The sequence below is a fragment of the Miscanthus floridulus genome, chromosome 8 (genome assembly GCF_019320115.1).
Source record: "Miscanthus floridulus cultivar M001 chromosome 8, ASM1932011v1, whole genome shotgun sequence".
Lineage (NCBI taxonomy): Eukaryota > Viridiplantae > Streptophyta > Magnoliopsida > Poales > Poaceae > Miscanthus > Miscanthus floridulus.
The window spans coordinates 142,641,522-142,768,150 of NC_089587.1; the positions used below are offsets into that span (position 1 = coordinate 142,641,522).

Sequence of the window (126,629 nt, forward strand, 5' to 3'; positions counted from 1 at the left end):
AGTTATAGAATTGCTAAGTCACGCTGTCAGACGTCTGTTGCCGGCATGAAACCGGCCGAGGCAGCACGTATTGTGGCCGACCGGCCACATGCCGTGGCCACCGCGTGGCGGCAGCACGCCGGCGTCGGCCCGGCTGGTCGGGCCAGCAGGGGAAGATAGGAGAGGCGAAGCCGCCGCGCTCACTCACTCTCGCTCTCGCGCCCTCTCTCTGCCTCGCCTTCACCGCGCCCGTGCGAAACCGCAGCTCTGCCGTCGCTGCCGCACCTCCACCGAGCTCGTACGCAACCACCACCGCACCACCGTCCAATCCATCTCGCTCACAGCCCCGCCACCACCTCCTCCACCTTGCCGACCTGCTAGCACCACCATTCGAGCAAGGGTAAGGCCGCATTTCGCGTCGCCGTCGCCGCCATTGCCACGAAGCACCGCCGAGCTCCGAGCCCGCCATGGCCAGCCCTATCCATCGCTCCTCCCATCTATCTCTCTCTTGCTACATCATCGTCGTTGGTACTAGAAGCTATAGCCGTAGCTCGTTAAGCCGCTACCGCGTCACCGGTGCCGCAACACGAGCTGCACCGCCGTGAGCCGAGAGCGTCGCCGCCATGCCCGCACCGTGGCTGTGCATGCCTGATTCTATTTCTCACGCGCTTCTAGATGTTAGAGTTAGGTTAGAGCTAGGTCTAGCTCGAGGCAAGAGCCTAAGGTCAATGCCGGCCTTGTCGGAACATAACACTGCCGTTGCGTTCACGCTGCCTTGCCGCCATGCACGCGGCCAAGCTTCGCCGCCGCTTCACCATGGCTCGATCCACGCCGTAGAGCTCCGCTAGGGTTTGTAGATGCTGTAGACGCGCTCACCTGGCTATGCCGTCACCGGGGATGGCCAGAGCACCACAGCGCGTCGCCGCCATGCTCACCGGCAAGCTAGCTCTGGTGACCCTCCGAGCGAACCAAGGGTACCCGTAGGTGCGAAATAGGATGGGGAACATGTTGGTGCCGACCTCGTCGCCGGAGACCTCGCCATCGACGAGCTCTTCGCCGGTCAAGCCACAACTCTGTTTTGTGTCACTAACATGCGGGCCCCAGCTATTAGTCGGTTTTTGAATTTGTTTTCTGGATTTGTTTTCATAGATTTGAATTCAAATTTCAAAAATTCATATCTAGAGCTAGGAGTGTCCAAATAGGGTGAACCAAATTTTGTTGGTTTCGTCTTGAAGTGTACTATTTGATAAAAATATGAAATCTACTATTGAGGGTATTTTTCTAGGTGAATTAAATTGAACAAGATAAGTGCTTTTAAAACAATTTCTAGCTTGTAAATTGCATAACTTGAGCTAGGAAGGTGATAAAATTGTGATTCCAATTTTACTGGTCTTGTGTTGATATGTTCTAGCTAGAAAAAATATTAAACCTACAGTAAACAAACTTGAAATATGATCTTCCTATTTAATCTTAATTAATTGCTAGTTTCTAGTGAAATTAATTGGGGCAAGAATATATAACATATGATTATACAAATTTTTACACAGTATTGTCATGCTAGGAGAAAGTAAGAAAAATATTAAATCTATTGCTTGACACCTTTTACGTTGCTAAACTAGTTTTGCTAAAATAAGCCTATGTAACTAGTTATTTTTGTAGAGGTAGCTACATTTGTCTAAATGGCATGAAATTTGTACAGTGGACTATTAAAGTCATTTTTAGCCTACTATAATTTTATCAGAATTGATTAAGTACTAAAAATATTTATCCTTTAAATCACCTTATTATATAAGGAAATTGATAAATGAATATAAATAAATTAGTTATGTTTAACCATGATGTTTTCTATGGTGCTTGTGATGCATATGATCTGTTGATGTTATTAGTTAGGCTTAGAAGTATTTATTTATAGGCAACTAGTTAATTATTGCTTTATAATTCAACTAGATGGCTGCATGTATAGTTTTTGTTGTGGTAATAATTTCATGATGATAATGATCCTTTCTATGAAACTTATTAATAACAAAGTTGTTGATAACTTACTTATATACCTTGTGCTAAATTTTCATAGTCATAGGCCTTATTGTTTAAGAATTATGGCTGTTAGAAGTCTGCTGTCAGAAATACTTGCTCTCTAGACAGATCTGAAAGATTGAATTAGTTGACTTAGATAACTGCTGAATCACATTAAAATGATTAAAATAAAGTTCTAGGCAATTTCATAAGCTTTCCAGAATGTCCATAACCATATTATTTTGATGTGTATAACTCCAGCTATGGTCAAAATAAGTGGTTACTATCTTGTAGTCCAGAAACGATTTACATAAGTGTTTGTTTAAGTTACTAGAGAAGAGATGTGGGGGTACAACCCCGGATACCCATGACAAACTACATGGGCTGCGCTCCTAGGGGTGGTCCAGCCCACAAGACAAAGCCTTGTGGAGGACAGCGCTGTTCGGTGTGCCCCGCAAGACATCGGGAAGATATCCTGATGATACTACGAGATCTGTTAGGATACGTTCGATCCCATGATTCTAGTAATCTGTTATTACTTTCCGGTTATCTTCTAGATCTAACTGACTTATAACCCTACCCCCCAGACTATATAAGGCAGGCAGGGACCCCCTCCAAACACACGCAATATCATACGAAGCCAATACAATCCAACAGGCCACCAGGCGATATTATGTCGATAGTTGGCGCGCTAGGTAGGGGTATGCGTGCTGTTTCCATGTCGAACAAGATGGTATGTTTTGTAGGCTCTTCGTCCCTCCCACAGCCTAGCCAAATCTTCATGGTCGGATCGATCTCCTAGGTCATCAATGCTGATGGAGATGGAGAGCTCATCGAGCCGGTGCAGATCGATTCTACACTGATTACCCCGACACCTGTGACTGCAGATCTGATCTCAGAACCGCCTTCGAGGTCGTCTTCACTAATAATTCACCGCTCGCTTCCCCGCTACCCGAGGAGGCAGATCAACAACGATGATCTGATCACATCCATTGACCAGGTTAGCTAGAAGCTCACCGATTGTCTCTTAATCGCAGAATTGGCCTTGACCACTCTGGTTCAGCGTCAACCACCCTCCGATTTAGTTCTATCGGAAGCTGATCGGGAAACTCTAGGGGTGAAAGGTCCTAATGGCTAGAGGGGGGGTGAATAGCCTAATAAAAATTTCTACAACAACACTTAACAAAATAGTTAGACAATTATGAGGCAAAGCAAGTGTTGTGCTAGCCTACTCAAAATGCAAGCCACCTACCACAATTCTAGTTTAGGTAGTATCTATTCACACAATAGCTATGACACTACTCTATGTTAGTGTGCTCTCAAAGGCTAATTAAAGAGCCACACCAACCAAGCAAGCAAGCTCTCACAACTAGCTACACTCAAGAGCTTGACAACTAGTTTGCGGTAATATAAAGAGAGTGATCAAGAAGGTTATACCGCTGTGTAGATGAAAGAATCAATCAATCACAAGGATGAATAACAATGAAGACCAATCACCTTGGAATTAATGATGAACATAATGATTTTTACCGAGGTTCACTTGCTTGCCGGCAAGCTAGTCCTTGTTGTGGCGATTCACTCACTTGGAGGTTCACGCGCTAATTGGCTTCACACGCCAAACCCTTAATAGGGTGTCGCACAACCAACACAAGATGAGGATCACATAAGCCATGAGCAATCCACTAGAGTATCTTTTGGCTCTCCACCGGCGAAAGGTCAAGAACCCCTCACAATCACTACGATCAGAGCCAGAGACGATCATCACTCTCCGCTCAACGATCCTCGCTACTCCAAGCCGTCTAGGTGGTGGTAACCACCAAGAGTAACAAGCGAAATCCGCAGCGAAACACGAACACCAAGTGCCTCTAGATGCAATCACTCAAGCAATGCACTTGGATTCACTCCGAATCTCACAAAGATGATGAATCAATGATGGAGATGAGTGGGAGGGCTTTGGCTAAGCTCACAAGGTTGCTATGTCAATGAAAATGGCCAAAGGTGTGAGCTTCAACCGGCCATGTGGCTTAAATAGAAGCCCCCACAAAATAGAGCCATTGTTCCCCTTCACTGGGCACAACACGGGGTGACCGGACGCACCGGTCCGATCAGTCGGACGCTAGCCCTCAGCGTCTGGTCACATGATTCATGCCATGTGTCCCCTGCTTCAAATACTATTTGTCAGATTTCAACGGTCATCTGTTGATCGGACACAGCGCACAAACTGACCAGATGCTCAGCCTCAAGCGTCTGGTCGTTTCCAGTAAGGTTCCAGAAATGTTTTTCTTTGACTGGACCCTGACAGCGTCCGGTCACACAGTGACTTTCCTCAGCGCTGTCCGACAATAGGACCATACCCTGCCTCTAGCGTTCAATCGTTGAGTGACCCAGCGTCCGGTCGTTTGACCGACACCAGCGTCTCCACTGTTACAACTGATCGGACGCGCCGGTTCCTCTGGGACCAGCGTCCGGTCACCTTGTGACCAGCGAGACTAACTCCTTTTCACCTCTAACTTCTTCACCCTTGCTCAAATGTGCCAACCACCAAGTGTATCACCTTGTGCACATGTGTTAGCATATTTTCACAAACATTTTCAAGGATGTTAGCATTCCACTAGATCCTAAATGCATATGCAATAAGTTAGAGCATCTAGTGGCACTTTGATAACCGCATTTCGATACAAGTTTCACCCCTCTTAATAGTATGGCTATCAAACCTAAATGTGATCACACTCTCTAAGTGTCTTGATCACCAAAACAAAATAGCTCCTATGGTTTATACCTTTGCCTTGAGCTTTTTGTTTTTCTATTTCTTCTTTCCAAGTCTAAGCACTTGATCATCACCATGGCATCATCAACATCATGTTATGATCTTCATTTGCTTCATCACTTGGAATGTGCTACCTATCTCATAATCACTTGATAGACTAGGTTAGCACTTAGGGTTTCATCAATTCACCAAAACCAAAATAGAGCTTTCAATCTCCCCCTTTTTGGTTATTGATGACAACCCTTTCACAAAGATATGAATTGAAATTCAATTGAATCCATGTTGCTTGCCCAAGCATATTTAACATGTGTAAAAGAATATGGACAAGTTTTATGAACCCCAAATGGTAGCAATTGCTCCCCCTACATATGTGCTAAGAGTTTGGATTGTATAGGAAATCTAGGAGTCAATGTCTACCAAATGATGCTGAGGTATAAAAGATGGACCTTTGAAGCGTGATACCAATCGGAGTGCACCATTATACCATCCTTAGCACCATGGTTAGCTCTATATCACTTGGAAACAATACTTTGAAAAGATACCACTTGTAAAAACTTACTTGAAAATGAAAGTTATCTAGTGATTTCATTTCATCATTCAATCTTACAACTAGCAATCATCACACAAGCATGGATATTGAAATTTAAAACTTGTGCCATGCAAGCAAACATATGAAATGCACATTCAAATGCTCTATACAAGTTCATGAGCTTGCTCCCCCTACTTGTGTGCTCAAAATTTCAATTGATCCCTTTCCTTTTATCATATCTCTCCCCTTATGTCAAGTTCTCCCCCTATCACTTGTATATTTATTTCTCTCCCCTTTGTGTTGTCTTTTCACTATCTTTGTGCATTATTTATCCCCCTTTGTCATCAATGACCACAAAGACTTAAAATACAGATAGTACCACTTGTAGGGTCGAGATTATCAATGTCAATCAATGGGGTGAGAATCATTTTAGAATGTGCTACCTATATCATAATCACTTGGTAGACTAGGTTAGCACTTAGGGTTTCATCAATTCACCAAAACCAAACTAGGGCTTTCAAGGGGTTACGACCCTACCCTTTGGGCTCACTAGCATCACTGCCACCTATCAAGATGCCCTAAGGGGCAATTTCACCGACCAGGTGGGAGACATCTATCCTCTCACCGACCAGCTCTCGCCGACTGTCAACGTGCTGCACATTGGCCGATGCCCCAAAGCATCTTGGAGGAAAGTCCAGACTCTGAGTCCGAGGGCTCTACGAAGATTGTCGCTGAAACCACTGCTGTACAACCTCCTTTCCCACCCTTCTGTGGAGGCAGAATTTTCAATGTTGATAGCCCCCCACGGGATGGGGAAACCGATGAAGACCGCGCCGCTCGTGTCAACAGGAACACCAACTATGCGCAGCGCCGAGCAAATGAGACCGCCATTGTGCTAGCCGAAGCTACTCACAACAAACAACTCGACTCACAAGGGAGGCCACGCCCACTCCAACGCAACCTCGACGATGAATTCGTCCGTATTAATGACCACGACTCTACAAGACCCCAAGAGCCAACTTGGCCATGGCCGCCAATGAGCTCGCCTAACTTGAGCAAACACCAGAGGTCGCCAAAGTCACCGCCATGCTCAAAGCAGTGCACTGCTAGGTCAATGAGATCCGCCAGGATCATAGACCTTCCTATTCGACAAGCTCGATTCGCTGATCCGTTGCGCCAAGATCTAATCACCGCCCCAGCTAAAGTCATTTCACCGACCAGCACCGCGATGATGGACAACCCCTCTAGGGCAGAGCTTAGGGGAACCGCATCGACTACCCTCGCTAACACGATAAAGAAGTCGACCAAGATGTTCATGCGCACATCAACAATCTTTGAGACGCACGATGTCATATCGATAAGCGCCGTTTCTCTTGCCATGAAGAAGAAGTACACCGGCGTGAAGAATACGAGCAAGAGTTTGGTAATCCAGACTCAGCCCTCTAGCCACACAATGCCGACAATGCCACAAATCACGACAGTGACGATCCCGAAGGGCCCCGAGCATTCATGAGGGCACTCCAAACACTCTAGTGGCCCCATGGTTTCAAAATCATCGGGGTTGAGCCTTATGAGGGATGGATGAACCCCACATAGTGGCTACAAGCTTATGCCACTACAGTGCACGCCACCGGAGGAGATACCAGTGTCATGGCGAACTATCTTCCCATCACACTCATGCCAACTGTGATGAGCCGCACCCCAGACTCCATCGGATTCTGGGAAGAGCTGAAGAAGGTCTTCACCGACAACTACATGGCTACGTGTACTCGACCGGGCACCAAGCATGATCCAAATCGCATCTATCAGAAACCATTCAAGCTCCTCCGTAGCTACATCAGATGCTTTTCCGAGATGAGGAGTTCTATTTCCAACATCACAGAAGTAGAGGTCATCACTACCTTCGTCCGAGGACTCCATCACCATGACCTCCACTCCAAGTTCAATCGCAAGCCAGCAAAGGGGATTGGTGAGATGATTACGACCACCGATCAGTACGCCGACACCGAAGAGGCTGAAGTACGCTTCAACAAGGATGCGGACACTCATCGCCAAACTCGCCGCAGCAAAGAGCGACTTGACAATCGATGCCACAGCGACCGCCGCTATGATGACTGTAGTCACCATCGGGACAGTGGTTGTGATCAACCAGAAGGGTCCAAATCTGGTCAATATCACCGCCGCCGACCAGAGCACATTATCGCCACCATTGACAAACCTCATGCCAAGCGCAACTATGATGAGCAGTACAAGAAGATCCTCGAGGGCCCGTGCCCTCTCCACAAGAATAGCAAGCACAAGATGAAGGATTGCCTCGGCTTGACTAAGGAGTTCTAGGCCAAAAAGCCAGACGACGACAACAACGACGAAGCAAGAGGCCGCCGACCACCTAGGGACAACAACAACACCTTCTAGGATCATGATAAAGTGGTCACCACTATCTTCGAGGGCCTCACCACCGCCGAGAGCAGAAGAGATCAGAAGCTTACCGCCCGTCGGGTGCTCGCCATCAACGCAGAAGACGCCATCACCAACCCCAGCTATCACCCCTGGTCTGATGTCCCCATCACCTTTAGTAGGGCTGACCAGTGGGCAAACATCCCTTACACAGGGTGTTTCCCCCTCATTCTTGATGCAACTATCAAGAAAGTGCTTTTTAGGAAAGTACTCATCGATGGCAGAAGTGCCCTGAACCTCCTCTTCGCTGGGGCCATAAAGGAGATAGGCCTTGGAATAGGAGACCTCGCACCCTCTGACTCCTCCTTCTAGGGGGTGGTACCTGGTAGGGCATCAAAACCACTTGGAGAGGTCACCCTCCTAGTATAGTTCGGCATGGCTAGCAACTACCGCGTCGAGCATATCAATTTCTATGTCGTCGACTTCAACACCGCCTACCACACCATACTTGGTCGGCCAGCTCTAACCAAGTTCATGGTAGTACCGCACTATGCCTATCTGGTAATGAAGATGCCTTTGCTTGCAGGAGTTTTGGCCCTGTGGGCCAACCTCTCCATCGCCTACCCCTACGAGATAGAGAGTCTCACCCTCACCGAAGCCACTGACCTCTCCATCTAGATGGCCAGCGTGGTCACCAATGCCAAGACGGTGCCCGCCGATGATCTGGAGATCCTAGCGCTGGAGCCTCCTCACATCTCCGTTAAGTCCAAGGAAAGAAAGGAGGTCGGCCTCGGCCTCGACGACCCCTCCAAGACCATCAAGATTAGGGCTCACCTCGACCCCAAATAGGAAAGTGTGCTCATCTCCTTCCTACATGCCAACGCTGATGTGTTTGCTTAGAAACCTGTAGACATGCAGGGATACCATAGAAGAAGATCAAGCACTCCTTGAATGTCTCACCGACCACCAAATCGATCAAGCAGAAACTCCGATGATTCACGCCAGACAAGAAGGAGGCTATTAGGGTAGAAACAAAATGGCTCATAGCTGCCGGATTTATTAAAGAAGTGTATCATCCTGAGTGGTTAGCAAACCCTATTCTTGTTCAAAAAAGAATAAAGAATGGAGAATGTGAGTTGATTACACCGATCTTAACAAACACTGCCCTAAAGACCCCTTCGGTCTGCCTTGGATAGACGAGGTTACAGACTCCATCGCCGGCTGTAAACTGCTCTCCTTCCTCGACTGTTACTCTAGCTATCACCAGATATCCCTCAAAGAGGGCGACCAGATCAAGACATCGTTCATCACGCCTTTTGGTGCGTATCGCTATACCACCATGTCCTTTGAGCTCAAGAACATCGAGGCGACCTACCTAAGGGCCATCTAGATGTGCCTCGATCAACAGATAGGCCACAACGTCGAAGCTTACATCAACAATGTGGTCGTCAAGTCCAAGACCACCAACAATCTTATCGCCAACCTCGAAGAAACATTTGCCAACCTAAAAAGATACATATGGAAGTTAAAACCTTCAAAGTGCATCTTTGAAGTTCCATCCGGCATACTCCTAGGCTACATCGTCAGCGCCCATGGCATTGAACCCAACCCCGACAAGGTCTTCGCCATCACCAATATGAAACGGCCAACCTGCATAAAGGATATACAGAAGCTCATAGGTTGCATGGCTGCTCTTAGCCGCTTTATATCGCGCCTCGGCGAAAAAGGACTACCATTCTTCAAACTCCTCAAAGCCTCCGAGCACTTCTCCTGGTCGGAGGAGGCAGATGCAGCTTTTGAGCAGCTCAAGTTGTTTCTAACGAAGCCTTCAATCATGATGGCACCTCGACCAGACAAAACCCTACTAATCTACATCGCCGCCACTTCTCGCGCCGTTAGCACAACTATCATCGTCGAGCATGAGGAAGTCAAACATACCTACAAGGTACAACATCCAATCTACTTCATCAGCGATGTCCTTAATGAGTCTAGAATCGTTATCCTCAAGTTCAGAAACTGCTATACACCATTCTGATCATGTCACACAAGCTTCGACATTACTTCAAGTATTACAAGATCGCCATGGTCACTGAGTTCCCCCTTGGGGACATCCTCTGCAACAAAGAGGCCAATGGCCGCATCATCAAGTGGGCTATCGAGCTCGACACTTACTCCATTGAATTCAGAAGCATGCCCACTATCAAGTCACAAGCACTCGCTGATTTCGTTGCTGAGTGGACTGAGATCTAAGAGCCTATCCCCACTACTTGCTCCAAGCACTGGGTGATGTACTTTGACGGTGCCCTCAACATCAATGGTGCTGGTGCTAGCATTTTATTCATTACGCCGACCAAGGACAAGCTCTGATACGTTCTCCGAATTCATTTTCTAGCCTCCAACAATGTCGCCGAATATGAAGCATGTCTCCATAGACTCCGTGTAGTCGTCAGGCTCGGCATCAAATGCCTCATGGTATACGAAGACTCCGTGTTGGTCATCAACCAGGTCAACAAAGACTGGTCCTATTCTAGTGAGAAGATGTACGCAAATTGCGCCGAAATCAGGAAACTTGAAGGGAAGTTCTACGGTATCGAGTACGACCACGTGGTACGAGATCAAAATTAGCTCGCCGACCACCTATCTAAGATAGGATCTTCTCGCGCCATGATTTTGCCTGGGGTTTTTGTTCAAGACCTCTTTATGTCGTCTATTAAGGAAGAGAAGGAAGTTCAAGAAATCCCCCCCCCCTACCGAGCAGTTGGTACTTGCAGTACCGTCGCTAGTTGCCGATTGGAGGGAATAGTTCATCAAGTACCTCACCAGCGCTGACGTACCCACCGACAAGACTGAAACTAAAAGCCTAATCCATCGTAGCAAGCATTACGTGTTGGTAGACGGGACCTTGATGAGGAAAAGTGCCAAGGAAGGGATACTGCAGAAATGCATCACCCAAGAAGAGGGAGTGAAACTACTTCTTGAAATTTACTCTAGTTCCTGTGGCAATCACGCGGCCTTGAGAAACCTGGTCGGCAAAGCTTTTCGAGCTGCTTTTTATTGGCCCACGGCCATCGCCAATGCAGAAGACTTCGTTCGACATTGTGAAGGACGTCAATTTTTCACCAAGTAAATACACGTGTCGGCGCAGGAATTGCAGACCATCCTAGCTTCTTGGCCTTTCGCATCCTAGGGACTAAACATGATCGGGCCTTTTAGGCCAGTGCCAGGTGGTTTTTGGTACGTGTACATCACCATTGACAAGTTCTCTAAGTGGATCGAATACAAACTGCTTGTTTTGGCTACTGCAAAGAAGGCAGTCGAGCTCTTCAAAGATATCATTCATAGATTCGGTCTCCTAAACAACATTATCACCGACCTCAGAACTACATTCACTGGTCATCATTTTTGGGACTTCTACGAAGACCGATGCATCTCCGTCAAATATGTCTCTATTGCCCATCCTAGAGCCAACGGCCAGGTCGAACAGGCGAATGACATGATCCTTAATGCTCTAAAAAAGTGGCTATATCAGAATGAGGAAAAGCAGCCGGGCAGATGGCTTAAAGAGCTCCCAGCTATGGTCTAGGGACTACGCACTCAAGCTAGTCGCAGCACCGGTGTGTCTCCATACTTCTTGATCTATGGCTTAGAAGCCATACTTCTAGTGGACATTGCCTTCTGAGCACCTAGGGTGGAACATTATAATGAAGAGCAAGCCGCAGCTGTTCGAACAGAGGACATTGATAGGGCCAAAGAAGAACGCCTAATCACTTGCATCCGCATAGCCAAATACCTCGAAGGCTTGCGAAGATACTACAATCGCAACATCAAAGGTCATTCATTTGTTGTCGACGACCTCGTTCTCCGTAGAAAACAGAAAACAGAAGGGATGCACAAGCTCTCCTCCCCTTGGTAAGGGCCTTACATGGTCAAAGAGGTTACCCGACCAGGGTCTTACTGGCTAAGTGACATGGAAGGAATCGACATCCCCAATTCGTGGCACATCGAGCACCTCATACATTTCTATCGTTGAAATGCTCAAGATATGTACTCTTCACTCCATGATGAACAAAGTTTTCGCCGCCATACTTTGTCTCCATTATTTCTCCACTATGGTTTAATCTCCATTTGCGGTCGCCAGCTCTATGCTACTCCCTAACAAACTCTGGTTTAAACTCCAATACGTGATCTCCATAAACACTCCACCACATTTCTCCATATTAAAATATCTCTAAGATATTTCACCAACCGAGCAGCACACGTTCCGCTATGTGTTCTTTAGAGAAAACCCAATCTCCGATCTCTCCCTACACATGCTATGGGCTCCGCGCTCTATGTTATGGGTGGTTGGCTGCGGTTCCTCAGTCATGCCTGTTCCTCCTACACGTGCACGAGCTCCGCGCTCGATGTTATGGAATATGGGCTAGCCAAGGCCAAGAGCCCAGTAACGAACTAACTGCTCGGACGCTACTTATACCATGTATAATTGCATTAGGGTTAACACTACATCTATTTTTCACCCAAATACTAGCAAACTGCATAAACATGCACATGTCACTTTACAACATTTATACACATACATAAGTGTTTGCCTATGCCCTCGTGCATCTAACTATCATCTCTAGCTGTTGCATACATATTACACTCTGAGCAGATCATTGGGCTTGGCTGTCACCATCCACCTCACCGAATAAGTCGACGTCGCTGGCTAGCTTCTTCACCGCGTCCTCCACCTCGTCCTTCAACTGCAACTGTCTCGTTGCACCCGTCCCTCTGGCAAATTCGGCCCCTATCACTTGATGGTTGATTGCATGGTAGTGGGACCAAACCACCACCAAGGCATGCATCGTGATGGAGATAGTGATGTCGTGGTTGAAGCTTTTGAAGTTCTCCCATGTCGCCTTGCACCTATCAATGATGGTGTCCGGACAAGGTGACCTCTCGTCGGGCTGAGGCGCTGCCTCCATGTCGATGCAATACCGTCCTGACTCCAGCCACCACGGCATTGAGCTTTCTCCTCTAGGTTTGCGCCTCTAGCTCTAGCATGTCAAACTATGCCCTAGTCCTTTGGCGGTATTCTGTAGGCACCGAGAGGATCCGTCAAACAAAGAACTCACTTCAGCAATAACTCTGACCACACACTACTCACCTTTCAGCTCCTTGGCCAGTTTCTCTGCTCGCCCAGACGCCTTCCCCTTCTCCTCCTAGAGCTGACTGACGACCTAACGCAACTGGCCGAGCTCCGCATCTTGCTCTACAAAAGTGACGATCGTCAGCAACATTAAAGCTGGTCGGTAATATAGAACAAGTTCACTGATCCGTAGTACCTTTCTTCTACTTGGAGACGCTTCTCAGCTGCTCGAAGCTGAGCTCTAGCTACTTGAAGTTGCGCCTCAACTACTCAGACACAGTCGCTAGCTGCTCAGATAAAGCCCCCTTCTGGTACTCTAGGTCCCTCGTGTTGGATTCGGCAAGGTCTCATTCGCGCTGGGCCCTCTGGATATTTTTCTCCATCAGCTTCATAGCCTCTTTTAGCTTGGCATTCTCCTCGGCAAGGGGCTCCATCTCTTGATCAGATGTCAGCATTGTTCAGTAGTTCGTGCTATGCCCTGCAATAGCATCAAGATTATAAAGAACTCCAATCTCCAATGCTAAAGACAGACATTGCCAACGCAAAACTAACCTTGATCTGCTTCATGGCTGTGGAAAGGTTGGACTCTAGAATCCTCACTTCAATGGTGGTGTCCTCCTCTTCCACGACCACCACTTCATCCCCCGCTTGTAGAGGATCCGGATGGCTTGAGGTCGTGATTCCTCACGCTCAATCTCCTCCACTTTGCCATCTTCTTCCACAGCCGGTGGCGCCACCTAGGGGCTTGGTGGCCGCACAGAGCATCCGAACATGCCCCCTAATGTCTCAAGGAGTGCCGCCTGCTCCTCTGGCACCACCAGCCTCTATGCCCTAGACTTCGGTGCAGCATCGGCAACTCTAGCCTCTGCCTCGGAAGAACCAGCGGCTCCCGCCGTTGCCCCTAGTGTCGCTGTCGACTCATCCACCATCGTCGCCAACCATTCTGGACCACCAATTCCACCAGCAGTGGTGGTCGACTCCTCTGTAGACCGCCGAGCGCCTGGGGACTCCGGGGCGGAGCCTGCCGTCATGGTCTCCGCGCTGGGAGTAGCCCCCGGCTGCTCACCAATCTAGCCAAAAAGATTCAGATCCTCCGCGTGCCCTGATCTACATCAGACTCGCTCATCAATCACTGCAACTAAAAAGACCGGACAACAAATGATTCCAAGGCAAGGATACTTACACGGTGACTTCTCGATAGGCAATTCTAAACTGCGCGTTGCCTCCTCGAGCACCTAGGCATAGCTCTAGGGTCTACCCATGTGCCCTAGGCCAGAGATCTTGTGGCCCCCACCATTGGCCTCTCCTCTGCCTACTACTCGGGGACTCCCTCCCCTCCCTTCGACTACACCTCCGCGCGCGTGTTGCGTGGTGGCACCTCAGTGCTCGGAGGAGGGGCTATTGGAGCCCCGTCATCATTCGACCACTCAGACATCGCCGCACTCTATGTCTGAGTGGTCTGATCGTCGCCAAGTGAGATGCCACCTGGCTTACAGGGAGCTACACCCGCCGTCTTCCTCTTCTTGTGGGCCGGCTCGTCTATCGCCGCCCTTTTCCCCTAGACCTTCTCTGACACCGGGGGACTCTGTCGATGTTTTACCACCAGCAACCCGTCACGGTGATTTGTTCGAAGGGGTATCGGCGTTTGTAGGAACTCAATGGTAAACGCAGGGAGACAATGATTTATACCGGTTTGACACGCCGGAAAGTCACGACGCCCTACGTCCAGTCTGGTGTGGATAGTATATTGCGCCCTACGCTATTTGTTGTGTTGCGAGGTATGTTGTGGTTGTGAGTTCTATTGGTTATGTGTCTATTATCTGCCGATCTAGGGACCCCTGCCCTCCTTTATATAGTCCAGGAGAGGCGGGAGTCCTAGTCAGTTACAAAGTAGAGATCCTAGTAGGATTATGTGTAACTAGTTCTAGTAGGATTACATGTAGGGAATCCTAGTTGGACTAGGTCTTCTTCTCTCTTCTCCGTGGGAAACCCCATGGGTCCCGTATCGACAAGCCCCCGAGCATCTCATGGATGAGCTTCGGAAGCCTTCTTGTTCTTCTTGGTCTTCGTTGAGTTGTTGTAAATCCGTTCCAGGTTCTTCTTGAAGTGAAACCTTGAGATGGTCTTCTTTGTCTTTTCTTCGGCTGATGTGCACTTTTGGATAAAAGTGCACTCAGTGAGTGTAGCCCCCGAGCCTCTTGCTTGTTGGGACAAGAAGCCAGAGGGTCCCTTTAGTCTTCTTGGTTGCTCCGAGTGAAAAATTGCACTCACTGAGTGTAGCCCCTGAGCCTCTTGCTTTTGCTTGCAAAAGTTGGAGGGTCCAGATTCTTGTCTTCAAAAAAATTTTGGGATTATGTATCCCGCAGCCCCCGAGCCTTCTCTGAGTACTTTTCTTTAGAATAGAAATCGGATGAAGGGTCTTGATGTGTTGTCTTTGTTGTAGTCTTGAGTACTTGTATTCTTGGTCTTTCATCCTTGAATTCGAGCCCCCGAGCGTAGTTGAAGCGAATGCCGAGCCCCCGAGCTTAGTGTTTGACTAAGCCGTGATGCTCTTCCGAGTTGTTTTTATTCATCCAGGTCATTTCTAGACTTCTCTGGTTCTTGATGTACCTCTTCCAGGTTGTTTGCACTTCGTCCAGGTTCTTTCTGAACTTGTATGTACCTTATTCGGGTTGTTTTCTGATTTGACTAAGTCGTGATGCTCTTCCGAGTTGTTTTTATTCATCCAAGTCATTTTCTAGACTTCTCTGGTTCTTGATGTACCCCTTCCAGGTTGTTTGCACTTCGTCCAGGTTCTTTCTAAACTTGTATGTACCTTATCCGGGTTGTTTTCTGATCAATCCGGGTTCTTCCTGAATTTGTCTTGGTACTTGCAGCACCTCTTTGGGGTTGTTTCTGATCAATCCGGGTTCTTTCTTGTCTTGATTTCTGTTCCCAACTTATCTGGGTTGTTTTTCTTCAATCTGGGTTCTTTCTGATCTTGTCTTGGTTCTTGCCGCACCTTGTCGGGGTTCTTTTTTGATCAATCTGGATTCTTTCTTGTCTTGATTTCTGTTCCCAACTTATCTGGGTTGTTTTTCTTCAATCCGGGTTCTTTCTGATCTTGTCTTGGTTCTTGCCGCACCTTGTCGGGGTTCTTTTTTGATCAATCCGGGTTGTTTCTGGGCTAGCTCTTAGGAGCGTGTTTTTCCTGATCTCATGGTACCGATGTAGCTCTCCTGCATGTTAAACATAAAAATGTGTTGTAAATAACATTCCGGATATAAAGTGGGGAGCATGTCCCATATTTGAATAATCAATCAGAGGCGGGCCCCGGCATTATGAAATGCATATAAACTTTTTGCGTATTGCTCTTGCTAGGCCATGCAAATTCCTCAGGTAGTGTCCTGTTACGTTTAAGCACTTGAATCTCTGGCGTATGGTTCAGAGGTTCATGACGTGACCATGTGAGCCTGGCACTCGGTTCGTGACTGTCCATGTGAGTAGACAAGCTTCACGGATTAAGGCTTGTTCTACCTGAGGAATTCGGCGACCGTTAAGAGAAGACCTAGAGCACTATGTTTGCTCGCATGATGATTGTAGAGCACTATGTTTGCTCGCATGATGATTTTTTTGTGTCTTCCCTTGCTAGGTCGGTTAATTTCCTAGGTATTAGCCTGTTACGTTTAAGCACTTGAATCTCGCGTATGGTTCAGAGGTCCATTGACGTGACCATCCATATGGTTCAGAGGTTCTTTGACGTGACCATCCGTATGGTTCAGAGGTTCATTGACGTGACCATCCATTCGAGAAAACAAGCTTCACGAATTAAGGCTTACTATCCGACGAAATTAACAACCGTTAAGGGAAGATGATATGGCTACAGAGGCATACGAATAATATCCGGAATGTAAAAAATTAAAGCGTCACTTAGCTTGGTTCATGGCAGAGTTGTCCATCACCGCAACCGAGTTGTTGGCGTTGCATTCGGCGTGGCGTGCAGCCAAGTAGTTGGAAGGAGATTTGATAGCTCTCTTGTCGCCGGATGTAGTCGAACACCTTGAAGTAGTCGAACAGTTCAGCCGAGTACTTTGCTGATGAGGTAAACCGGTTGAGCGATCGCGGTTTTTTTTACAACAAGCGATCGCGGTATGTTGAGTACTCGGAACAACTCAGAACCCGTCGTCGAGTACTCTGAAGCCGTCATTGGTAGTCCGTTGTCGAGTACTTCGGAACCCATAGTGAAGTAGTGTCGCATGCCCACCGTGTCCGAGTTAAACTTGGTCTGTACCGTTCGGCCTATCCGCGTTGATCTTGTCTTGTCGCGTTCGTGCAGCCTAGGTGGACTTTTGTTTAGCCTGCAGCTTGCATCCTCTCGTGTGCCTTGATGGTACGTGCATCTTCCATGCATATATATACTAAGCTTCAACTTAATGAGTATATATACGCATCTATGCAGGACAAAGCTTCCCCAATATCTTGATGTGTAGCTAGCTTGTATGTCTCTGTACGTATCACGGACTCCTCTCCCTTCTTTCTAGCTTGTTTGTTGGCTTTGCTCGTTCAGGAGTAGGACTTGCTGCTTGCGTCCGGGTTGGACACAAAACCGCGTAGGGCCAAGTTGCCTCGAAGTCGCTAGCAAGTCACGCGTAGCCCTTGCACAAGAAAGATTTGTCTTCTGTTTTTTTTTGAAATTGATTTGTTGTACGCTGTTGACTTTGTGCATATATATGATCCGAGTCGGTCTTGGAGATTGACTTGCATGCATGTTGTTGGCTTGCTGCATGTAACCTTGTGCTTGCATGCTGCTGTATGAATCCAGACACCTTGAATCGGGCGTGCAGCTTATGGTTTCCATGATTAAAGTTCGGCGTTGATGCATGCTGTGGCCGCCGACATCCAGCACGGATTTCGATCTTGTTGTGAGACTTAAGATCTGATCTGAGAAAATCTTCTGCTCTTGAAATCATCAGGCTCTTCCACACCAACTTGCCTTCTGGTGTTGATCTTAGCCAAAATTCAAGGGAGTCGGAGCTCGAGAAGGTTATTGCTGCTTTGATAATCGAGTTGTCACGAAAGACATGGACGATGACCGTGAGTTTGGTGAGTTGTCGACGAGGCCAACGAGAGTCGCAGCGTGTTGTCGACGAGGGCCGACGAGTGCTGCGACGAACGTTGATCTTGAGGTCCACCGAGCTCTCGAACGCAAAGCGCCGAGAACCCCTACCTGGCGCGCCAGCTGTCGATGTTTTACCACCGGCAACCCGTCACGGGGTACCCGGGACAGTGATTTGTTCGGAGGGGTATCGGCGTTTGCAGGAACTCGATGGTAAACGCAGGGAGACAATGATTTATACTGGTTCGGCACGCCGGAAAGTCACGGCGCCCTACGTCCAGTCTGGTGTGGATAGTATATTGCGCCCTGCGCTATTTGTTGTGTTGCGAGGTATGTTGTGGTTTGTGAGTTCTGTTGGTTATGTGTCCGTTATCTACCGATCTAGGGACCCCTGCCCTCCTTTATATAGTCCAAGAGAGGCGGGAGTCCTAGTCGGTTATAAAGTAGAGATCCTAGTAGGATTATGTGTAACTAGTTCTAGTAGGATTACATGTAGGGAATCCTAGTTGGACTAGGTCTTCTTCTCTCTTCTCCGTGGGAAACCCCATGGGTCCCGTATCGACAGACTCTCCGACTGACTAGCGCCTTCACCTTCGGACTCCGATGAGGCACTGACGGCACCTTCCTCTAGCTGAGTGGTTGGTTGGGCATCCACTACCTTTGGCCAGTCGCTCCTCGGCATGCCCGAGAAGTACGCCGCTCGTTCCTACAAATGAATCTTTCCACAAGTGAATCGTTTCACTGCTTGGCACCGATATAGGATAAAATGCATCAGGAACAACAGTTGAGATTTTTACCTAAGGAGGTGGGTTCATGCAGTTGAAGGCTCTTGTTTGCCCTGGCACGCTGAACGGCATGTTTGGAGCAAATAGCTCAGCTGCTCAGCATATCACATCATCCTTCGTCAGCCTCTCTATTTTCTCCTGGCTATCGCCAGTGTCCCCCTTGAAGTCAAAGCCCACGCGGGCCCTTTCATTACAGGGCTAGACATGACGCACTATGAAGCTCGTCACCACTAGTACACCATTCATCTTCATGCCCTTTATCAGGCTGAGGAGCTCCCTCACCTGATCCATATCAGCACTACTCGGCTTCTCCGACCAGCTCTTTTGGTTCTCTGAAATGTGGTCGACGTCGCAGCGGATGGCAAGATGACTCTGCTTCATGTAGAACCACCTGGCGTTCCATCCCTTCAGTGAGGTGTTTAGTGGTACAATGATATACTCGCCCTCCATCCCATCGCGGAGTTTCAGATACACACCGCCGACCACTCTAGAACCGCCGTCACCCTTCTTCTTCAGCCAGAACAAGTGTCGGAAGAGGTTAAAATGGGGAAGAATTCCAAGAAACGCCTTGCAGAAATGGATGAAAATGGAGATGTGCAAGATGGTATTGGGATGCAAATTGCACAGACTCACTCCCCAAAAATCCAACAAATCTTGCAAGAAAGGATGAACAGGAACTCCCAATCCGCGCCAGAAGTAATCTTCAAAAATTACAACTTCGTTGGTGTGCGGCATTGGATAGGGCTCACCATCGGTCGAACACCATCCGGTGGTGACTCGCTCAGGGAGAACACCCGCTGCCACCATCTCGTTGAGCTCTGTCTCCCCCATCAGGGATGGTACCCACTCTTTGTCATAGCTCATCTTAGCGACTGCCTTCTTCGGGTTACCACCTCTCCTCTTCGGCGCCATCTCTTAGATCTAGATTGGGATTGGTGGCGGAAGCGCGTGTGAATGCGGATGGGGAGCGCAAAGGCTGAGGAGGAAGATGAAGTGGCAAAATGGTAAAGGTGGGAGCGCGGAGCGCGGCGATGCGTTTATAAAGAAACCGTACCTAGTTTTTGCATTCTAGGGTTTTTGGGAAACCGCACCATGATTTGCGTTTATAAAGAAACCGTACCTAGTTTTTTCCAAATTCCCCGAAGCAGAGTGCTAGGCCGTTGTTTGGGCTTCCACGCAATTGCAGCCCATATCGCCCATTTTTCTGCCGCAACTTGTTACTGCGCACCGGATATTCGCCGACTTCTCTACAAATATCATTAAGGCTCAGTAGCTCCTACTGTACAACCATTACTCTAGTTTTTTCTCCATGATTTAATTTCTCCAACATTTCCACTTGTGGCTCGAGGACTACGTCATCACTATGACTTGGTCCCTCACCATACTAGGGACTTTCTTCTGTTTACTGTTGTTTCTAACCCTAACACCACGTGACCACATCACCTACTGTCAGGCTCGGGGGCTAAGTGGCCACACTTCACCTTGTGGTGAATGTGCTTTTCTCATTTCAGGGCTCCGCCCGGGGACTGGCTGCCTGCTCGGCTGATCTTCTACTGTTATTCTACTTTGGATCCTGGCACCACGTGACTACGTCACCTACTATCAGGCTTGGGGACTAAGTGGGCACACTTCACCTCGCAGTGAGTGTGTTTGCTTTAATCTAGAAGACTCCGCACCTCTTGAAGTTGAAGAAGTCTATCTCCCTTTCTCGTGGTCGGACTCTAAGTGGGCACACTTGGTCCACTGTGAGGAAATTTTTGATTTCAAACTTGAGCTCCTTACATCCTTATGGCAAGCCTTACTTAGGATACACTGCTCGATGACGGTTCACAACTGCTCGGCAACTCATCACGGTGGTCGGACCATGAGTCTGACTGCTCGGCTTTGATCACACCTGCTCGGACAAGCTCAAGACGGCATTGCACAATGGATACAATGTGCTCAGGGACTAGCTGTGGGGGGTACAACCCTAAATACCCACAGCAAACTACATGGGCTGCGCTCCTAGGGGTGGTCTAGCCTACAAGATGAAGCCTTGTGGAGCACGGCGCTGCTCGGCGTGCCCCGCAAGACACCAGGAAGATATCCCGATGATACTACGAGATCTGTTAGGATACGTTCGATCCCATGATTCTTGTAATATGTTATTACTTTCTGGTTAGCTCCTAGATCTAACCGACTTGTAACCCTGCCCCCAGACTATATAAGGCGGGCAGGGACCCCCCTCCAAACACACGCAATATCATACAAAGCCAATACAATCCAATAGGCCACATGAGTAGGGTATTACGTCGCGCTGATGGCCTGAACCTGTCTAACTCTTATGTCTCTGTTGCCTTCTTGTTCTTGATTACGTGCACCTCTGCCGATCAATCTACTTTCGTGGGATACCCCTCGAAGGACTACCGACGATATTCTATCGACAAGAGATATGCACCTACTCAGTAAAATAAGATGCAACTTGTTATCACCTTAATGCAATGCTATTGAAAACACTTATGAGGATACATTCATCACATCATATCATATTATACATGTCATCATATATGCATTCGTGATATCTTATTTTATGCTCATGCATATAGGATCGTCCGAAGGGATAACTCTTCTAGAATTCAACGAAGAAGAAGAGGAGGATCAGCAGGAGATGCCTCAGGCCATAGCTCCAGGAGAAGAGGATCAAACTCTCAAGGACCTCCCTGAGTGCTTGGATCACAAGCCAACCTCTTTCCTCAAAGGTAAGCCCCGAAGCATTCTAAGTCTATTATGTTTTACAAAATATCACTTGAGTCCTTTATGTTTGATACATTAGGTTATAAGGGTTGATGGAAACACTTGATGTATAGATCTACCTTGTCCAGATACATATACCTTTAACCCTGTGTAGGTCCAGGATCGAATATATGCTTAGCCATGCTTAGACCGGTCGAAGTCAAGTGATTTTCTGTCACCTGCGAGATATAGGTAGATACCGAAGCACGGTTGGCTATATTTGCTATCGTGGAAAAGAACCATGGGGTAATGTAAATGGAGGCCGGACGGAGTCTATGTGTAGGTTGGCTCATGTGATTCCGTCTGTGCCGGTTAAGGACCGTACCATTGTTGGCACTTCTGACAAGATTGAACGCATGCCTCACTTAGCTATCTGGATAACTCGTTTCGACCGCGAAGCCGAGTAGCTCAACTCAGGTCAGGCCCCATTCTGTAAAAGTGCGCACTGTGGATGGTAATAAGGATATGCGCGGTGCCAGACGTGAGCCCAAGGACAAGCCGGGCCTGAACGTCCTAGTAGCTGGTTGTCCTTGATTGTGCGGCGCTGGACGAACCCGTGAAATATGGACCTAAGTTGTACCAAAGGTGATCTAAGGTAACTATTGATCTAGTATACCTGGGTTTGTGCTAGGAATAAATTCTCAGTTGGTTGAAATCGATTCGAATCGTCGTCTCTCCCAGACAGTGAGAAACTTGACTAGCCCCAACATCGTAGTAACTGTATTATGGAATAATGGTTATGATGAATAGGGAATTATTATACCGGCTATGGTTACTACTGTATGCTACTAAATGATATACCACATGTTTGGCACAAGCTAGATGCTAATCTAGAGATGAATAACTATAATTAACTTGATGACCAAATTATAACTGTATACTTGAATTGGTAAGCTTTTTATGTAAAATATTGTCAAGCTAGCTCCACTTATAAAGCTTTGCATAATCCTTGGAGTCATTTTATTTTTAGTTTATGATGAGTAAGTCTAGCTGAGTACCTTCTCGTACTCAGGGTTTTATTCCCTTTGTTGCAGATGGTACAGTTTATCATGACTATTGCAAGAACTGCTTCTGTCCCGCCGTGGACGAGGAGTGAGCCCTGTGCAGGCATCTCTTATTAATCCCTCTCATATGCTTTTGTGGAAGTATGATCGTGGGCTGGCACTATATTTAAACAATGTTGCAGATGTTGGTTTCAAACTTTTAAATTTGCTTCCGCTACTATCTTACCTGAACGTAGTTTGTAATAACCTTAATTCATACTCTGATGTATGAACTGTATTTGTGAACTTTATGTAACGTATGACATGTATGTTGAATCATGTACGATCTTGGTTGTATGTTGATGGTTAATCGAGAACCTTCGTGATACTCGACGGACTACCGGGTTTATATGGGCTCAAATATGACAGTGCGACCGTTTATAGGCTGCCATTGTACTTGTGCTCTTATAAACTAGTCGGTTCTGCTACAAATACTGTATGGTATGTATGGTAACCAAGTGCACATGTTGATTTTTTTTCATAGTATGCATCCATCCATTTTAGGTTTGAGCATTACCGGAACTGGAGGAACATGACGAGAAAGCATTCCTCATTTGAATTATAATGGTGTTAACGAGCGAGAACCAAAGATAACATTGAAGAATTTTCAATTCATTATAAGTTCGTAGGAAATATAAAATCGATGTCCACTAATTGCAGCATATTGTTGTCTTCTCCATTTCTCACACAATTGTCACAAAATGAGCAGGTGAAAGAATTCGAAAGCTACACTTGGGCCTTTGGCCACAGTGAGAACTTCAGTGTAGGTGTAGCATGCCGTAAGAGGAAGACTAGTTCAGTGTAGGTGTAGCATTGCCGTAGGAGGAAGACTAGTTTTGATTAATTCAGTTTTAACTAGTACTAGTCTGACTATGTTTATGCTTTCCTATTTTGAAGTCCTGCGTCCTCCAAAAGATAGATTATTACCGATCAAGGTTCTTTTGTCAATGTGATGAACACAATGAAAAATATAGACTCACCAAGTGGAGTGTACTTTGCAGACCAAAAGATTTTGAGGGTTCAGGTATTCAAAATCTAGATATTCAAAACAAGTGTCTTTGGAGAAAATGGTTGTTTAAACTTATGAACGAGAAAGGTGTTTGGCAAGTCTTCTAAGGAAGAAATATTTGTCCAATAAAACCTTAACCCAAGTGCATAAACGACCGGGCGACTCACATTTTTGGTCAGGGCTCATGGAGGTAAAGGATGAATTCTTGTCTAGCGGCTCTTAGCAATCACAAAATATGGGAGTTGAGTTTCAACACTCTTTTTTTTTTTTGTAATGAACAAGCTCGGATGGTAGAGGCTAGTATGTTTGTTTCATTATCTAAAAAAAATATTGTTGCTAAGTTAAGAAGAATCTCTTAATGTTGCCAAGTTAAGAAATATATGTTGAAGGGAAGTTTGGAGGGTACAAATACAACACCCGTTCAACAATGAACCGGTCCACGAGCATTCGCTTGTTATTATTTAGTCGGTGCCCTCATCAATTTTCATCGACAAGGGCACGTGTGGAAGGTACGAACGGACTGAAATCACCACAAGGGAGAAGGATGACGAGCTCGATCGCCAATTTGCATTGTGTATACTATCGGCAACATGATTGGGTGACTTGCCAACTTGATGTGTATATATATATACTAGCTAGCTAATAAAGCTGCAATTGTACTGATAATAATATAATAGATGGTTGATCAGGGAACATCGTTGGTCCTACGCGCATTGGGAAATACAGTAGGATCCAAGTATTTTAGGATTTGAACGTGTGGGACGGCAGTGCTTATAACCGAAGTTTGGGCTGTTTGGTTGGCAGCGTGGCCTGGGGGCTCTCACCCAGGCAGGTCAAAATCGATGGCCTAGGGAGCTGCCTGGCCCAGGCACCTGCGCCAGGGTCAGAACCAAACAGAGAATCAATGTCCACCGACCACTGCACGCCCACCCTCTCCTCAAGTCCCCATGCTCAATTACTAAAGCTATATACGTGCCGAGCTTATTATTAGCGTGCGCCCCTGCGCGGAGGCTGGCACCACAGCTATTCTCGGGCTGGCATCACAGTTATTTATTTTCAAAAGCACAATTAGTTATTTTTTTGAAGCAAAAATACTGTGGGGGAGGTCCTCACAGTGGATTTAAATTAAAAGTTTAAACGGTTACAAACCTTTCTTAACTAAAAGCATCAAGCCAGAAACAAAAGGATGACCTCAGGTCAGCCTTGAACCTAACCGACTGAGTATAACATTGCTTCTTGAAATTTGAAAGCCAAAGCGCAAGCGTAGGAACTCTCTGGTGGAAAATCTTATCATTTCTCAGCTTCCAAAGCTCCCAGGCAGGTATGAGTGTGGCTTCTGTGAAGAAGGGCAACCCCTGGATCTGCTTTTCTTTCACGAACCTGTCTTGTAGAGGGATCGACGCATCCCAGCTGAAGTTGATGGTGGACCAGCACTGTTGTGCAAACGGGCATGAGAAGAACAGGTGCTCAATATCTTCGCCTATTCCACCAGCACACATAACGCAGAGCGTGTCATCCTGGACATTCAGATGCCTTCTTCTCAGCATATCTTTCGTATTTAGGTGATCCACCAAAACTAACCAAGCAAAGAATTTGATCCGTGGCATACATCGCGACTTCCAGACCATTCGATATATTGGGTGTGCCTCCATAGGACTGAAAACATGCGCATAAAATTTGTTGGATGTTATTAAGTTGCATGCACCGACCAGTTCAACCTAAAAGCTTAAGTTGATGGGGAGAGGTGGGCAATTCACTTATATTCCAACACTCCCCCTCACGTGGAGGCTCCCTCAGGCCTCAGACGTGGAATAGGAGCGAGCAGCAATTATTTCATTTAATTGCGCTAACCAGGATTCGAACTCGAGACCTCTGGCTCTGATACCATATTAAGTTGCATGCACCGACCAGTTCAACCCAAAAGCTCCACCTCTCCCCATCAGCTTAAGCTTTTGGGTTGAACTGGTCGGTGCATGCAACTTAATATTCCAACAGATGTATATTTAGGACCCCACATCAGCACCCATGAGTCCGCTGCTTCCTCTTCATATGCTATGGTTTGGAGGTGGTCTTGCAAGATCAGTAACTCATCATAGGCTTGTGCTGATAATGGTAGGAAGAATATGTCATCTAAGCTTGCTGTTTCCATGATATCATGAACTGATATCGTTTCATTTGTAGCAAATGTGAACAGCCTTGGGAATTCGGTGGACAGTACTGTGTCCGACTAGAGGTCTTCCCAGAAACAAACCGTCGAGCCGTCACCAACCGTGCATTTGGCTATACCTCGGTAGATGGTGTTGAGCCGCATGACGTCGCGCCACCTGAATGACCCAACTTCTCGAGATGCATGAGGCACTTTGTCGGGATAATACTTCTCCCAGATTAATTGGACCCAAGGCACGTCCATTTTGTTGTAGAATTTGTGAAGATGCTTCAGGAGTAGAGCATCATTTTGTGTAGCCGGAGATTTATCACTCCCAGCCCTCCTTTCTCTTTCGGCTTCATCACTGTTGGCCAAGCAACTAAGTTTCCCCCTTTTGCCTCTGGATCACTGCCTCGCCATAGGCATTGTTTCCTTGCGCGATCAATGTTATCAATAGCTCCTTTTGGGATCTTGGTCGTGCCAAGGGTATACGTGGTTATGGGGGTAATAGCCGAGTTTATCATCTCCAATCTCCTTGAGAAGAATAACCAGGTTGAGCAAGCCGAGAGCCTTCTCTCAATTTGGTCCATCATTGGCGACAGATCATCAATCCGAGGCTTCGTGGTGCCCATCGAAAGACCAAGGTATGTGAACGGCATGGATCCAATTTGGCACCCAAACGTGCTTGCCAGAATTTGAATTTTACTCTGCTCGAGATTGATCGGCATCATCTGTGATTTCCGGTAATTAACCTTGAGCCCTAAAGATTGCTCGAAGCTCTGTAGTAAAGCCTTTAGAAAGAATAATTGTGCAGCATCAGCCTGCAGTATCAGCAGCGTGTCGTTCGTGTACTGGACGATGGGGAAGTCACCACTGACTTGTGGAATTGGCGCCTTAAGAAGCTTTCTTTTTGCTGCTTTGTTGACATACACTTGAAAAACTTTCCTGGCACCCCATTAAGTAGCACCGCTGATGACCCAGAAGAGAGGATACACTGAATCCACGACAACCATCTATCTAGAAAACCCATGTGTTGCATCATCAAGATGATGGTCGAGTGCTCAACAGTAGCGAACGCTTTCTCCAAGTCCAACTTCAAAATGATAGCTTCACGGCGCGATTGATGGCACTGATGTATGTACTCGAATGAAAGCCACGCAGTCCTAGATCGAGCAAGATCGAATAAAGCCGTATTGATTCTTATGTATGAGTTTGAGAATTACCAACTGAAGTCGGTCAGCAAGGATTTTGGTCAGGACTTTGAGGCTGCCATTCAACAAGGAGATCGGCCTGAAATCGTTCACTGTCTCAGGGTTGCTGACCTTCGGGACAAGGGTTATGTAGGAGGTATTTATGCATTCCAAGCTCAGCGTGCCACTGTAGAATTCAGCACAAAGATTGTAGAAACTGCCTTTGATGATGTGCCAGCACTTTTTTAGGAAGAGTCCATTAAAGCCGTCCGGGCCCGGTGCTTTGTCGAGTGGCATTTTCTTGATGACAAGATCAATCTCTGCTGTCTGAAACGGTGCAGCCAGATCCTCTAAGCCCAAGGTCGGTTCAATGAATTGAGTTAGATCAAAGAGCATGACCGGGTTCATAGAGATTCCCATTCTTCTTTTGAAAGAATTCCAGATCAAACCAGCCTTCCCATGATGATCCTGAATCCAGGTGCCCTGATCATTTAGGAGTTGAGAGATAGAATTTCTTCTGAATGAGATAGTGGCCATCCCATGGAAGAACTTTGCACATTCATCTCCTAGTTTTATCCTATTTACTGTGAACCTTTTCTTCCAATATAAGTTCTTGTAGTGTAGCAGAGTCGCCAACTGCCGCTTCACTAGCCTTCTGAGATTATATTCTGTGTTAAAAAGATTTCTGCTGTCCTCAAGAGTGTCCAAGAAGGAGATAACTGTATTGCAGTTATTGATCAACAGGGTGAGGTTAGATAGGTTTCGGCTCCATTTCTTCAGAGCCACTCTTAGACTTTTGAAACGCGCTGATAGGGTCCTTGCAGCACTGTTTAGTTGGGCGGTGGATTGCCAACAATTACTTACTGTGTCTAAGAAACCTTCATGTTCGACCCAAAAGTCTTCGAATCTGAAGACATCTGAACGCGGTATATAGGTTCCAATGGAAACTTTGCAAGGTATATGATCCGACGTGATTTTTGCAAGCGGGACGACCTCGGTGCTGGGATAAGAGATGGTCCAATTGACTGACGTGAAAAACCAATCTAGCTGTTCCAGTAAAGGGTCACCTTGCATATTGCTCCAGGTGAAAGCACGCCCTTTAAGCTGCAGCTCAACCAGACCAAGGTGACCAATGGCGTCATTGAATATAAAAGTATCGTTCAGATTACCTCCTGGTTTATTCCGGTTACTTAGCGACCTGTAGAAATTGAAATCTCCTAGGAAAAGCCAATTCTCATCATCTGCTATTTCATGGCCTCTGAACCAATCAATGAAAAGGGACCGACCAGGGTCTTCACAAGGCCCGTATACTGTAGTTAGGCGCCAGGTTTCCGAGTTGTGAATTTTTTTTGAACGTACTGGCAGGAGCTCTGTCTTTCAATTAAGATAGGGTAAGAAAGTTTATGTACAAGCAAAGGTAACGAGGTTATGGTCCCCCCCCCCTTAAGCATGTGAGCTAAACGTAATCGAATGCTCTCTTCCTTTGCTCAATGTCTTCCTTTATACTTGCGGCTACCTGCGGCCCCGTTTCACTCATATTGTCGAAAATTCTCCTGTTTCTCTCTTTCCATATATTCCAAAAGGTGTAGATAGCTACCCCGTTAAGCCTCGGACGCTCAGATCTTGGCACTTTTGCTGCCGCGTCTTGATATGGGTGGGGTTTGCATTTTGCTGTTGTTGGATTTGAGTGAAGTTTTCCTACGTGAGGATTTGATCCCAAACCGCCTTTGCAAAAGGGCAACAAAGACATAGGTGGAGGCTTGTCTCTAAGGGTCCATTGCACATCACGCCCTGTTGTTGGTGTGGCCACCCTCTCTTTTGTAGGTTTTGTGCCGTTAGAATTTTGTCTTGTACTAAGATCCATGCGAAGATCTTGCATCTGTTCTCCACATGCGCTTTCCAAATTAAGTCCGTACCGAAGTGGAGGAGCGAACCTCTGAATTGTATTCTGTAGGCTGATCGGGTGGAGTAATTCCCATCGTTGGTCCAACGCCAGGTGATGGTGTCCTGGACGCCCTGTTGTAGGTGCACATCCTGTATGCGTATCCAGAGGGACACAAACTCCTCTATGTGGATGGTCGAGGTGATTTTCCTTCCAAGTTTATGCATCCAATTGTTGTTCCGGAGCTCTTGCTGCACCGTTCGGTTTGTCCTTGAGAGCAGGCGGAATAAGTTGGGGGCTAGGTACTTAGGAGCTTGATCATCGAGCCAACCGTGGTGCCAAAACTTTGTCTTTGCACCATCCCCCAAGGATATAATGATTGAGGAGTTGAAGAGCAGGCGGTCATCATCAGTACATGGAAGCTCCGAGCCGCTCCAAGATTTGGACTCGTCCACCCAATCTTGCCATAGCCATCGCAAACGGAGGGCTCGCCCAAATCTTTCGAGGTCAGGGACCCCTAACCCGCCCATGTCTTTCGGACTAGTAACCGTTTGCCAGTTAACTAGACAGTGGCCGCCATTTGCATTCTCGTTCCCCTTCCACAAGAAAGATCTCCTGATTTTGTCTATCTTTTTCTTAGCCCAAGAGGCTAGAGGAAACACTGTTAGGTGGTACGTTGGCATGGAGGAGAGGACAGAGGTTACAAGAGTGAGGCGTCCCGCTCTGTTTAGTAATCTTCCTTTCCATTTGGGTAGTCTTTGCCCAATACGGTCTATGAGAGGTTGCACGTGGATCCTTTGTAGTGTTCTAATGTGTAGTTGAAGGCCCAAGTATTTGCATGGGAAGCCCCCTCTAGTACCGGTGAAAGGTGCCAGGACTTGGTCTAGGTCAACGTTTGCACAACCAATTGGATGTACTGAGCTCTTTTGTAGGTTAATATGAAGTCCGGAGAATTTGCCAAAAGCCTGCAGGATGATTTTGACGGCGTCCACATCGTCTTTTGTGGGGTTGACGAAAATGGCCGCATCATCTGCATACATTGAGGTTCTCCATTTTGCCGCCGTGATTGGTAATGGGGTGAGTATCCCCTGTTGGGTTGCCAGGTCAAGTAACCGTTGAAGCGGGTCCATGGCTAGGATGAATAGCATGGGGGAAAGCGGATCCCCTTGGCGGACGCCTCTGGCATGGCTAAAAGTGGCCCCCAGTCGGCCGTTCAGGATGGGCGTCGAAGTGGATGTACGTAGGAGGATGGAGATCCACTCACACCATCGCTGTCCGAAGCCCAGAGCCTGAAGAGTCTCGAGCAAGTACCCCCAATGTACCGTGTCAAAGGCTTTGTGGATGTCTAGCTTCATGAACAAAGCCGGAAGCTTATGCTTGTGTAGTCTTTTTACCGCGCCCTGGACGTACAGAAAATTATCATGGATGCTTCTGTTTTTTATAAAAGCGCTCTGGCAGTTCGAAACAAGGGAGTTGAGTCGAGGGGCAAGTCTGTTAGCTAACACTTTGGAGAAGATCTTTGCAATGGCATGGACTAAGCTGATGGGTCTAAAATCAGTAACTCTTGTCGCATCGGTTTTTTTGGGTAGAAGGATAATGGATGCCGAGTTTAGCCGCTCGAAGCCCTGTGCATTCAAATTGAATAAACTGTTCATTGCCGCCATAACATCTTCTTTAATGGTTTCCCAGCAAGCTTTGAAGAAGGCACCCGTGAAGCCATCCGGTCCTGGCGCTTTGTCGGAAGGCATTGAATATATAGTGTTTTTTATCTCTTCCTGTGAGAAAGGCACCTCCAGATCGGAGAGCTCATGTTGATTGTAGCCAAGGGATTGCCAGTTTATGGTGGCAGCTCTCGGGACCACGGAGCCGATGTGGTTTGTAAAATAATCTTGTATCACCTTTTCTTTGTCTTGCTGCGCCATCGCGATTCCCCCCTCCGTATGTAGACAATGTATGTAGTTCTTTCTCCGTCGTGCATTGGCTCTATTGTGGAAAAATTTAGTGTTAGCATCTCCACATCGGATGTAAGTTAGCCTCGATCTCTGTCTGATTCTTGATTTTTCAATAGCGGCGAGGCCAATGCCACGAGATTTGAGGCGGCGACAGAGGTGAAGCTCCATGGTAGTGAGCAACCTATGCTCTTGGGCTGCTTCTATTTGTAACAATACTTCTTTTACTATGGCGAGCTGTATCCTTGTATCCCCTATCTTGTCTTTCTTCCAGCGCTTGAGCGCTTTTGCCAGACGCGCCATTTTGATGTGCAATCGCTTCATAGGAATAGCCGAGGCGACCGTCCTATTCCAAGAATTATGGACAAGATCATGAAAGCCTTCCATCTTTGTCCAGTAATTCTCAAAGCGGAAAGACGTGCTCTGATGGTGGTTAAGCTCTCCCGGAAAGACGTGCTCTGATGGTGGTTAAGCTCTCCCTGAAGTAGCAGCGGGGTATGGTCCGACATAAGCGATGGGAGGGAGTGTAAGAAACACGCGGGGAAGAGCAGGTCCCATTCGGGGGTGCATAGTAGTCTGTCAATTCTAGTGAGTGTCGGGTTGTCCTGTTGATTGCTCCAGGTGAAACGGCGTCCATTTAGCTTAATTTCTTTGAGCCTCAAATGATCGATCGCCGCTCTAAATGCCCCCATGAGGCGCTGGTTCAGGTTGGAGTTGTTCTTGTCTTCCGCCTGGTAGATGAGATTGAAATCTCCCAGGATGAGCCATCTATTGTGTTCCCGCGGGGGAATGTTCTTCAATTCATGGAGGAACTGAAGTTTGGCTGCCTCTCCCTGCGGGCCGTATACCACCGTAATCTGCCATCTTGTTCCATCGGCCCTCATAATGATCTGCGCGGTTATGGCATTCAAGGTTAGTAGAATGTCGGAGAGGTCAAAATAGTCTTCATTCACCGCAAGGAGGATGCCTCCTCGCGTATGGTCCGCCGGTAGCACAGTATAGGAGTTTACAAATTTCGTTCCGACCGTTCGGCTCACCACACTATGATCCATCACTTGCATCTTTGTTTCCTGTAGACATACGATGGTGGCCGCTGTGGTTCTCACTAACTCGTATACGGAGTCTTGTCGTGCTCCGTCATTCAATCCCCTGACGTTCCAGTTCAGTATCTGGCAATTCAACTGTGCCATAAGAAAACCAAAAGCGCCCTTTTTAACAATGAACTGAGGAGGGAGGCAAGCGGGACGCCCTCTTTGGGTGTGATACATGCAATAATCAGCAAGGTAATGACACTGAGGCATGCGTTCATTAGAGCTGCAAACTGGTGTTGCCGGTACATCTGAAAGCCATTGGCTGTTGGCAGAGCGCTAGAAAGCAAAAGATTGCTGGTCACAGAGTTGATGCTACAGCTAACAACGAGGTGCAGGGTGCAAGCATTGTGTTGGGGAGGCGACTGTAGGCCTCTGGCTGTCGCCCCGTCCAAGCACCATTGTTGGACAGACACAAAAGATTTGGAGCTCCACGAGCATCTGTAGCGTTGAAAGATTATTAACATAATCCAAAAGATCTACCCCTGAGCTTCAGCAGCTATCTAGGCGATCGTGGCGGTGAGCGGTGTCGCCGCGTCGAGGCCACACAAGGCCGTCAGCGCCTTGGCAGCGTCGTTGGTGAGCGGCCCCTTGAACAGGTTGAAGTAGCGCAGCATCGCCTCGTCGTGGCTGAGACCTTGGACGTCGAGGATGCCAAGCTTTTTCATCAGGACCTGCTTGGCCTTCGCCTGAGTGTCCCCCCTCGGCCAGTTCTTAGCCGCAATGCGCACACTCCTGCGCACCGGGACCGTTCCCCTGTTGCGTCGCTGTGGAGGGTTGGGCTGGCGCACGGGACCCTGCAAGATGGGTTGAGGCAAAGGTATTGAGATCCCCTCTAGGAACTGCGACACCCCCGCTGCGGCGGTCATTGAGTTCTGTCCAGCGATCTCCAGTACCTCTGGAGTGCCGGTGTGGCAGACGCTGTTGTGGCCTGGTTGGTGCTGCTGGAGTCCATCTGTAACACGACGACGGCGCGGGCAGTTGGCGACCGTTTCGCGTGCGCAGCGTCTGGAGTAGACGAGCCCGGGGCGGAACCGCAGCACCTGGGTGCGTCCCGCCGGTTGTGCAGGTTGCGCCTGTTTGCGCTGTGGGGTGTGGACAGCAGGCCGCCTATAGTAGACTCGTCCCGCGCGGAAGCGACGTTCAGCAGCGAGGTTGTGAGATCGCTGCTTTGTCGCGTTGTCGTGGTCGTTGACGGGGGGAGCCTGCAGTTCATTTCGGCAAGAAAGAATCACAGTAGGCATCAGCGGCTCCGAAGATGGGACGCTCGGTGGAACGGTCTTGCACTGCCTTGCTTCCTCAGTTTCGGAGTTCGGAGGTGAAAGCCAATGTGATTCCAAACATCTGCTTGTCCCACCACAATGCCAGAAAAACAAGAGCCATTCCAAACCACAAGGATACCTCCCGAGGTTCCCACAGATGGAGAGTAATCAAAGTGATCAAAGCGTTTGGGAGCAAAGTTTCTTATGTAAGCCATATCAAAATGCTCTCGTTTCGTTTCCTGGAGGCAAAAAATAGCACAGGCGCTATCTTCTATTTTATCATGAACGGCCTCCCATTTGGCTGTGGCATTTATCCCTCGAATATTCCAGCTGAGTATATGCCAATTTCTGTTATTCATTGCAAACAAATAAGAGAGATAAAGATCTCTGCCACGACCAGCGTGAGCAGATTTTGATGATACAGCCATAGCCAAGAAAATAAAAGCACTTCCACCAAGTGTGCAGAGAGTTATATAGGAAGTAAGGTTCCACACCACAATACGAACTTAAGAAAGTGGCGACAGATAAACAGAAACAGGAGTTCTTAGCACAAGCACAATTAGTTATGGATAACGACACAAAGCAAAACCTAGATGTTTAAAGATTGCAAACTTAAGATAAATGATATAAAGGTTCATAGCAGAGCTGAGATGTTTGAGATTACAAACTTAAGACACATTATTAACATAGGTTCTAAGATAGCCGACATTAAGATTGTATAACATAGTTCCTAAGAGAGCTGACATGGGGTCTAGATTGACAAGGTCACAAAGCATTATGCTGGTAATCTATAATATGAATTGGTACCAATAGGCTTAAAATATAAATGGTCTATAATTCTCCACAACATAACCTGAACTGTAATATCATTAAACAAGGAAGTTTTATCGAAGAACTGAGATGTCATATCATGTAGGATAAAAGACAATCTAATACAACCAGCAACACAATAAGCGATCATGGGTTGATTAGATTCCACAATGTTGGCTCACCACTCATAGATTTGAAGCTTCGGGTGTAAGGAGTTCTTTTTAGGTATTCCTGTTAGTAAAGTGTGAAGTGTTAAAACCATAGGGAAAATGGATGGCAGTATTAGAATGCTGAAAACAGCAGCAGGTACTTCAAAATCCTTAGAAACTAAACTGAATAAAAATGAGCATAATCTAAATCTTGAATGCAATCGCACATCATATTGGACAAAAAATCATGTAAGAGTACGGAATTTGATTAACCACAAGTTGATGACATGACTATAATAGGGAGAAGTTAGATAACCCCTTAATTCAAATTCCTTTTTCCTTAATGTTGTACCTTTCAAAGAATGGGTTAAAGGGACACACTAACCAGGCTTCTTATTGCGGTAAACTGTTTGTGCAAATAGTTTTCTAAGACATGAAATGTTCATCTCATAAGAATTTCTAAGACAATATAAGTCAATATTTATGCAAAACATGAACCAGATATGTAAAGGTATTAGTGATCACATGCAGCCATGCTAATCACTCGTAAGCAAAATAGATAGAAAATAATGAAACAATTATTTTTAGGTAAACTGAAACTCCAATCCCACATCACCATGGAAGAAAATGTTAAGATGTTTATTAAATGCATACATCTGATCTATATGATGGCGATGAAATTATGATGAAAGACAAAAAGGAAGTACAGTTATTTTTAGGATTAAATGGTAACAGAAAAACATTGTATTGTGGATCGGTGCGTAAATTTGGTTTCATGCATTTCATCCAACTAGATAGTTATAGTATGACAACACGCAATGTAACTAAATTGTAAATCATCAATGATGAATGATGATTGCCTATGCAGGCAGCCTCATATAACCATTATATTGCACGTAGCAATGACAAAAAAATAATAACTAAGCATCATAGCAAAGACAAAGTTAACAGTAAAACATCATAGATATTCATACGCACATCTTTTTTTTTTTGCTAAAAAAATTGCCAGATCTTTTTTGTTTTTTCTTCATTTTTTCAACCTAAAACATTTGCAGCAAGCAAAAAAACATCCATCGCAATTTGTTATTACAGATTAGCATAAGTGTTTACCATAGTCAACAAGGAAGTCTAAATTTCAGGGGAAAAGATGAGTCCGCATAAGCTTACTCATGTATGCTGAAATAAACATAAACATTGAGCAATTGTGGCAGCTGAAACATTACCAGGAGACAAGCTGTACAATTTGATTTACTTATATGCAGAGCTATAAACTTATGGCTAGATAAAACTTCATATGAGAGGTCATAGTGAAGAGTCAAAATTGATCGTTTTTAAGAAAATAAGATGACAAATATAGTCTGTATGGGTCAGCAAGATAGCTAAACTGAAGATAGGAGAATTTCCGGTAAGAGCATAAGGCAGAGGTCAAAAGAAACAATCCAGTTTCTTGAACCTAATGACAGAGGAAAGAATGTGCAAATGAGCAAGCAGAAGAGTCACAAAAGCATACCAAAATGCTATATCGGAAATTACTCGAACCCCTCACCATTCTTCAGCAGCCTAGGAACCTGAACCTGCAATAAGACAGTAAATAACTGAAGCCGGTTCATATACCATGTTAGTGCAAGTCTATCTAGCAGCAAGGGTTTGTAGTAGTGTTAGCAAGGATCAGTGAGAAACAGATCTATCAGTATAACCATTAACACCCATTTTGGGGGAACAAAATAGAAAGCAAATCTGTGTAGTTCTACTGGCTACTGCTGTTATTCAGCAGAACTGCCCTTTATTTTTTAGATCTGTTTGTATGTATAGCTATAAATTTATTGTTGAATAACTCTATAGGTACATTAAAAAAACTTCATTTTCAAGAAATGCTGCAGTAAACTATTTAGTTGACACAAGAAACGACAGATGAGAAAATAAAATAGATAATTTGATGGGAAAAATATGTAGCACCTTAATAAATATCTAAGAATAACATATCTGGTCAATGTGGTACCAGGCTAATTGCAAAATTGTACCATACAGTCCATGCCTGACTTACAAAGTATTGGTAAGAAGCATCCTAAAGATCACAATTACATATTTATTATTGGACGTACATCCTTATTTTAAGAGAAATATACATGCTGCATAAGGCTGCACAATATGGTCAGTTATCAGAGAACATTTTGCACATCCATGTGAGTGCTCGAATGTATGCAGATACGACCTCAAAAGTAAAGAGCACTGGAAGGAGGAATGCTGAGTTGCATATTCAGTCACTATAATTTTCACATGTTCCCTCTGTGATGCTCTGTAATTTGCACATGGCAATTCAAGCTGATATCAGGTACAACGCCATGGTGCTAAATTGCAAGTTGATCATGATGTAATGCAGAACGTATTTTTGGAACAGTAACAACAAACGCTGGCTAGGTATCTGGATGGGGAAATATTAAAAAACAAAACTACCTGAAATGGTTTAACATGTTTCTAGCCAGAATCTGTAATTATTTCACTACATGGCATAGCTAATCCTAGATTATTGAATTAGTGAAAATAGAAATAATAGAAAATTAAAAAGTACTCTTTTTGTGTAGTATGGCTCAGAAAATGTGGAGCGCAACAATTATACGGACTTCCTTGTACAATAAATACAAAACTTCTGTGTAGAATTACCTCCATTATAACCAAATCACTGCCATAAAATTTATTGGCGCTCTACATTCTAATACATGGAACGGATTGAATATGCAGACAAAAGAAACAAAAAAAAGAACATATCCAAGCAAACTTTTTTTTTATAGAATTAGCCTACAAGGAAATCAAGGTCTTACCTCCACCCTCAACAATGAGCACTTGCCTCTCCGTTCTGATCAGCCAATTGCCAGTGAACACCAATGTTGTGATCCCTTTTTAACCAATCAATTTCTTCAGAATATATAATGGCAGGAAAATAAAGGGCTGTGACAATGGATGGAGAAAAAAAATGTCTGAGAGGGAGGCATGATTGCATGAATATAAATGGGCATGAATTGAACCACCTGATGGACTGGTGTAGCAGTCTTAAACTTCTCTTCAGATTCACAATGCAGCAAGTACTCGATGGGTCAGTCAGTCAGTGGCAAAGCTCATATCAACGCACCACTGCAGCGAAGGAATTAGCAGCAAATCCTAGTTAACTATCTTGATGTGTGCATACACAGGAATTCAAAACCACGAGAGATCACGCATCCACCGACCATGTAAGGTACAGGAATAAATCAGCAATATTATGAGCAAAAAAAGAATCCAAAGCTAGCACAGTTTCATATAGGAAGCATGGGAAGGCCTACAGGCAAAAAACACACCACCAGACACCACATATACCAGATCTAAAAAGAACAATAAGAAACAAGGGGCAATTGAAAGCAAAAGAACATACAAGCTCACCTCAAAATCTGCTAGACTGCGAATCAGTTTCCTGGAAAGAAGCCCCGCCCTTCATTGACCACCTTGATGCTTATCTTCAATCCCAGTGGCCCCCAATATGTGGACATTGTGCTCTAGTATGTTTGTAGCAACAGATTGGAGTAAGTTTCCTCTTCCAAGTACTGCTGTGCTGGCATTCTCATAAGCTAATTGGCACTCCTCAAACAGATCGACTCAGTTCACACATGCCGACGACAAGAGTTCTTAGACCAAGCGAAGAATACTTGTGGAGATGTGCATTTGTAGCACGAACAAAGCATCAGAAACTTGTAATGTAACTCTTGCTTTGATTTTAGATGGACCTTTATACACTTAACAAAATTGACTAAGTATTTGCATGTCACGGGTTGTTCAGTACACTGTTATAGGGGCCGAGTTTTTCAGCTGATAAGCAAATGAAGCTAACACAATAAAAACAAAAGTCAACCAAGACACTGAATAAGCTCGCTATACAAGAAGGCTGAGGACGTGCCTTTGTCTCTGTTAGTCTATTTTTTTTGTGTTAGAACATCAAGCGAAAGGATCTGCATATATAAGCAGTTATTTTATCGAGCATGTAGCAGGTGGCAAGCAGGCTTACATGGATGGGCAGGGGAACTGTTGCGTGCCAACAGGCCGACCCAGCACTCGTGCACGGCGTCAATGGTGTGCTCGTAGGCACGGGACAGTGTGAAAGCACGACTAGCATCTTACGAGTTACGACACCTTCCGGTTGTAGTTTTTCAAATGGGCCAGGCCCGATGGGGCGACACGGGCACGCCCTAACACTACTAAAAAACAGACCTTTCACCCACTTCGATTTTAGCCTTTAGTCTCGATATTTTTTGCGTTTGGGACTAAAGGACTTTTAGTCCTAGTTCGTAATACCAACTGGGACTAAAAGTCATCTTTAGTCCCGGTTGGTGTCACCAACCCGGAGTAAAAGTTCACCAACTTTTAGTCTCGGTTGGTAACACCAACCGGGACTAAAGGGTGACCTTTTAGTCCCGGTTCGTGTCTTCAACCGGGACTAAAGGTCTCCCATGAGTCTATTCAAAAGGAGAGCGCACATGACTCTGTCACAAGTGGTGTGCAGTTGAGTTGGTAATGTACCTACGCGTGAGGAGAGAGGTGTTGGGTTCGAATCTCACGTAGAGCAAGCGAGGCCTCGAGGATTTTCTTTATTTTTTTCTTCCGTGGGTGACCTTTAGTCCCGATTCCCAGACTCGGGACTAAAGGTGTGGACCTTTAGTCCCGGGAATTTAGTCCCGGTTGGGAAAACTGGGACTAAAGGGCCTTCCCAACCGGGACTAAAACCCGTTTCTCTAGTAGTGTAAAAAGCACGGCACTAGCCCGGCCTGGCCCGTTAGGCATCGTGCCCGTGCCTGGCATGGCCCGCAGCTGTGCCCGTGCCTGGGCTGCACATTCGGCCCATGGGCCAGCACGAGGCACGACACGAAAAAAGGCCTGGCTCGGCATCGGCACGGCTTCGAGCCATCATGGCCGTTGGATCCCCCGACCCCTGCGATTCTAGCCATTGGATTCCGCCGTTGGGGTGGGGGTGTATATAAGCAGCGTCGTCGGCCGGCTCCTCCTCGCACCCCAAACCCTAAATCATTCTCGCCCTCCCCCGCCGCGCTCTCCTCTTGCTCTCTCTGGCTCTCCTCTCCGATTTCGACGGCGCAGGACGACTCCGACGGGCGACGGCGACCCGCCGCCGTCCCCACCTCTTCTTCTCGTCCTACGGCAGCTCCGGGGCTCCAAAGATGCAGGTAAGAGCACCCATCTTCTTCTTCTCGCCCTCCGGTAGCTCTGGCACGGAAGATGCTTTCTCTTCCTGATCTTTTTCTTCTTCTTTCTTCAGATCCGCTGATTCGCAGCTGCTCCGAGCTCCGTCTACGTCGCCGGCGTCGTTGAGGTAAGAATCCGCAGTAAACCCTAACCCTAACCGTTATTGTTCTTTCTTTAGTTCTTGATCTTGACCGTCTTCTTGTTCTTGTTCTTGAATCTTGATCTAATGATCTACTTCTTCTTGCTCATGTGCACTTGTGCAGCCGTTTGAGCCCAGTGGCGATGCCTCCCCGGCCCCCCTCTGAAGAGACAGTCGAGGCTGCCTTATCTGCGTACCATGAGGAGTCCGAGAGGTTGCGCGAGCTCCCTGGAGAAGACGAAGACGACGACATGGGCGACGAGGAGGTAGAAGAGCTCTTCGGCCGTGGATCTGGAGGTGGAGCCGATGATCCGATCGACATTGAAGGTGGTGATGGAACAGAGGACCAAGGCGGCGAACAAGATGAGAACGTCGACGACCAGGTATCACGTCCCTGTACCTCTGATGTGTGGCTTGACTTCAAGAAGTTGTTCAAGATGGGTCCCAAAGGTAAGAAGGTTAGGTATGGCGCTGTCTGCATCCATTACAAAAAGCAGTATTCTGGTAGATCTGCAATTGGCACTGGCCACCTCCGTCATCATAGGGATAAATGTGCTGTTAGGCGAGAGAAAACTAGGAGCTTTAGTCAGTCTCAGATCTCTTTTAATCCTGATGGTTCTATGCGTAATTGGGATTACTGTCCTATGCGTGCTCGTACTGAACTTTGTCGATTGCTTGCTAGGGTAGATGTTCCTATAAGCTTTGGTGAATCTGCTGCATTTGAGGAATACATGTGTAATGCTCATAATCCTATGTTTCAGGCTGTCTCTACACAAACCACCACTAGAGACTTAGCCAAAATGTTTTCTGATAGAAAGGCTAAGCTTGTTGAGCTACTTGCTTCTGATTCTGTTAATTGTGTGTGCCTAACCTCTGATATATGGTCTGGCAAAGCCAAAGAGGACTACCTTAGTGTTGTTGCTCATTACATAAACCCTGATTGGCAACTAGAGAAGAGGGTGCTTGGTCTTGTGCTTATTGATTGTTCCCATAATGGGCAGAACATTGCTGATAGAGTTGCATCTGTTCTTGGTGATTATGGTGTTGCTGAAAAAGTGTTTGCTGTTACTTTGGATAATGCTTCATCTAATGTTTCTGCCATGCAAAAACTTAGACCTGTTTTGTCTAAATATCTTGGTCTTGAGCTACCTGTAGAGGATCCAAGACATCCTGAACCTGAATCTACTGTTAGTACTATGTTCTTGCATCAGCGTTGTGCATGCCATATAATCAACCTGATTGTCAAGGAGGCACTTAATTATCTTAAACCTTTGATTGAAGTTTTTAGAACTGCAATATCATTTTTAAACTCATCTAATCAGAGGATTGCAGCATACAAAAGACTTTGCATTGCAGCGGGTGTTAGGCCTAGAAAGTTTCAGTTGGACATGGATGTAAGGTGGAACTCTACATATCTAATGCTTAAGACTTTGCTTCCTCACAAAGATCCTTTCACTACTTTCATACATGCCAATTATCCTAGAGGTGAGAATAGTGAGTTGCTTCTAACTGAAGAACATTGGGCTGTTGCTGAAAAAGTATTTATGTTTCTTGAACTGTTCTATGATGTTACTGTTGCATTGTCTGGTGTTTACTATCCTACATCTCCACTTATGCTTCATTATCTGGTTAAGATTGCTATACACCTGAACAATTATAGTAATGACATTCACCTGAGAAATATGATTCAACCTATGATAGACAAATATAATAAATATTGGAGGGACATACCTTTACTCTATTCTTTTGCATTCATCTTGGACCCTAGAGCTAAAATGAAGGGTTTTGCAAAAGTGCTGAGGAAGTTGATGAACCTTACCAGTACAGATTACAGTGCTTACCAGGTTGGCACTAGAGCTAGGCTTACTGATGTTTTCAATAAGTATGAGGAGAAATATGGAGCTGTTAGGTTGAGGAGGACTATCCCTCAAAGCCTGTCTGGTAAGAAAAGGTCTGCTTGGGATAAAATTTATGATGATGATACACCTAGTCCTTCTGGTGAGGGTACTTCACTGCTGCATTCCTCTCTTAATCTGTCTAGAGATACATCTGCTACTGCTTTGCTGCATGCTGCTACTTCTACAGCTTCTAATGCTTCTGAACTTGTCTCATACTTGGATTGTGACACTGTTAGCTAGTTGGATGATTCATTTGACATCTTGAAATGGTGACATGAGTACAAACTGACATATCCAGTGCTGTTCATCATGGCTAAAGATGTTTGAACTATTCCTGTGTCTACCATATCTTTAGAATCTACGTTTAGTATGACTGGTAGGATCATCGTGGAGCGGAGGAGGAGGCTGAAGCCGGAGACGGTGGAGTGGCTCACCTGCGTCAAGGACTGGGAGTTGGCGGAGGCAAGGCTGCAGCACAATGTGGAGGACCCGGAGCTGGAGGAAACATTTGAAGAGCTTTATCTTGATTAGTGCCCCGGCTGCCAAGGTAAATCACAACCCTAACTTCCTCTTCTTCTTTTGCTAACTGATTAGTGCTCCTAATGCTAACTCTGTTCTTCTTTTGCAGCTGGCCAGCTGGGAGCTTGAACTTGAAATTTGAAGCATATCTTTATTAGTTTAGTCTTTACATTTAGCTTGAACTTGGCTTTGTAATATGAGAACTTGGACTTGGACAATGATGTAAGAACATTGAACTTTAATGGAGTTAGGTTGTACTCTTTTCCTCACTAGGGTTTTTCATACGGGTGAATTTTACTTAGCAAGTTTTTAATGAGGCAGCCATTGCACATGCTCCAAATATATTTTTATTTTCTTAACTCTGTGTGTTTGCTGTATTTTTTTGACTAGTTGAGTTGTGCACTTGTGCTGATAAATTTGGGTTAAAAATGTGTTAGTGCCTGGGCCGGCACGGGCACTGGCGTGCCACCGTGCCTGCTGGCACGGTTTCCCCTCCATAGTGTCGTGCCTGGGCTGCCACTTAGGCACGGTGGCACTAATAGGCACGGCACGGCACGGCGGGCCGCCGTGCCGATGCCGTGCCCGTGCCGTGCCATGCCGTGCGGTCCATTTGGAAAAGATTACTTCCAGTCTCTTCCACCGGCTACCCTCCACGCGTCGTTGAGTAGTTGTCGCCCGGGGAGAGACGTGGGGCCGACAGTCCCGCTGCCACCGGCTGCCCTCCACGCGGAGGACGGTCATCCAACATAGCCATACCCCACGGCCATCCACCATGCTGCTGCCGCCCTTGGCCTCCAAGGCTTCACGCTCAATGCTCTGCGCAGATCCAGTCGGAGGACGGATGGATCCGGCTATGGAGGCACGGGGTTGCGTGCATAGAGTTGTTGTAGCAGCCGCGGGCGAGCAATCGTAGAGTAGCTAGAGAAGGGAGGGGAGCGTGTGAGAAGCGATGTGGAGAAGGCCGTGGCATCGCCGCTGGCTGTGGAGCTGCCGAAGCAGCCGCTGGCAAGGAGCCCATGACCGAACGAGAGGAGAGGACACAGATTGGGTAACTTGGCTCTTGAAAGTCACATTGCCATCATCTGCTAGTGCTACCACGTCCATTCTATATCCAACGTTTGATATGCTTTCCAAGCAAAAACGCAACCAACACTTTGCCATTTTTGGCTCGTACGTATGCTTCGTCAGTCCCGCCGGATGCGACCAACATGACGGCGTCCGGCGACCATGCACAACACCGAAAGGCTCATGGTGACCACCATGGTGCTCATGGTCGTCCTCGGCACCGCACTGTTCGTTCTGTGCCTCGTGGCGCGCATCTCGTGCCGGCCTCCTCCACCTCCAGATGCTCGTGCTCCTCCGCAAGGTGTACGCCATGGTCATGCTGGCGGCGACGCAGTCGCGCTGGGCATCGAACGCTACTCCTTATTCGACGCCGTCAAGGACGCTATTCTCTTTCTCCGGTCCGGGTGCTGCTGTCAATCGCGGAGGGGTGACACGGCCACACGGGCCCAACGCACAGCGAGCATGCGCGGCCGGTGCAGGCCCAAGCGCGGCACTCTCGCGAGTCGCGACCGACGCAAAGGGCTATGCAGGCCAGCACGCAGCAAGCGCGTGTGGCCATCGCAGAGGACGACATAGCGACCTCGCGTCCAGCGAGGCGAGCGTGTGCGGCGCACTACTCGCGGCCGGCGCAGAGGGCGACGGAGCGAGGGTGCAGCGAGCGTAGGACGGAGACGCCCAACGAGAGGAGAGTGGAGCAGGGAGAGATGGCGAGGCATGGAGTTAGAGGAATTTTTTTTTTTAATCTATGGAGCTAGATGATTGGAGGATGCGGGAGTGGCCATGACCCATGAGAATGAAACTAGTGGAGGAGGACAACGATCCAACCGTAGGAGCGTAGGACATATGCTTTGCTGTCGATTCAACAGTAGGACAGCGATCCCAACCAGAGATCGACAGCAAAGCATCTCACCCACCGTACAGTAGCGTCCCCAGAAAACTGGGTAACCGTAGGACAACGATGCAATCGCGCACATGTCTCCAACGAGACAAGTGGCCAACAGTAGGACAACGATGCAATCGCGCACATGTCTCCAACGAGACAAGTGGCCAACAGTAGGACAACATCCAATCGCGCACGTCTCCGAAGAGAAAAGGGCACAAGAGGGCCATTCCTAGGGCATAGTTTGGTGGCGCGTTGTTACCGAGGCTATAAAACTGAAACACTCACTCTTAATTCAAAGTTAATTTCATGACTCATAGATAGTTAGTAATCGTAACAAGAAACTCATTTTTTCTCTCTTCTTAAATACTCCACCACATCATCAAAAATATCTATGTGGCAACCTATTTAATGCAAATAAAACTTGCATGAAACTCCCACTAAGACTAGCCTAATAATAGCCTCTAAACATGCTTAATGTTGAGGTAGAGAAGAAAGGAAGTCGGTGTAGACACAAGAAGCAAGAAATACAGTGAGAAAAAAAGTGGGCCATGTAATTAATAGTAAAGAGCTAATTACTATATGAGTGAGCTGAGAGATAGGCTGCAAAGATCTTTACAACCAACAGCTGACTATATTATTAGTCTTGCTCTAATTTCACTGACGTAGCTACACTCCGACCATAAGAACATAAATAAATTGGGCCCATCATTGCCTCATATCTCCATGCACGCTCCCCCTCCCCGGCAGTGCTGTCCTCGCTAGCAGTGCCAGGCGCACGCCGAATATAGCCACCAGCAGCAACAGCGGTGGAGGACGTGCTCGTGGGAGAGGGAGGGCCGTGATGCTCCCGCCAGCATTGTCTGCGAAGTCAAGCCCGTCGTCGTCAACGGATCACGATCACGTCGCCGGGATTGGGATTGCTGAATTCCTCGAGGGCAACAATGTTAGCACCAGTGTATAGAGGGAGAAGAAGAATAGGAGAACAAGCACTGAATTGGGTTCAGATCGGAGGAATCTGAAGAACGGAGGAGTGCTTGTTTACAATAACAGAGTTCATATAATTTCTTAATCCCCTCTTCTCCCCATGGTTCTATTCTTTTTTTAGGGGAAATATGGATTTTCATTACTCGGACAAAGCTGAATCTTCAGCAATTACAAACTGAATATGTGTCGGAATGGAGACCAACACTGTTCCTCTTCCGGATCACAAACAGTACCAAGACTAGCCAACTCATGTGCTACTCTATCACAAGAACGTGGACCCCTTGAACCCTCCAAAATAAGATAAAAAACCTGAAACTACTCGGACCGAAATAAAAACCGACTGAAGCGCAACCCGCTAACATCTAACAATAACAACGGCACCTTAGGGAGCAACTGAAAATGATAACCAAGTCGACTAACTCGAGGACGTTCTAGGAACCATTGCCATATTGTATTGGTTGATATCATCCTTGCATAAACTAGCTACTTCTTTTGGTCTTCTTGTCTTCTGTTGGAAAGTTCTTCTATTATGCTCCTTCCAAATATGCCACCAGAAATATATAATGATTCCATCAAACATTTTCTTTGTTGCCTTGTCAAAGGTGGCTCGACACTTTCTCCAGTAATTATAGACAGAGCCAGATTGATCGATATTCCTGAGATGAGTGATGTCGCACCAACTTTGAAGAATTGCCCAAGCCTCCTTTATAAATCTGCAATCCTTGCACAGGTGTTGAGGCGTTTCAGGCTCAGTTCCACAAAGTTTACATCAAGGATCATTTGGCCAGTTCCTTTTGATTAAGTTGTTCGCCGTTAGAATCTTCCTAGGTAGTAATGTCCATGCAAAAAACCTGCACTTAGGTTCAGTCTGTGCTTTCCAGATTGGGGTTAATCTTAGTTTGCTGTAGGCCCCCGCGAACTGCATATTATAGGCACTACTAGTCGTGTATTCCCCACTTGCTGTCCACCGCCATCAAATATTATCCTCGACTTCACTATTTATTGGTATTTGATGTATCGCCTCCCAAAGGTCGACATATTCTCTAAGTTCATCAGCGTCACTGATCGGTAGTAAATGTTCTATCCATTTGTTGTTATTCAACGCCTTGTCCACTTTGATCTTTTTTCTTTTGCACTTTGCAAACAATCTTGGCGCTATATTTTTTTCTGCTTTACCACTAATCCAGCCTGATGTCCAAAAGAATGTCGATTTTCCATTACCAACTTCCACCACAGTGGACGCGTTGAATAGCTCCACGTCTGTTTTGTCGCACGGTGTGTCAAGATTGTTCCATACTCTATGTTTTGCTTCCGTTTGAACCAAAGCCATCTCAACCTTAATGCCCTTGCAAATCTCTCCAGGTCCAAAACTCGTAGGCCCCCCTTTCCTTTTGGGCGGCATGTGGTTGTCCAGTTTATTAGGGAATGCCCTCCCTTAACATTTTCTGATGCTTCTCCACTGAAAGGTCCTAAATAGCTAGAGGGGGTGAATAGCCTATAAAAATCTCTACAAATTCACTAAAGCAAAGGGTTAGAAACCTAAATGGCGAAATACAATTTTGTTGTAGCTCTATAAAGGTTGTAAGCCACCTATACCTACAATTCTAGTTGATATGATCTCTAAGCACACACAAACTCTAAGTCACTGCTCTCTAAACTAGTGAGCTCTTAAAGACTAACTAAAGAGCCTCACTAACCAAACTAACAAGCTCTCAAAGCTAACTATATTAAATAGCTTGACTAGGCAAGAAAGTAATCAAAGTAAATGTAACAGAGTGAGTTGGGTGATTATACCGCCGTGGCAAGAGTGAAGAACCCATCACAATATGAATACCAAATCAATCACCGGGAGAATTCCAATCATAATAGACACAAGATTTTCTCCCGAGGTTCACGTGCTTGCTGGCACGCTAGTCCCCGTTGTGTCGATTAATACTTGGTGGTTCGGCGGCTAATAGGTGTTTCACAAACCTAGCCCAACACTTGGGCGCCGTAAGAACCTACCCACAAGTGAGGTAACTCAATGACACGAGCAATCCATTAGAGTTACCTTTCGTCTCTCCGCTGGAAAGGTACAAGACCCCTCACAAATCACCGAAAGATGGCCATGAACAATCACCAACTCGTGCCAATGCTAATCCACTGTTCCAAGCCGTCTAGGTGGCGGCAACCACCAAGACTAACAAGAAATCCACAACCACAATGATCCCCAAGTGCCAATAGATGCAATCACTCAAGCAAATGCATTAAGAATCACTCTCAATCTCACTATGATGATGAATCAATGATGGAGATGAGTGGGAGGTGTTTGCTTAGGCTCATAAGGATATCAAGTATATCAAAGTGCCAAGAGAGTGAGCTCGGCCAAGAACCATTTATAGAGCCCCTTTGCTCAGAGAGTCGTTGGGCTCGCGCAGACAGGACTAGACTCACCGAGCACAGTTCGGTCGCCTGGGTCTGGTCGCTCCTGGTAGTCCACGTGTCCATGTTTCAAACATCAGCCATCGGATCTCAACGGTCACTTAAGTCGCACGCAAACGTCAGCTCCGGACCGGACTCACAGCCCCTGGGTCCGATCGTTATTTCGCGTGCGAGTCCGAACATTTCCAAAGAGTTCCCGAGCACCAAAAGCATGACCGGACTCGGTCCGGTTTTGATGACTGGACTCAGCCCTAGGTACGGTCCTCATACTGTTCACCACGCGCGCCACCAAGTCAAGATGACCGGACTCACCGGTGTCGGGTCCGGTCGTAACGAATCAAGCTGGCTCCGATCACTTCCAGAGACGTCTAGAGAGCACCCAGGTGCTTCGGACCAGGTCCGGTCACCACAACCGGACTCTGCACCTGTGTCTGGTCAACGTCAAGCCGCCACGTTACCTCACGCCTACGCCAGGTCATTATCGCACTCCCGCGTGCAGGTCTGGTCTCCCCTTGCCACTGGGTCCAGTCATCACTACGCATCCACGGTCACAACTTCAACACTGACCAGACTCAGGCTGGCCAGGGTCTGGTCCTGGCCGAGCCAGGGTCCGGTCCTAGACCAGCAGCTCCTTTTCTTTTTTCTAGCTCCTTAACCTCTTCACCCTTGCTTCCAAGTTGCTAACCAAAATGTGTAGAACTTGTGTGCACATGTGTTAGCATTTTTAAAGCATTTTTTCAAGGATCAATTGTTAGCACACTAGGTCCCTAATGCATATGTAAGAATCATGTCATCTAGTGGCACTCGATAACCATTTAGCCAAAGATTTCTCATTTTTATAGTACGACTATCGATCATAAACACAGTCACACCCTCTATGATGTCTTGAGTGCCAAAACAAAAACCTATTTGATACCTTTGCCTTAATCAATACTTGGTTTTTGTTTTTCTCTTTCTTTTTTTCTAAGTTGGAGCACTTGATCTTCAAGTTTGGCCACCACCATCACCATAACCATCATCTAGCTCCATCACTTGGTGTGTACAACCCTATCTCAATCACAACACTTAAGGACAAGGGTTAGTACACAAGGTTTCATTAATTATCCAAAACCAAACTAGGGCTTTCATCCATGCCATAAGAAACTCCTTCTGATTTTATCTATTCTTTTGATCAACCATTTTTGCACCGGGAAAGCCGTAAGGTGATAGATTGGCTGTGAGGATAGAACGGTTTTTACCTGTGTTTCTCGTCCGGCCGTTGATAGTAATTTACCTTGCCATCCAGGTAGTCGGGATCCTATCTTGTCAATGAGAGGCTGAATTTCAACTCTTAATTTTCTGGTGTGAAGCGATAATCCCAAATATTTCCCCGGGAAGCTGCAGATCTTTCCAGGAAAATTTTGAAGAAGAGTTTGCACCGTGGATTTATCCAACCTGATTGGGAAAATTTCTGTTTTGGCCATGTTTATTGTCAAACCCGAGCATTCTCCGAAGGTATGTAAAATTCTACTCAATCTTGACAGATCGTTAGCTGTTGGTGCCGAAAATATTGCCACGTCATCCGCGTACAGAGAACATCTTAGCTTTGCTGTCTTCGGTAGAACCGGCTGGAGGAACCCCTTTTCAGCAGCCATTTCAATGATGCGTAGGAGAGGGTCAATTGCCAAGATGAATAGCAACGGCGAGAGTGGGTCTCTCTGCCTCAACCCACGAGCATGTTTAATGTTTTTCCCTGGCCTGCCGTTGATCAAAATCTTAGACGATGAAGTCACAAGCAGTGATGAGATCCAGTCCCGCCATTTTTGACTGAAACCTAAAGCCTGTAATACTTCCAGTAGATAGGGCCAACTGATAGAATCAAAGGCCTTGGAGATGTCCAGCTTGATGAAAAGGCCGGGTTATTTTTCTTGTGTAATGTTTGAATGACCTTTTGTGCATAGATGAAGTTATCATGGATGCACCTTTTCCTAATGAAAGCGTTCTGTGCATTTGACACTATGTTGTCCAGCTTTGGTGCAAATCTGGAGGCAAGAATCTTTGTTATTATTTTGACGACGCTGTTAATCAAGCTTATTGGCCTATAGTCTGCCATGCTGGAAGCTTCTTGTTTCTTGCGCAGCAGGATTATGTTTGCCTCATTCAGTAAGCGCAACTTGGATGTTCTGTGGTTGTAAAAAGCTTGCACTGCTTCTATGAAATCGTATTTTATGACGTTCCAACATTTTTTATAAAAGAGACTGATGAAGCCATCCGGCCCGGATGCTTTCATGGAAGGCATTTCTTTTATGACTAGAGATATTTCCTGCTCTGTTAATGGTGAATCCAGAGAGTCCAAATCAAACTGTTCATATCCCAGTGCTTCCCAATTCAGCGCAAGGCTTCTCGGCTTCGGCGTGCCAATAGACTGACTAAAAAACTGGAATGCGACGTTGTCTTTGTCTGATTGTGACACCGCTATTCTATCACCATCTTGGATAGCGCTTATAAAGTTTTGTAGTTCAGCTGAAGAAATCATTTTGTAGTTCAGTTATATGCTTTCTCTGAAATACTACTTAGTACAGTACAAGTTACTTGTGACATTTCTGAACATAACTGTAGCTCGTGTCAGGCTTGACATGTTGAATGTCAGCATCTGGGTTCATTCACAAGAATTGCAAGTTACATTAGATAGCCAATATCTGTTGATATATATGATAGCCAACATCTGTTGATACATATGATGCCCTGCACTTGTCTTTATAAACTATCTGCTCTTTTTGTAGAGGAGAGAAGGAAGAGGATAGAAGGGTGGAACAAGGTAGGATCTTTGCATATTCAAGGGTTCACATGTTTGAACTAACAAGCTGAAGATACAAAGGAGGATGCTTAGCTATGCTGGTGGATGAGATATGCATGTGTTTGATATATTACCGTTCTAGTTGTTCTGAATTTTGTCGGTCTTATGTCCATTTTCGAACCTGTATTGAACCTGGTACATGGGTAAGATTCGGACTAAACATGTTCTCATCATGGTAGCTCAAGAGCAAAAAAAGGTTTTGTTTAATGGATGAGATTTTACAATGGAGTTTTACTAGCAGAAGGATACATTGGCCTGTTGTCAGTCTTGTGTCCATCCAATCTTGTGTTCATCCTTTTTGCTGTACGACATGCAATGATTGATGACTTTTCTTCCATTTGTCTGCTTGATTTTCCTTTACCTGAGTTGTGTTGTGTATGATATTTTATAGTGTTCTTGTCACGTATTCAAATTCTCTTCCCTACGTACTTAGCTATGCTGCCTACCGGCTTGTTAGTACAGAACTACAAATTTGAAAACTGATTTGTGATCACTGAGGTGAGAGAGAAAGGAACGCTATCACATGTCCTCGGTTGCAGCGACATCGGCTGCCGATTCTTTGGTCGCTAGCGAGCTCATCTCTCCTCATTTTTAAGTGTCCATGTCGGATGATGTCCAACGTCAGCTAGCGACGTAGCCGACCATTGAGGCCGCCCTTAGGACCAACCAAACGCTATCCTAGAGTCAGGGGCGGAGCTTGGTTCACATCAACCTAGGCCGTGGCCCCCTCCTGCCCAATACAATTTCCACGTGCTAAACTGTAACTTTTTGACTCTTCATAGATGATTAAGACTCGATTATAAAGAATGGCCATTGCTGCTTGTTTGATCAAGCTCCGCCACTGCCTAGAGTACGATCTTGTTTGGCCGCCATGGGGTTTCCATGCACGAACCTGATGCCCCTCCCCGGCAATGCTGTCCTCGCTGCCAGGCGCACGCCGAGTCTAGCGACCAGCAGCAGCAGCGGTGGAGGACGTGCTCGTGGGGCGAGAGGGAGAGGCGTGATGCTCCCAGCATTGTCGGCCAGGTCAAGCCCGTCGTCCTCGGGCTCGGGGGATTCAAGAGCCCGTCGTACTGCTGTGTTGGAAACGGATCACGATCACGTCGCCGGGATTGGGATCGCTGAATTCCTCGAGGGCAACAACTTCCTCATCACAGGCGGAACTGGATTCCTGGCCAAAGGTGTGTGCCATTGTCTACCTTCTCTTCTTTGATATTTAGGAAGGAGTACATACATACTCGTTGGTAGTCGATGTATCACAATCCTAGTTCGCCGTTCTGCATCAGTTCTTATCGAGAAAATTTTGAGGGCGAATCCTGACGTTGGTAAGATATACGTTATGATCAAGGCCAAGGACGCTGAGGAAGCATTCAGGAGGTTGCAAACTGAGGTGAGATGCCCAGGATTTTGATCTAATTATAATATACGTTTTTCTTTTCTTAAGTATAGATATATGTCCGTGCGTCGGGGTCATAAATTTTTGCGCATGCCTACAGCGAGGTAGATGGATCGGTGCTTAGACAAACATATTAAGAATTCTGTAGCGTCGATGAACACATGTAGCTCCGATGATGCTGCGCTGTCTGGCAGCGACGGCACCTCGCCGAAGCAGATTAATCAATATCAGGAAGCCGTGCATATAAGATAGTTAATTTAAAAGTTGTAGATGAAGGGATCCAAAAAGCTCAATTATTCTTCCGGATATAAAAAATAATAATATCCAAAATCACCCAGCATTTTTCATTAAAAAAAGACATTGTATATTTGACAAAAGCGAAATAAAACATACATTCCTTCCGCTCCCCCACCCTCGAGTGCTCGCTCGAATAGTGGTGGCGAGATACGGAAACATATCCCTCCCGTCTCCTGCATCCTGTGTCTTTCACGCTGCTCGCCACGGCGTCCGCAGCGTCGGCGGCATGGACAGCCGTCGCGGTCGACGTCACGGGCACGCTGTCAGCGCTCCTGGACCTCAACGACTTCACACGGCTCCTAGTGTCCAGCTCCAGCCCCGTGCTAACGGAGCTAGCAGGCCGGTTGTCGCTGACGCTGCTCGCCGTGCCGAACGGTAACCTTCCGCGGTCGCCGTCGGCATTCGCAGCCGAGTCGGGCGCCAACCTTATCGATGTTCTCCGCGACCACGTCCTCCTCGAGTACCTCGCTCCCACTGACCTTCGCCGCCTGCCCGCCTGCGGGAAGCTCGTGAGTCGTGACCATGTTGTTCCAGACCACCAGCCACACCCCGGCAGGTGCGGATCCAAAGGTATTCGCTTGTATTCCTCCTGACCGGCCCCTTGGTGATGTCCAATGCCAAAGGAAATCTTTGCCACTACAAATGTTGTTCAGATCTCCTACTGAAAAGTCATCTCGTCGAGTCTGTAAGATTGCAATAAAGTCAAGAAATTTATATTTAGCCAAGTCCCTAAGACCTTTCCTATTCTAGAATATTCCTTTCATTTAGGTAACTTTTTTTTATTTAAAATGGATGTTGATATTTTATTTTCTTTGTCTTTTTCTTTTAAGAGCTTTTCTTATTGGACACCTTATGCCATTCACCACCAATGTGATATGCATCGTCGTCCAGATTCTCTTCAATGATGCCACTACATAAGTGACCTAGAGTTAAAATACTCTATCGCATTGTCCTCATCCTCACCAGATTCTTCAAACATTTTAGTTGTGACCTGTTGCTTTTGATTTCTAGCAAGTAGCCTATCTAACTCTCCAAATTTAATATCCGACACGCCCTTGAAAAAATCATTTGAATTAAAGCCCATAGAGATACCCAAACTCTGAACATTCGAAGTTACACAAGAATTAGGAACTGATAAAATAGAATTACCAAAAGACATGCCATCGTTTTAGCAGGTTCTTCCAAATTTCTGATGGGGACTACCATGTTCGCTTCGTTGAAATTCCTTCGCTGAAAAAATGCAGCTCATAAGACAAGCGTGCTCGGCCCTCAGCAAAGAATCTTCATCCTTGGTAGCGACGTACATGGATCGGTGCTTAGACACACACACGGAGCTCCGATGATGCTGCGCCCTCTGGCAGCGACGGCACCTGGCCGAAGCAGATTAATTAATATCCGGAAGCCGTGCATATAAAATAATAATATCTAAAATCTCAAATATAAGACAGTTAATTTAAAAGTTATAGACGAAGGATAAAAAAAATCAAATATTCTTCTGGAAATAAAATAATAATAATAATACTTAAAATCAACCAGCATTTTTCATTAGAAAAAAGGCGTTGTATATTGACAAAAACGAACTAAAATATCCATTCCTTCCGCTCACCCACCCTCGAGTGCTCTCGCTCGCCCGAATAGTTGGGCACAATAATATCCTCAAGATCGGTGCTTAGACAAACATATTAAGAATTCGTACATGGATTGGTGCTTAGACAAACACACTGAGCTCCGATGTTGCTTCGCCGTCTGGCAGCGACGGCACCTCGCCGAAGCAGATTAATCGATATCCGGAAGCCGTGAATATATGATGAGCTCTTTTATAGCGGTTGGGGTACTTCTAGGTTCATCTTAGTTCCTAAACAATTAATTAGTAAAAAATAATTTTATGAGTGGAAGGTTAATACGGTAATTGCAGCTCCCCTCCCCCTAGTGCACCCGAACCCGCATGCCTCGCCCATGCGCACCCGAAGGACGCAAACCGTGCATAATCGCAAGCAACACAGCTGTATAAGAAAATATATTTCCAGCACAACTTCTAAGCTGTGTATAATTCTAGTGATACATTCAAGGCAAACAAAGTACTTCAAACCTTTGCAGCTTTCGCTGGGGCATGATCACACTTTTGGTCTGGAGCTTGACTGTCGATGCGGGACCCACGGGATACCCCTCAAGGAAGGGAGAAGATCTAGTCTAACTAGGATTCTTTCCATGTAATCTTAGTAGTAGTATTATTCTGTAATCCTACTAGGAACTCTCATTGTAAACCGACTAGGACTCTGGCCTCCTGACTATATAAAGGAGGGAGGAGTTCCTGGAGAAGGGAGTTAAAAACAGAACACTTTACAATCAATCCAACGCAAAGGCCAACATTGAACTGGACGTAGGGCTATTACTCTATCACGGTCGAGGGCCCGAACTAGGATAAATCGACTGTCTCTTGCATTTATCGTCGAGTTCTGCATACGCTGAAGCCCAAACAAACTGCCCCGGGTACCCCCGTGGTAGGCTATCGGTGGTGAAACATCGACAGCTGGCACGCCAGGTAGAGGCTTTCGGCGAATTTGCATCCGAGAGCTCGACGGGCCTCGACAACATGATCTTCTCGACGGGATCAACCTTCATCTTCGGTTCATGGATCTGCGAGGCAAGCGACGATGGCAAGCTCCAAAGCCGTCTCCTCAAAGATTCGGATCACCTTGAAGACCTTTCTATTTCGGCGACTACGACAGATCAACTCGCCGGAAGATTCGCGCAGCTCGTGATGTCCGATCCAACTCAGATTTTGCGGCTTTGAGCATCCGACTCAAACTCAGGCTCTGCATCCAAGATGGAGTCTTTACCAAGTTCTTTCGAGAAACCAAGTTCTTTTCTGGCAGGGCTCCAGAGCGTGGCCTCAGCCTATCAAGAAAACAACTTGGAATACACTCAGAGTCCTTTCAAGAAGTCGGGTCCTTTTCCGTTCGGACTCCACAACATGGCAAAATCTTATCGGGCATGGCCCGAAGGAACCCTCAATCTGGTACTTAGAATGCCACTAAAAGGAGCTCAGCAAGGTCTCGTACTAACTATAACATCTCAAGACTGCATCGTCCACTAGCCATGTTCTGTTCCTGAGGACAGCGGTACCCAACTAGTCGGCACGACGACGACAACAATTCTACCCTACCAAGAAGGAGACTCGATCTGTGACCTTGAAGCCTCTACTAAAATCATCAACAACTCTGACAGTGTGGAAACCAACACCGATAATAGAACAATTCACGCACGAAAAGTATTCATGTTTCACCGTCCTCGATCACCATTGGTCCCCCCGGAAGCACCCGACATCAGGTCATCGGATGAATCTGAGTCCAACATATCACCCTTTATCTAGGGGCACGATGGTGAGACCGAGAATCAGAGGCAAGCCAGAGAAAGAAGAAACAAATTGAAACAAGGACGCCAATGCCGTGCTAGGCAGCACAAGGAAGCTTGGATCAAATATGAGTCAGATCTGGCTAAGTACGACAGAAGAAAATCAGAACAAGAAGTCGAAGAAAGACGCGTGGCGAATACACCCTACAATAGGATCCGAGAAGCACTAGAAGAACTCAGAGCGACATCACTTCCCAGTGAAAAATAGGAACAGCTCCAGGACCTCCTCCAGTCAGCAGCCCTAAGGACGCACGATGGAAGGGCCCGCTCAAGACTACCTGCCAGGTCAACATCTCATAGGAAGGAAGATCAAAATCAAAGGAAGTCCGCTTTCGAGAGACTTGGACCAAATGGAAGTCACAATAGAGAAAGTAGGAGGGACCATAGTCAAAACTACCGAATCAAACAACTAAGGAAGATCAGAAGCGAAGCACCCATTCAGACATCCCCACAGAACTACTCTCGCCAAAATGACAGTTGGCAGGAAGGAGGTGCCGAATCAGAATACAAAGAAGCCGAAACGCACGATAGATTCTCCTGTTTTGCAAACAAACTTGCTTCAATACGACTACCTCACAAGTTCAAGCCGTCCAACCACTCTAAATATGATGGCAAGACCGAACCAAGGCAGTGGCTCAGGATTTACTCGCAGTCGATTGAACTAGCCGGAGGAGACGACGATATCAAGACCTTGTTCTTTCCCATGGCCCTAGAAACCATGCCCCTGCAATGGTTCGACAAATTAAACCCAGGATCAATCAGAAATTGGGAGGACTTGCAAAGAGTTTTCTATGAAAATTTCGCGAGTATCATTACGCACCCATCACCCACGTAGAATTAAAAGGACTCAAGCAGAAAGGGGGCGAAAGTCTTAGAGAATACTATCGATGATTTGACGAACTACATGCTCAAGTACATGACATCACCGAATGAGAAGTAATTGAAGCTTTCTCTCACGGAATCATGGCTAGGTGGCAATTTCAGGACTTCTGCAAAGAAAATCCGAGAAACAACGAAGAATTCAGACACATAGTAGAAAAGATGATTACTGCAGAGGAGAAGACACGATAAAGGTTCCCGGATAGAAACAACCGAGACAACTCGGACAAGCAAAATCATCAAAACATCAGACATCAAGAAAGAAAATGTGGACCAGACAACACCGTAGCGGTGACTGACAAATCAAGGAAGTTTTCCAAACCCAGAAGGTATGACGACATTAAAAACATGCATTGCATCTAGCACCCTAAAGGAAATCACACCATCGGAAATTGCTACACCTTCAATGATCGATACACAAGAAAAGACAATAAGGTAAACACTAAAGAAGACAATCAGAAAAAGATGAAGACAACCACAAAGACAAGGGATTCCAAAAATCCAGAGGGACAGTAGCAGTGATCTTCGCTAGGGCCCCAGTTTCCAGAAGCAAACATCAAGAAAAGCTAGCTCTATGAACCATCATGGCAGCAGAACCGACTACTCTGAGATATCTCAATTGGTCACAGTATCCAATCCAGTTTTCAAGAGAAGACCAATGGACTAGCGTAGGAAACGCAGGCCATTACCCACTGGTTCTAGATCCAACTATCACCGGTATGACCGTCACAAAAGTACTAATCGATGGGGGAGCTGGACTCAACATCATTTTTTCAGAAATGCTAAGGAAGATGGGACTACAACTCGCTGGGATGATTACACCAACCAGCACCCCTTTTTATGGGATAGTACCTGGCAAGGCAGCCATGCCACTTGGACAAATCACTCTACCGGTTACTTTTGGAACTCTCTCAAACTGCCGAACAGAGTTCATCAAGTCTGAAATTGCAGACTTTGATTCATCATATCACGTAATCCTCGGGCGCCCAGCACTAGCAAAATTCATGACGATACCGCATTACCCGTACCTATTGCTTAAGATGCCAGGGCCCAACAGCGTCCTTTCCCTCCAAAGTAATTTGAAGCGCGCTTTTGACTGCGACGTTCAGGCAGTTCAAATTGCAGCCAAAGCACAAACCGCCAATGGTAGAAAAGAAATAGCCACTATTGCCGCAGAAATGAGCCTAGAAGAACTAGAGATACCGGCTAAAAAGCCCAGCATCCTCGCACCACCAAAAGAAGCCGACGTCAAGCAAATCGACCTGGGCACCAGTGATCCCTCCAAAACGGCAATCATTAGCGCCCACCTCTCGGTAAAATAGGAACTCGCGTTCACCAACTTTCTTCGGGACAACAAAGATATCTTTGCTTGGAAGCTGGCCGACATGTCAGGGGTCCCAAGAGAGTTGGCTGAGCACAGAATCGATATCAATGAAGGCTACAAGCCTGTGAAGCAACGGCTACGACGATTCTCACCCAACAAGAAAGCAGCAATTAAAAAAGAAATCACGAAGCTAATGGCAGCCGGATTCATCAGAGAAATCCTTCATCCAGATTGGCTAGCAAACCCAGTTCTAGTACAAAAAAAGAATATGGACGAGTGGTGCATGTGCGTCGACTACACAGATCTCAACAAACACTACCCGAAAGATCCATTTGGGCTACCATGCATTGATCAGATAGTTGATTCAACAGCAAGATCTGCCCTATTATCCTTTCTTGATTGCTATTCAGGATATCACCAGATTGCATTAAAAGAACAAGAACAGAGCAAGACATCTTTCATCACTCTGTTTGGTGCCTATTGCTACAAGACCATGTCATTTGGACTCAAGAATGCGGGAGCCACATACCAAAGAGCTATCGAAACATGCCTTGGTGAACAGATCGGTGAAAACGTAGAGGCATACGTGGATGATGTAGTAGTAAAAACAAAGAACCCGAACACACTAATTGAAGACTTAAAGCAAACCTTCGAAAACCTGAAAAGGTGGAGGTGAAAATTGAATCCAAACAAGTGTGTATTCGGAGTTCCTTCAGGACAACTACTCGGATTCTTGGTCAGTCATTGTGGAATCAAAGCCAGCGCCAAGCAAATTCGAGCCATAACAGAGATGGACCCTCCTCGAAATGTTAAAGATGTGCAGAAACTAACAGGCTGCATGGCGGGCCTCAATCATTTCATATCAAGACTCAGCGAAAAAGGGTTACCTTTCTTTAAACTACTAAAGAAGGCAGACAAGTTCGAGTGGACAGAAGAAACCAACGAAGCTTTCAAAATACTTAAGGCATACCTCACCTCCTCGCCTATTCTCACACCTCCAAAGAAATACGAAGACATGATGCTGTACATTGCGGCAACTTCTACTGTGATCAGCACAACGATAGTCGTAGAAAGAGGAGAAGAAGGGCGCATATATAAAGTACAATGCCCCGTATACTACATCAACGAAGTACTGTTAGAATAAAAAATCCGGTACCCGCATGTGCACAAAATTAAAGTATACCCCTGATGATCTTTTGCCTAGTAAAATTCATGAAAACTCAATCAAACAGGTTTTCCTTATGAAAGATTTAATCATCTTTTAAGAGGGAGTCCAGTCTCTACAGAACAAGAAATACAACTCCTAACTTCCTGCAGATTACCATGTAAAATTATTTAGAAAAAAAATGAAAGTATAGAAATATGAGATACCTGTCAAGCTTTGATCTGAATAGCTAGATGCAAGCATTGCACCACCAGTGTGTGCAGGTATTGACACAGTAAAACTTTCAGATCTATCCAAATCCTTACGAAACACTTGTAACTCTACCTAAAAGAATAGGAAAAAGGTAAAGATAATATGTTACTATTATTTCCAATGTATATTTGGTCTAGTGAACTCTAATGAAAATTCTTGCCACAACCCACAAGTGCTAATAGCAAAACAATAGGTTACTGTCCAGAAATCAAGGACCACACACATGACAAATGCACTCCATCCAGTGGTTCAAAGGAAATATTTTTATCACACAGGAATATGAAAATCCTTATGATTACAGCAACATGGAAGGTATTTCCAGTTGAAGGCCAGCACCCACCTGCAGTCATCTGATATACAAGCCAACTAGAGTTTGCCTAGACCATAAAAAGGGAAGACAGTGTACCTCAATTGGATTTAGAGGAAGGAGTACATAGCCATTATCAGTTTCAAACTTTAATCCTTCTTGTAGCTTTGATAGCACAACTGGATAGTTTTCTGATGTAGTTATTAGAATATGAATAGCCTAGAATTTGTGTAGTCTAACCTAGGATAGAAAGGGTCAGCTTTCAGTCCAAAGGACAATCCAAAGGAACTCTGCTTGATTTAAAATGCAATAAACAAAAAAAGCAAAGCACTAGATATAACATAGAATTTGGTACTATCATACATCGACCTTAATAACTGTTACTAAGTACAAAACTGGTGATTTCATTATGTTCTCTCTCTGAACACAACTTTACCACCCCTTTGGAAATTGGAAAGTTACTGATAACCTAATTTGTGTTAACGGGTATCTATATCATGTGGACAAGTAATCTAGTGTATTGCAACTTGAAAATTCTATTAGTAATTCGGTCAGTTGTTGCTCTTTTCTCCCATCTTTTGTACTGCTCATGTCATCCTGTCCAACATGAGGCTAAAACCTAAAAAAACTGAAAAGGGCAGGGACTGGTCGGAGGCAGAGCATGCTCATATGGTGACAGCGGCAGCTGGACCCTATAGATGTTGCTGTTGATGGAGTCGAGCACGAGGAGGTCGCCAGCGGGGGTGATCTCGACGGCGTACAGCTCGATCCCTAGCTTGCTGCCAATAGGGTGTCATGACCATCCTGACGTCCAAATTGACAAATAATCAACGTTACAGAAGAAATCTAGGTTACAAGGTTGTCGCTAAACATGACAGAATGGCATAGCTAGCTAGCAACACGCTTGAGTCACATAATTGATATGGATTTGTGTGCAGTTATGCTACGAAATCGGCAAAATTAGTGGATCTCTTCCCGAATAGCTACAGAAATTCACCACAGGAGATGCTTCAGAGCTAACTGAGCAAAAGCAGAGTGACTGTGAGATACCTCAATTTATGGCGAAGGGCAAGGTGTAGAGCAGAGGCAAAAATTAGCCGGCTTCAGGTCTGGTGGATTGGGCGGAGACGACGAGGGGTATGAGCGCAGCCTAGGTAGCTAGGGCATACTTCTTCCTCCTACCCCATCCTCCTGCTTCCTTCATGGCCGACGCCGCCGTTTCTTGGTGAGCGTGGGTGGACGAGGGCACCTTGCTGAGCCCGCTCTTCAGCTTTGCCAACTCGGACCACCGCGTCCGCGGACGAGCGCACCTCGCCGCCCGCACCCTTCGGCAGCGGGGACGGCCGATGCCGCCACCAACGGCAGCACGAACGCCTCTAGGACCCGTCGGAGCACCACCGTGGGTAGCTCCCCTGGCCCAGGGTGGACGCTGGCGCCACCGGAGTAGGTGCAGTGTGGGCACGCCAAACCCAGGCGGCAGCAGGCAGCACGCCGCACGCAGGCGGGGTCAGCTGTGGCGGCGGAGCTGGTTCGCCTCTGCTGGGAACAGGCGTTGTCGGGCTCCACCTCCTCGTCCTCCTCCATGGTGTCGATCCCCGTCATGGCTGCTACCCAGACCGTCGCGTCCGCGAGCGCACCTCGCCGCCCGCACCCTACCACCAGCGGGGACGGCCACCGCCACCGCGAAGGGGAGCGCGGACGTCGCCGGGCCCAGATCTCACCTCCTCCACCGCCATCGCCGGATCTACGCGGTGCCGGTGTAGGAGCCCGGCAACCCTCCTCGCCCTCCTCCACGTTGTCGATCCCCACCATGGTTGCTGCCCGGACCGCCGCGTCCGCGAGCGCACCTCGCCGCCCGCACCCTCCCGCCAGCGGGGACGGCCACCGCCGCTGCGAAGGGGAGCGTGGACGCCGCCGGGCTTGGATCTCGCCTCCTCCACCGCCATCGCCAGATCTACGCGGTGCCGCCGTTCGCTAGGGACTGGTGAGGAGGGATGGCATGCCCTGGAAGCCACAGCCCTGCCCTCGCACTCGCTGCCGCAGCCACCGCCCTCGTCCTCACCCCGCCCGCCGCTGTAGCACGGAGAGAGAAAGAACAGAGCGACTGAGAGAGGGGTCGGCTGGTGTGGTCCAAAGAGAATTATACGTGAAAAGACTGTAGTACTTCAATCATGCCTGCTACTCAAAACATTATTTTTCTACCATTGATTTACTGTTCTACCCTCAATTACGTAAAAAAATTTCAAAAATAGAAAATTTCTCACTTTTTTCATGTGCTGATCCGATCAATTTTAGTATGCACCCGGTGCGTATGGTCCCACCATTTAGTACGCACTTGGTTCCTCCCGGTACCTCTTAAATTGGTTCCTCTTGGTTCCTTTGCCTTTTTAGCCATCGGATCGGTCCTCGTGAGCCGTCCATTTTATGACAACCATTGTAAAAATTATCATATATTATATCTATAAAATAATAATACCTGAAATCTCAAATATAAGATAGTCAATTTAAAAGTTGTGGAGGAAGGGATCCAAAAAGCTCAAATATTATTTCAGATATAAAATAATAATATCTAAAATCACCCAGCATTTTTCATTAGAAAACGACGTTGTATATTGACAAAAGCGAAATAAAATATCCACTCCTTCCCGCTCACCCACCCTCGAGTGCTCTCGCTCACTCAATAGTAGTGGCGAGATACGGAGACAGACCCCTCCCGCCTCCTGCATCGTAGCCTCGCGGTAGCTTTCACGCTACTCGCCGCGGCGTCCGCAGCGTCGCTGGCACCGACAACCGTTGCGGTCAACGTCACTAGACTAGTACACAAACAGACGGTAGTCGCTTAGCAAAACTGATACTATGCCATTGACGGTAAAAATAAGTTATTTTCCAAGACGGTTTTAAAACCATCCCTACAAATTGACTTCAGGGGCGATTTTCTTAAGACAACCTTCCTTAAAAATTAATTTTTAGAGTCGATTGACTTAAGCCAATTGTGTTTAAAAATAATTTTTGGATTGTTTAGAAAATTATTTAGGAGTTGTAAAAATAAGAAAAAATTAATATAGCCGAAAGCCTGAAGGACCAACCACCACTCGCTCTGGATTTAATTTTCACTATTTCTAACAGAATGCAGCCGCTAGGATTCTAATAAGCCACCTTTCGCCTCGTGCGTATAGCCACCTACCACCACACCACACAATCACTTGTGATTGCTTATATGATGTTATCTATTTATACTCATATATACGAATCTTGTAATTAATATTTTGATTTGTAAACAATCTTAAATGAGAAATTTTTCAACTACAAGTTTTATATTTCGTCGAGCACTATAACTTTGATATAGGACATGTCTCCATCCAAGGTCATTTGAGAAATTCAAACAAATCTAAAAACTTCATTTATATATTTAGAATCCTAAATGATCTTAACCAATCAACTGCAAAGTTTTAGATCTCATCAAGATCTAAAATTTTAATATAAATTATGTCTTCATCCGACTTCATAAACCAATGAGAAGATTATGACATGGTGATTTTTATCCCGAGGTTCACTTGGTTGCCACCAAGCTAGTCCCCGTTGTGTCATCCGTTCACTTGGTGGTTCGATGACTAATAGGCATCCACAAGCCTAGCCCACACGTTGGGCGCTGCAAGCACCTATCCACAAGTGAGGGTAACTCAATGACATGCTCAACTAGTGTTGCTCTTCACGGCTCCCACGGGGTGAGCATGGTACCCCTCACAAATCCTTCTCCGGAGCATCGCACAATCTTCTTGCATGCTTCATGATAGAGAACTCACCACCAAGCCATCTAGGAGGTGGCAACCTCCAAGAGTAACAAGCATCACCGGCTTGCAACTCGATCACCTAGTGTCACTCTTGCAATCTCTCAATGCAATACACTAGAATAACTCACTAGCTATCGATTTGCAATCTAGCAAGCACAAGTGAGTTAGAGGGCTCCCAAGCACACCTACACAGGCCACCAAGGCGTGAGGATGCTCAGCAACCAGCCTAAGGCCGGTTAGGGTCACTACTTATAGCCCCAAGGGCTAAAAGAGGCATTGCCCAAAGTCTGTCTGCGCAGGGTCTGGACCGGACCCTCATACAGCGAACAGACCCTCCCTGTTCACAGGGTCTGGTCCACTGGATCGTGCCACGTGTCCATGGGATTCGAAGCCAACCATTGGAAGCCAACGGCTACTTTACCCGCGCGTGAAACCTCTGGACCGGACGCGCCTCACCAGCGACTGTTCGTGCGACACCGAGTCCAGTCAGCATGCACCCACACTGCACCACTCCGGACCGGACTCACCTAGCCAGTGTCTGGACTCTCAACGTGCACGGATCCAAAGCTATCCAGAGAGCTCCCAAGAGCGCCAAAACTAACCGTACCGGGTCTAGTCCTAGCGACCGGACACAGCCAGGGTCCAGTCCGCTCCATGCTTGTTGGCATTTCTAAACACAATTACCAAGTATGGAGATAGAATCCATCCCCGGCAATGGTGCCAGAAATGCTTGTTGGCATTTCTTAACGTCGTTACTAAGATTTGTGTTTCCTAGCAACACCACCAAGAAATACCCTTATGATAGTTTTTAACGTTTACAGAAATGATCCGCAAGCGTACGGAATTATTGTTGTAGCATTTCACCTGGAAGTATTTAGGGTATCGTTCATTTATATTTTCCCAAGGGAAGGCATGGTGTAAAAGTTTCTAATAGGGACATGGGCAAGATAACATGACTGTATAATAGACCAATGTTCACAACAGAGGTAAGCCAAGATAAATATTGGATTGTGTGACACACACAAGCCAATCTCAAGGATAAAGATAAAAGAAAGAATAAAAGAATATACCTAAACTGGAGCAGGCTTATCCTAAGTAGTTATGCTAAGATGAGCAGATGATCATACAATACATGGTTAGAACTAAACCCTAAGCATAAGATGGACAAGAAGACCTCTGAGTACTGGTCTGTCAGCAACCTCATGAGGCAATTTAGACTCCTACCCCATACCTGATGTGGGGGATTACGAAGGACGGACATGGTTGTCACCACCTGCCATCTACCCCTCAACCGTGGAGCACAAAATGTATCCGCCTATTCCCGTGCACCCGAGCACCACGCCCGTGTACAAAGAAACTACCCAAATCCCACTAGGACTCCAACCCTACGGATCGAGAAGCATAGGACTTGGGCACACCCGAAGGCACGACGAACTGCCACCTCAACTCATATCTTAGTCTAAACATATATGTTGCATGAAAGATTAATCATAAGGCTCTATATGCTAAACTAATAACATAAGAACTTTGCTCTAGTTCTATATCATAAGTACTTTAATAAAATAAGAGCAAGGTCATATTGGAACCAAATTTATTTCTCATACCAAGATTCTCCAAGAAGTCCAAGCTCTTCAAGTAATTCTTGCCTAGCTCCTTATACTATTAAAAAGTAAAAAGAATACAAGTGGGAGGAGAGAGGCTTCTTCAGTGAGGTGTGTGTTGAGAGAGGGGCCTCCCGCATCTATTTATAGGAGCTTGTGGTCGGTTTGGAGGAATATTCTTTTGGGGATTCACATGCAACCGTCATGGAGGAGCCACCAGGAGATGCCACGTGAAACGTGGAGGTGGTCGGTGTAGGTAGGGGTGCGGCCGTACCTAGGTGTGGCATCCCTGCGACCGCCTTCCGCATGGTGGTTGCCTGTTGGGCCTAGGCTGCTTCCACATGGATTTGAGGCCCAATATGTTCTAGTAGGTGGGCTCTTCCTTGTTTGCTTGCTCAGGATCTGCTTTGTGCCTTCTCTGGTTGTGCACTTTGATCACATTTTCAACGTATTTCGGATATATGTCCTGCAAAAACACTAATTCTCCAATACATGTGCAAATGTATCAATATCAAAAACATATGTGTGCAAGTTATGCTAGTTCTCCTCATTTTGTATCTTATTTGGCGGTCGAATTTGGTCGATAAGGACCAACAACAATGCACACCTGCCTGCACGCCATGCGTCGGCCGTCGAACGACTGGACTCACCAATACTCCTAGCGTTGCATCCAAACCCTGCTCCACCCAGAGTCTGGTCGAGTCCACACCACAGCACCCATGCAACTAGACTCGTGCACTTGGGTCCTATTGCTCTAGATGCCGAGTCCAGTCTAGACTATTGAGCGCTCCTCACCTAGGGTCCCGCCAAAGCAGGGTCTAGCCCCTTTGAGCACCAGAGTCCGGTCACCTTGTCTCAACTCCTTTTCTTCTTCAAGTTGATCCAATTCAACTACAACTTCTCCTTTGCAAATGTGCCAACACCACCAAGTGTACGCCATCATGTGCAAGTGTGCTAGCATTTTCATAAATATTTTCCAATGGATTAGCACTCTTTTCACCACGCCACTCGATCCTAGCAACGATGCAAAGTTAGGTCACTCGAGTGGCACTAGATGACCGATATGCAAAAAATTTGCCCCTCTTGATAGTACGGCCATCTATCCTAAACCCGGTCATAAACTTCTCTACGCACCTATGACCGATGAAATGAAATGCCCTATAGGTTATACCTTTGCCTTGCGTATTCCATTCCATCTCCTCCATCGTTGATGCAACACATGCACCAACCATATCACAAATGATATGATCCAGTTCAATCATCATGTGACCTTATTCGTTCATCAATCTTGACTTCACTTGCTTTTTATCGTTGCCTTCGTCCGTCAGCGCCAAGTCTTGCTCAAGCTTCACCGCCACACGGTCCATCGCTCCAAAGCCTCTAACTTGCCCTTCACGCTTGCAACTGGTCCATCAAGTCAAGTCTTGTCTTGATCTTCTCCACCTTAGTCACATGACTCCATGTCATGTCTCATATGCAATGAGCTCCTCCGTCACATGTGTGAGCTTTGCAACAAATCTAAGCCATTTTCACCTCCATGGCATGTGTTGCTCACACAAGTGTACTTGTGGACTAATCACCTACATATCTCACATTTAAACACATTAGTCTGCCTAGGTTGTCACTCAATTACTAAAACCAAACAAGGACCTTTCACCCTGTAAATAAATTTTCAGTGGTGATTGCTGCACTACAACCGTCGTTGAAAATGTTTTTTCAAGGATGGCTGTGGCAATGCAACTGCCTCTGAAAATGTATTTACATGTGCGGTTCACCGAACCGCCTCTAAAAATCAGTTTCAAACTTTTGGAATTTGAAATTTCCTACCATATTTTAAAGCGCGTTTTCCCACCAAATTTCAGAGCCAAATGCAATTGATTCAAATTAACTTCATATATACACTACTACACTCGGACCTTTCACAGCCGAGTTGTAACCCCCATCACAGTCCAATCTTGGCCTTGGTAGTAAGCTGTCTATAGTGATAGTCATAGCCATCACGGTCGTCATCTAAGACCGACTATGGGGTAGACGACACTACCGTATTGGCTTATCATCATTCTATGATAAGGTCCTTACTTTTGTCGCACTGGAGCATGACCCGTCTATGGGTATACACTAACACTGCCGCATTGGCAAATGATCCGCCTGTGTGGAGGCCATCATCACCGTTGTGTGGGCACATCAATCGCCTATGTAGTGGTCACCAGCACCATTGTCTTATACTTTGACCCGACTATCTATGGTGTAGCTTCGCTGTCGCTTCGATGGCCGAGACGTCTGTGTAGAAGTTAACACCACCGCCGCTTCAGCGTATGAACTGCTGGTACAAAGGACATGGTCACCGTCGCCTTGCACCATGATCTGCCTTTGATGATCGTTTAGTCGATGTTGGGTTACTAAATGATTCGGCGGTGATACACTTTTGATCCCTGCCGCATAATACGTATAGCGACGATGTTGGACATTTGCACCACCAATGGCGGTGGTGATAACAAAATAATAAATGACCCTTAATTGTTTACTGAATACAAAGCATATAGATATAATCATTGCATCCATAAACCATGTTCTTACAATAACAATGGACGCTCACCATAATATCTTTCTCAACTGATGTCCTAACACAAGCGGTACATAGATTGCAAACTAAAGGTAACGACGTAGCTATGCTCCTCCCATGTGGCACTCCTCCTTGCTAGGCACAAATGAATATAAGTAGTGCATCCTTTGGATTGGTAGCCAATGCACCATGGAACCCCTCTTCTTCATCTCTGATCCACAACTTGAATAAAGCAGCAAAATTAACAATATTGAACATACCATTTCTTTAGTTAACAAGCTAAAATTGGCCTATACATACATAGAATGAAAATAACACCCTACCTGAATAAAGAATGTCATGATGATGAAATACAGCAAATGTACCTTTACTGCTCTGCTAATGACTCCATGAACAAGGAAACATAAGAAAGATAGTAAGACCTGTTCATATGGAAACTCCCTATTAATCTACAAAAGCGGATGACACGGGTATGGATGACATGAACCTTTCTATGGTCCAGGTCATATGCAATCAGTGTTTTATCCTTTCCAACAAGGAAAATGAAATTCCATTCTGGGTGAACTATAATAACTCTGTACTCCTCATCACAAAGCTCAGGACCAACTTTAATATTAATGTGTCCAAATAGTTCCTCTGTGTCCACAACATGCTTCAATCTCTAGTTATCAGTACTGATGAGGACATCACTCCTTTGGATGTACCAGCTGATCCTCCAACCGTCATGCAAGGTCCAATGACCCGGGCTCGAATGCGTCAACTCAATTTACAGGTGAGCTCGTTCTTAAGCGATCCTTTTCATACTTTTGAGAATAGACTACTACCTAATGATGTTTTCTTGGTTAGGAACATTGGAGAGGGTCAAGAGGGACTAAGAGGACGTGGAGGAGGTGATGATGAGCAGCAAGGACGTCCAACACAAGCCGGAGGCCCAGTCCAACATGAATTCGAGTCTGCCTCGGCCTCCAGGACCAGTCTGCCTTAAACTGGTCGCCCAGGACGCATCCGGACTCCGTTTTTTATGATCCACATATGGATAGAAAGCTAATTTGATAAGGAAGCCAATCCAAGTAGTTTCACGTCAAAAGCTGTTCGGAATCAACAGGAATCGTCGAAACAAGTCAGCGTCTAGAATCTGCCAGGGTGCTGCGACACCGTCTTTTGGTCCGTTGGACCATGTATCGAGTTTGGGCCTATTAGGGGCGCGTCCAGGGGTCTTACACGACCCTAGAGTCTTCATAAACAGCCGCCGCCCCTCCATTAGGGTTTGGGTTTTGCTTAGATTATTCTGTCAAGAAACAGTTTCGCCGTTCTTCGGTTTGTGAGACCCCAACTCGTGAGATTAATCTTTTATCTACAATTTGGTTGCGTTCTTTCTTGTTCTTGCTTGTGTTCTTCGTTGCGCAGGCAGGGATTAGCCTTCTTGGCGAGGTCAACCTGGTCCATGACTTGGTTGATAACCAGAGGAGCTGTGGTGCTAAGATTGTAGGGTTCGATCTTTCGATCTGAAGCCAGATCGGTGTGTCATTCTCCGCCACAACGATAGTTACCATCACGTGACGGAAGATCAGGATCCCCGTCTCCATTAAGTGGTATCAGAGCTAAGGTATACCGTCAGGTTCACTTGTTATTCCCTAGTTTGAATGTTTCGTATTCGTCCCATAGTCCAGTGCCATACTCGTTTTTCTTATCCTAGAACCTTCTGCGCCATAGCTTTTGCATATTTCAGTTTCAGAGTCTGTCGTGTTGAGTTTGTGTCTTGGTCGAGGTCTTGTTGCTGGTTAGGTCGTGTTAGAGTCCAGTTCGTGTGTTTCCCCCCATCGTTTCCATCAAATCTTGGCTGTTGTGACCAATTTTGCACACATTGTTCCCGTTTTGTCCTCTAATTCGGAGCCAATTCTTAAAACTGGTCTAGTTTTCGCATACGAACTCCATTTTCGACGTTCCATATATGCAAATCGATTAGAAAAAAATTTCGGATCCGTCCATCCCCGCTTTAGCGGGGTTCGGAATTTTTAGATTGGCTAAAAAGTGGTCACAAGATCCTCGTTTCGTGGTCACAAGGTTTTTGTCAATTTTCATCCAGTTTTCTGAAAATTCCACAGGCCACGTCTTACACTTGTTTGAGCTCGTATTTTCTGTGGTTACTGCTTCTGTGCTCCTAAGTAAAGGAAAAATATCAAAAAAATAAAATAAAAAAGTTGAAATTTCCCAAAAAAACAACCAGCCCAAAAAATAGAAAAAAAGAGAGGGGCAAAAGAGGACCAATATCTAGAGGAGCACATAGAGAAGCCCAAAGTGAGCTGTGTTTGCGTGTGCTGTCTGGTTCCTTGTTTGTGTTGCTGTTTCCATCCACCATACTTGTTTTTCTCATACCTATCACCTTGCTATTCACCATACTTTTGTCACAATCTGGTACTTGCAACACTTTAGACCAGTAACGAGAATAAGTACTTTGGACTATAATTCAGCATTACTTTCTGTTACTGACTTGTGTGCCAAATATACATATTACTCTTTGTTTGCCTTCCAAGCTCCACAAATTCTTCAGATCAGTACAGACAAAGGGCCTTGCAATCTCGGTACCACTACCTCACAGGTATCACGAACCAGCCGCCGGTTGTACCACCCACTGCTTGCGTTGGTAAGAACTTGGTAAGAGCTTGGTAAGACGCTTCCACTTGCTGTGAAAAGTGACACCACTACAACCACATAGTCATTTGGTAGGGATAACTTTCACCTGTTTGTTCCTGTTTTTGTGTTTTCAATGGCAGGAGGTGAACAGACTGCAGATAACAATCCTAAGGGTTTCAGCGAGTGTGTCAGCCAAGAGCAACTACAAGCTGTTGTAGAGGATGCCCAAAAAAGGATGAATGAGGCCGTCAGGAAGGCCGTCACTGACGCACTCATTGAACTCAACATTGGCAATAGCATGGAGAGATTGGACAAGCGAATTTCCACGCTAACCGACAAGGTTACTGAGTTGGAAACCTTCGTGGCGGGCAACAACGACGTTTCCGGCAGCAACACCGATGGTCCAGACACGGTGCATGATGCCGCTGGAAACATAGGTCGAGTAGCTATCCGACAAGAGAGATTACGGCAACGTCTACGCCGCAACACGACAGGTATGGGTGGTGTCCACCACCACCACCGTCAAGGTAATAATCACCGTGTGCCCGATGATCCTTATGCTAAGATTAAGTTCACAATACCATCTTTTTCGGGTCATTATGATGCTGAGGGATATCTTGATTGGGAGATGACGGTAGAACAAAAGTTTAGTGCCCACCTTGTACCTGAGCAGCATAGAGTTAGACAAGCTACTAGTGAATTTAAGGATTTTGCCATTATTTGGTGGAATGGGCTAGCTGCACAGGATGCTTTACCTGGTACATGGGAAGAACTTAAGGTAGCTACGCGTGATCGTTTTGTTCCTCCTTCTTATCATAGAGACTTGCGTAAGAAATTGATGCGTTTAGAACAAGGAGATAAATCTGTACAGGATTACTATGGTGAGCTCCAAAAGGGATTGATGCGCTGTAGTGTTGTAGAGGGAAACGAAGATGCCATTTGTCGTTTTTATTCTGGTTTGAGGCATGACATTCAGGACATTGTTGATTATAAAGAATTTAACTCTGTCAACCAGTTGTTTCAGTTTGCTATGCTTGCAGAAAAGGAATTGCAGGGGCGTGAACAGCAGGGCAAGAGCAAGGTCAGCACCAGCACATACACGCCATGCTCGGCACCATCTTCGGGGCTAACCAAGCCAACCACTTTTCGGACGCCTCCACCAGCGAGCAAGCGACCAACAGCCTCTGGAGTTTCTGCTACACCTAAGACACCTCCCGCATGACCTTTAGATTCAGGTAAAAATTCTTTGTAGGTGCCTACTAAGAGTTCCTCATCCGTTGCATCGACAGTACGCACTTCGGGTATTCAGTGCCACCGCTGCCATGGCATTGGCCATGTGCAGAAGGACTGCCCAAGTCAGCGGACATATATTGCTACAGAAGATGGTTACATCAGCACCTCTGACATTGAGGATGAAGAAGACCAAGATGCAGATGAGGAGGACGGCGAAGTCCTTGGTGACAAGGCCACGGCATCCTATAGGAGCATTATTGTACAGCGGGTGCTCAGCTCACAAGTCCAGCAGCCTGAGAAGCTACAACGCCATAACTTGTTCCAGATTTTCTTCGTCATCAGCGACCGTCGAGCACGTGTCATTATTGATGGAGGTAGCTGCAACAATTTGGTGAGTTCTGATTTGGTCAAGAAGCTTAGCTTGACCACACGCCCACACCCACGTCCATATCATATTCAGTGGCTAAATGATTCTGGTAAAGCAAAGGTAACACAAACTTGCAGAGTTTCATTTTCCATTGGTTCTTATGCTGATTCTGTTGATTGTGATGTGGTACCTATGCAAGCTTGTTCACTTTTATTGGGTTGTCCTTGGGAACATGATAATGATGCTACACACCATGGTAGAAGTAATAAATACACTTTTGTGCATAAAAGAAAGAAAATTACTTTGGTACCTTTGACCCCTGCTCAAATTGTACAAGCTGATAGAGAACGCGCTTCTTGTTTGAATGATGTTCAATCTGAAAATCAGCAAGTTGCTAATTCTATTTTCCCACCTAAAAAGGATAAGTCTACATCTATTTCTAAGGCTGAGGGGATTAAATTGAAGGGTGGTGTTATGCTTGCAACAAAATGTGACTTTGCTGAAATTTCTGTTGATGATATTTGCTATGCTTTGGTATGCAAAAGAGCTATGTTTTCACTTGATGATATTGTTAGCTCGGTACCTCCTGCTATCACTAACCTTTTGTAGGAGTATGAGGACATTTTTCCAGCTGAGATACCCCTGGGGCTGCCACCTATGAGAGGGATAGAGCATCAAATCGATTTGATTCCGGGAGCGACCTTGCCCAACCGAGCTGCATATCGAACCAATCCTGAGGAGACTAAGGAAATTCAGCGGCAAGTCCAAGACCTTTTGGACCGCGGGTATGTACGTGAAAGCCTTAGTCCTTGTGCCGTTCCTGTACTTTTGGTTCCTAAGAAAGATGGAAGTTGGTGTATGTGTGTTGATTGTAGAGCCATCAATAATATTACTATTCGATATCGTCATCCCATTCCTAGGCTAGACGACATGCTTGATGAGTTGTGTGGTTCTATAATTTTCACTAAGATTGACTTGCGAAGTGGCTACCACCAGATTAGAATGAAACTTGGAGATGAATGGAAAACTACATTTAAAACCAAATTCGGGTTGTATGAGTGGTTAGTTATGCCTTTTGGTATGACAAATGCACCTAGCACTTTCATGCGCTTAATGAATGAGGTTTCAAGAGTTTTTATTGGTCATTTTGTGGTAGTTTACTTTGATGATATATTGATTTACATCAAGTCTTTTGATGAACATATGGATCACTTACGTGCTGTTTTTAATGCCTTACGTGATGCACGTTTATTTGGTAACCTTGAGAAGTGCATCTTTTGCACGGATCGAGTTTCTTTTCTTGGCTATGTTGTAACTCCATAGGGAATTGAGGTGGACGAGATGAAAATTGAAGCCATAAAGAGCTGGCCGGTTCCCCAAACCGTCACACAGGTAAGGAGTTTTCTTGGTCTAGCAGGATTCTACTGCCGCTTCGTCAAAGATTTCAGCACCATTGCTGCCCCATTGCATGAGTTGACGAAGAAAGGAGTGGTGTTTCATTGGGGAGAGGCACATGAGGAATCCTTTGACACTTTGAAGGACAAGCTTACACACGCACCATTGCTGCAACTTCCAAATTTTGGTAAGACTTTTGAGCTAGAATGTGATGCTAGTGGACTTGGCATTGGTGGTGTTTTGATGCAAGATGGTAAACCTGTTGCTTACTTTAGTGAAAAATTACATGGTCCTGTTCTTAATTATTCCATGTATGATAAAGAATTGTATGCACTTGTCCGTTCTTTAGAGACGTGGTGTCATTTTTTGTGGCCTAAAGAATTTATTATTCATTCTGATCATGAATCGCTTAAGTATCTTCGCTCTCAAAATAATCTGAATCGTAGGCATGCTAAATGGGTTGAATTTATTGAGTCTTTTCCTTATATTATCAAACATAAGAAAGGGAAGGATAATGTGATTGCTGATGCTTTGTCTAGAAGATACACATTGCTGTCTCAACTTGATTGCCGGATTTTTGGTCTTCAATCCATTAAAGAACAATATGCGCTTGATCCTGATTTTAAGGATGTGTTGCTTAATTGTAGAGAGAGACGCACATGGAATAAGTTTATGATCAGCGATGGGTTTTTGTTTAGAGCTAACCGCCTATGCATTCCAGTTGGTTCCGTTCGTCTTTTGTTGTTGCAGGAGGCACATGGAGGCGGATTGATGGGACATTTTGGTGCCAAGAAGACGGAGGAGGTGCTGTCCACACACTTCTTTTGGCCTAGGATGAGGCGTGATGTGGAGCGGTATGTGGCTCGGTGTGCCACATGTCAAAAAGCTAAGTCGCGTTTGAACCCACATGGTTTGTATATGCCTCTTCCTGTTCCTTCTACTCCTTGGGCAGATATATCTATGGATTTTGTGTTGGGATTGCCAAGGACTAAGAGGGGGAGGGATAGTATTTTTGTGGTGGTTGATCATTTTTCTAAGATGGCACATTTTATTCCTTGTCATAAGAGCGACGATGCTGTTCATATTGCTTACCTTTTCTTTCAAGAAATTGTTCGCTTGCATGGTATGCCTTCTACTATTGTTTCAGATCGTGATGCAAAATTCTTGAGTCATTTTTGGCGCACATTATGGAATAAATTGGGGACCAAGCTGCTGTTTTCTACAACATGTCATCCCGAAACTGATGGGCAAACTGAGGTTGTGAATCGAACATTGTCCACCATGTTGAGAGCCATTTTGAAGCGCAATTTGAAGATGTGGGAAGAGTGTTTGCCGCATGTGGAGTTTGCATATAACAGGGCGGAACATTCCACCACCAAGGTAAGTCCTTTTTAGGTAGTGTATGGTTTTAACCCCCGTGCTCCTATTGATCTTTTGCCTTTACCTACCACTGAGAGAATACATAGTGATGCTAGAGAGCATGCTGATTTTATTCGTAAGTTGCATGAAACAACTAAAGCAAATATTGAAAGCATGAATGAAAAGTATAGAATTGCTGGTAGTAAAGGTAGAAAAGAGATTAAACTTGAACCGGGTGATTTGGTTTGGTTACATTTAAGAAAAGATAGATTTCCTGTGCTACGTAAGTCTAAATTAATGCCAAGAGCAGCTGGTCCTTATAAGATTATTGAGAAAATAAATGATAATGCATACAAACTTGAGTTGCCACCCGAGTTCGGGGTTAGTCCCACATTTAACATTGCAGATTTGAAACCTTATTTGGGAGAAGAAGATGAGCTTGAGTCGAGGACGACTCCAATTCAAGAGGGGGAGGATGATGAGGACATCACTCCTTTGGATGTACCAGCTGATCCTCCAACCGTCATGCAAGGTCCAATGACCCGGGCTCGAATGCGTCAACTCAATTTACAGGTGAGCTCGTTCTTAAGCGATCCTTTTCATACTTTTGAGAATAGACTACTACCTAATGATGTTATCTTGCTTAGGAACATTGGAGAGGGTCAAGAGGGACTAAGAGAACGTGGAGGAGGTGATGATGACCAGCAAGGACGTCCAACACAAGCCGGAGGCCCAGTCCAACACGAATTCGAGTCTGGGCCTCCAGGACCAGTCTGCCTTAAACTGGTCGCCCAGGACACATCTGGACTCCGTTTTCGATGATCCACATATGTATGGAAAGCTAATTTGATAAGGAAGCCAATCCAAGTGGTTTCACATCAAAAGCTGTTCGGAATCAACGGGAATCATCAAAACAATTCAGCGTCCAGAATCTGCCAGGGTGCTGCGACACCGTCTTTTGGTCCGTTGGACCATGTATCGAGTTTGGGCCCATTAGGGGCGCGTCCAGGGGTCTTGCACGACCCTAAAGTCTTCATAAATAGCCGCCGCCCCTCCATTAGGGTTTGGGTTTTGCTTAGATTATTCTGTCAAGAAACAGTTTCGCCGTTCTTCGGTTTGTGAGACCCCAACTCGTGAGATTAATCTTTCATCTGCAATTTGGTTGCGTTCTTTCTTGTTCTTGCTTGTGTTCTTCGTTGCGCAGGCAGGGATTAGCCTTCTTGGCGAGGTCAACCTGGTCCGTGACTTGGTTGATAACCAGAGGAGCTGTGGTGCTAAGATTGCAGGGTTCGATCTTTCGATCTAAAGCCAGATCGGTGTGTCATTCTCCGCCACAACGATGGTTACCATCACCTGATGGAAGATCGGGATCCCCATCTCCATTAAGTACCTTAGTCTTCAAGTATCCACACTAAAAGCCAAGACATATTGTGAAAATTAGCACAACACACACACATGTGACCCTGAGCTTGATGGATGGACATTTCATCACCACCTAGTTTACGAATTGTCCTCCATGTCTTTCCCTCCATATCCACAGCACCTATCGCAGAGTACTCACGTATGTGCATAAAACCATTAAGAAAAACACTTCTCAATTTTGAACGTAGAACAATACCCTTGCCCTATTTAGATTCCTGAAAGATCCATGCTATAGTTTTAGATGAGTAGATCTCCACACCTTTGCACGGACCCTCCACCTCAACAAATTCAATCACATGGAATTGCGAGGACGTTGGGTCAAAACCTAAGCGAGCCTGACCAATAGAACGGATGCTACGTGGCAGTACATGCCATTTGTGGGTCGCTGGATTGCAAACAACATAGCGCCATAATCCATCAAGCCCAGCCCACCAACAAAGGATGAGGCAGCGGCAACAATATGAGAATAAGACTTTTTGAAGGGGAAAGGCAAGAAGGACAAGGAGGGCCATTCACTAGTGAAGCTGGTGAAGTGTCGATTGCCTTTCCACCAGTTGCCATAGAAGAAGCCGGCGATAGTCTATGAAAGCTTCTTACGGTGATAGGAGTCGGAGATGATGCGCTTCCAGGAGCGACAGACACACTTGCAGCAGCACAAGGACCTAGCGAGGAGGTAGCAAAAGATGTCGGCAAGCACATCATCTGAAAGGCCGTCCACTCCGTTCCTCATGTTGGGGGCCTCCTTCATCTGGAAGGACACCACCAGCCGAAGAGATGAGGATGTCCTGCCATGGAATTGCATAAATAAACATTATAAGGAGATGAGTTTTGAGGAGAAGGGACGGTGATACAAGTAAGGCCTTATTACACTTGCCTTTGGATCTACCGGCGGTGAGCACAAGTGGCAACGCTAGTGACAGCAGTAGCTCATTCACCGATGAATCTATGCGGGCAATCCGGCGATGTGCACCAGCGCAGAGCAAGAGCTGATTAGTGCTGATGAGCAGGAGCAGCGATGACGAACAACATCAATGAGGAAAAGAAAAGCTATGTGTGTGTAGGGGAGAGAGGGCGGCGGCAGGGTGGGGGGTTAGGGGGGATGTTGGAGTAGGGGTTGCTTGCTCTCTGCGTAACTTTTACGACATGCAGGAATCAAACTTTCATCAGTTCTACGCGGGAGGGTTCAAACGCGCGATTGGAAATTTTGCAACTAAGCAGCGATGAATGCACAGTACCATCACCGACGGCTAGGTCCTATTACCACCTGGAGACCTCCGTATGATACGGTAATGAACACTAAGGCACACAATCTTAACGTTTGGCATTGAAACAAAGCAAAAATGCGCACTTAGAAAACTAAGAAAAGCATAATTCCAATACTCAGATTGAAAGAAAGTCAACTTGAGTTTGATGGTGAATAATAAGGCACACTGATTTACATTGAAAGAAAGACAAAACATGCACTTAGAAAACTTAAGGAAAGCACAATGCAAATACTCTCGGATTGAAAGGAATCCAACTTGAGTTCCATACATTCATACCGAATAAGTAGGTGGACACTACCAAGCTAACAAGCATGCCAAAAGCTAAAATGTAGATACTAATTAGTCCAACACTATGCAAAAGTTAAATGGCCTTCATATGTACATCATTGGTTGCATAATTAATCATTCTCCAAGCAGATCCTAGTCGACCTCCATGGAATTGTTATGAATCTCCATAAGATCCTATAGATCGTTGTCGATCTCCATGGGATCGTTGTCAATCTCCAAGTCATCCTGAGCCTTGAACACTACAACCCTGTCCACATCCATTGGTACGCTTTCATTTAGCTCATCGACTTTGTTCACAGAGCACTAATTCGGTGAACCAATACTGAGGACAATAAGGCTCACAAGCTGCACTCCACGGATATACAAGGCCACAAACTTTAGAATGAGAAGATGCATTTTCATCTACAGATCCAACAAAATTACTGTAGCTACGTTGGAGGTGAAGGAGCAGAGAGCACGAGAGAGCTATACAAAGGAATATAGAATCCGGTGAAGGAGCAGATCTAGTGCAGTTACCTTAGATCTGGATGGAGCAGTGAAGCAGGGACGGCGCACTGAAGATTTGTGTGTCGGCGAGGTTGGAGGTGAAGGAACAGTGAGCACACGAGAGGCTACCTTTCGTCCAATGCTAGCAGGATGAAGCAGAGCAAGGGAGCAAAGTGAGGAATGGATAGGAGGAAGGTGTGGTAGGACCATAGGAGAGTGTATATACAATTCAATAAATTGGTTGCCCCTGTACCAAGCCCAAGTGTCCAGGGAAGTAGGATGCCTCCAACACATCAATTGATACTTGGATCTACTATCATTTAGAGTTCAATAAATTGAACACCAAGTTAGTCACCTTGCATTTAGTTCAACAATAGTTGTACAAAAGTGATAGATTTCAGTACGACACATCAATTGATACTTGGATCTACTATCATTTATAGTTCAGAAAGTTAAACACCTGGTTAATCACCTTGCATTTAGTTCAACAATAGTTGTACAAAAGTGATAGATTTTAGTCCGATACATAAATTGATACTTGAATTTACTATGATGAACTAAGCAACTTGTCAATGAACATACCAAGAACTAAGGTAAGTACAAAATAGGTGAAACAAGAACAAGAAACATATTTCTTTCTCAAAGGTATGGAATCTTCCATCATCTTCGTTGGAACCGTGGCCATTTCTTTAATCTCTGGCATAATCTCTTCCTCCTCCTGCAGATGTTCTTCATTTGTTGTAACATTGGCCTCCGCCTTTAGCTCCCAAATCTTGTTACGTAAATCCAAAATCAAAGTCCTTAGAAATTTTCCATATGGGGGATCGTGCCACTTAAAGAACCCACAATCTAAGTTGGGCTACAAAAAAACCAAATTACCATAAGTACAACGAGATTTCAGCATTTGCATTGCGAAAACAGAATGAACAAGAAAGAAATCGAGTTACATTATTTGCCCTTCAGCATCTGTGGTACCGACGTCCTGGGTTTCTATCACTCCATGGAATCCACCGAGGGTTCTTCAAGCTACAGCGACACAAAAGTGGTGGCTAGTATGGTAGGGGTGGTTCTTGACATGGCACAGGATGGGCGGCCTCCTCCTATTATATCCTCCTTCACTAGAAGCCAGTGTTCTTCTCATGATGGTGCCCTGGGATGGTGCGGACCACTGGGAGGAGTTGGAGCTAGATGCAGCCATGGAGTAGTTAGGGTTCAAAGTGTTGCACACTCTGAGTGAAGAGGTCGGCCTAGGTCTTTTGTCTATGCTTTTGCCTCCCGCCAAGGCGCCAAAATGTCCTTGAAAACCCTCGCACTCCCACCAAGATGAAATGTTGTGTCACCGGCGGTTCAGGGTACTATCTGCCTATAGAAGAAGGCATGTTTTGGATCCTCTGTGCTTACATAGAGGTGTACACATGGATCACAATCAAGACCAACTGATTCAATTAACATTTCAACCAAAGTAAAAGTTCAACGATTATGTAGTACTCATACATACTAATCCAGAGGCTTCATCAGTACATATAAACTTCATTAACATAAAAGTTTCATAAATTCTAAGACTTAATGTCAGATGGGTTGGCAGTTGCTAAGGTACTCATTTGGTTGATGCGATCCCAAAAGCGAGAGGTAGTGAACCATAGTGAAGATGACAACATCTCCATCCATATTAACATTGCATCTATAAAGTATGTCTACCTCCTATCCAGTCCTACAAAGCACAAAAATCTCTCCACAAACAGGGCCTTAAACGATTCTTGTCAAATTTTGCTGTCCGAGAAGGTGACGAACAACGGCTTCAACAATCAACGGTTGGTCCAGGTGAATGCTCCATCCTCAAGTAGCAAACAACATCATCTGGGGTCCTGGTGCCACCCCTAGCTACCAAAACACAAGGTTGCTCGCATTGAAATGGCTTCTTTCGAAGTAAGACATCTATTGTAATGAAGAAATTCCTAATATGAAAAAACTGATACCGAATCCAAAACCATTAGAACCAAATGCAAATAGGGGGGGGGGTGACCGAATCCATCTAACCTTCATAGGGCATTGTCCACAATGACAATGCAAGGTGGTCAAGGCAAGGCAAGTATAGTCGACGGGTCAAAATGAAGATGAAGCAATGGGTGAGGAGAATGAAGATGAAGCAAAAATGGGTGGGGAGAACTAATGGATTCATATTGGGGGTTTTGGTGGAACCGCCGCCAAGGCACCGGCAGGGCCTGAGGGGAGTTGGGAACGGGCCGGGTGCTTCTAGGTTTGTTGTCAAATGGACGGTCCAGATTGATCAGCAGCGAGAACGAACGACACATGATAAGTTAAACAGTGTCCGTATTAAGCTGACCATTGCCACGCTAATCCAACGCTATAATAAGACGATTGTAAGCAGTTAAACTGCTTTTAGTTTCTCCTAGAAACAACCCAACCGTACATGATAGTTTTTTTTCCTTTTCATTCATTCAGAAAAACAAAAAAACATTCGTCGATAGATCAAATCGGTGCTCTGGCATTTTGGAAGTAGTATTGGATAGAACTTGCTTTGCATTTCATATAAAAAAGGTGGCATTGACGAGATCAAATCTGTTCGAATAGAATTTTTTCATTGATTCATTATATATATCACAATTTGGACGAGTATATGATTGTACTCGTCCAGAAGCATAATAACTATCCTAAACTAATAAAACTACTTATACTAACTATAAACTACATAAGCCTCGCTCGCCTAGGAGGAGGCGAGTCAAAGTCTGTGGGGGTATTAACCCCTATACCCTTACGGCTAGGCTTGGGCTGGCCCGGATCAGAGGGTCCGGTCCACCAAAAGACGACGCGTGGCCCGGCCAACCTGTTCGGAGTCCCGCGCAAGGAGTCAAAACAGATTTGGTGATCAAGCAAGATCTTAGTCGGTTAGAATAGGAATCCTTATCCGGCCACCTATGGCAATTGTAACTGGCTAGAATTAGTTTCCAGATCTATAACCCTGCCCCCCGGACTATATAAGGTGGGCAGGGGACCCCTCTAAAAAACATCTCTCATTGACATACAGCAATACAATCAGACGCAGGATGTAGGTATTACGCCTTCTTGACGGCCGAACCTGGATAAAACCTCATGTCTGTCTTGCGTCACCATCTTGTTTATGGCTTGCGCATCTGTCTACCAACAATCTACTACCTTGGGCATACCCCTAGGTAGATTGCCAACCATATTTCATGGACAGTGGTGCGCCAGGTAGGGGGTGTGTGCACTGCTCTCCAAGCGAACAAGATGGTCATCATCCTCGGCTCCATGGCTACACCGAACGGCCTCACGTTCACCGTCGGTCAGATCACCTGGACCACCGGCTCCGATGACTTCATCACCATGACCACAGAGGAGGCACGGATTCAATCTACGTCGACCGCTGCTTCACCTGCATCGGCTACGGCTTCGACCACGGTGAATACGGCTACGACCACGGTGGATACGGCTCCGACCACGGTGGATACGGCTCCGACCATGGTGGATACGACTCCGACCACGGTGGATCTGACTCTAACCATGATACATCTGGCTCCGACCATACCCGCATCATCTTCAGCCACGCCGACAACCCGTCGTCCGCTTCCCCGCTACAAAGGGAAGCAGATCAACAACACCGACCTGCTCGACTCCATCGATTGGGTCAGCACCAAACTCGCTGAAACCCTAGCTCTGGTAAGTTCAATTCAAAGTCAACCTAATGAGCAGGTATCCACTCCCCACAATAGATCTACCCAACCAGCTCGGGCCAGTCGTCCTGCATGACTCAGTATAGATCTCGTGGTCATATCTACTCCTAAAGGGCGCTCTGCTCGTCACCGGCCAGCCTCTGCGACAGGTCTCCGGCCCTCCGAGTACGAATCCTTGATGGAGAACTACCAGGCCCAGCCCTACGGCCTGCGAAACGCTGCCTCCAACTACGCGTATAATATACAACGCCACTCGGATCTGTGTTTTATACATCGACCTCGGCCGAAGCCACGCAACTTCATCAACATGATCCAGATTGAGGATTATCAAGAAGGATCTGTCCATATAGTCCAAGAGGGTGACTCTACCTCCTCGTCGGGCATCGCATCTAATGCCTCCATCCACACTAAGCTCTAGCATCACGACGATGAAGGCGTCGAATACGATCTAGATATCCCAGACCACGCCCTAGGGTTCCCACAATTCCCGTCTTTCCCACCAAGGCGAGGGGATTTGATCAATGTTGTCAGTAATGACGAACCACCAGCAGTCGACGAAATAGAACAAGAAAGGATTGCATGCGAAGCACACAATATTGACCAGTTTAATCACCGACAAATCGAAGCCGAAGCCGAAGAGGAGGCACGATGCATAAGGGTCCAGCCACACGACCTGAACAATGCCTTCGACAGGGTGGGGGACAAACAGGTCTTTAGGACTCCAAGCGCCAACGTAGTTGTTGCTATGGCGACAATGCAACGGCTACCCAATACCCCGGAAACCCAGGTAGTTCGCGATGAAATACAAGCTTATCTGACGGCTACTATGGCCCTGACCGCAGAGATTGTAAATCAAGCCCGGGCTCCATCCGTCTTAATCGAGTCAAGCCACAGCCGCCAGTACTCAAGTCGCTCACAGCCACCCAACCAACATGGCCCGTGCAACAATGACCCATCAGACAACCATCGAGGCGGAAACGGTGGCCATGATGGTGGTCGGGATGACAACCGCCGTCGGGAGGACAACCGTCGCGACGTCCGGGACGACAACCGACGAGACAACCGCAATAATCGCCACGATAACCACGGTCACAGGGCTAATCAAGATGGCAACCAAGATCGCCGCAATGGCAATAACGATCTCCGCCATTACCTCGGAGGACGTGATCTGCGCGATCACATCAACTAGAGAGCCAACGATCATGCATCCCACGAAAGCTATCGCCGTATGGAATATGATACCGCCCATGGCCCGCTAGGTTTGAAGCAGTTTACTCCGCACCTTCACCAAGTCATATGGCCCAAGAACTTCAAGCTCGAAAAACTTCAGAAGTACGATGGCAAGGAGAACCCCAAATTATGGGTCATGCTCTACGAAACTATGTGCAGATCAGCCATGGCTGACAAGCATGTCATGTCTAACTACTTCCTAGTCGCTGTTGGCCATGCAGGTCACCAATGGCTGGTCAGCTTGCCGGTGAACTATTTTGATTCCTGGCAAGAGCTCAAGCAAACCTTCATCGACAACTTCATTGCTACTTGCGAGCAGCCCGGCAACAAATATGATCTGTAGTGGATCCAAGATCAGAAGGATGAGCCACTGCAAGAGTACATCCAGCGTTTCTCGGAGATGCGCATCAAGGTCCCATCAATCTCTGACAACGAGGCAATTGAGGCTTTCATCACTGGCCTACGCTTCCACGATGCCCTAAGGGATAAGCTCCTCCGCAAGAGACCTGAATCAGTTATAGCACTCCTGGCCACTGCTAAGAAATATGCGGACGCTGACGATGCTAAAAAGATAATTATCGAAGAAGCAGCAAGGGTTCCATGCTCTGACCACCCCCACACCGCGATGACTACCGTGGTAACTGTGGTCGGAACAACAATTTTGACCACCGCAACCAGCGCAACGACTCCCGCGATCACCGCGACCAACGTAATCAGCGGCATAACCGCCGTGACGATTACAGGGGCAAGCATGCTCGGGAAGACGACGGCGAGGTCAACACCGTTAAAAAAGGTGGCGGGCGTCGTAACTACAAAGAAGACTATGCCAAAGCATTGAAAGGGGCCTGCCAGCTCCATCCCAAGTCAAATCACACCATGGAGAATTGCCGTGTTCTCAAGTCTATCTACACACGTCAACAGACTCCGGATACATCCGACAAGCCTAACGACGCAGGGGAACAGCGCAACGAGGATAACGACGATGAAGATGCAGATCCCCGTCACAAGTACATTAAGCCAACCGATCGTGTGCACACCATCATTGGAGGCAAAGTGTCCATCGAGACCAAACAAGAACGCAAGCTGCTCGCCCGCGCTTGCTTGAACGTGGCCAACACCGACAACCTCATCGCCGATCCACGGCTCCCTCCTTGGTCTCACCGCGAGATATCCTTCAACAGAAAAGACCAATGGGCCGCAATACTAGAACCAGGACGTTTTCCCCTAGTCCTCGATCCTTGTATCAACAAAGTTCAATTTGACAGAGTGCTGATTGACGGCGGCAGCTCCATCGATATACTGTTCAAGAACAGTCTGCCGGCCCTGAAGATAACCCAGGTGGATCTCAAGCCATACGAGGCACAGTTCTGGGGAGTTCTCCCCGGACAGAGCTCTAGACCTCTCGGGCAGATCACGCTGCCTGTGCAGTTTGGGACCCCAGACCACTTCCGCACCGACTACGTCAATTTCGTGGTCGCTGACTTCGACGGCACCTACCATGCTATCCTTGGTCGACCATCGCTCACCAAGTTCACGGCCATACCTCATTACAGGTATCTGGTGCTCAAGATGCCTACCGAGAAAGGAGTTCTAACCCTCAGGGGTAACGTATACGCAGCTTATACCTGCGAAGACGATAGCTTTAAAATAGCAGAGGCTCACGACCTCTCTATTCGCATGGCCAAGACCATGCTCGACGCCAAGAAGACCTCGGCCGACCACCTAGAGATCCCAGAGCTCGAGGCTCCATGCAAGAATGTCAAGTCCAAGGAGCACAAGGTGATCCAGCTGGTCGATGGTGATCCTAGCAAAACGACCCTTATCGGGGCCAACCTGGATCCTAAATAGGAAGACGCGCTCGTTAGGTTCTTAAGGAGCAACATGGATGTGTTTGCATGGAAACCTGCTGACATGCCCGGTGTACCTCGAAACTTGATCGAGCACTCCTTGAATGTCAACGGCAAGGCCAAACCTATCAAGCAGAAGCTACGACGGTTCACTCGCGACAAAAAGGAGGCAATTAGGGTAGAAGTTACACGGCTTTTGGCAGCCGGATTTATCAAAGAAGTGTATCATCCGGAGTGGTTAGCTAACCCAGTTCTTGTACGCAAAAAGAATAATGAATGGAGAATGTGCGTTGATTACACTGATCTCAACAAACACTGCCCTAAGGACCCCTTCGGCTTACCTCACATAGACAAGGTCGTAGATTCAACCGCCGGTTGTGAGCTACTTTCCTTTCTCGATTGCTACTCTGGTTATCACCAGATCGCTCTAAAAAGGATGACCAGATCAAGACATCTTTTATCACGCCCTTTGGCACCTACTGCTACATGACCATGTCGTTCGGGCTCAAGAACGCCGGGGCTACCTACCAACGCGCTATACAGGCCTGCCTCAAAGACGAGATAAAAGACAACCTCGTCGAGGCTTATGTTGATGATGTAGTTGTCAAAACCAAGGAAGCACATACCCTTGTTGACAACCTAGAACACACCTTTGCAGCCCTTAACACATTCTAATGGAAATTAAACCCAAAGAAGTGCATCTTTGGTGTTCCTTCTGGCATACTACTTGGCAACGTCGTCAGTCACGATGGCATACGCCCTAACCCGGAGAAAGTCAAAGCTGTCTTGGACATGAAGCCGCCCAAAAAGGTGAAGGATGTTTAGAAGCTTACCGGATGCATGGCCGCTCTCAGCCATTTCATATCAAGATTAGGTGAAAAGGGACTACCGTTCTTTAAACTGCTCAAAGCATCCGAGAAGTTTGAGTGGTCGGAGGAAGCAGACGCTGCCTTCACATAGCTAAAACAAAACCTTACGTCACCTCCGGTCCTCACTGCTCCCAGAGAAGACGAAACACTCCTGCTTTACATTGCGGCGACTAATCGAGTGGTCTCCACTGCCATGGTGGTCGAGCGTGACGAGCCCGGCCATGTCTACAAGGTACAGCGACCAATCTATTTCATCAGTGAGGTGCTCAATGAATCCAACACCAGGTACCCATAGATTCAGAAATTGATCTACGCCATACTGATAACATCCCGAAAGTTGAAACATTACTTCGACGGATATCGTGTGGTGGTCATGACTGAATACCCTCTGCGAGACATCATTAGCAACAAGAATGCGAATGGGCGCATCATCAAATGGGCAATGGAGCTATGCCCCTTCTCCTTGGAATTCGCAAGCCGAACTACAATCAAGTCTCAGGCACTCGTTGATTTCATCATCGAGTGGACAGACTTAAGCACACCTGCCTCTCAGGGGCCCGACGAGTATTGGAAGATGTACTTCGATGGCTCTCTCAACATCGACGGCATAGGAGCAGGAGTCCTTTTCGTGTCACCATCCAAGGAGCAGCTCCGGTACATCCTCAGGATTTCTTTCCTAGCATCTAATAATGCCGCCAAATACGAAGCATGCCTACATGATTTGTGCATTACGGTCGAGCTTGGTGTTAAACATTTCTATGTATACGGAGACTTGGCTCTGGTCATCAACCAACTCAACAAGGACTGGGTCACGACCAGTGAAAGGATGGATGCATACTGCAAATCGATCAGAAAGCTGGAAGGTAGGTTTTATGGCATCAAGTACACACATGTGGTCCAGGACAAAAATCAAGCAGCAGATGCGCTGTCAAAGTTAGGATCATCTAGAGCCAAAGTCCCACATGGCGTATTCGTCCAAGACCTGCTCACGCCTTCCATCGAGGAGGAAGATCCCATGGTCGACAAGCCTCTAGACAAGCAATTGGTGGCTACGGTTACGGCGTCGAGCACCGCTGAGCCACCTCCGACCACTCATGAGCCCGATTGGAGAGTACTTTTCATCAAGTACCTGATAGATGGCAGCGGTTACACTGATCGAACAGAAAACGAGCGCCTGATGCATCGCAGTAAGCTATATCTGCTCGTCGATGGCAAGTTACGGCGCAAGAACGCAAAGGAGGAAATCTTGATGAAGTGTATAACTCGGGAGGATGGCAAACATCTCCTGGACCAAATCCACTCTGGCTCCTGTGGCAACCATGCGGCCTCGAGAATGCTGGTTGGCAAGGCTTTCCGAGCAGGGTTCTATTGGCCATCAGCAGTAGCTGATGCGGAGAAGCTAGTCCGGCACTGTGAGGGTTGTCGGTTCTTCACCAAGAGAATCCACATACCGGCACATGAGATCCAGACAATACTAGCCTCTTGGCCCTTCGCATGCTGGGGACTGGATATGATCGGGCCCTTCAAACCGGCTCCTGGGAAATTTACATGTGTCTTTGTGCTGATCGACAAATTTTCTAAGTGGATAGAGTACATGCCTCTGGTACAGGCATCTTCAGAAAAGGCTGTCACGTTCCTCGACCAGGTCATCCACCGCTTCGGCATACCCAACAGCATCATCACTGATCTGGGGTACTCAGTTCACTGGGAACGCTTTTTGGGACTTCTGCGATGAAAGGAGCATAGTAGTAAAATACGTCTCAGTGGCGTACCCTAGAGCTAATGGATAGGTCGAGCGGGCAAACGGTATGATTTTGGATGCATTGAAGAAGAGGATGTATAGAGAAAATGACAAAGCTCCCGGAAGATGGCTCAAAGAGTTACTAGCCGTGGTCTGGGGCCTCAGAACCCAGCCCAGTCGTAACACCGGCGTCTCACCATACTTTATGGTTTACGGCGCTGAGGCAGTCCTCCTAGCAGATATAGCTTTCAGATCAGCATGGGTCAAGAACTTCGACGAAAGCAAGGTCAACAAAATGCGGGAGCTAGAAGTGAATAGTGCAGAAGAGAAGCGGCTAGTTTCTTGCGTACGTACAGCCAAATACCTTGCTGTTTTGCACAGGTACTACAACAAGAACGTTAAAGAGCAGTTCTTCATGGTCGGGGACTTGGTCCTGAAGTGGAAGACAAATTAGGCTGGTGTCCATAAACTCGCAACTCCATAGGAAGGGCCCTTCATGATCAAGGAAGTCACACGACCAATGTCTTACAGGTTAGCTCACCTGGACGGTATGGACGTACCAAATTCATGGCACATCGACAAGCTTAGGCGTTTCTATGCTTAACTACTAAGATATGTACTCCTCTTGTACTTTCGATTTAATTCAATAAAGCTATTATTATTTCTCCGACCACTATGATTGTGTCACTTTGAATTTTACGGTTATTCTAACTTAGCCAGTCAAAGCCGACCACCATTCCCTCCTAGGTTTTCGGAGCAGGCCCTGTCTCCAGTTCCTCCCAACGCGTGCATGGGATCCGCTCTCTACGCTACGGGTCATCGGCAGGTTCCCCCTGGTTTGACTTGTTCACGTCTACGTGTGCACAGGTCACGCACCTCACACTCTGACCACATGCCAAATTAGGGCCGTACAAACTTTTCAGGATGATGTGTCGAGTAAACTGGTACAACTAAACAGAACGCTAACATGTTCTCACTTAGTTACACCAACACAAGTCTCAAGCTTAGATATGTTTCATACAAAACAAATAAGCTTATAATGACATACAGTTACGTTATTACAAGCTTGCCTGAAGAGGTACAAGTTTACAATAACACAACTACATCCTTCTTCAATAGCTCTAGCCTATCCTGTTGGCTGGTCGGGGCACGCGACACCTGCTGCTCGCTACTTCCGACATCCCGCTCAAGTCTCAAGGACTCTTGTACTGGTTGAGCTGAAGAGGATGGCCCCGCCGATGCCTGGCTGGTCTAGACACAGGCTTCACCGGTTGGCTCACAACTGATGGCGTTTCCAGCTGGCTTGTTGATGGCGTACCCTGTACAGGTGCTGTCCCACCTCCTCCACACAGGTTAATGTCACCAATTATCTTTGAAGATAGGTCCAGCTAGGTCATCCGAAGCTCCTCAGCCTTGTCTGGATCTACCTCCTTCGGGTACCCAGCCTCCAGGCGCTTGAGATCGATCAGGGGGTAGTGGGCACGCACCATACTTAGCACATGTGCGCCTGTATACTCACCCGCCTCCTTCACGAACTCTTGGAACCATCCCCATACCTTTCGGCATCTCTCGACCAGTCCGAGCTACGGCGTCCTTGGCACTTCCTCTGTAAGCGCTGGGTCAATAAGGTTGAGGACGGGCAAAATGCCAGTTGCCACTTCCTAGCACCGGTTCTTCCATGTGTCCCAATCCTCGGTGATCTCTAGGCATCGCGCCTTCTAGCCATCATGATCTTTCATCACGGTTTCCAGATGCTTCTTGGCATTGACTTTTAAAACTGCAAACCGCACAAGACATTAAAATGTCACACCATGACAAGATAAGGCGGGCAACAGAGTGAGCAAGGTAGTCTGGAACGCTTACTTTTCAGTTCCTCCTTCATCTAGGTTGTGCGGTCCTGGAGTTGCAACTGGTCATGCGCTAGTTTCTTGTTGTCCTCCTTCAGGCGACCACACTCTATGGCCACACAGCTATTCTCCTCTTAGAGACAGACTACTTCGGCTTCTAAGCCTGCATTACAGCTGTTATTACCAACAATGCAACAACACATGTCATGCACTTGTTGTGATAAAGTGATAACTTACTTGTTTTTTCCTGCTCTTTGTTACTGAGCTGGGCGACCAGGTTCTGTTTCTATGCCTCTTGCTCCATCCTCTCCTGGTTGGTGGCTTTAAGTTGGTGGTGCAAGCGTTCCACCTCGGCCGCCAGTTCTTTGTTGCTTGCTGTGATCCCCTCAATCTGGTCGAAGCATTTCTTCTGGTACCTTGCGGTCTTCATTAAGTCCTGCATGTAAAAAGCTAAGTCAGACAGTTTGACTAGGTAGCAAGATCAGGTGGTCAAGCAAAACATACCTGGACTTCCATCACCAGACGTTTCGCCGCATGTTCAACTTTCATGGTCTCTTTGACCTCTGGGATTTCTTCATGAACAACCCATTGGTCGTTCTGCTAGCGCGACACATATACATGTTGTCGTTTGTCTTGCAGACGGCCCAGGACCTCCTCTACTTCGTCCTCTTCGGCCTCTTGTTTGGGTAGCGGCGCTGGTCCGGAGTTTGCAGCCTCTGCGATCACTATGGCCTTCCCACGGGCCGTAGCATCGGCAGACGTGCTCTGTGCCAGCAAACTGGTGCTACTCTGTGCCACCTCCGGCTGCTGCTCCTCGGTTTGGTCTGTTACCCTTGGCGCTGATGTGTTCCCCTCAGTAGGGTTAGTGCTCGGAGCACCTATACTTGGCTTGGCTCTCCCCTCGACCACTTGCTCAGGGACTGTTGTCTGGTCGCTCGTCTACTGCGGCTCTGGCAGACTAACTGCTATAGGTTCCTCCATGGCCGACTACTGGACAGTTTTCTCTGACATTGCTAGCAGAGCCATGCCGCACCTAGCTAGTTGGTCGGGATTTTCGGTGGATGCCGACCTAATATATCTGAGATAAGTTCAGAAGATAACATTATTCAATTTAAAGTGTAAGCTTACATCAAGGTTACAAATACTTATAGCTTGGAAGCGCAGAATGATGTGGCGAAGGCACGTCTCTTCGGCCGTGCTTGCTCCATGTGCTCTGCAGGTGCCACCTGGTTTCCCTCTACGACTAGCACCGGCGCCGGGGCTTGATGCTCGACCCCTTTGCCGCTTGTCCTCTGCACTGTAGTGGTCGATGATACGGGCCCCACTGGCACGGAGGAGCCACCTTGATCCATCGGCTCTAGTTGGCTCCTCCTCTTTCGAGGGACGAGTCGAAAGATGTCTGCATCCTCTGTTTCATCGTCTGACAATGTGAAGATCGCCTGATGACGCTTGCTGGCTGCCGACCGCTTACCAGTAGCTCTGGCTGCTGCCTCCTCCCCAACTCCAAGCATGGCCCAGTCGACGTCTTCGATGCCAGCGCTGGTCTGGGCGGTTGGGGCGGCAACTTGCGGCCAATCTACACCAGGGGGTGGAGACACGAACACTGTTGCTCTATCTCTACCATTAATCTAGGAAGCATAAAGGAGATAACACAACAAGTTTCTGTTACAACATAAGACTATGGGCACAAGGCAGAATGATTTACCTTTGGGGGAGGTTGGGCGAGCTTGAAAGCATGCTCGATGTTGCTCAATCTCACATAATTTGGATCAGCTAAGTTAAATAGCTCTCCAATTCTGGCTTTGACTTCGATCTTGTCAAGCACCTCTTGCCTGGTCCTCGTTGGGTCTGCGCTACCCTGGTACTCATAGCTAGGATGTACCCTCCTCTAGCAGGGCTAGATCCTTCGGCTGATGAAGTTCCCGACCACGCTCGGACCATCCAGTTTCTTCCACGGGATCATCCCAAGAAGTTCTGAGATCTGTTCCAAGTGCTCGGGCTTCTCCGACCAGCTGTTCTTCTTCTTCGGAATGAACCCCATGTCGCACAATGTGATCGTGTTTGGCTCTTCGCGGATGTAGAACCACTTCTTGTACCAGTCGTCCAGCGATGTGTTCCAAGGGCAGTGCAAGTACTGGGCCTTCATCCCATCACGCAGATTGAGGTACACACCTCCGGCTATCTTCAAGCCACCGCCTCCTTTCTTCCGCAGACAGAAAAGATGGCGAAAAAAGTCGAAATGGGGCTAGAAGCCACCATATGCTTCGCAAAGATGAATGAAGGTGGAGACAAGAAGAATCGAGTTGGGATGCAGATTGCAAATCCCAATCTTGTAATACAAACAGAGCCCCTGAAGGAAAGGGTGCACTAGAACCCCAAAACCCCGCTTGAAGAAATCTTTGAAAACCACAATCTCACCTGGTTGTGGATCGGGGTACCCTTCTCCTTCCGGCGCGCGCCATCCTACGAGTGCCTTGTTGTGGAGTACTCCCATGATGACGAGGTCTTCGATGGTCTGCTCGTTGCTTCTTGACTTCCACCACTCCTTCGCCATGACTCCGGCTTTCTTCTGGGCATCACTCTTCGCCATGAATCCGCCCTTGCTGATGGAGGTGGATATGGTGGAGGGGTGATTGGTGATGATTTTGGAGGTATTAGGGTTGGCAAGAGGAAGAAGAAGGCTGCGGTGGTGAATGGTAATGGGGATCGGTAAAAAGTAACTTACCAATTCTATATTATAAATAACCAAGAGTTTTGCCATTTTGTCTGCCCGAGATTCTTGGGAGACGTGCGCACGCGCCACAGACAGTTGTTTTCACAACCTTGAGATCTATGCCAATATATGCGCCCCTTCGTTACCAGTGTACGCGCCTCTTCATTGCTAGTGTGAGAGGGCCCACACTGACGCACCTCCTTACAGGTGCCAGGCGATTGTTTGCTTGAAAGGACAAGAAGGCAGTATGACGTGCTATACCCATCTGCTTTTTTGACCAGACGTGTCAGATTGGACTTGACAGAGTAAGAAGATAAATAAATACACCAAATAATTGTACAAGCGACATTCATTTTTTCACCGCATGTCTCGTGCTCAGGGATGGTCCAGACCACTTCCGTGCTCGGGGACTGCTCCGACCACTATCGTGCTCGGGGACTGCTCCGACCACGATCATGCTCGGGGACTGCTCCGACCACTACTGTGCTCGGGGACTGCCCAGACCACGACCATGCTCGGGGGCTGCCCTGATCACTACCATGCTCGGGGACTATTCTGAAGAATGCTCGACGATTGCTCTCCTTGGCTACATGTGATTTGTACTCACATACAGTTGAGAGACATTTATTTAGACCTTGCTACAAGGCTTATACTTCATCTTCCAGCAAGCTCGGGGACTACATCGGTACGATGCACCTGCCGGTGCATCTCGTATTGATTGTACGACGATTGGATTCTTAACTTCAGTAGAAATTCTTTTTAGACCCTAGCACCACGTGCCTGCGTCACCTACTACCAGGCTCGAGGACTAAGTGGGCACACTTCACCTTGCGGTGAATGTGTTTATTTAATCGACCCCTAAGCTTTGATTGATTGTCAGGATTACTATCGTGCTCGGGAACTGTCCCGACCACTGCTCGGAGACCGCTCTCCTCGGCTACATGTGATTTGTACTCACATATAGTTGAGAGACATTTACTTAGACCTTGCTACAAGGCTCATACCTCGCCTTCCAGCAAGCTCGGGGACTACATCGGTACGATGCACCTGCCGGTGCATTTCGTATCGCTTGTACGACGATTGGATTCTCAACTTAACTAGGAATTCTTTTTAGACCCTGGCACCATGTGCCTATGTCACCTACTACCAGGCTCGGGGACTAAGTGGGCACACTTCACCTTGCGGTAAATGTGTTTGTTTTTTGACCCCTACGCCTCTGATGATCAAGGATGCTACGCTTCAAGACGCACTTACATTTCTTTTCAGAAATACAAGTGGGCACACTTCCTAGGATGGAAATCTTTTTCTTTTTTCTTAAGAGCACCATACATTCTTCGGAAGACCGGAATCTTCGGCTATAATCGTGGTCTACTGATCTCTGTACTGATCAGAATGCTGGCGCATTTGATTGGTCAATGTTTCAATCAGTTGAAAATGACATGAAGATGGATTGCATTAGTCAAAGGAGATCAAACGGCGTGTCGTAGCATAATACATGGTGCTCGGGGACTAGCTGTGGGGGTATTAACCCCTATACCCTTACGGCTAGGCTTGGGCTGGCCTAGAACAGAGGGTCCGATCCACTAAAAGACGACACGCGGCTCGGCCAACCTGTTCGGAGTCCCGCGCAAGGAGTCAAGACAGATTTGGCAATCAAGCAAGATCCTGGTCGGTTAGAATAGGAATCCTTATCCGGCCACCTATGGCAATTGTAACTGGCTAGGATTAGTTTCCAGATCTGTAACCCTGTCCCCCGAACTATATAAGGCGGGCAGGGGACCCCTCTAAAAACATCTCTCATTGACATACAGCAATACAATCAGCCGCATGACGTAGGTATTACGCCTTCTTGGCGGCCGAACCTAGATAAAACCTCGTGTCTGTCTTGCGTCACCGTCTTGTTTGTGGCTTGCGCATCTGTCTGCCGACAATCTACTACCTTGGGCATACCCCTAGGTAGACTACCGACCATATTTCGTCGACAAAGTCGGAGTCAGAGTCGGAGTCATCGGAGTCATCATCATCGTCGGTGTCGTCCTCGTCCTCGTCCTCGTCGTCCTCATCATCGTCCTCGTCGTCCTCCTCCTTTGGGTCCTCCTTCTTGGAGCTCCATGGAGGACTATAATCAGACATCCAGTCACTGGAGGAGACATTCTCCTCGGAGGAGTGGTGGGAAGGCAATTCGTCCTCGTTGGACCATGGGCTTCTTGGAAACTTGATGGGGTTGTTCGACATTTTCTTTGTAGATTGGAAGAGAATGAGATGATGGATGAAGAAGAGGGGTCGTTTTAAAGGGCACCGGGCTTGAAATATATGTAGAGCAGTAGGTAGGGATGAAAACGGATCGGATATGGACGGATATCACCGATATTATATTTGTTTTCATATTTCTGTCCGGATTTGGATTCGAATATGGATAGTGTCAACTATGTTGGATAGAATACGATTGGATATCGACATCATAAATATGCGATTTGAGTATTCAGATACAGATATGGTATCGGATGTTGGATATCCAAACTTAGATACGGACAGATCTCAACCCCTCTAAACGGTTTCGGTTTCGAATACGGTCGAAAAATATCCATACCGTTTTCATCCCTAGAAGTAGGTACACAGCTCTTAGGCTTTAGGTAGCAGAAATAATGGTGATTTGATGGCCTTGGAAGTTGAGGAAATTCAACACTCACGCCGAATTTACCGCTGGTTCACCAAACGCTACTTTAGGGCTGACAGGCAAAATGTGTATCCCAGTCGGCCCGTCTTTTCATGCGACGAACCAAATGCAACCCCAATACTACTGCCACATCTATCGTTAACCCGTCGGTGGTAGAAGTCTGAACTGCCGGTTACAGTCGTAAGAGGCCTCACTATCGTTTCAACCGACGGTGGAAGTATCACACCATTGCTTCTATCGCTACGGCATTGAAAGTGGCGACATCGATATTTCAATCTATAGTAGTGATACATTGTAGTGAGTCAGAGTTAACTAATACACACATGATGAACAAAGTATTTGCATCACAATTTCAAATACATTACAGACTACTAATTAACATTAATAATTATGCTTTTGCCCAAAAAATGAAAGGAAGGGATGTTCGCATGCAGCGCAAAGATCCGCAAACTTGGGATCTGTGGCATACTCCGACTCATGATCAAAGAATAAGCCCCCCTCTTTAACAACCTCCTGCATCAAAAACTTGCAAAAATCATCTTGAACTTCTTGAATATTGTTTTGGTCAATTTTACTTGAAGCTAAAAACAACTTATGCTGCATGAAACAAAAGGAGCACAATTAGCTAGATTCATATTAATAACAATATGATATGGTTTGATAGATCGACTTATGTCTTTAGGGCAATGTTTTCCTAAACGGTGAACGATCTTTACACGGTCGCCCTTCGTTTAGTGTTTAGGTTGTTTACACGGTGTTTAAATGAAGTTAAATGGTCTAAACGGTTTTGTACTTAAAAAAAATACATATAATTATATATGTGCATGTAAAAAATCAAGTATTCTAGCATTTATACATATTTATCCGAGTAAAAATCAATTATTTTGGTATGTATATATATTTATGCATGTGAAAAGAACCAAATATAAATATTTATGCAAGTAACATATGAAGTGTACACATTTATAAAAATAATAAACTTAAGTATACAAATTTATCCATACAAAACTGAACTAAATTTACCTCGTGTTCGCCTAAACAGCCGTTTAAATAGCTGTTTAGCCCGTTTAATACCGTTTATCTCCGTTCCATTTAGGCCGTTTAGACCATTTTCTCCTATTTTTTGACCGTTTAAATGGTCAACCATTTAATTTCCGTTTACCCCCTAAACAAAACAGTTTACCACCGTTTACCATTTAGTGGTCGTTTAATCGCCCGTTTAGGCCGTTTAGGAGAACACTGCTTTAGGGTGATTGTAGTAATGCCCATTGGTTCTCAACCATTGACATACAAGTAGTTCCAAAGCATGTTTCTGGGAGGCTGCCTCGCGCACTGCAGGTCGATGACATGCAAAAGACAATACAGTGAAACACATTGTTCTATATAATCAATATTCTCACTATTTGAGTTAGAAAATGGTCGTACCCATGGATGTAGAGAAACAATCATCCTATCCTTCTTCTCTGGGTCATGCAGTCCACCTTCTTGAACGTAATATCTACTCTTCAGATCGACGCTTCTGCTCTCGAACAATCCATTGCTCCGAGCGCCCTGGATTTTATGCTTTATGAGTGCAATGTGTTTCTCGATAAATGACACCATTATCATTAGATATTGCAACAAACTAGAGTGTGCATCTTCTACTTTTGTGCGTTCCTTGTCGATGAATGTTTTCTACCCTTGCTGCCTTCCCCGCCAACCTACCCCTAGGATGAGTTATAGGCAAGCCAAGAGCGCGTCTATCCTCTACCCACAAATAATCTTGACAAGCCTCGATGACACCTTTAGCACAATATCTCTCTATCATGGATCCTTTAGGGTGAGCACGATTGTGTACATAGCTATTTCGAATAGACATGAATCTCTCGTACGGCCACATCTCATGCAACATAGGCCTGAGCGACTTAACCTGGTCAACCATGTGCATCATGAGGAGCAGCATTATATCAAAAAATAATGGTGGGAAGCACTGCTCAATTTGGCCCATAGTCTCCACTATGAAATGCTTTAAGTCACCTAATTCATCTTCGCGGATCTCCTTCTGCCCATTTCTTTTAAGAAACAACACATCCAGGTGATGACCATCCTTACATATATGGGTTTTATAGCCTTAATAGCAATAGGAAGGAACATTATCAACATCATAGCGAGTTTTTTAAGTGGATCCACTAATTTTTGTGAATAGAAAGTGAATTGCGTAAGACCCACGGTAGCAATAGAACAGGCCTGCTCCTGTTGCAATTTCCCGATTTTGAAATGGCAATCATGAGCATTGAAACCTATTAATGACATGTCTTTTATCGAGACTAGTCTCTTGATGTTGGAGGAGAAACCTGTCGGTACTTTTAAGCCCCTTAAGCTTAGGTAGATTGCTCTTTCTCATCAGTTGTCAAGTTGTAGCTGGATGTAGGAAGGTAGTATCTTTCGTTCCCTGGTCAAATGGGTGAAGCTCCGGTCTCAACTTCAAACATACTAGGTCCTCCCGTGACTTTAGTCCATCCTTTGTCTCCATCATAATGTCCATCAATAGCCCAATGACGCTCTCAAACACATACTTTTTGATGTGCATGCCATCGATGGAATGGTGCACGGCGAAATCTAGCCAGTAAGGCAGGTACTTGAAGAAGATTGACATCTTCTTGAACGACACACCATCAATCGGAGCCGCATCTCTCTTTTTGATCTTTCCAACCTTTTTCTTTTTACCATAGGTGACTTTGATGTTATTGACCACGTTATACATGTAATGCCTGTCCCGCCTCTCTAGCACATGCTCTATCTCAATAGTACTACCAATGAAGTATTTTATCTCATCCTCTTGCTTCAGTACCTATGTCCTTCCACTAAGAAGCGTCGGTGATGCATGCACACTACCTTTCGAGATCTGTCTAGAAACTGAACTGCACTGCAATCAAGCATTCCAAGCATCCCAGGAAGCCTTTGATCTATCCTAAAAGGGAAAACTATCCTGGGTAGTCAGTGATGGGTAACAAAAATAATGGATTTGCATGTGAAGGTTCTCTGTGCAAGCTCATCCCACATTTTGACTCCATGCTTCCATAGTGTATCCTTTTCTTGCATCAATGACTCTAGAAAAATATCTTTGTCGATGCCTGGTACTTTCAGCCCTGATATCATATTGGTCAGCAACAAATACTTTCTCTTCTGACAAAACCATGTAGGGAGGTTGTAGATCGATAGGATAACTGGCCATGTGCAATGTGTGCTAGTCCTATCACCAAAATAATTCATTCCATCAGTGCTCAAAGCGAACCTTACATTTCTTGGATCGTCATGAAATTATTGATACTTGGCATTGAAGTCCTTCCACTATTGTACATCAGATGGGTGACGTAGCACTCCGTCGTCTTTCTTGCGCTCATCTGAAGCCTACGATCGCATGTGCTCTGAGTCCCTTGGATTTGAGGACAAACGCCTCAAGCGATCGATCGGCGATAGATACCACATAACCAATGCAGGGATTCTTCTTTGGTCAGTATCATCTACTGCTAAGGTACTATTTTCCTCAACAAGGTTCTGAGAAGCGTCAATTTTCTTTCCACCCTTCTTTCTCTTTTTTCCTATTTTAGTATCTTTGTCTTCCTCACTACACTTGTCGTTCCTTTTGTGTCAACTAGCACCATAGGCTGGACATTTCGTTAGGTCTTTGAACACCCTACAATAAAGGATACAATGGTTTGGACACGCATGTATTCTTTCCACACCCATCGTCAATGGACTGATAAGCTTCTTCGCTTGATATGTGTTAGCATGTACAGAGTTTGATTTAGGAAGCACACCAGCCAAAAGATTCAATTGGTCATTGAAGCTCCTATCGGACCAGCCATATTTAGCCTTCAAGAAAGCATGCCTAGCACAAAACGTAGCAACGACCACCTTTTCTTATAGCCCTTTGACTCCTCATACAAACGTTCTTTCCTTGCCTTCTTTACCGTCTCCAAGTTATTTAGTCGGCCCTTTGGCAGCCTTCAATAGTAATTCTGTTTCTACGTGGCACAACAGGTCGTCCAGGAAGTCTTCTTCTTCCTCTTCTTCATTGTCTTCACCATCATCGTCCCCACCACAGCATTCGCCACGACCACCTTCTTCAACGTTATCTCCCGTACCATCATGCATCATGACAAGATGGGCATTGTCATCTTCCCTTACTTCTGGTGCATTTGTAGCTTCCTAGTTGCTTGCTTCTGTATGTCTCTCATCATGATGATCCCAAATCATGTAGTTCTCCATGAAACCCCATCTTACTATGTGTGATTTTATCGTATTTGGATCACCGCATATTATACAATTCCGACAGTCACAACAGTGACAATATATATCCTTTATCTGCTTAATCAAAGCATATCTTTTAGTAGCTTCAATAAAACTATTCACATCTTGTACGTAGGAAGCTTCATGTCTTTGTTTCGTGTACATCCATGACATGTCCATATGTGGTCTTCCAAAAGAATAGGTATATTTGCATCAAGATATTATTCGCATAAAAATATTGAAGGAATTGTCTATTTTTTTACAAATATTATATTATTCTAGATCTATAGCTTAAAAAAGGTATAAAAAAGCTATGTACCAAAAATGACAAAGTAAATATACAAATTAACTCGAGTTCATGTGAGTCAAGTAAGTTGGGCAAAAATGAGTCTAAACTACTAGGAAAAGAAAAAGATCAAACATCAAGCATGTCTCTCTAGGTCTACATGAGAACAAAAAATTAGTGAAAGAAATGTATAGGTAAAGTTTGAAAAGAGTTTAGGGATGCCACAAGCTCACCTCTCAAACCTAACTCCTTTAAAAGTTCAAAGGGCAAAACCTCCCCCTCTATTTTTGCTATTTCTAGCGTTCAAGTGAGCTCAACAATGGTGCTGAGCAGCACTGTCGCAATGATGAAGAAGGATATTTAGGGGGGTTATTTTTAGGGACAATTGACTAAGAGCACCACCCCTGATATTGGATTTGAGACGTGGTTCTCTTAAGAGAACTGTCTTTGATAATCGGCTTCATCTAGAGGCGGTTATGTAAAGACGACCTTCCCCAAAAATCGTATTTTTAGGGGAGGTTGTCTTTATAGAACTGCCCCTAGAAATGGTCATGTTTCTTACGGCGGTTTTCTTAATGGAACCGCCCCGGAAAACTGATTTTTAGCAATGGTCATGAAGCTACAATGCCTCCCGCGAAGGTTAGAGATGGCATGCTAAGAAAACCGCCTCTGTTAGAAAAGGGAGATATCTGTAAAAATTATTTCTGTACTAGTGAATTGCACGTTGCAACACGTAACGGCAGAACTGCTAGTTCAGGTTTATGCTGTTTGCAGCAATCCTATTCTTGAAAGTTTTATTTTCCTTCATACAATGGACATATAGTAGCGAGATTGATTAATGGATTACAAACGAGCCAGCAGGCTCGCTAGCAAGCTTGAGCTAGCTCGTTTGGCTCGCGAGCCAAATCATAAAAACACAGTACAGAGAGAGATTATAAATTTATAATAGCAAGTGAGCAACAAGCACATGAGATGCATACTTAAAATGAAGTAAACAAAGTACTTATAAATTTAACAATGGAGAATATAATCCATCCATTGATTGATCCACAATTCAACAAATCAAACTAGAGTTTTTGTCCAGCATGAGTCCATCGAAGGATTCCATTCATCTGTACAGAATTCAAGAACAAAGCAAAATAAATGAGCAACAGCTAGTGTGCTAGACTGATCAGGTCTGTAGCAAATATATATATAGTTTTGCTGTAATGCTGTTACAGCAGCAGCATGCCAATTGACACCAAAAGCAAGTCAGAAGCAGCCATGGGGGCGCAGCCAACAGGTCCTTAGATCTCTTCTCCCTTGTAGCTTGTTGCCTGTACGTGAACAACACATCAAGTGAGAACAAATATGATTTCCACCACACTGCTGGACATTCTAAAATAGACTTAGTTGCTTTCCACCACACTGCTGGGAAGCTCCACACTCTCAATGTCACCATCATCACCATCTTTTCTCTGTAAAAACAGTAAAATAATTAAGCATTACATATTTACATACACAAACTTTTGGGGAAAAACTAGAGTTGAAAAATAGACTAAGCATCACATACCAGAAAAACAAGAGGACTTTTAGAACCTCGTATCCAACTAGATGCACGAACTAGTGCTTGAACTATCACTAGCTTCAAAGAACTCCTATAGTCATCAAGAATTCTACCTCCACAACTGAAAGTGGACTCAAATGATACGCTTCTAGCTGGGACAGCTAAGAACCTCTTTGCCATACTAGACACAACAGGAAATCTAAGAGCATTCACTTTCCAATAGTGGAGTAAGTTGAAATTCATATCATGTAAATGATGGTTTGCCTCATCTAGGTAGATAAGTAACTCAGATTTTGAACTTTCTGAAGCACTCGACTCTAGAAAGGACTGAAATTCCCTTGAAACAAGACAAGCCACTGAGCTAGTTGTTTCCTTTGATGATGAGGCTGATTGAGTGGTTGAGCTGCCACTGCCACCCATTTTCCGGCGTTGCTCCAACACATGCTTCTTGTACAGCTCTTCTAACTCTTTGTATATATCAGCAAGCTCTTGTTCACACCTTGAGGAGTCATAAAGCTGACTAAAATAGAACTGAATATATCTCATTTTGAACCTAGGGTCAAGGATTGTAACAATAACCATGACATTGTTCTTCACTTCCCAATATTTATGAATTTTGTCTAACATTGCAGCACCCATTTTCAAATTTGTAGCATTATCGAGGGTGAGTGTCGAGATTGATTAATGGATCATGTAGTTAGAGTGGTAATAGAAAGAGATAAAAATAGAGTTTTTTATGTCACCTGGTTGTTCCATCGATTAGACCTGACCATTTTGCGGGCCGGACCAGGTTCGGGCCGGGCCTAAATAAAGCCCGGTTATTTCGGGCCGAAAAGTCCTGCCCATGACCGTCCCACTGGGCAGGTCAGTCCTAATTTTTTGGGCCGAGCTCGGGCTGGGCCCGGGCCCTGGCCTAGGCAGGCCGCCCGCGTATTTTATAGTGTAAAATAGCAAAAAACAGTATTTTGAGCCGGGCTCGGATCAGTTTTTTTTCTAGGCAGCGAATTTATGTCCAGGCCCTGTCCAGTAAGGTTCGTGGGTGTGCTAAAACCCATCGAGCTGGGGTCGGTCTCGCCTCAGTTTGCTCAGGTCTACCATCGATTCCATTCCACCGTAGATTAGTTTGTTTCTTTTTTTTTCCATTGTCCGTCCGTTTTGTTGTGCAGATTTTTTTGCCCACCTGTGGAGTCCATTTATTTACCGTGTTCGTGTTCTGCCGCACGTCAGTTTTTTTATTTTTATTTTTGGGTCACCTTGAGTTGATCCGCCAGCCACCAACTTGAGCCCCGTTAGCTTCTCTTATAATCTGTCTTTTTCAGGTTGTTTTTTCAGCCAAAATAATATTTTTCTCTCATAACAAATCAATCGGAACAATGTTTCGGTTTGTTTTTTCAGCGAAGCGAACGGGGCCTTGGAAAATGGGGCAGGGCCGCAGGGCGATCTCACACGCGCAGAGCCACATACGATACCCTTAGCGTGTTCCGTTGATTCCGTTCCACCGCAGATCAGTCTTTTTCTTTTTTTTCCATGGTCCGTCCATTTTGTTGTGCCGATCTTTTTGCCTAGAGTCTATTTATTTAGGACATGTATTGCTACACGTCAGTTGTCTCGTACGTCATCTCGTGTGGTGCCATGTAGGATTTTTGCTGATGTGGAGGAAAGAGAGAGGGAAGAGAGAAAGCGATCGTTGTTTCGCGGAACAACCACCTCATAAGCTAAAATTTAGGACTATAAGACAACTATTCTACCATTATATGACTTGTTGTTGACATACAACTCACAATTTTATTTTTATTCTAAACATAAATTAAGAAGTTGTGAATTACTATGAGACAACTTAAAAAATAACCATTATATATGTCTATTAAATCGTCTTAAAATTACGTGTCGCTGTATAAAATCACATACACGAGACAAAGCCAGTGTGTCCTGCCGCACGTCAGTTTATTATTTTTATTTTTTCGGTCACCTTGAGTTGAACCGCTGGCCACCAACAGGAAAGCAGGGCAGGGCGGGGCGATCTCACGCTTGCAGACGATACCGTTAACTATTTTTTAATGTAGAAGAAGAGAAGAGATAGATAGATAGATAGATGTAGAGACGAAGTCACTAGATAGATGTAGAGAAGAAGTCACTAACAGGACAGACGTACCGATCGCAAGTGATTCTACAGTAGAAACACCTCTCCGACTTAAAAGAACGGTCAGTGATATATACTGTCTTCGTTCCAAAATAAGCGCTCATCTCTCACTTCAAGGAGTCAATGCACGCTAAATTTGATCAAATGTATATAACAATTTACCAATAGTTATGATATCAAATAAACTTCGTTAGATTAACCACATCATATATTTTCACAGTGAACCAATTTAGAATTGCAAGTAATATTATTATTTTTTACAAGGTTAGTTGAATTGAAGATTAGTTGACTCCTTGAAATATGAGATGTGCACTTGTTTTAGGACTGAGTGAGCAAGCATCATAGTTTTTGATCTACAAATCCCGCAGGTGGCGGTAGGATATCATTGATGGTAGAAGGTAGACAGTACTATCATTTTTTTTGCAGAACAAACACTAGTATCATTGATTATGTTTTTTAATAAAAAAACACGATACGCAGATGTTGCCACGATAATATTTAGACTTCTAACACAAAAACTCATTGGAATCCACCCAATGTTTAGATCGTTCTCGGCGCCTACTGGCGACTCAAGGGAAGTTCCCTTCGAGCGACTAGGGTTTTCCCTCCCATCTCCAGTTCCTGCCCAGATCCTTTTCCCAAGATCCGAACATCGAGTCCATGGTCCTACCCATTGTTCATGTCCGCATTCAACTCTCCAATTGGAGCCCAGCCTTCTCCTGCTAGCCGAGAGTTAGGTCACCCGGGAAATGAGGGTTGTGTTCGTGCAACCGCTGGTAGGGATCCAATGAATCCAAGAGGTGATGGAGTGTCGGGTTTAATGGAGAAGCTGAAGTTGTCAGGCAATGAGATGAAAAGCATCAAGATCGGCGGTGCGAAGGCAGCGACCTGGGGCGGATGGATCCGCAGGCGGTGGCAAAAGTCATGGCTGAAAAATCAGTTAGAGCAAACGCCCTGGAACTGTCTCTTGGGTGGGTGTGGTGTCCTCTTAGAGGAGTGGAGTGCAAGGATCTGGGGGCCGCGAGAACTGGTTTCTCTGCACGTTTTTGCAAGGATCGGGAAAGATGAGGGTGTTGGAAGATGGCCCATGGATGTTTGGCAAGGATTTGGTTGTGGTGGCTGACTTTGATGGCGAAAAGACCATAGATGAGGTGGAGTTCACCTTCATCCCAGTCTGGGTGCGAGTCATGAAGATGTCGCTTGGGTTGATGAATAAAGCGGCGGGAGAGATGATTAGCGATGTTCTAGAGGTAGATGTAGATGACGATGACATGGCGGTTGGTAAGTACATGAGAGTCAAGGTGAAACTTGACATTCACAAGCTGTTTATGAGAGGGGTGACTATGGATGTGGGGGGTGATCCAAAAGAGAAGATGAAGTGGTGCCCTCTTGTTTATAAATATCTTCTGGATTTTTGTTATACCTGTGGACTGATTGGACATACAAATCATCTTTGCGAAGTCCAATTGCAGAAGGGAGAGGCCCAACAGTTTAGTAGAGCTTTGCGTTTTATCCCTGAGAAGAAGTTCAGGGAGGACTGCAGGAGCAAATCGGGAGAGCAGCGGTACCAACTTCCTTGGAGGAGCTCTAGGGGGAGAGAAGTCGGGGGATCAGGCGGTTGGGGCAGCCATAGCCGGAGGGGCAGCGATGGTGAGAGTTCACGCAAGGAGGAGAAATCAAGGGGGCGAGAAAGGGCTTCCTAGAGGGGAGGAGCAGGAGATCATAAGCCCTCTAAAGGGGACAAAGCCGAGTACATCGGTGGGGGGTCGAAGAAAGCTCTAACTTTCGACTCTCCCAATGTTGAATCGGGGAAGGAGAAAGCAGGTACTGCCGACGTGACCCAAGCCTGCTCTAAAGGGGTGGAGAACGCCATGCTGAATGGAGGTGTGAACAGTTCCATGCAGGGCACTGTTGGCGAGGCGGTGCTGAGCCTAGAGAAAGAGAAGGGAGCCAAGGATCTGGTCAGGGTTTCAAGCGGATGAAGAGAACTTAGGGAGGTGGCAGGAAGGGCGATGACACATTAAATCCCTAGACATGAAGAGGTAGCATGGTGAGGAGGATATGGATGTTGATGGACAGGATTGGGTGTCGAAAGTGGGCAAGGTCACTGAGGTTGTTGCGGTTGACGAAATGAAGAAGGCGGGATCGGCGGATTGGTCCTGCGAGGACCAATGAAGCTCATTTCTTGGAACTGTGCTAGGGGTTGGGAAATGCCTCGACAGTTCATGGGTTTTTTTTGGTGCCAAAAAGCTGAGGAAGCCGACATTCTTTTCTTGTCAGAAACCAAACTAGATGAGAAAAGGATGCAGGTCTTTATGAAGAAATTGGGAATGACGAATTTGGAGGTGGTTGATTGTGAAGGAAAAAGCGTGGGAATTGTTGCATTGTGGAGGAGTGGGATCAATGTGGTTTTGAGAAGCAAATAAAAAATCACATCGATTTGGAGGTCTTGGAGACGGGTGGTGCTAAATGGAGGTTTACCGGGATATATGGAGAATCCCAATCTGATTATGGAGTGGTTGAGGGATCAAGATAATGACCAATTGCCTTGGTTATGTGTGGGTGTTTTTTAATGAAATTGTCTTTCATCATGAAAAAGAGGGGGGGGGGGGGGGGTGCACAGAGATCACAAGCCTGCCACAATGCACCAAGCATTTCTCACCTCCTTTTGCCGATGACTCACTAATCTTGATTCAAGCGAACCAAGGGGATTGCACGCATTTGCAGACGATTCTTCAGCTATATGAAGATTGTTCAATTCGGCCTGGTCATCAACAAAGCAAAGTCAGCAATACTTTTTAGCAAGAACACAGAGCCGAGCCAGAAGAAGGTGGTGTGTGATCTTCTGCACGTTACAAAGGAAACGATGAATGAGTAGTACTTGGGGTTGCCAGTGCATGTGGGAAGGTCCAAGATGAATACTTTTGCTTATTTGAAAGACCGAATCTGGAAGTGTATGCAAGGGTGGAATGAGAAATTTTTTGTCTGGGGTGGGGAAGGAGATCTTGATCAAGGCAGTTGTGCAGGCTATCCCAAGCTTCATGATGGGTTGCTTCGATCTCTCAAAAACCCTATGTGATCAAATTGGAGCAATGATATGTCGTTTCTGGTGGAATCATCAGAAAGGAAAGCACAAAATCCACTGACTGAGTAAGGAGCAAATGCTAAAACCGAAAGAGGAGGGTGGTCTTGGCTTTAGGGACATCCATTTGTTCAATTTGGCAATGCTTGCCAAGCAATGTTGGCGATTATGGCAGCATCCAGACTCATTGTTCGCTACGGTGTTGAAAGCCAAATACTTTGAAACCTGTTCGGCTCTAGAAGCAAGACCAAAGACTGGTATGTCATATCCGTGGAGGAGCATTCTTAGGGGCCTGGAAATTGTGAAGAATGGTATGATTTGGAGAGTAGGAGACGGAGTAGGACTAAATATTTGGTCTTATCTTTGGATTCCGAGGGATTCTTCAAGACGACTGATCACGCCGAGGGGCTCAAACCTGCTCTCAGAGGTGGCAGAATTGATTGACCCTTACACGGGAGCTGGGATGTGACGCTGTTCCGTGATTCCCTTCTGGGAAGAGGATGCTGAACTGATCTGATCTTGGCTCTTCCTGTCCATCAGGGCCGAGATAATACCTTAGCATGGCATTTTGATAAACATGGAGTTTTCTTTGTCAAGAGTGCCTATAAGGTCGGCCGAGCGGATACGCTGAGGAATAGAGTCATAAATGGATAGCAAGGAAGCAGTGGTACTGCCGTGAATGGGTTTTGGAAGGACATTTGGAAGCTTAAGTGCCCCAACAAAATCAAGCACTTCCTCTGGCGGTTTGCACACAACAGCCACCCTCTTCGATGTAACCTGGCTCAACGCGGCATGAAGATAAGCACAAGATGTCCGGTACGCGATCATATGGGTGAAGATGGGGGGCATTTGTTCTTTGAATTCCGTCTGGCTAAACACTTGTCGCGACTTCTCGGCTTGGAAGAGGAGAGAGCTGCACTGGAGTCTATTCCAACCGCTCAAGGTGCGGTGGAGATTATTCTGAACGCCAGGGAGCAAAAGAAGCTGTTGATGGTATCGGCTTGTGGTTTATTTGGACTGAAAGGAACTTGATCAAGGAGGAGGGCCGGCGGTGAAGTCCAGAAATGTTGGCAAGAAGCATTGAGTTATATGCCAAGGAGAATATTGTATTGCTCAGCAAACGTTCGGTGCAACAAGGGAATCGTCGGGTGCATTGGACCAAGCCATCGGAGGATGTACTGAAGCTGAACTATGATGCTTCTTTTCTCCTTGAATCACGAGCGGTCAGCTGGGGTTTCCTTGTGAGAGACAGTGATGCTGATGACCTGATGTTGTGCAAACGGGGAGAGGCAAGGTGAATTATCTCCTCAGTGCGTTTCAAGCTGAGCTGATCGCCTGTCTCCAAGGGCTCCAGATGGCGGTGGATTTGGGTATTGGGTGCGTAATTGTGGAAACTGATGCTCAAGAAGTGGTGGCTGCAATCAAGACGAACTCGTATGATGGGGCGGCTGCAGGGCACCTGGTTGATGAAATTAAAGCCCCGTTGAGTCTAAATTTACTTTCTTTCGAGTTTGTTTTTGTTGGTAGAGATTGTAGTAGAGCCGCTCATGAGCTGGCTGTGCTGGGTCATCTCCATACTGAGGGTGAGGAGAATTTTTCTACCTCCATGCCAGGCAACGTCTCTGTAATTGTTGCTAACAATTTGTTAGCCAATGAGTAATGAATCGATATCCAGTTTAAAAAAAAAATTAGACTTCGCTGTATTCACCTTTTTCTAGGAAACAGCAGGGGCATCCCCCACACGCGCGTCACATGCATGTCCCATGAAATATATCTTATAGAAATAATATTTTCACAAGATATATTATTCGAGGATTAAGTAGCTAGTGGAATATTTGTGCTAGCTGTTCCTGTCAAAAACCCCACAATAATGCTCAAGTGGCACTGTGGATGTCATGTGCAGGTTGTAGACGCAGAACTGTTCAAATGTTTGCAGGAAATCCACGGGAAAGCCTTCCACAGCTTTATAGCAAGAAAGTTAGTTCCTATCATCGGCGATATTAGGGAGAACAACCTCGGCATTGCCCAGGAGTTGGCCCACAAAATCCAGGACGAAGTAGATATCATCGTAAACTCGGCAGGGAATACCACTTTCCACGAGAGGTTCGGTTCGTGATCGAATATGTATACCAATATATTCATTGAGGCCTTGTTCAGTTCCCTGGGAACCATTCCTTGGAAAGATTCTCAGCCTAAATAGTTAGCTAATTTATATAAGCTTGATCAAGGTGGAATGATTCCTAGTCTCATTCGAAGCTAACCGAACAAGCCCAAAGGATAAATATATATTTCGATCAGCTGGATCAGGGCCACTGATATATCGCAGGTATGACGTTGCAATGGACATCAACACCCTTGGGCCGCTCCGGATCATGAGTTTCGCACAGAGGTTCCGAAGATTGAAGCTCTTCTTGCATGTGTCAACAGGTGAGGTCAAGCGAGTGTGCATGAAACTGAAGTGCATGTACTTTAATTTTTTCTTATGGTGAAACTTTGTATGTACACTATATATATGAGTTACAATCCCTCTCGGCCGGTTGACATATGTGTGTATGCTATGTATATATGTTTGTTGATCAGCATATGTGAATGGGAAGAGGCAAGGCGTGGCGCTAGAGAAGCCGTTTCGAATGGGAGACTCCATAGCAAATGAGATACTATTAAGCTCCGCAGAATGCCCTTCAGAGCATGCTGCGAACCGTGCCGCTCTTGATATTGAGGCAGAGATCAAGCTGGCATTTGACCACACAACAAATCAGATGATCAAGCTTCTTATACTCAAGAAATGAAAGATTTAGGCCTAAAAAGGTATTGCTATATATTGAGTTGTCAATCCGCCTCAAGATGCTGTGTGGTACGGTCCCAAATACATATGCATGCATGATGTAGGATTACATTAATTACATCACATGTATGTTTTGTTTGGTATGTGTTGTTTGTCATTTAATTTGTAGGGCAAAACATCATGGCTGGCAAGATACTTATGTGTTCACCAAGGCCATGGGGGAGATGGTCATCAACAGCATGCGAGGAGAGATACCGGTGGTCATTATCAGGCCGAGCGTCATTGAAAGCACCTTAAGGGACCCCTTCCCAGGTTGGATACAAGGGAATAGGTCAGTAACATATTATTATATGCTAGATATATGTCCGTGCATGGTAACAAGATCACGAATTTTTGCATTGCGCACTACTCTTATGGGGATACACGTGGCATGCGGCTTAGATGAACATATTAAAAACCTACAAATTTAATTGCATAGAAGATACAAAACCAATGTCATGATCTTTATCATTTATTTTTCTTAAGAAATAAAAAACTAAATCAAAAGAACCACCATCTTTCATGGCATCTTGAGTGTGCTCTAAAACCCAAGCATTAAAGCACTCCAAGAGTCTTTATAAAATTTACTCTCCAAATCTGTCATTTTTAAGTAAAATTCGTTTTCTATACCTTTGTATCCTCTACCAGCTTTTTTGTGTCCTGTGTACACTCTATAGAGTCATTCTCGTTCTTCATCTTTGTCTAGTGAAAAATCCAGAATAGAGGATGTTTATATTTGAAGATCCATTTAAAGAGATTGTTGAAGTTTTTTTTCACTAAAATCTCTATTCTTATAAATTTGGAAGGATATAAAGGTTCTCTTAGAGTTGCTCTTAAATAGCTTCTCCATAAGCTAAAAAAAAGCCAATAATCATTTCTCTTAGTTTACCTGCAGTACACATGTAAATGTGCTAATCATTTAATAATTAATTTTATTAGGCTTACAAAAGCATCTGCAAATGCTCCTTTCATGTTAGAGTGGATCCCACTGCTAATAAAGAAACAAAAATCAGTCTATCTCATCCACGTATTGGCTGTGGTGCCCGGTATACTTGGCCAAATGGGCAAGCCCGCTGGGCCAACACTAGCACGGTACTAAAAAGCATGGCCCGAGCACGGCCCAGTCCGACGCCCATCACGCGTGTGCCTAGCACGAGCCGGTAGTAGTGTTGTGCCTGGGCTGCAACTTTGGCCCGCAGTGCCGGCTCAGGCACGGCACGATTATTGAGCTGCACGACGTGGCCCACTTATTCTCCACCGTTGATGAGCATCTGATGAACGAGAGCCATTGGATATCAGTATATATGCATCTCTCTCTCCCCCAAACCCTAACTTCCTTGTACCTGTGTAAATTGGAGGTAATTGTGGCACCTCCCCCACACTTGTACCTGTCTTTATTTTACATTTGACAACAAAAAGAATCCAAAAGACAAGTGTAGATAAATAATTCTAAAATAAATCTTTATTCAATCATCAAAATGAGAGGCGCATTACATGATGGGAAATTAAAGAAAATGATCGGAATGAAAGCACTAAGAAAAGTAAAACATGCGCCTAATTATTGTGGGTAAGATGAATTTATAGGTCAAGAGCATGGTCTACCCTTACAGCTCTTGCCACCTTAGCCAGCCTATGCCCAAAGCTAAAGATACAGACCATTCAATAGGTGCTCAAGGCCTTTAATCTTAATCTGGCTATTATCTACCTGGCCCCTAAGGAATCTAACGTCCTCGCGTAGGGTTGTGATCTTATTCTTCAGCGACGTGATTTCAGGATCTTGAGGAGGTAAAGGCTCTTCGTCCTCCTCAAAGATAGCGCATGGTTTTAAGATTGGAGGCTTATTGGCCCTCTTAATCCTAAGGGGCTTGGATGATGAGCCGGCTGTCACCTTTGAGACAGATTTTTGAACGGGGGTTGGCCGGCCCTTTCCCTTTCCTAGTTTGTGCATAAGCCCCTTCCCACACCCGCCATCGGGCTTTTGAATGCCCATTACAATGTAGCTACGACTATAAATGGTGTTGCCCGAAAGCGTTACATGAACACTTTTTTCCGTACTCTCTAGAGTTTTTCTCTCGAGGCTGTCGGCCCCCGAAGCCAATCTTGACGGTGGTGCCCGCCTAAGCTGGGCGCCATCTTGCGGCGCCTTGGTCCTTGTAGTGGACCGCACACTCGTGCCTCCACTTGCATCGCTAAAGAGTGGAGGCATGACGGCAAGTAGAGCCATCGTGACAACTCTCGCTTCTTCTCTCACCAAGGTGTTTTCTGGGACTGGGTTGGTGGCTTGTGGAATTTCCCCTAAGTTGAAGGTGGAGCTGGAGCCAGTGTACAGAGCAAGTGCCTTGTCGGCCATGGCTCAACTAGGATTGCTCTGGAAGAGTGCTTGAGAGGGAGAAAAGAAAGTTTTGGGGTGAGGTGAAGAGAGGCTTAGGGTGCTTTATATAGGCTCAGCTACTGTGCGATGGAGGGATATTTCTGTGCCAAACCCTAAAGGATCATGAAGCACTCGGTCATAAGGGGTTATCCCCGCAGACAGGGCTCGAGAGGAGCCAGGAGGGGTTCAACCGAGCCTTGGGATCGCACGTCCCTTGAGGAGCGCCCACCCTGGCTAGGGCTCCTTCTAGATGTTCTTCCATGCATTAATATCTATTCCTCTCGGTTTTCAAAATTTGTCCATTGAATTTTTTAAGCATGGTTGGTAAAATTTACTTTAAACAAAACATGAGCAAGGTATTATTTTCACATAGTCCATGATTATGAATGAAAAATACATGTGAGTAGTGCAAGAATATGTTAGAAATATTTTAAATTTTCATAGATTTGCAGTAAATTCATTAAAAGTGATTAAATCTATTTTATCAATTTCTTGATCAATATCATGAGAAGGTTCTAGGAAAATTTCCAATCTTTGACCATTAACTTTAAAAGTGTTACCATCATTGTCCTGGATGGTAATTGCACATGTGTTGACGAGTTGACGATGGTGAATGGTCCTTCCCATTTGTTGTGTAGTTTTCCTTTACTGAGGACCTTGACTCGGGAGTTGAAAAGTAAGACTTTGTCTCCCTCCTTGAATTCTTTTTGTCGAATTCAATGGTCATGCCATCTCTTGGTCCTTTCTTTGTAGAGCCTGGCACTGTGGTATGCTTTCTCACGCCATTCTTCTAGCTCGGAGATTTGTTTCTATCGGTTTTTGTCGGCTAGTTTAACATCCATGTTCCAGGTCTTGATTTCCTAGTGAGATCGGTGTTCAAGCTCGACTGGTAAGTGACAACTTTTTCTGTAGACAAGATGGAACGGTGACATGCCTATCGGGGTTTTATAAGCTATCCTGTATGCCCAGAGTGCATCAGGAAGCTTGTTCTTCCATCCCTTCCCCATTTCATTGACCGTCTTCTGTAGGATATTTTTTATTTGTTTGTTTGAAGCTTTCGCCTGGCCACTGGTTTGAGGGTGATACGGGGTGGCAACGGTGTGTTTGGCCCCAAGTTCCCTTAGGAAGGCTCTGAAAGTCACGTCGATGAAGTGAGACCCTCCATCGCTTACCACCATCCTTGGTGTTCTAAAGCGAGGGAAGATCACTTCATGGAACATTTTTCTTCCTTGCTTGGCATCGGCAACTCTGCACGGCAACGCTTCCACCCACTTTGACACATAATCAACGGTGACAAGGATGTACTCTCAGTCTTGGGACTTTTGGAACGGCCCCATGAAGTCAATGCCCCGCACATCAAATATTTCTATTTGAAGATTGTAGTGGAGGGACATTGCATTGCGAGAGGTGATGCCACCTTGCAGCTGTCATTTCCGACACCTTCGTATGAACTCTTTGGTGTCTTTGTACATCGTCGGCCAAAGAATCCGCACTGCCAGATTTTGGCTTGAGTGCGGAATGCTCCATAGTGTCCTCCATACGGAGCTGCATGGCACTTTTTGATGATTTGTATATGCTCCGCCATGGGCACGCACCTTCTTAACAAGCCATCGAAGCATATCCTATAGAGGTACGGGTCATCCTAAAGGTGACGTCTGCTTTCGGCTTGTAGCTTCTTCTTGTTCTTGCCCGGTGGTACATACCCTGAACCATAAAATTCACAATGTTCGCGTACCATGGGTTTGAATCCGTCACCCTCAGCAAACATGTCATCACGTAGAAAGTCATTAATTGGAAGTTCCTGCATGTCAGTGACTTACATATGCGATAGATGATCTACAACGGTATTCTCTACTCTATTTTTATCTTTTATTTCTAAGTCAAATTCTTGAAGTAAGAGAATCCATCTTATTAGGCATGGTTTTGCATCTTTCTTAGTGAGCAAGTATTTGAGTGGACCATGATTAGTGTAAACAATTACTTTTGCTCTCACTAAGTAAGATCTAAATTTATCAATAGCAAAGACAACTGCGAGGAGTTCTTTTTCAGTAGTGGCATAATTGAGTTGTGCCCCATCAGTGTTTTGCTAGCATCGGTAATTGCATGATGCTTTTTATCTTTGGTTTGGCCAAGGACCGCACCAACGGCATAATCACTAGCATCACACATTATTTCAAAGGGTAGCGACCAATTAGGTGGTTGGATGATTGGTGCTGAGATGATGGCTTTCTTGAGTGTATGAAAAGCATTTAAGTACTCATCAGTGAACTCAAAGGGAACATCCTTAGCTAGCAGGTTTGTTAATGGTCTAGAGATTTGCGAGAAGTCTTTAATGAAACATCTATAAAAACCTACGTGTCCTAAAAAGCTGCGGATTCCTTTTATGTTCACAAGGGATGGTAGTTGTTCTATAACCTCAATTTTAGCCTTGTGAACCTCAATTTCAGAAACTAAGTGTCCAAGAACGATGCCTTCTCGAACCATGAAATGACATTTTTCCCAATTAAGCACTAAATCTTTTTCCTAACATCGTTGCAAGACTTTGTCTAAGTTCTCTAGACAGTGGTCAAAGGTTTTTTCTTAGACTGAAAAATTATCCATAAAAACATGCATAATTTCTTCTATCATGTCTGAGAAAATTGACATCATGCACCTTTGAAAAGAAGCGGGTGCATTGCACAGCCCGAAAGACATTCATCTATATGCATATGTTCTGTATGGGCATGTGAAAGTAGTCTTGCTTTGATCGTCTGGGTGGATCGGAATTTGATGATACCCCGAATACCCATTGAGGAAAACAAAAGAAAGAGTGCTTCGCTACCGTTCTAACATTTCGTCAATGAAGGGTAGTGGTCTTTCTTTGTGGCCGCGTTGAGTTTTAGGTAGTCTACATACATTCTCCACCCTGTGATGGTTTGTTGTGGGATCAATTCATTCTTATTGTTTTCTACGACCGTCATGCCCCCTTTCTTGGGCACCACTTGGACGGGGCTGACCCAGTCGCTATGTGGTACGGGATAGATAATCCCGGCGTGAAGAAGTTTTAGGACATCCTTCTTCATGACTTCCCGCATCGTATTATTCAGCCTACGTTGGGGTTAACGTGATGGTGTGCTTGCTGGGTCAATTGAAATACGATGGGTGCAAAGCGTTGGACTTATCCCCTTAAGATCTTGGAGTGAATACAAAAAAACTGACCTATATTTTTCTAGGATAGCGATGAGTTTGGACGTCTCCTCATTAGTAAGCTTGTCGCTTATGATTACAAGAGCTTCTTTGTCGCCATTCAAGAAAGCGTAACGCAAGCCAGCTGGTAGGGTTTATGTTCAATGGGAGGTCGCGCCGGTTGCTTCCTCTTGAGGAAGGTCAATGGTTTTGCCAAAGTTGTCCTCTTCTTTTATGAAGAGTTTGGCATGCTTTTCTAAGGACGACTCGGGGGACTCAAATTGTGAGACCGATATGACTTCCTTGGGCGGTTTTGGGTAGGGGAGAGTGTCTGCCACTGAGTTTTTGGCTCGGGTGATAGGAATGGAAAACATGTTTCTCCCTATTTTTACGTCCAGATCCCCTGATGATAGCGGCTCTATGAAAAGTGTTTCTAGGGGATGCCCTATCATAATGTTGAAATCTTTAATGTCAAAAACATGGAAATCGAGAGCCATTATGACATTGTTGTAATGAATCATAGTGTTGTGCAGAATTCCATGTCCCTTTCGGATAGTCCATGGAGCGTTTCTAAGAGATTTGTTTGTCGAGGCAAGGGGCTCATCGCCGAAATAGGCATATGCAAAGGATGTAGACATTTTATTTGCTCCGATAGTGGGTGAGTAAAGTACATCCACCATTGTTCTGAGGACCTTGCAGCTAATGGAAGAAGGAGGGCGTAGATCTAAATTTCTTTAGGAGAACGCTCTGCTTCTTCCACCCACTCCCTGCTCATGATAGCAGTCAACTCCTTGATGGATTCCCTAAGGAATTCTTTGTCTAATTGAGTCTAAAGGAGTGACAGGAACTGGTGGTTTCTTTTGGCATGAGTATTTCGAGGTGTTTCTGAAATATTTGAAAAGGTCATCCTGGAAAGGTGGAAGGTCCGAAGGCTGGAAATCTTCCTCCGGATCTTCTGGTTCAGGTGAGGGTTCTTGAATGGAGAGTGTAGGTTCGGCCTCGACCGAAGAGACTTCCTCATGACCTTAGCATCGGTTTCTACATGGAAGGGTTCCAAGGGAGGAGCGTTCTCTAAAATGCGGGTCTAGGAAGGCTTCTCCTTCCTCGGTGGTTTTGTGCGTGAATGAACCTCCGACAGTTATGTCAAGTTGTAGGGTAGATTCCTTGCTAAGCCCTAGCCAAAAATACTTGTAACAACACATGGCTTGGTATAGACAAGTCTGGGCCGGACCTTGATAGGATTGAAAAACAGTCCCCAGGCTGCACCTATGATTTCCTTCTCTTTTTGTTGGAAGTTGAGGATCTCTTGTCGTAGGGCAGCGATTTAGGATATAGGGAAGAACGCGATATAGAATTTGTTCCATAGTTCTTCCTAATCACTAGCTACCTTCCCTACGTTGTGGGTGTACCATTGTTTTGCCCTCTCATCAAGTGAGAAAGAAAACAACTTCCACCGAATTGTTTCTTGTGACATCCTTGAAAATGGTCAGTCAAGCATAGAGGCTGCTCAAACTCCCTTAAGCGTGTGTACGGGTTTTCATAATCTAAACCCGAGAAGGTTTGTTCCCGAACCATGGCTATAAAGCCAGGGTAGAGTTCATAACTAGAAGCTGTGATTGGCTTCGATGACTATGGTGTTCTACGAACTCGCCCTTGGGAGCAGAAGAAGGTTTTGGATGGTTTTTGTGCTCCATTGTAAAAGATTAAAAAGAAAAAGAAAGATAAAATAAAAAGATACACATGCAAACTAGGTTTAGAGATAATTACGACAACCGTTCTCTAGCAGGCGCTTAGAAATCCTTGTTGGTGTTCTTAGCATAAGCAGAGAAATCCACAAGCGCACGAATACATCGTTGTAGCACTTCACCCGGAAGTATTCAGGTTGGTTTATCGTATTTTCGCAAATGAACGGATCTGTAAGTCTCTTAGCTAGTTCACCTAAAGAAAAACAAGTAAAAGGGATAGCTTGGGTAGTGAGGTTTTTTCCAAGGATGGATTATCCTAAGCGAAAGATAACCTAGACACTATAGACTTAGTTCAGGCACCAGCTTACACCTGGTCTGTCAAGTGATACCGACCTATAGCTCTACGTCGAACCCGGATGGGGAAGTACGAGGGATAGACAGGGCTATCACCACCTGTCGCCTACCCCTCAACCATGTTAAACGAGGCAAACGAAGATAGCTTCTAGCCTAGACACCACGTCTACGCTATCAACTATTACTCTAGTGCGCATGCAAGGGTTATCTGTCTTTATCAGGGCCCTTCTACTAGAGTACCCATCACAAGGATGGACGACGAACCCACAAGTTTATAATGATCAAAGGTAGCTTTCTTAAGAAATCAGTGCCAAAGTTAAACATGAACTTCTTACTCCAAGCAGTAAGACGATTGTAGAGGTACAAGTGGAGGAGTTGCTAGCTCCGACACTCTTCGCTAAGTGTAGTGAGCACACTAAGGGAGGTTGCCGACAACCTCGGCACTTCTCCAACTCTTTCCTCACTCACTCCCATTGGGTGGCGGTGACCATGGTGGTGACCAACACCATTTCCCCAAATCTTTGGAATAAAGGGGCAGGGACACCGCCCTGGGGTGGCGGTGCCAGCGGTGGTGCACCGCCCTTCCAGTGGCGGTGTACACCAGACACATCGGTGCCACCCCAGCTGATGGCTGTTTTTAGTTGCAAACTTTGTCACATTTTTGACCCACGGACAACCCAAGCAACTCTCCACAAGCGATGCTAACTCTCAAGATGTTTTTCTAAAACATGTTAGAGCCAAGTTAGCTTTTCTCAAAAACATTTTCAATAAATATATTCACTTGCTCTCTGAAGTGCACTTGGCCTAAAATGCAATGCATGAATTCCAACACCTAGTGGCACTGGATGACAGAATTGTCTAATAGAGCACCTCTCTTAATAGTAAGGCCATCTATCCTAAACCCTATCACACCTCTATAGTGTCTTGACCAACAAAAATAAAATGGCCCTATTAGTTATACCTTTGCCTTGAGCCAATTTTGCTTTTGTCTTTCTTCTTTTCCAAGTTGGAGGCTTGATTTTCAATTAGGCCATCACCATCCTCATGACCATCATCTTCTAGCTCCATCACTTGGCCTTGGGCCACCCATAGCTCATCCATCACTTAGACAAAGGGTTAGTCCAATTAGGTTTTCATCAATGTGCCAAAACCAAACTAGGCTTTCACCGACGACCCCTCCAGATTGCTCGGGGCTCGGTGGATACACCCATCAAGTGTGCTCGCACGCACCTTTTGGCCAAGGATTGGGCAGAACTCGAGCACGCCCTCGGCTTCTACTCAGGGCTCGGGGGCTCACCTGAGCCTGATCCTTAACTCCACCATCAGCGAAGGCCAAGGGCCAGGCTAGAACCAAGTGCCCTAAGCGCCTAGGGCTCGGGGGCTTCATGGTGCTGCCCAACAAGCGCAGCGCTGTCATCCACTCCTTCGACAAAGTCACACACGAGGCATGACACAAGGGGAAAAACCCTCCGACGGCTTTAGGGGCATGGGGGCTTCAGGGTCGCTCGTCAGCCCCTCAATCCAGACGCCTTCGCCACCAAGGAAGCCTCTAGACGGTGCACCTGATGGAGGCCAGTCCAAGCCGACAAGGCCTGATGGTCAGAGAGTCAGAGCCGAGGAGCCAGACGACGCCCAGACCTTCTCTGACTCCACGACAACACCGAGGTCCATCCATGCCATAGCAGCGTCCTCCTGGACTCCAACGCATGAAGACCATAGACTAAGCCCCCAAACCGCCACGTACCCGACCTACCTCGGTATATAAGGGGAAGTCGGATCCTATAAAGGGGGAGGATGAACAGAAACAAAACAGATCAATCAATCCTCAGGACAGCTAGAGCTCTCCACCAAGAGCAGGGCCACCCTGAGAGGAGTACCGAGAGCTCCTCCCTCTCCATCGTCTTCTCCTCTTCGATGAGAAAGAGACCTCACCGCCTATGAGCTTAGGATTAGCACCGGGCGATCCCCTGCCAAATCTCTTACACTCCTTGTTGTAACCCCCGATTTGGGTGCTCTCGAATACAAGGATCATCTGCTGTGTACGTAGGGCCCTGATAGTTGCGCCCTCTCTGTGTTCTTTGTGTTCTTTGCTCCAACCGAGCCACCGGAGACCCACACTGATAAATGACATCTGACAAACAACAATGTTTACCGTGGTTTCGAACCCACGACAGGTGTCATCCAAAAAAATCCTATAAGTACGTATAATACTCAAGCACACATAAGTGGTCCTTAGAACATGAAACGATAAAAAAGGAATTGCTATAATCCAGGCGTTTGAATTTTTGTTTTTTCCAGCGATGTTCTCAGCCGTTGGATCAAAATTCAACGCCCCCAGCTGATCTAGCTGTTGTTCCTCTTCTTCCTAAGCTTTCTTCCAGCCCGCGTCCTGACTCCCGCCCGTTCCCCTGTCACCGCCACCCACCGCCCCGGCGGGGCGGTAGGGTCTTGCCGGAGCTCCGCTGCTGCTACCGCGGCCACAGAGCTCTGGCCAGTCCCTACCGCGCCCGCAGTGACCTCCCTCTTCCCATCGTCGCTTTCTTCTCTAACTCCAGCAATATGCCACGGTGGCCCCACCCCGACCTGGCCCGGCCACCTCCACCGCCGCCAGGGCCCCTAACCTCTCTCCAGCCATCCCCACCGTCTGGCTGGTCATCCTCCCCTAAACCTTCCCTTTCTAAGTCCACTGGAGTTGAGGAGGCTGAGAGTGAGGGAGAGCTCGCTGGAACCCTAACTCGGAGATCCAAGAGGAGGAGGAGGAGGACATGGTGGAGGAGGAGGAGGAGGAGGAAGCCTACCTTGCCGGATCCGCTCGAAGCTGTCGTCCATGGCACGGTGGGTGCAGTTGGGCGTGGGGAGGACCTCGCCGGGCACCTGAGAGAGAGAGAGAGAGAGAGAGGTGCAGACGTGGAGATAGGGAAGCACGGTGGGGCGCTGGCGCATCACCTGAAATCTCAAATAATTTCAGGCGACTCGATTATAGGACGTGTGTAAAAAAATTGGTAATATTACTTTAAGTTACTAGTATGTGAATAACTACCATATATATATATATATATATATATTTTTTTTTTTTTTTTTTTTGGTCAAGCTTTCATCCCTTTTCTTCATTGGCATATGAACTCAGGATGTTGGATCCTATTATAGTCTACTACGGAAAAGGACAGATGTGCAGCTTCCTCGGCGATCCGGACTGCATTCTTGATTTGGTAATATACATGTATAGCAGATTACTCGATATAAAGGTCCTGAAAGATCAGTATCGTTCCTAATGCATGGCTATATATCTTCATACTCCTAATTTGGTGGGGTAAGCTAGATTCCGGCGGACATTGTGGCGAACGTAACGCTGGCATCTATGGCAAAGCATACACGGACACAGGTGGCAGCACCGGGAATGCACGTGTATCAGGTGGCGTCATCGACAGTAAACCCGCTGGTGTTCCGAGACGTGTTCCAGTCCGTCTTCCACCACTTCTCTAGATCACCCGTGGTCGACGCGGCGGGGCAGCCCATCCGGTGCAACCGATGCGGTTTTGCGACAGCATGGAGCAGTATGCCAGCAACACGGAGACGAACGCGACGCTAACGCGGTGGGCGAGGCGCCCAGCGTCCGCCGAGCGGCTCCGCAAGGCTGTCATCGCACACATCATGCACCTCGGCCGCATCTATGAGCCCTACACCTTCTACGGCTGCAGGTTCGACACCGCCAACACGGAGGCGCTTCTCGCAGAGATGTCGGAGGAGGAGAGGGCGAGGTTCCACTCTGACGTGCGTAGCGTGGACTGGGAGGATTACTTAATCAACGTACATGTCCCGGGAGTGAGGAAGCACGTTATGAAAGCTAGAGGTTATGCAGTAGAAGGTTTTAAATCCTGCTCATGCATGCTAGATGTGCCAGAGTCATCTCATAAAGGAGGGAACCATAAAAGCAAGGTAAACCTTATTGTTATCGTTGCCATACTAAAGGTCATACAATGTCCGTTTGTACCACGGTGCTTTGTTGCGATTTATGTTTTGGTGATCATGTCAAGAAAGTTTGTCCAAATTTGAAAAATCTAAACTCTACTGCTATACCTTGCGGTTATGCAGTAGAAGGTTTGGGCTTCTATTTTATACCTGTGGCAGAAAATCCAAAATTAACTTCAGAGGATAAATCAGCTGTGGTACGTGTTTTGGAAGGTTCTCTTACTGCTGATCAATTAGCAGTGGAACTGGAAAACTACTACCTGGAAATAGTTGGGTGATTTCTGAAAAGGGTACTGATGCCTTTATCACTAATTTTCCCACATCTGAAGTGCTTAACCACATGGTGAACTGGGGCCCAATGGATACTAAGACCGTGAAAGGAAAGATCCGGTTCGAGAAGGGGGTTGAAAATGAGGTATAAATATGAAATTGATAAAGTGTGGGTGCAATTTAGGGGCCTTCCAAAAGAATTTCGAGAGTTCCCTATTATTTGGGCAATTGGCACATTTTGGGAGTTCCGACAACAACAGTCTAATGCATCAGGGCACCGAGCGTGACAGCAGGGGAATAACACTGCCACAGGTGCGCCTACTGAGCAGCTGGCTGCGCTACATGGCTGATATTAGTACAGAGGCAACCGCTGTCTAGGAGGACTTAGTGGTGATCAAGGAAAATTCAGTTAAGCCTATGGTGTTGCTGCTCCTAGACTGGAATTACTCAAGATGGCTCGGCACAGTGGAAAACTAGTATGCTGAATAAAGGACTGGGTAGTGGGACAGTGTCACCAGTGAGATCTAGCAAGAGGAACGCGTCTACATCGGAGCAAGATTCTTTGGAGAAAAGCTTCGAAATTAAAAGCGCAGAAAAATCTAGAAAACTCTTCACTCAAAGGTAAAGAAATTCAAACCCAGTCTTTTGATTCTTTTGATGATTCTATTATGTTGCAGTCAGCTAGTATATTAGATGTTTCTTTTAGGTCCAATGCACAGGAAATTTCAGAATCAATTAAAAATTTAAAAGATCTTGAATCCAGTAGAATAACTTCGAGTAATGTGTTAAATATTTAGAATGATGTCATTGATGATACTTCTACTGTTTGCTCTATTGAAGAAACCGTGGACTTAGATATGCTAAATTTAATTTGTGCTGATATTGCTGAAGATCTTTGTGATGGGGGCTGCGACCCTTTGTGTCGCAAACCCCTGTATCACGATCTAAGAAGGTTAAACCAAAGAGAAACAATAAAAAAATAAAAATTGTTCAAGATGAAAGTAATTTTTTGGAATTGTAACGGGTTCGCAGATTCAAAGAAATACAGATTTCTATCTGACTTGACAAAAGAAAAGGATTTAGATTTTATTGCTTTATCAGAGACTGGGAGGGCCAGTTTCCCGCAAACAACATTGAATAATATCTACGCTGGTAGAGATTTTCTTTGGCATTGCATGGCTCCGAGAGGTAGATCTGGTGGCATGATTCTTGGGATAAATCCTCAAATTTTTGATATTGGTCAGATAGAAGAGGGTAACTTTTTTTATTAGATTTAAATTACGCCCATAAAGGAGATGATTTTAAATTTAATTTATTTTTAGTTTATGGCCCAGCACAGCAGGAGTTCAAATCACAATTCTTATCAGAATTGGTTAGAGTATGTTCGAAGGAGACCGTACCTATTATAATGGGTGGTGACTTCAATATTATTCGTAGCCCAACTGAGAAGAATAATAGTAATTACAGTGATAGATGGCCTTTTCTTTTCAATGCGGTTATCGATACTCTAAATTTAACAGAGTTAGAGCTGACAGGTAGAAAGTTCACCTGGGCAAATAATTTGCAAAATCAAACTTTTGAAAAGTTGGATAGAATTTTAGTTTGTACAGACTTTGAAGCCAATTATCCACTTACAACTATTCATGCTTTGAGCAGAGAGATTTCGGATCATACTCCACTGTTATGCAACACAAATACTTCTTCTCTGACTTACCAACAACAATTCAAATTTGAATTGGGGTGGTTGCTTAGAGAAGGGTTTTGTGATATGGTGCGAGCTGTTTGGCTCAATGTGGAGGTCGAAGGTAGTCCCCTTGAGAGGTGGCAAGCAAAGATTAGGAGGCTGCGTCAACATCTCAGAGGGTGGGCGAAGAATGTAAGTGGTGCTTATAAGAAAGAGAAGAAAGAGCTTCTAGATAAATTAAATGAGTTAGATAAAAAGGTGGAAAACGTTATGCTTGATGGAACAGAATTAAATCTTAAATATGTTTTAAATGAGAGACTTGCTGAATTGCTTAGAGAGCTGGAACTTAAGTGGTACCAAAGAGCCAAAGTAAAGCATCTTATTCAAGGTGATGCCAATACTAAATATTTTCATTTGTTGGCGAATGGTAGACACCGGAAAACTCGGATTTTCTAGCTGGAGGATGGAGATACTATAATAGAGGGTGATGCTCAGCTGAAGCAGCATATTACCAGCTATTATAAAAATCTTTTTGGTCCTCCAGATAGATCTAACGTGGAATTAGATGAGCACCTTGTTCAAGATATTCCATAGGTATCTAATCTGGAAAATGAGTATCTGATAGAGGAGTTCTCTGAATCTGAAGTCAGATCTGCGGTGTTTCAGATGGAACATAATAAGGCGCCGGGACCAGATGGATTCCCATAAGAGTTTTATCAGGTCTTCTGGGATCTATTAAAAGATGATCTCATGGCTCTGTTCATGGAATTCCATGCTGTGAGTTTGCCTCTACACAGCCTTAACTTTGGTAATATAATTTTATTACCAAAAAAGAAAGATGCAAAGGTCATTCAACAATATAGACCCATATGTTTGTTAAATGTTTCCTTCAAGATTTTTACCAAAGTGGCAACCAATAGATTAACTACCATCGCCCAGAAGATTATTAGTCCAACTCAAACCACTTTTCTCCCGGGAAGAAATATTATGGAAGGAGCAGTAATTCTTCATGAGACAATTCATGAATTACACTCTAAAAAACAGGATGGGATAATATTCAAATTAACTTTGAAAAAGCTTATGATAAAGTAAAATGGAGTTTTTTTATAGCAAACTTTAAGGATGAAAGGTTTTTGTGGTAAATGGTGCTCATGGGTGCAGCAGTTCACACAGGGAGGGTAATGTTAATATTAAGGTAAATGACCAAATGGGTTTCTTACTTCCAAACTAAAAAAGGTTTAAGGCAAGATGACCCGATGTCGCCAATACTATTTAACATAGTGGCGGACATGCGGGCTATACTAATTGCTAGAGCCAAGGAAGCAGGACAAATTGATGGAGTCATCCCTTATCTTATTCAAGGTGGCTTATCTATCTTACAATATGCAGATGATACAGTGATCTTTTTTGAGCCACGATTTGTAGCGAAGGCAGCTAATATGAAATTAATTTTAAGCACCTTCGAACAATTGTCTGGACTCAAAATTAATTTTCACACAAAGTGAAATTTTTTGTTTCGGCAAGGCTAAGATCATGAAGTATTTTATTCGCAGTTGTTTTGGATGTGTGATAGGCAAATACCCTTTCCGCTACTTGGGTTTGCCTATGCATACTAGGAAATTAAGTAACAAAGATTGGTTAACAATTGAAAAGAGAATTGAGAATAAGCTTAGTGGCTGGAAAGGAAAGATGCTTTCTGGGTGGTCGCTTGGTATTAATAAACTCGGTGCTTTCAAGCCTACCGATGTTTATGCTATCTTTTTTCGAGATTCCGAAGGGAGTTTTAGAAAAGATTGACTGCTTTAGGTCAAGATTCTATTGGCAAGGCGACCAACACAAACGTAAGTTTAGATTGGCTAGATGGGAATTTATGTGCCAACCAAAAGTCCAAGGAGGCTTAGGAATACAGAATCTGGATATACAGAATAAGTGTTTGCTGAGCAAATGGCTGTTCAAGTTGCTAAATGAGGAGGGTCTGTGGCAAGAACTGTTGAGAAATAAATATTTAAAAGACAAACTACTTGGGTGTTGTACAAAAAAACCAACGGATTCTCATTTTTGGAAAGGCCTGATGAAGGTTAAAGATATTTTTGAGCCTCGGTACCTTTAAGGTGAAAGACGGATCTCAAACTAGATTTTGGTTTGATACTTGGTTGGGGAACAAACCATTAAAAGATAAATTTCCTGCGTTGTTCAATATTGTGAGAAGGAAACAGGACTCTGTAGCATCAGTACTTGCATCAGCCCCGCTTAATATTTCCTTCCGCCGTAATCTGGTTGGTAGAAATTTGTGGGATTGGCTTAGAATTGTTGCTCATTACAAGATTTGAACTTACAGGGGGAAAGGGACAAGTTTATCTGGTCTTTGCATTCATCAGGCATTTTTTCTATAAAATCTATGTATGCTGCGTTAATTAATAACGGGGTCAGGGTGTCCAAGATTTATGGCAAATTAAAATACCATCAAGAATAAAAATTTTCTTGTGGTACTTAAAGAGATGTGTTATTTTGACTAAGGACAATCTTGCTAGACGTAACTGGAATGGTGATAAGAGTTGTTGTTTTTGCCATTATCCAGAAACAATTCAACACCTCTTCTTTCAATGCTATCATGCTAGATTCTTATGGCGCGCTGTACATTTAATGTTTGGCTTATCTCCACCTCTTAGTATTGATGATTTATTTGCAAATTGGTCTAAGGGAGGGAGTAAAAGACATAATTCGTTGTTATTAACTGCAGCAACAACATTATGTTGGACAATATGGATAACAAGAAATGAGGTAGTTTTTGACAAATGTAAACCAAAAACCTTTTTGCAGGTGTTATTCAGGGGAACTTATTGGCTAAGGCAATGGGCCGGACTGCAGCGGCATGACGACACACGACAACAGCTCCTTCTTGCTGGTCAATGTTTGGAGACAGCGCTCTGTTTTTTAGTTCCAATGGATGGTTGTCAAATAGGTTTATTGGTCTGTCTTAGTCTGGACTTTCTTTTATGGGTTGTTTTCTTAGTTTGTGGCTGTGAGGTGCCAAGAATTGTCCTTTGAATATTGGTTATAAACCAAATCTTGTAATAATTGGCCTGATTCTACCGCGAGGTAGATGAAGCCGGGTATGAAATATCCTTTATCTAAAAAAAATGAAAGCTAAGGTTCTTCGCCTTAAATAGGGTGCGACTGTGCATCAACCAGGGCATCCATCGTAGCATCTCATAGGCGACCTAGGGCGATGAAGGCAACGCATAAGAAAAGGAAGACATCATTGTTGTATATTAATTGACTGAAAAACTTGTTTATTACCTCCATTTGAAATTATAAGTCGCTTTAACTTTTTTGGTACATCATTTTGCTATGCATCTACATAAATAATATGTCTGGATACATATAAAATGGATGAACCAAAAAAAGTCAAAGCGACTTATAATTTAGAACAGCTGGAGTAGTTTTAAGGCTTCTCCTAAAATAATGTGGTCTGTCATCTACTGACTGATGTCGTGAATCGTGCTAAAATGTAAAACTCTTCCATCTTAAAATATATGGAAATGCTAAAAGACGAGCGTGCATGATCTGGCTCTCGACATGCACACCCGTCGGTGTAATACCCTAAAATTTGCAACATTTTAAAAATAGGTGAATTGAATTTATTTATACAATAGTGTGAGCATGTAACATAGAAAAATAATAAATTTTATCAAATTAAAATCAAATATAAGTATATATACATGTATATGCATACATGCTGCTGTATATTATTTTTGAATTGTATGGTCTGAAGTCAGATTTGAACTGATTTGAATTTGCATTCAAAATTTGTTTGGAAAATAGTTTAGAAAAATGAAAAAGGATTTTTCCCTCCGTTCCTTGAATTCGGCCCGCCGTAGCCGGTCGGCCTGCTCTCCTCGGCCTATTGGCCAGCTGCCCCACTCTCTTTCACTCCAGCGCGGCTGCTCTCCTCTTCCCCGTGGCCCAGCAAGTGTGGCCCAGCTTCGCTCGGCCAGCAGGCAGCACGCCGCGCCGTTCCCTTTCTCTCTGTTCCGCTAACAGTCGGGCCCGTTTCTCTCCTCTCGCTGATGGTCCAGCGCCGTCTTCCTCCTCCGCATGACCGGGATGGACTCCGCCGTTGACGTAGCTGCCAAATCGCGCCTCCCACGCTCCCTCCTTGCCTTGTGCCCCAAGACATTCCTGGCTATATGATGTACACTAGGCCCGATCTTCCGAAATGTATGATAGAGTCGATTGGTGGAGACTCGACGTTCATGATCTAGGCTTCGAACCAAGACTGATTCGGACCCCCGTAACCGTTACACCACTGCTCCATTGGTTATCAACCACGCGAACGCGATTGACCTCACCGAGAAGGCTTTCCCGCAAATGAATCGAGAACACAAGCAAGAACGGATGAACGCAATCTAAATTGCAAATAAATATGTGGCTTATGATAACAAGGAGTTCAAGTCTTTATTCGAAAGGACTAATCACCATAGGCGAACAAGATCAAGAACTGGGGCCCTGGTTCACAACGAGCAGCATTGGCGGCACAGTTGCAGCAAAACGATGTCTGTTTCACAAAAAATCAAGAACTAAACAAAACTCAAACCTGAGGAGAGTGATGGCTGCTATTTATAGAGTCTTGGGCATCACCCCCATGACGTGCCCCTAATGGGCCCAAACATGATACACGGTCCAACGGCCCAAAAGACGATGTCGTAGCACCCTGGCAGATTCTGGATGTTGACTTGTTTCGATGATTCTCGCTGATTAAAGGTATTTTGATGTAAGACCACTTGAACTGGCTTCCTTATCAAATTAGCTTTCCAACCATATGTGGATCATCAAAAACGGAGTCCGGATGCGTCCTGGGTGACCAGTTTAAGACAGACTGGTCCTGGAACCCGAGATGGGCTCCAACTTCAGTTGGACTAGGCCTCCACCATGAGAAAGATGAATT

General features: G+C 45.7%; 1 long non-coding RNA gene and 1 pseudogene across 1 annotated transcript; one reads left to right on the plus strand and one right to left on the minus strand.

The window, feature by feature from the left end:
* Positions 1 to 33,984: 33,984 nt before the first annotated feature.
* Positions 33,985 to 36,876, minus strand: LOC136478540 (uncharacterized). The gene is made up of 3 exons (XR_010764270.1): positions 36,813 to 36,876; positions 35,504 to 35,567; positions 33,985 to 34,075 (listed from the first exon to the last, which is right to left on the minus strand). It is a non-coding gene; the product is annotated as an uncharacterized lncRNA (long non-coding RNA).
* A 13,846-nt stretch (positions 36,877 to 50,722) lies between these two features.
* LOC136469955 (fatty acyl-CoA reductase 2, chloroplastic-like) lies at positions 50,723 to 120,375 on the plus strand (annotated as a pseudogene).
* Positions 120,376 to 126,629: the final 6,254 nt, after the last annotated feature.